This window comes from Delphinus delphis, chromosome 4, assembly GCF_949987515.2.
Source record: "Delphinus delphis chromosome 4, mDelDel1.2, whole genome shotgun sequence".
Lineage (NCBI taxonomy): Eukaryota > Metazoa > Chordata > Mammalia > Artiodactyla > Delphinidae > Delphinus > Delphinus delphis.
Window position 1 is genome coordinate 29,154,435 of NC_082686.1, and position 144,179 is coordinate 29,298,613.

Below are 144,179 nucleotides of genomic sequence, written 5' to 3' on the forward strand. Positions count from 1 at the left end.
AATGAATAGTTTTTTTGTAGAGATTTTGCAAAAGCAGGCCATTTCCTTCATTTTAAATTTCTTTTAAAAAAATTCTTGAATGCGTACTAGAATAACCTTAAAATGTCAGCTAGAAATTCAAATTATTCCTTATTTCTTTTCAATTAAATTGTAATTTTCAATTGTATATTGAGCTAGAAGTACATTCTGGAAATATTTCAGTTTTACATTCAAATACAGAATCTAAATAGTAATAATATACAGTTTATTATTTATATTTTACTCACTTGGAATTCTCCTGATAGGCATGTTATGTTTTTGTAATGAATAGTAGTGGTGGCTAGTTCTGGTGGCTTGTTCTCCTAGGCCAAATCACTTAACCTCCTTGAACCTCAGTTCACTCATTTTTAAATGTAAGTAAAATTTATAATACTATCTCAGTGCATTGTAAAGCTCGAAAGAGATGACATAAATGAGTGATTTGGTCAATTGTAAAGCAATATAAATTAGGTTAGAATAATCCACTGTGTTTTCTTCCACATGCATTTTCTCTGTATTTCTCTCAGAGTAATTTCCAGGTGTAGGGCTTCACACTGTATCTACCTGTGTACAGTTATGTTAGACCTGTATGTATATCAGAATTCCCTGAGTTATGCATTTAAAAGTGTAGGTGTACCTACCAGATCAGAATCTCTGGAGATGGCCCGGAAAACTAACAATACATTTGAATAAACTTTCCCGGTCAGTTTTTACACCCATTTTTAAACCCATGCTTGGGAATTTCTGGTCTAAAGACTTATCAGTCACCTACTTTATTTTGCTTGTGTAGTCAGCTGCATTTTCAACAGCTTTCCAAACATTTGCATAGTTGAAAAAGTTACTGATGAATATCTTGATTTCTTGTGACATGTTAAATAAATGTATGTTTTCAAAATGTGCTTTGATTGCTTCAGAATCAGAAAATTAAACGTACTGGATCACTTTCTGTCACAAGCGTTCAGGGATTTTAAACTTCTACCTACAGTTTTTTGTCTCAACTGGCTCTATGGCCATGCAAACCTCTGTCTTCAATTCAGTTAATTGTCTTATAGTATCAAATCGGTCAGCCGTTTGTTATCTGGAATTCTGCTGGCCCCAGAAGGTCTTCATTCTTCTTATTACACATGAATAAATAATCGAGTTAGTGAACTTCTGATAGAGTCTTATTTATGTTGCTCAACTGTTTGCATAATAACTTGTGCCATAAATAAACTCATGCTTTTCAGATCTCACCCACAAATGTTCTGTTGCTTCTGTGTGACCTTCCACAGGTCATTTAACTTTATCTATTTATTTAATTTATTTATTTTTGGCTGCATTGGGTGTTTGTTACTGCGCGTGGGCTTTCTCTAGTTGTGCTGAGCGGGGGCTACTCTGCATTGTGGTGCGTGGGCTTCTCATTGTGGTGGCTTCTCTTATTGCGGAGCCCGGGCTCTAGGCACGTGGGCTTCAGTAGTTGTGGCTTGTGGGCTCTAGAGCACAGGCTCAGTAGTTGTGGCACACGGGCTTAGTTGCTCCGCGGCATCTGGGATCTTCCCAGAACCAGGGCTTGAACCCGTGTCCCAAGCATTATCAGGCGGATTCTTAACCACTGCGCCACCAGGGAAACCCCATTTAATCTTTTTAAATTTCACTTTCTTCATACATAAAATGAGGGAAAGGATAGCAAATATAAAACAGTACAGTTCCTACATGGAGTGATTCCTAAATAAACATAAGCAATTATTAACATTATTGATGTTATTGTTATTGCTGTTAACAAATACATTTCGTTTTCAGAAATGGAGAAAGAGAAGGAGGGAGGTTTTCATGCAGGCTTTTGGGGATAAATGTGGATTTCAGAGGATTTTCAGAGGAAGGAAGAAGGGTTAAATCTTTCCAGGATGTGTTAGGATTGGTAAATTTTTATGACTGGGTTTTGAGGCCCCTCTGTTATTCATTTGGTCAATGCTGAAAGTTGCAAGACAGACTAACTTGTCTCAGCAGCTAACCGAGTGTACAAATGGGTTTGAAATCAAAGAATATTAGAATAACACAAGTCATAGGGGACCATTTGTTTCAACTCCTTCCATTTAAAGAAACTGAGGCTCAGAAGTAAGAGGAGAAAAAAATTTGCTCAGAGTCACAAGGGAGGTTTGAGAGAAGCTAGAGTCACCTGGGTCTCAGCTGTCCACGTCCAAGGTGCTGTCCACACCTCTGGACTCTGTCCATTTGATCACCTTGTCTTCCTCTTCACAGCCATTGCAACTATAATGGAAATATATTTCAGAGATAGAGCTGAACAACCTAGAATCATTGTTCCTAACTTCATATGTCTTTGATATTTTAAAAAATTTTACTGCTTCTATAATTTGAAACCTAAGAAGATTTTCAGAATTCTTTCTGTGTACTGCTCTGTTGAGATTACTGCTAGAGTCATCATCTTTCTACATATTTGGCAATGAAATCCAATACTGTGCCCCTGCTACTAAATTTCTAATCACAGTAGCATTACTTAATCTAGTCCCCAGAACCTCAATTTGTTCAAGTTTCAAACAAAATCAGTGCTTATTTTTCTGTTCTAAGTACCTTTATCTTTTTGCTGGTAACATTACTTGTTATCAGTTTTTAATTAACTGAAGTCTATTTAAACCATATTTCCTCATAACACTAACAAAGAGTATGTCAGATCTAGAATACTCAGAAAAGATTAAAATACAGGAGAGAGAAAACACACAGAAAAATATAGAAAAACACATAAAAAATTACCATCATCACAAACTACAATTAAGGTATTGGTTTATTTCCTACCAGTTCTATTACAATAAATATGTTTGTACGTGCACAAATGTGCATTTAGAGTGCCCTGTATATACACTATGTATTACAGCTAAAATTAGGACTATATGTGTGTATTTATGGACTATATAGATTTCTTAATTCCTGCATTATCATGGATACATCATAATTTATTTTTATAGACTTGCAATGCCATATATTTAGTTGTTTTCCTAAATAACTACTTTTTTTTTTTGGATGTTGGGGGTAGGAGTTTTTATTAATTAATTAATTTATTTTTGCTGTGTTGGGTCTTCGTTTCCGTGCGAGGGCTTTCTCTAGTTGTGGCAAGTGGGGGCCACTCTTCACCGCGGTGCACGGGCTTCTCACTATCGTGGCCTCTCTTGTTGCAGAGCACAGGCTCCAGACACGCGGGCTCAGTAGTTGTGGTTCACGGGCCTAGCTGCCCCGCGGCATGTGGGATCCTCCCAGACCAGGGCTCGAACCCGTGTCCCCTGCCTTAGCAGGCAGATTCTCAACCACTGCGCCACCAGGGAAGCCCCCTAAATAACTAGTTTTAAAAATTCTGTGATATACATTGGTGTTAATGGTCATGGGTATAATGGTAAAAATGATATGTCATTATTTTAATTAATTTTTATTAGATTTTAAGAAGATTGAACACATTTTGATACATTTATGAGCTGCTTGAATATTTAATTTTGTAAAATGTATGTTTATATTCTTCACTTGGTGTTCAATTGGGGTGTTCTTTTTCTTCATTAATAGCTCTTTATATATATAAATTCCTTTTCTACTTTACACTGAAAATACTTCCCTAAGTTTTTTTTTTTTTGTCATTCGGCTAGTTTATAGTGTTTATGTTACAGAAGTTTTAAATTCATGTGCTGTGAAATCTATTGGTCATACTTTATGGTTGGTTTCTTCCTTGGTTTTTATGCTAAAAAGTCATTCCTCAATCTGAGATCATGTACATATTAACTGTATTCTTCTTCTAGTTCACATAATTTTACTTTTACATGGAATGCTTTTTATATAACTAGAATCAAATAATTATCACAGCCATTATTTATTTTAAAATAGGTATCCTTAGGTATCATGGATAATAGAGTGTATTTCTGGGTGTTCCATTCTTTTTCATTAATCTATCTGTCACTTCTTGATTCAGTTTCATAGGCCTCTTTTTACTTGACTTATAATATAAATATAATTTTAATCATGCCATCTTATTATCTGTAAAGTTCATTCATTTTTCTTGTGCAATTTTCCCCTTCCCCAAGACATCTCATCAATCAAGATACAAAACATTTCTTGCGTCCAAAAATGTAGCTTCTAGCAGTTAATCTGCTCCCTACCTCTGGCTCCGTACAACCCTGATCTGCTTTCTGACACTCTAGATTAGATATTATTCCTTTTCTAGAATTTTGTATACATGGAATTAAACAACACGTCCTTTTTCTGTTGTTATTTTATTATTTATTTATTTAATTTCTTTTTTTTATTGGGGTATAGTTGTTTTACAATGTTGTGTTAGTTTCTACTGTACAGTGAAGTGGAGTTCCCTGTGCTATACAGCAGGTTCTTATTATTTATCTATTTTATACATATTAATGTATATATGTCAATCCCAATCTCCCAATTCATCCCACCCCCCGCCGCCCGCTTTCCCCCCTTGGTGTCCATTTGTTTGTTCTCTACATCTGTGTCTCTATATCTGCCCTGCAAACCGGTTCATTTTTCTAGGTTCCACATATATGCGTTAATATACGATATTTGTTTTTCTCTTTCTCACTTATTTCACTCTGTATGACAGTCTCTAGATTCACTTCACTCTGTATGACAGTCTCTAGATTCATCCATGTCTCTACCAATGACCCAATTTCGTTCTTTTTTATGGCTGAGTAATATTCCATTGTATATACGTACCACATCATCTTTATCCATTCGTCTGTTGATGGGCATTTAGGTTGCTTTCATGTCCTGGCTATTGTAAATAGTGCTGCAATGAACACTGGGGTGCATGTGTCCTTTTGAATTATGGTTTTCTCTGGGTATATGCCCAGTAGTGGGATTGCTGGGTCATGTGGTAATTCTATTTTTAGTTTTTTAAGGAACCTCCATGCTGTTCTCCATAGTGGCTGTATCAATTTACATTCCCACCAACAGTGCAAGAGGGAATATGTCCTTTTTTGTTTCTGGAGTCTTTTGCTCAGGGTGATGTTTTTGAGATTCATCAAAGTTTTTGCATGTGTAATCAGCTTATTCCTTCTTATTGCTGGGTAGTATTACATCATGTAGATAACCCATAATTTGTTTATCCGGATTCCTCTTGATTGACATGTAGCTTTTTTCCAATTTGGGGTTTTTATGAAAAAAAACTGCTATGAACTTGTTATACACACTGTGGAAAATGTTTTCATTTCTTATGTGTAAACACCTAGAAGTGAATGTTTGGGGTCATGTAAGTGTATATTTAACATTAGAAAAAATCTACCAACTCTTTTCCAAAGTATTGTATCATTTTGTCATTTTCCTCAGCACTGTAGGATGCTTCAAGTTGCTCTGTATCCTTCCAAATAGTTGGTTTTGTCAGTCTTTAAATTGTAGCCATTCTAGTGATTGTGTAGCAGTACATTGTTTTGGTTTAATTTACATTTTCTTGATAACTGATCATGTTGAACATTTTTGAGCCTAGTGGCCATTAGACCATCTCTTGTGAAGTATCTTCAATTCTTTTGTCATTTTTTAAAAATCACATTTTCCTATTTTACATATTTGTGTGTGTATACACACACATACAACATAACACACATATATTCTGGATACAGGTACTTTTTCAGGTGTATATTTTGCAAGCCTGCATATTCGCATTCTTAACAGTGTCCTTTTAGGAGCAGACATCCTTCACTATGACAATTTCCAATTTATCACTTTTATGTTGCGTGCTTACTCTATCGTATCTGAAAAATCTTTGCTTACGTCAAGATTGTTAATATTTTCTCTCAGTATTTCACACACAAGGCCTGTTGCCTGCCAGAGAATGAAGCCAAATCAAAGCAAGCAGAGCTGAGAGAATGAGAAGGAGAGAGACTGGGTCTAAGTTCTCTTTTACTCTAGAACTAGTTTAGCTCCGTTGTAACTAAGTCTGACCCTTCTGGGGTCCCCACTGAATGTCCCTGATGTTCATTAAGGTTTTTCTACTCTGGCTGGTCAGAACTTCAGTGTCTTCTAGCCTGATGTGACCTTTGGAATTGTTCAGCTTACAGCTCTTTGTGGAGTTTCACCCTATGCAGGCATAGGTTTGTCTCCAGCAACAGATTCAAGAGGACTCCTCTGCAGGGTTTAGAGCTCTGCCTCTGCATGGCTCCCTCCTTTGTGGTACACTGTGATACAAATCCTAGTTGCTTCAACTTCTTCAAACTCCCGTCTTTCTCCTCAACTTGGCAAAACCGCCATGCTTTGTTGGGTTCAACCTTCCTGCACTGACGTCTGGAAACTGCCTCCAGGTAGAAAGGTATTAGGTATATGGTTTAAATCATTTGTTTACCTTTTTTTAGATATTATAGTCCTGTGGTTCTTGTTGTCCAGTGTCTAAACTTTTTTTTTTCATATATTTTATCGAGTGTTCTAGTTGTTTACAGAAGTAAAGCATGTCTGGAATAGTATCTATAATGACAGGAATTGGATTCTGTAAGATTTTTTGTTTGTTTGTTTTGTTTTAATTGTGGTAAAACATATATTAAAAATGACCATTTTCACCGTTTTTAAGTGTACAGTTCAGTGGCATTAAGTACATTCACACTGTTGTGCAACCATCCCCACCCTCCATCTCCAGAACATCTTCAGCTTCCCAAACTGAAAATCTGTACCCCTTGAACTCCCCATTTTCCACTTTTCCCCAGCCCTTGGCAACCGCTATTCTACATTATGTTTTTATAAATTTGACTTCTTTAGGTACCTCATTTCAGTGGAATCATACAGCATTTGTATTTTTGTGACTGACATTTCGCTTAATATAACATATTCAAAGTTATTCCACGTTGTAACATGTGTAAGAACTTCCTTCCTTTTAAAGGCTGAATAATATTCCATTGGGTGTATATACCAGGTGTTATTTATCCATCCATCCTTTGATGGATATTGGGGTTGCTTCTACCTTTTGGCTATTGTGAATAATGTTGCTATGAACATGCGTGTATAAAAATCTCTTTGAATCTCTGCTTTCAATTCTTTTGGATATATACCCAGAAGTGGAGTTTCTGGATTATGTAGTAATTCTATTTTTAATTGTTTGAGGCACCACCATAACATTTCCACAGCAGCTGCAACCTTTCAGCAATGCACAAGGGTTCTATTTCTCCACATTCTTGCCAAGAGTTGTTTCCTGGTTTTTTGTTTGTTTGTTTTTAATAGTAGCCATCCTAATGTGTTTGAAGTGAGTGTTATCTCTTTTCTTCATTGTTTTTAATTGATTTTTTGTTCTGACACATTTTGATCTCCATCTCATTTTCTTTTGTGTATATTCTATAGATTATTTTGTTTGTGTTTATCATGGGGATTACATATAACATCTAAAGTTATGACAATTTATCTTAAATTGATACTAACTTAACTCCAATTAGGACAATAAAGACTTCAGTAAAAACTTAACTTTCACATAAAATAGTTGTTTTGCCGAAAGCCTGCTTTCGGTTTTAAGGTTCGTTGGATTCACTGGCAAAATAACCACTCGTTTCTCACAAATAAACAGCTTTAATCAACGATTTAATGAAAGGTGATTTAACTTAATTTTTTTTTTTTTTTTTTTTGCGGTATGTGGGCCTCTCACTGTTGTGGCCTCTCCTGTTGCAGAGCACCGGCTCCAGACGCGCAGGCTCAGCAGCCATGGCTTACGGGCCCAGCCGCTCCGCGGCATGTGGGATCTTCCCGGACCAGGGCACGAACCCGTGTCCCCTGCATCGGCAGGCGGACTCTCAACCACTGCGCCACCAGGGAAGCCCTCTCTCTCATATTTGAAGAACAGTTTTGCTGGATATAGAATTCTAGGTTGAAAGTTCTCCTCTTTAACCACTCTAAATATATTATCTTACTGCTTCTGGCTTGCAAACTTTCTGCTGAGAAATCCACTGATAATCTTATTGGGGATTCCTATAAGTGTCTGATGCCTAGAACTTTATTTTTCTTTCTGTTCCTATAATCTACCTGAATTGAGTCAGTTCGATGTTCTTTAAGAGTTTTACAGTACACTAGTTTAACTTTTTTGTATCATTGGAAAAGTTTTGTTTTTATTTTCTTTACCTAATATTAATATTGCTGATGAAATTGATTATATGATGTCACAATAAAGCTAAACAAAACAAAACAAAATAAAAACCCAGATCCTCAGTGGCATTTGAGGTAATGCAGTTATTACTCACATTTATCACATTTATGGAGTCAGGTGGGAATTGGGTCGGCACTGCTTTTCTTTGTTGGGTTTGCTGGCAGGTTTGGCTGTTGACTCGCTGTCAATCAGCTGGGGAGACTAACACAACTTAGTTCTTTTACACCTGTCCTTACTTTTCTAGCAGGCCAGACCTGGGGTATTTTCACGGTGATGGCAGAAGTGTGGGAGGCCCAGCCCTAACGTGCAAGCCCAGTTCAGCGTCTGCTTGCATTACGTCTACCAACGTCCTATTTTCCAGGGCAAGCTCTACTATTTGCACCCACATCAGGAAGCGGGGCAAATCACCCCGCTTATCATGGGAATACCTCAAAGTTACAAGACAAATGGCATGGACTTAGGAAAGAGTGATGAATTGGAGCCATCACTGCAATCTAGTATATCAACCTAGTTTCCTTTTATTTTATTTGTGTAGAATATACCTACCTCTCCATTAAAATTTCCCATGTACTTCTTTAAATAATTTATAGATGTTTCTTTTTTTATGAAAGCTGATTTTATTTTGGTTTTTAATAGGAAGGCTTTATTACAGTTACATAACTTTATATATCATATATATCTTTTTCTCTTGTGTAATTTTATCATTTTGTTTTATGCTTTCTACTTTCATTTTTTATTTTCTTTGTGTCTTGTATATATACACTGTTGCTATACTTATATATTATTTAGTGTGTAGAAATTTATGTGTACTGTTTTATATAGTGTAATGGTTAACAGTTAAGTTTTCAATATGTTTTAAATCCCACACTTATCTATTTATTAAAATTTTTTTAATTGACATATTTTGAATCCCCCAGTTAAGGAATTTTTGTACCACACTTACTTTCTCTATACCCCTTTTAACCTACATTCCCATTTTATTAGCATATTGACTTATACTAAATATTCTTATTAAACATTTGAACAAGAATAACTTCTGATATTGCATATTTTTTTACTCAGTTTTATGCTGTTTACACTTATATTAGTGTCTAACTTGTTTCTGTGCTCACTTTCATTCTTTTTATACTGTGAGTTTTTATCGATCTTGTCTTCAATAAATCTATCATTTATTTAACAGTGATGTCAGGAACTGTACTTAGTCAATTATGGGTGGTATACTTTAGGAAGAATATAAAATTATTAGGCCACAAACTTTTGCACTTATAATCTTCATTTATTATACTTTTATCTGTCTGATGTGTTGTTTTGGAAGACAAATCTGACGTCACCATAACTTCATTCTTCTATTTGTACCTGGATTTTCTGCTTTGATATTTTTAGGATATTTTTTCTTTCATTGAAACCAAAACTGGGTTCTAGGAGGTCTCTTGGTGAGCCTGATGAACTGATTTTCTCTAGGTCATGCTGAGGCTTTTTCAGTTTGCACACCCTGGTATGCAATTATTTCCTTAGTTGTTTTAACCGCTACCCTCTCTCTCCCCAATTCCTCCCCCACCTGCCAGGGGAACATTGATGATTTTTAACTTGATTCATTATTTCCTATCCCATATCTGTGTTTACCTTCATAATTTAAATGTCTTTCTTCCTTCATTTTCTTACTATAAGGTGAGATTTCCAGGTTTTAGCATTTATAAAGTGAATTTTTATTCAGCAGTTGCATTTTTACTTTTCCTGAAGTGGAGTATCTTTTTATTCCATTTTGTCAATTTTTTTTTTGGCTGCACCACACGCGGGATTTTAGTTCCCTGACCAGGGATCAAACCTGTGACCTCTGCAGTGGAACACAGAGTCCTAACCACTGGACTGCCAGGGAATTTCCTCGTTATTCCATTTTAAATTTAACCTATTGTTTTTCGCCTCAGTAAATTTTCTCTTAGTGGCCTCCTGTTTTTGAGATGTGGTTTTTCTTGCATTCTAATGAGGGTGCTAAAGAGTTTTCTGCTATTACTTCTGGATCCTGGTAATAGGCCATAGACTTTTCTGTTGACTGTTTTAAGGGATTTCTTTCCCTTATTTTATCACAGAGATTCCATTGTTTATTCCTCATTACTCATTCCAGGACCAGGTAAAATCTACCTTGGCTTGGAGTGGACCAGCAGTTTGGATGTATCAGTTGCATTTAGACTTCTCAGAGTTCCAGCTGGTAGGAAGGTGGATAAGCACAATTCCCTACACAATTTGTACTGTGTAGTAAGCACTGATATTGCACTGAGGTTTATTTCTCATCTCCACTTCCTCATTCCTTTGTATTTAGAACAAATGAAGTATCAAAGTTTTTCACTTGTCCAAGTAGCTCTCAGCTGTTAATCTGAGAATTGAATGCAGGTCTTGCTTCTTCTTCACTGTCTTCGTCCTTTATTTTCTTCTAAATGATTGTGACAATGTCACATATATAATTTCCAAACTAGATTGATGGCAACTAGTGCATATTATTATGGATTTACCAAATATATCTACATATAAAATATATATGTGTAGTTTTAAATATATGTTTATATATGTTAAAATAAACATTTAAATGTATATATGTAGTGGCTTAAGCACATCATTATTTCTGGGCATTTAAATCACTTCTATTTCTCCAGTATTAAAATAATGTATATTCATTTTTTACATGTGTTCAGACTATTTTCTTGGGATAAATTCTTAGAAGTGTAATTACTGGCATAAACATTACTAATATTTTTGTGCATTTTTGATATATATTGACAAATTGTTTTCCCAAATCTTCTTACCAAGTTAAATTTCCAGAAGCAGTACGAGCATATGTTCTCATTAAAATTTTTTTTGAGATTATATGCTTATTTTGGAAAAAAAAATACAATTCTTAAAAACTATGAAAAGAAAATAAAAAGCAGCCATGTTTCACTGCCTAGTAATGACTATTGCTGTTGGTTTGGCTTAGTTATTTCATTTTCTGCTCTACTTTCTAGGATGGATGGATGGATAGATACGTAGGTATGTAGGTAGATAGACAAATAGGATGCACACATTGATGAAATTCTGTATGACGATAATTAAGGCGTTTTAAATTTTTGTGTGATTATGCATAACCCTCTGATTAATGTCTTTATATTTTTTAGAAGTTTTTTTTTGTATTGGAGGATAGTTGATTTAATGTCTTTATATTTAATACAAATTATTTATTTCATTAATGTAAATCCTAGGAAGAAAATCAGGAAGAGTAAATATTTTTAAGATTATGTCTGTGTAGTATACACTTAGACACATATAAAATTTCAAAAGGATGTGTCAACTTATGCTCTCAGCATCCATGTATATAAATATTTGTTACAAATTTACCCTTGTAAGTATTATGTATTTAAAGGATTTTTTCATTTTGTTTAATTTGATAGGAAGAAAATGATATATTTTTTGGTTTTGATTTGTGTTTATTTGATTACTAGGCAGGTAAAATATATTTTTTCTAATGGTTATTATCCATACCTAAATATTCTTCTGTAAATTTATTTTTTAATTTTGGGCTGCAATGGGTCTTCATTGCTGTGCATGGGCTTTCTCTAGTTGCAGCAAGCAGGGGCTACTCTACGTTGCGGTGCGTGCCTTTCTCATTGCAGTGCCTTCTCTTGCTGTGGAGCACGGGCTCTACACACGTGAGCTTCAGTAGTTGTGGCTCGAGGGCTCTAGAGCGCAGGCTCAGTAATTGTGGTGCATGGGCTTAGCTGTTCCCTGGCATGTGGGATCTTCCGAGACCAGGGCTCGAACCCATGTCCCCTGCATTGGCGGGTGGATTCTTAACCACTGCGCCACCAGGGAAGTCCCTGTAAAATTTATGTTAAAGTTCATAGTCAATTTATGGACTTTTATTGGTGTGTATAACAATTTCCTTATTAATGTTAACGATTTTAATCACACGGTTGCTATTTTGTACAGATAAAAATTAATTCTTAATTTTTAGCCAACCACATTTATTTCTATATTTCGTTGTAAATTTTGAGTACATCTAGTTCAAAAAGTCTATTTAAGTAATCAGCGAATTACTTAAAACATTGTAGTTGCTCAGAAAATTATGTTAAAAGGCTAATAAAGTGAAAACCTCCCCACCCTCCAAGTTCAATTTTTTTCTTTGCAACAGCAACAGGAATCGAATCAAATACTATCCCAATACTCAGCTTGACTGACTTCTTTTTTTTATTTCAGAGAGTAAAGGACCATGCCTTACATTCTCTCACCTAAGTTTAAAGGATTCCTTCAGAGATCTGTTTAATCCCAAAATGGAGATATTTTTGATATTGTATACAAGGAACAACCCGAGCTGTGCTGAGTCACTGTTTGAGCAGGATAACTCACTTAATGTTAATTTCAACACAAGAAAGAAAACAGTCTGGCTTATTCATGGATACAGACCAACGGGCTCCACTCCACCATGGCTTCAGAACTTTGTGAGAATTTTGTTGGACCAAGACGATATAAATATAATTGTAGTAGACTGGAACCGAGGTGCTACAACTTTTCTTTACAGTAGAGCGGTTAAAAATACCAGAAAAGTTGCTGTGAGTCTGAGTAGGTACATTCAGAATCTTTTGGTAAGTCTGGAATTTTATGTGTTATATATGTTATACAATATACAGTATGTTATGTAATACTGCAAAGTGGTAATAAAATACCATTTTCCTGTAGCATTTAGAATTACTGCATTGATGCTAATGTATGCAGCCATCTTTTCTTTGTGTAAGGATAATTCTATACCTAGACGTGACCTTAGTTTTTAAAAATTATCTTAAAGACTCAATTATTGTGTTTTATCTTAAAATCTTTTAAGATTTTTGTTTTTTTAACTCTACCTATACTTCAGGATAATGTAGTGATTCTATGTACACAGAGGGGATAAACTATACAATCATTAGATTTTTTTAGATATATTTTCTAAGGTACGTCTAAAATGTTTCAAATTAATCAAGTGTGCGTTGGTAAAAGTGAGGGGAAAACAGCTTGAAAAGTAGCATACTTTTGCCAACCGTGGAGGCAGGTCTCAGTTCCATTTACGTTTATCCAGCATTTAGGTCCAGGGTTGGGATGAGTCAAATAAATTCAGGCCAGTTCTAGATCATCTATAGTTTGACTGATCTTTGACTGCTAAGTCAATACATATGAAGATCCATGTCTGTTCTGGAGGGAGGTGGTAGTGATGGCACTCGAGAGAAGGAAGGGTGATATATGATTTGGGGACATTCTTGAGCTTGAAATCGCCTTTGAGTTGTGTTGTGCTAACTTCCAAGCCTCTGCTGAAATCGAGCAAGCGTCAAAGATCCAAGAAGCAGTTGCACACAGTGGTTAGGAGTCAGACTGGAGGGGTTCAAAGACCACCAAATCCATATCATCTGTGTGAGTTGGAGCAATTGCTTAACTATTCTGCCTCATTTCCTTGTCTATACATTTGGGATATCAAAACTTTCTAACAATATTTTATTTAGTATTAAATGAAATTAATTCTTAACCAGCACTTGGCATATAATAACCATTGAATAAAATCAGCTATCATTGTTATTTTTACATCCTCAAATTTGGACAAAACCAAACTATGCCTCTGGAGACAGAAGAAGTAATTGATTCACCTGTTCTTACTGATAGTCTATAAATTGCATAATTGATTTTTCCTTTTAGCGGTGGTCTTTGCTCTAATTCATAAATATGTACCTCAAAGTGTGGAACATGTGAATGTTAAGTAGAGAAATTTAGGAAAATTGTAGTATTAGATTTCTAACAGTGCTTTTGCTTGCAAAGTCTCCGTATTAAGGAGAAGGGATGAAAAGTTCAGTAGCACTGAAGTTGAGAGTGATACTCCCTGGAGGTTCCAGGCATTGGTCTGAGAAATTTGTTGAAGAAAATTATCATTCTGTGCCTGGAAAACCTGAATCTAGTTTCTCATTAGAGTAAATTTTCCACATCTTTCTGTAAGCCATTGGATGTGTCACTGTGTAGAATGGACCATGACCTGCTTCCTGAGAGTGTGGTAGAAGAAATTCTTCCTCATTTAAGTTCCTAATGCCCCCCTCCCCCTCCCCTGGGCTGAGACTCTAGAAGGTGTTCAAAACTTGGGCTTGGAAGATCAGACTCCATTACTCTCCAGATTGTGCTGGGGGAAATCACTTAAAATCTCTGAGTCTCATTTTATCATCTCCAAAGTAAGGATAATTTTTCACACGGTTCAGTCTTCCTAAAGTTTTTGACACAATCTACAGATAAAAAAGGGAGGTAGATTAGTTTATATTTTGGAGTTGAACAGACCGGGATTTCAAGTCTTTTTCCCTTATAGTAATAAGTATATGAGACTTTGGGCAACTCATTATCAAACGGTATTTATTCAGCATTTAATAGATGCTGGGGAAAGTTTTAGGCAATAGGATAAAAATATGTAACTCATAGGACTATTGTGAATATTACATATGAGATTTAAAAAACACATACCAAGGTAGCTAGCACAAAGTTAGTTTTGTTATTATTATTACAAAATGCTTTATTAATTAAATGTATTATTTTGCATATGCTATTCTAGATAAAAATGACAACGTTTTCTAAATTTTTAAATAAAAATTTAATGGTATTAAAACTGTACAGAAAAATCAGATATTTTATGGAAAAAGTTGAACAAAGATATAGTTATTTGAAATTATAAAATCCCATTCCCTGTCTCCCAGAAATGGATTAAACCAGAAAAAATAATGAATTTTAGAATATTGATGCAACAGGCATAATTTGTGATTTTCTGAAATGAAAATTGTAACATTGTATTTTGAATTGCAGGGGCATGGAGCATCTCTTGATAATTTTCATTTCATAGGTGTGAGCTTAGGGGCTCATATTAGTGGATTTGTTGGAAAGATATTTCATGGTCAAGTTGGAAGAATAACAGGTAAAATATTTTTGACAAAATTAATATTTAATATACTTTTAGCATCAGAAGTTATTACTTTATTTAACATTTAACAGGGGCAATATTTAAGGAAAGGAAATGATGCACAAACTTTTTTTTTCTATATCATATTCAGATGCTGGTCTTTGTTTGGTTAGACTCTTAAGTCTTACTTATTTCTTCACCGAACTTAAATTACCCATATAGAAATGAGAGGAAAATGATTAATTTCTGCAGTCCCATATGAATTTTAAGGACACATTATTGTATCAATCCTAAGGAAAGTTTGGCCCATTAAATGTAAAACTTTTTTCATGTATTAACTAAGAAGATAACCTATTACCATGTACTTAAATTTTAGAAACTTTAATGTATTTTAATTCTTTTAACAATTTTACTTGAACACTAGAAGGGAGGATCAGGAGTTGATATCCATGCCTGAGGGATTCCGGACCCCAGTTCTCCTTGTATTTCCTTAACAAGGTTACTGCATCCACAAAGCTTAGTAACCAAATAATGCTGACATGGATGTTCAGGCTTCCCTTTAGGAATGGTGGTGATTTAAAAACTATCCTTCCCCAGTTAATTTAGCTTTTTAGAATTATTGAGATCTATTCCCAAAGATGATTTGTAATAATTTCAAATGTTAATACTAGAGTCTTAAGTTAACAAAGAGGGAGGGTAGAGGTGAATAACTTGTTTAGATATTTAGGATCTTTACAAACCTTAAGTATACCTTACTTACTTTGATCAGTTTTAACTTGATTCTCATTATATGGATGTGAAAGTTGAGGTTAACTGAATGAATGCAGGAGCGTCAAAAAGTTAGTAACAGCTAAGCCAGGATTTATACAAAGGCCTCTAGCATCCAAAGTCCATTCTCTTTCAACCACCATACTAGCTCAATCTGCTGGTAATCCTACTTTATTTTAAGGTGTGTTGATTCACATATTAGTCTAGTTTGAATGGTTCCACATGGCAAGCAATCATCAGGGTTTAAAAAGCCAGCAAATGCAGTGATTCTACATCAGAACAATTTATAGGAAGAGAGAAGTTTCTGTCTCATTCAGTCATGTGGGCCAAATAAACTAGGGCTAACAGAAGGTACTGAGATAAAGCAATATTATATTTTACTTCTTAAGATGATTGTTGCCCTATTGCATAGATGTTCTCAAGGCATTGCATTTCATGTCCTCCCCACCTTTTTTGACACACTGCAGTAGGTCATGAGCTTCAAATTTTTATTGAGAATTTCAAGTATACCAGAAATAATATCTATATTTTATGAAACTTTTAATATATTTTTCTTATGTGTATGCGGGAGACTTTTGTGAGAAATGAATGATAAGCTAATAATAAATATGTTTTATTCCAAGCTCAAATTGCACTTAACATTTTAGACCTATAGAGAGATCCAGGATGAGCTGGTGCCGAATGAGGCTCAAGACAGGACCAGGATAGTATTTATTATTTCCCCTCCTCAGCAGTAGTAGTAGTTACTTTCTATTACATAGAGATTTACTATCAGTGTATTCCTAATTACTTCTTAAGTAAAAATGCTAAAAAAAACCCACAATATTTTGTCTAGGCATCTGTAGCGTGGCTTAACACTACATCACTGATGAACTCTGAAGACTGGAAACAAGATTATTCAAATAAAGAAGATACTTGCTATTCGTCTAATTTCATTTATTGTTAGATTTGTTTTTGGACAGGTTTAAGCTAAAACTGTATAGGCTCATTATGTTTATAATGTAATAATAATGCAAGCATATGACCTACTGAACTCTGTATTATGACTTGATTAATAGATTAATAGCTTCTTTCTTGAATTTCAGGTCTTGACCCTGCTGGACCGCAATTCTCTGGAAAACCATCAAATGGCAAATTAGATTACACTGATGCACATATTGTGGATGTCATACACACTGATACCAATGGTAACAACGTAGGATTTATTGCTTCATTATTTGAAAATAGAAAAGGAGATGTAGACACTGGGGAACAGGAAAACTTAATAAGAGAGAGTAGTGGATGAAGTGATAAGACTGTAATTATATAGTGATTATATTTCCCACAAGTAACATTTCTTGGAGTTAGTGAAAACCTGTGGTGTCCAATGGAACTCTTTGCCTTCAGCTTTCCTCCTTCAGGTTTCAAGAAATGTCATGTCATCCTAAAAAAACTGAAATTTGATAAAAAAATATACTTCATCCTTTTCATGTTATTAACATTTTATTGATTTGATTACAACAACATGCTTAATGTTCCTGATGCATTTAGATTACCATTCTCGCTTATCATTTTATCACTTTGTTGTATGTCAACTCAAACTCAGCACAGATCTTCAGGCACAGAAAGAGTACTTTTCCCTAAAGATTTTTAATTATTTTCCTCAAAATGTCTAACCGACTATTGATCGTTTTAACCAGAGTGCGTTGGACAGACACTTTCAGGTAATATTTTAGATGGCCCAGATCCCCTTCCTGAGTTGAAACTGATGGTACTAATATTTATTGAGTACTTCCTATATACGAGGCACTTCAAGTTCTTTATGTGAATTAATTATGGAATTCTCCTAAGTCCCCATGAGTAAGTAAACATTATCATCCCCCTTTTACAAATGGAGAAGAGGCTCAGGTCAAGGTGACAAGGCCAATAGGAGGCAGAGTCAGAATTTGAAATAGAATCTTCTGATTCCAAAATCTGCACTTCACCAGTATGCTGCTCAAATTAACTGGAAATTTACATGTGTTTGGTTGGGGTGCATGGGGAGGATATAGTGCTAAGGCAGAGACAGGAGGAAGTGACCCAAAGACTGCTCCCAACTCCCTGTTTCCTCAGGTTTATTTTCTCTTTGGTCCAGGTAATTTATTTTCCCCCATATTATTCTGAATTTACCCTGTGGTGATCCATACCAATGATTCTGTGAGATATATAAATACCATTAATGCCATAGATGACAATTTTTCAAATTCTGTGTCTATATGCCCATGGGCTGAGCCTATAATCAGAACAATTATGCTCTTTATTTGGAATCTAAGTTCATCTACATCATACAGAGAGTCAGTGCCTAAAGTCTCATAGTTCTGATACCCTCAACCTTTCACGTTTTCTTTCTCTAGCCCTGTATATCAGCTTAACATTCCCACACACAGCATACCTAGTGCCAATTACTCTGCAATTTTGAACTCTTCTTTTTGAAATTCCAACTTCAATTCTGCTTATGGCCTTTTGAATTGGCTCTTCATACTTTTTATTGTTTTTGTTTGCATTTTTGACTTTTCCTAATAAACTGTTTGGATTGTCTTATATTCTGAATATCTTTTGATGACTCAGCTTATCAAATCTAACTTTCCACTAGATGCCACATAGTTGGCACCTTTAACTGATCTTTTTATGACTATCACAAATGAGGAACACAGATTTTTGATACTGCATATTCACCTGTCTCAAGGAATCTCTGAATGAGATACTGCCCTTTCCTTAAATACTAACCTATGAGTGCATTTTCTACTTGCCAGTAATTCTTGTCCTTTTTCAGTTGTGTATGTTAAGGAAGCTATGTTGCCTTTCGTAATTGTTGATTAGATAATTTGAACAAACATTCCTGCTGGGATATCAGGAAAAAATTACCAGTCTAATATCCAGAAGACAGAAAAATTCCAGGGAGGTGAACTGGTAATTTGGAGTCACTTTTCTCTGGTGTAGAGAATATGGGAAGTGTTTTTGAAACCCTCATATGAAGCTTGTAAAACATCTTATACTACTTTTTGGGACCCCAAAGGGTAGCACTATAGGAATAAAGGTAAACTTGAAATAAACCAGCCTTTTTATAATCTCTAGAAAAGCTTTTAATAATCTGAAGTTGCCAGAAAAATCTCATTTATTGTGTTTTGTTTAAGGAGCTCTTGGATTGTTGGACCTGCTAGGTACCTGATAGAAGCCAATAATAGTCCTTTTTTGTAGGAAGAACACATCATCCTTGGTCTCAAATTATTTTTATAAATAAATATATATATATATATATATATTTTTTTTTTTTGCAGTACGCGGGTCTCTCACTGTTGTGGTCCCTCCCATTGCGGAGCACAGCCTCCGGACGCACAGGCTCAGTGGCCATGGCTCATGGGCCCAGCCGCTCTGCGGCATGTAGGATCTTCCTGTACCGGGGCACGAACCCGTGTCCCCTGCATCGGCAGGCAGACTCTCAACCACTGCGCCACCAGGGAAGCCCTATAAATATATTTTTAAATGTCCAGCATCCAAATAAAGATAGCCAGGTACACTTGAAGCAAGAAACGTGCATGAGAACCAACAGAAACAATAATCAGCAGAAACAGACCCATAGGCCTGCAACTATTGGAATTATTATACACTGGCTAAAACGTGCTTAATATTTTCAAAGAGATAAGATAAGACCACAAATATCAGCAGAGAATGACATTTAAATATAAATATGACCTACTATATTTGATAAAAATAATAAAAAGTTTTTAACTTAAAAAATAAAATAATTGACAATTATTGAATGGGTTGAACAGAAATTTTGAATCAGGTAAAAAGAGAAAGCGAGTGACTTGGAAAATAGGTGAGAAGTCTGTTTCTAGAATAAAGTAAAAGGGTACAATACGGAGCAAAAATCAGAGAGCAGACAATACAGAGAGGTAAGAGGTACATAGGATAAATAGTGAGAAGGTCAATCATGTTTCATTCAAATTCAAAATCAAAGGAGAGAAAAATGGGACAGAAATGATATCTAAAGATAATATCTCAGAATTTCTAAAAACTGAGGAATTATAATCAATAAAAAAATTGGAATGCAGTTAATTCCAATGTGAATAAATAGACGTCCTCATTGAGACACATGATAGTAAAGTTACAGAAAAGACCACAACAAAGCATACAGCATAAAATTAAATGAATAAAAAATGACCCAAATTATAACTAGTTTCTCAACAGAAACAGTGGAAGCTAGGAAAGAATAGAGTTATATTTCCAATATGGTGAAAGAAAATAGCTGCCTAGTATCCCAATCTGTTTCAGGAAAAAAAAAAGGAAACTATATAGTTTCAGACAAGTATACACTGAGAGAAACTGTCATCAAAAGAAGGAAAATTATCCTTTGATGGCTATTCAGGAAGGAAGAGTATTGAAAATGGTAAAATACAGTTCAATCTAAATGGATGTTGATGGCATAAAACACATTGTTCTATGGAATTTGGAATATATAGAGAGAATTAAAATATACTACAAAAATAGCATATTTTGGGGGCTGTTAACTGAAGTTCAAGCATTTTTTGTTCCTTTAATTGTATGGAAGAAAGGTTAAAAGTAATTGTCAACAGTTGGTATTTATAAATCAAGGCTTTCTGTTAAATCTCTAGGTATCCAAAAAGAAAAGAGTAAAAGAGTATATAACTTCCAAAGCAACGGAGGACAAAAGGGAATAATTTTTTTAAGTCCAAAAGAAGGCAAGAAAGGAGAGAAAGAATCATAAAGATCAGACGAAGTAAATAGAAGTAAATAATATGATGGTAAAATTAAACCCAGCTATACCATTAAATGTAAATAGCCTAAATGAAATTTAGCCTATTAGATTCAATTAAAATATGGTGTCACACTTAGCTAAAAAGACAAAAATTCAATTATGTGTTATTTATTAAAGACATATATAACAGTAAGGAAGCAGAATATGTAAAAGTAGAACATTGATATGCAAATATTATCCACCAAAAGGTGGTGAATCTACATACATTAACTTAGACTAAAATAATTTTATCTCAAAATTAGTAGAAACATAGAAAGGCTTAAAATTATAAAACTTTCAACTCATCAGGAAGATAGTTTGTGTATACCTAATAACATGGCTTAAAATTACATAAAGCAAACTTTACACTATCCCATTGCAGAAAGAAAAGCAACTGCGCAATCATAGTGGGAGATTTTAATTAGAAAAATTGATCTAATGGACATTTATAAAACATTATACCCAACAACTGGAGAATATACATTCTTCTAAAGCACCATGGATATCTTAGAGAAACATTATACACTGGGCCTTAAAAATATTCTCAAAATTTTCATAGAGGGGGAAGCATAAAAGGTAGTATTCTCTATATTCAAAGCAATTAAACTATAAATAAATAAGAAAAATATAAGTAGAAAATCCATATATTTTTAGAAGAAACATATTTTTAGATAACTAATGAGGGAAGAATAAATAATAATGGAAATATAAAATATTTTGATTCAATAGTATTAAAGTTACTACATATTAAAATTTGTTGGAGTCAGCAAAAGCCATGACTAGAAATAAATGTCCAGTTACAGGTATATTAAAAGGCTGAAAATCAATAATCTAAGCATCTATCTTGGGAAATTAAGAATTAAACATAAAACATACACATAGATATTAAGAAGTTGATGATAAACGTACAAAAATGGAATAAAAATATCAATTAGAAGTGATATAAAAAGCCAAAAATTTGCACTTTAAAAAGACAACATTAATTATTTAAAACTATGTCATTTTTACTTTCTGTCAATAAAATGAAAGGAACATAGAATGCTTGAACTTTATATATCACCCTCCAGAGTAATAAGTCCTTGGAGAGAAGAAAACAGAAAGGACAAGGAGAGAAAACACAACTAATATCAATAATAATAAAGGAGATAGTGTTACAGATACTATAGGTATTAAAATCATCACAAAGCAATGTAATGAACAATATTTTGCAAATAAATATGAAAATATATGACCATATGGTATGATATATGAAATATAAAAATTCTTATGAAAAGCAAAAGCATTTACCAAACTGACAAATGAAAAGGGAAAGTTTGAAGAGTTTTTTTAACTATTGATAAAATAGAAACTGTAATTTAAAGCCTTCCATCAGAGTAAATTCCCAGGCAAGTTTTTGTTCTCTACCAAACAATTAAGTGATAAATAAGACCACTGTTTCACAAATACCTTCAGATAATAACAAATAAATAGGAAATGGTTTGCAACCTTTTTAGAAAGCCATCACAAACTTAATGTCAAAAGATGAGAAAGACATTGCAGAAAAGACAGTTTGCTGGACATTCTCTGTAATAATCATAGATGCAAAAATTCTGCATAAAATATAAAATTAGTAAGCCAGCAGCATATAAAATTGGTACTGAATCACATCCATTTGGATTTATTATCAAAAAGCAAATTTAGTTTAACATTCAAAAATCAGTTTCTTAATTCATCTTAGCAAAAGAATAAGGGAGAAAATTCATTTAATAATCTCAATCAAATGAAGAAAAAGCTTTAGGGAGAATTTATGTATGGCAAAAACTGGAAAATTGGGAAAAGAAGTAAAATTCCACAATCTGTTAAAATATATCTATTCAAAAATCTGTAGAAAATGTCACGTTGATGATGGAATTTGGAAGACTTTCTTTTTGAGACTGGGAACTGGAAAAGGATGCCTAGTCTAGTCATTCTGAAGCAACATTTTACTGGATGTCTTAAGTGCAGTAAGGGGAGAAAAGTATTAAAAGATATAAAAATATAAAATCATTTTCAGATGATATGTTTGCATACATAGATAACCCCAAAGAATCTCCAGATAATTAGAATTCACAGGAAAATTTAGCAAGGTTGTTGAATATAAGCTATATATACAAAATTCAATTCTTTCTAGAAACCAGCAATAAGAGTTAGCAAATAAAACTTTAGAATTATACCATTTTAATAAGATAAAATCTAGAAATAACTCTTAAGAAAATTGTGCAAGTGCTCTACGCAGAAAACCACAAAACATTGCAGACCAAAATAAAAAGGAACTAAACCACACATATGAATGTGAGTGTTGTATACATGTCAATTTTTGCAAGTTGACCTACAGATTCAATGCAATCTTTGTCAAAAGCCAATATTTTTTAAATAACCTCACAAGCTAATTATAAAATTAATATGGAAATGCAAAGGGTCAAGTATTGTTATTCTTTTTTTTTTAATTAATTTATTTGTTCATTTTTGGCTGTGTTGGGTCTTTGTTGCTGCGTGCGGGCTTCCTCTACTTGTGGCGAGTGGGGGCTTCTCTCGTTGCGGAGCACGGGCTTTAGGCACACAGGCTTCAGTCGTTGTGGCTAGCGGGCTCTAGAGCGCAGGCTCAGTAGTTCTGGTGCACGGGCTTAGCTGCTCTGCAGCATGTGGGATCTTCCCGGACCAGGGTTCGAACCCATGTCCCCTTCATTGGCAGGTGGATTCTTAACCACTGTGCCACCAGGGAAGCCCCTGTTAAAGTGTTCTTGAAGAAGAAAAAAGTGCAAAGACATGTGCTTCCGGATATCAAGTCTTATGAAATGGTAATAGTGAAGACAGTGTCATTAGTGTAAGGGTGACAAAAAAGTCAGTAAAAAAAAAACCCCAAAACAGGGATTCCCTGGTGGCGCAGTGGTTGAGAGTCCGCCTGCCGATGCAGGGGACGCGGGTTTGTGCCCCGGTCTGGGAGGATTCCCACATGCCGCGGAGCGGCTGGGCCCGTGAGCCATGGCCGCTGGGCCTGCGTGTCCGGAGCCTGTGCTCCGCAATGGGAGAGGCCACAGCAGTGACAGGCCAGCGTACCACAAAAAAAACCCCAAAAAAACCAGAGTTATGGAACTTATTACATTTATTATGAGTTTGGTACTGCTGGATGGTGTGAAAATGATTTTTTTTCCCTGGGTTTCATTTTTTTAATTGAAGAATAGTTGATTTACAATATTGTGTTAGTTTCAGGTATACAGGGTAGTGTTTCTTTTTTTTTTTTTTTACAGATTATATTCCACTATAAGTTATTACAAGATATTGGGTATAATTCCCTGTGCTATACAGTAAACCCTGTTGCTTATCTGTTTGATGTATTAATCCCATACTCCTAATTTGTCCCTCCTCCTGCTCTCTCCCCTTTGGTAACCATAAATTTGTTTTCTATGTCTGTGTGTCTGTTTCTGTTTTGTATATACATTTATTTGTATTATATTTTAGATTCCACTTATAAGTAATATCGTATTTGTTTTTCTTTGTCTGACTTATTTCACTATGCATAATATTCTTTAGATCCATCCACGTTGCTGCAAATGTCAATATTTCATTTTTTATGGCTAAATAATATTCCATTCACATCTTAATCCAGTTGTTGATGGGCACTTGGGTTGCTTCCATGTCATGGCTGTTGTACATAGTACTGCTTTGAACACTGGAGAGCATGTAACTTTTCAAATTGGTGTTTTCATTTATTCCAGATATACACCCAGGAGTGGAATTGCTGGATCATATGGTAGTTCTATTTTTAGTTTTTTAAGGAACCTCCGTACTGTTTTCCATAGTGTCTGCACAAATTTACATTCCCGCCAACAATGTACGAGGGTTCCCTTTTCTTAACATTTGTTATTTGTAGACTTTCTGATAAGTGGTTCTGTGTCAGTCAACTGAAAACTCAAAATGAAATAAAAAGGTCTCTAACTCCCATAAAACACAAAAATTATTTTTCTATGGTGTGTATAAATGTGAAAGGAAAAGCAATAAACACATTACAAGATATTATTTAAAAAATCTTCATAACATAACATTTTTCTTCAGTGTGCATGAAAAAGCATAAGCCAAATTCAAACATTAAGATGTCTGATTATATTAAAATTGAGAACTTCATTAAAGAAACAGCAAGGCAAAACAGAAAAAGAGATAAGTAAGCACTATACATCAGTAATAAAGAAAAATACAACTTAATTAAAAAAAATCAAGACTTGAACAGACATTTTACAAAAGAGAAGTTCCAACTAGGCAATGGAAAGTTCTTAAAATCTTCAGTGAGCAGAAACATGTAAATTAAAACCCCAGTGAAACAGCACATGCCTACCAGAATGACTAAAATTAGAAAGCCTTACAAGACCATTTATTGGAGAGGATGTAGAATAACAGAAATGCTCACATGTTGTTGGTAGGGCGTAAATTGGTACAACCTCTTTGGCAAATTATTTAGGATTATTTATTAAAATTGAAGATATTCATATTCTATAACACAGCAATTCTACTCCTAGGTATAAAACCAACAGATATTCCTTCACATATGCATTGATGTGTGTGTTCAAGAATGTTCATAGTATTAACACATATTAACCCCAAATTTGAAACAACATATGTCCACCAACAGGAGAATGGATAAATAAGTTGTATTATGTTCATTCAATAAAATACTATATAGCAATGAATGATTACAAATGAATGACTACATTTACACCTGACAATGTGGTTTAATATCACAAATATACTGATAATTGAAAGAAGCCAGATACAAATATGAATACAAATATATTTCCAAAACGAGCTAATCTAAAATATATTGTTTTAGAGGCATCCGTGGAAGGTAAAGAATAGCAATAGCAAAAAAGAAAAAAAAATTAAAAGTAAACATAGTTCTTAGTTTTATAGAAAAGTAAGAAGCTAGTTACTGGGTTAAGGTCACACTGGGAGTTTCTAGGTTCTATTTCCTGACATGAGTGTGGTAGCTAAGTGGCTATTTGCTTTATATTCATTAATTAATCTTTAGTTTTATGTTCTTTTCTGCATGTAGGTTTTATATTTTACAATAAAAAGAAAATTAGAAAGCCATATCTGCTCTCCCCACCCTTCTTGAAATCAAAAGAATGAATGGCCTAAGCAGACCAAGCTGCCCTGCCCCTTCCATCTGATAAAAGGGAAATGACATGCCTAAATCAAGGGCTGCTTGTAATAATAAATATCTTTTGCTTCTTCCTGATTCCTGAGCAGTCTTCTTGGTTTGATTTTACTTCAGAAGCAGATTGGAGAAAATGATGGCTCTAAACCTGAAACACCCTAGTCTTGGAACTCTATGTTGAGTTCAGATAGGAGGAAATTGTAAAGATCTCCAAAATTACTGGACTTTTTTTGGGTTATATTTAGAAGACTGTCCTTCCTTACTAAAATTCCACAAGCTAAGTGGATAATGGAATGTAGAGGAATTGGTTAGCATACACTCACCACTGTCACAATCAAATCATACATATGCTTCCCTGGATTCCAGGGAGTTCTAAGGAAGTCATGTAAGGTGTCCTTTGTCTTTCCTTATATGCTGTATCCCCTCCCCTGTAATGTACCTGCCCAGTGTCCTCATGCCCTGCTAACACCTCACTAGCTGTTATCGTGTTCCGATACATACTAGAACTAAATCAACTAACTGCAACTTAATCCGTACCGTCAGACCCAAGTATTTATCTTCATTGTACTGAATCTATTGCTGATCTCTCTCAAGAATTCATTATGTTGTAGGAAATTTCTTGTACCCCAACCCAAAGCATTGCAATCTTACTTGGCAGCAAGATTTTATATCTAACCGCAGTCCTGAATATTCTGAGCTTGCTAACCTCTTTCCTTCCTATGGCTCCCCTGGGTTATAGACCCCATAGTGGTAATGCACCCAGAACTTGCATCTTCCCTGGTGCCCCAAGGCTCTACAGATACAGTTGGCCGTCCGTATCTGCGGATGTGGAACTCTTGGGCACAGAGGGACGACTGTGATGCGCCATTTTATATATGGGACTTGAGCATCCTCAGATTTTGGTGTCCGTGTGGGAGGGCGGGAGATTGGCGGGGGGGGAGTCTTGGAACCAATATCCCATGGATATCAATGGACAAGTGTATACAGAAACTCTTAAATCATAGCTACATGTTTCATGTCACTCTGGCACAACTTGTTCCAGCAGAAGCAGCGTTCGATTTTTCCAGTTAGTGAGTCTAGCACCAAATCCTACACATTATTATCCAGAATGAGAGCGAATGATCACACTCACCTAAAAGATCCTAAATGACTTGGTTTCATTTCCTCCAATGCTCTTTCTCACACAATACACCAGCTAACCTGGATTCTTTGAATACTCCATGTGCACACAGATACCTTCTTGACTCACTGCGTTGCTCACATCCTTCACATCTCTGCTCAATTCTCACCTCCTCAGTGGGAAATTCCCCAACCAAACTACTTAAAAGTGCAACCTAACACACTCACTAGGCATTCACTGTTCCTTATTCTACTTAATTTTTCTCTACAGCACTTATTATTATCTGACATACTGTATTTTTACTTATTATGTCTTTCTCCCATTAGGATGTAATTTCCACTATGATAAGGATTTTTGCTCTATTTTCCTTTTTCACTTATATATTCATAGCACAAAGAACTGGGATGGACCCATAATAAACTGATCACATGTAAATGTGTTAAATTAATGAAACATAATTTGCATGAGGAATTAATTGAGGAATTAATACCAGAAAAACTCATCTTTTAAAAAATAGCATTTATCTTATTTTCAATTCAAATTTTGAGTCACTTTCAAAGGATTTTATAGGAGATTTTGTTTTACATAAGTGTTGCTGACCTGATTATATTTACTTTGTGATTCTTGGGTGCTTTTCTTCTCAGGTTTAGGCATTAAAGAACCCTTGGGACATATAGATTTCTATCCAAATGGAGGGAAAAAGCAACCTGGCTGTCCTAAATCAATTTTTTCAGGTATAACAATAGTATTTTAGAATAAATTGTGCATGAGTCAAAATAATGAAAGAAAATCAGTTTACTTTTTTCCCTTATTAATCTGGGGGCAAGATTTTTTTTATCACCATTGCTCATGATTCAGGAGTTATTGGTGGAAAATGGTTTAATGTGATCCTTCTCGGTTCATAAATGTTACCAGTAGACATCCCATTTGGTTATGGGTGAAACCTATTACATTATAGTCTCAACAGTTTATCATTTTAAACATTAGGAGAAGTTATAAGTCAATGAAGAAGCATGCATAGCAAAGTTATATAACACAAGTTTGGCTTCAGGATTTAATTTTTACCATTACCATAGATTTATGAACACAGATTTATGAACTTCTGCACTTGGTTATTCTGTACATAAATAGCTGAGCAACATCTCCAGGTGTGGAATTTGGCTCACTTCAGAGCTATGGCAAAAAAATGTTCTGAGGTCTACAGTGGCAACCAGTCACGTACCACATCATTAAAGGCCACTGCAACTAGAGAAGTTTGGTTAAAGGGATAGGGATGTGAGAAGTTAGGAAAGGGAAGAGACATGATAAAGTTTTAATGTCACCTTGTTTCACATTCATCTACGACACTGAATAGAAATGTTAAGCGTGAGAGTTTAGAAGGGGGATATGTGTACGCTAGTTATTAAATATGGTAGCACTGTGTGTAGAGTTTGTTGAATAATTGAAATTAAACATTATTGCTGTGTTATTACTTTAGAAAAATTTCTAATAAATCTCATGTAAAAGGCATATTCCATATAAGTTTTAAATGGTAACATTTGTTTAGGTGCCTGAGATAAAACTGCATTGTAGTCAGCACTTTGATATTCATACAGTGCACAGCATTAGGTAGAACTTAATATTTTTTTTTCAAACTTACTTGAACTTGGCTTAATACATCTAACTGCTTGACTTTGAACACTTAAGGACTTGAATTTATTAAATGCGACCATCAGAGAGCAGTTTACTTATTCATGGCAGCTTTGGAAACAAGCTGCAATTTTATTTCATTTCCTTGTCATTCGTACAAAGATTACAAGACTGGTTCGTGTGTGGATTGTGCCGACTTTAAGGAAAAATCGTGTCCTAAACTAGGTAAGAGAGATTATCATACTTACTATACTTATTTGTGGAAAATGAACATGTAATTTTGTTAGTATTTTCTGCTGGAAGCTTTCATACTTACTTGTGAATATGCTATTAACATTTTATGGAAAAATTTTCTGTGGAACAGAGAAAATAGTTATTTCCTACTAAATATTTTTCAGATTCTTAGTGAGAGGAACTTGGTCAACCTCCTTTCTGTGTTCCATGTTGTGGGCGCATTTGGTCGTCTCATGATGATACTTGTTCTTGATTCACAAAAGGATCTCACTCTTTAGCATCCATCTATATTTCCACTAAAGAAAGAAACTTGTGCATTCTTAGTGGTACTGAGGGTTTTGTTTGTTTGTTAGTTTGTATTTTTAAGGGAATTCTTAACAAGTGAAGAGGTGTGAACCATGGTTAGCTTTTCATTTGCTATTAGCAAGTAGATATGAATCACGCATGGTTCACACCATCTAAATCAATAAACTTAAGAGCAGTTAAGTGTTGCAACTTTTGATAACTAAAGCCTGCCAGTGGGAAATTATAGAGAAAAAAAGAATCCATATAAAAAATAGAATGTTAGAGCTGGAAAGAATCTCAGAGGCTGTTTGTTCAGGGTTTGCCAAAGACAATACCAGACCCCAAGCGTGTCATGGGCATGTAGACATCTGATCAGTATCATGATAGGCTCTACCAGAAATGTTTCCAAAGCCAAGTAACCTCAATGAAATGGGTAGCAATTACAAAGGCTGAATTAAACAGCCTCCTGTGGTTTTCTTTCACAGGAGGTTTATACTAATATACTAGAGAATTGCTAGAAGAGGCAGGCAATATGCAGGCTTTGCATGACTTATTTCCTCATAGACCCCTTCTGTCCACAAAATATCTTGTGGGATTAGTTTTCTTCAGTCCTCATGTTGGGGATTGCTTTTCTGGTCCCGTTGCTTTTCCATATAAATGAGGAAATTGTGACCCCGTGTGAACATATGGATTGCTGAAGGGCACAAGTGAAAACGGGAGTTAAATCTCTGAATTTTCAATTCAGTATTCTTTCTACTGCATTCAAATTTCGAATTCGGAGGTAGCAGTGTGGAAACAGACACATACATGAAGTAGGAAGCATATTAAATATGTGTGTGTGTATATGTTATATATTCTGTATGTACAAATATTGTTTGTATCTGAAATATATATTATACACACAATATGTAGTGTACATAGATGCTATCTATAATATATACATTGTATATATAATGTATACATATGCGTACTGTATCTGTATGAATGTGTATATAGGATAATTGAAGGCTGTGCTCATGGAGCTAAATTCTGTGTTCAGGTTTTATCTAATCAATTTATTCTGCTGAATTAACTGAAAAGAGTTTCAAGTAAAATTCTGCATTTGTAATAGTAAAAACTTATACAAATGGACTTTAACTATATGGCATGTGCAAAGCTCTGATAAGGTTTCCAGGGAGTAGATTTATTTGTGAATCTTGAATTTAAGAGTTGTTACTGTAGTTGAAATAAATAGAATGTGAAATTATTTGAAAAATGATTTTTTAATTATAAAAATTCATAAATTATAATAATTATCATAATACATTGATCCTTTAGTTCTTTTAGTGATTTGATATTTTTGTATGCTATTTGATAAAAGTCCAATTACTAATATTCTATTTCTCAAATCTCAGGTTATCAAACTGAGCTATGGAAAGATGTTTTAAAAGAGAGAATAGAGAAGAGAACTCTCAGGACCACTGTGTTTTTGGATACTGTTGGCACAAATCCATTCTGTAGTAAGTTAACATTTTTAACAAATGAACAATTGATTAGTTTTATATAGTAATTCATATTTTTATTCAAAATTCAAATCTCAAAATGTACTTTCAAGGAACTTTAAATTTTGTTAGAGCCAGTTATACAAATTCAAATAAGGACTTAATTTTTGAATAAAATGAGCATATGCTTTGGGTAATATTCTTCCAAAAAAATCAAGGTCTTTTTTTTTTTACCCCCAATTTCCATGATTCTTCTTCCCACGTTTAGAGTTATGTCAGCTTACAGAGTTTAAGACATCTGTCTACACTATTACCACCCTTTCAGAAACTGAAACTAAATTATATAAATACAAAAATATGCAAGTAAATAATAATCTTCCCAATATATTTAGACAAGAGGAAAAAATTTGAAGAACAGAAGAGAATCTCAGAAATGTAATAACTAATTAGATTTAAGAGGAGCTATTTAAAAAAGTAAAATTATTCTGTTTGGAGAGCAAGATCTTAAAGTGCTTTATAAATAAAAGCAAATCCTATGATATGAAGAATCTTATGAAATAAGTTTCCAGTCACTGCCATTGATCTTGGTTACTGGGGAATAAATATTTAAAACAGACTCTTATTATTTTAAAATATTTTAGGTCAGTTATTGCAGATGTTTTGCAGTCAAAGTTATTATCAATTTTTAAGATACTCTTTAAACATTTGTGATGTGCCCTGTCATTCAGAATTGGGCTCATCCATTTTTTAATTTAAAATTTTTATTGAATTAAAATTTAGATTCACATGCAGATATAAGAAATAATGCAGAGGGATCCTGTGTACAATTTATTCAGTTTTCTTCAGTGGTAAAATTTTGTAGCACTATAGAATAAATGTAATATCATTACCACATGATACTGATATTGCTAGAATCCATCCATTTTATTTATATTTCCTCACTGGTGTGTGTGTGTGTGTGTGTGTGTGTGTGTGTGTGTGTGTGTGTGTGTGTGTGTGTGTGTGTGTGTGTGTGTTTAGCTCTGTACAACTTAATCATCATATAGGGCTCTGTATCTATCACCACAGTGAAGATATTGGACAGTTCCATCACTACCAGACCCTTTGGGTGGCACTTTTATAGCCATATATACCAGCTTCTTGTCCTGCTGTTTCTAATCCCTGACATCCATTAATACACTCCTAAAATTTTGTCATTTTGAAAATGTTATATAAAGGGAATCGTTCACTATGTGACCTTTTAATTGGCCTTTTTAAAGTCAGCATGATTCTCTGGAGGTTCATCCAGCATGTATCAATAATTCATTCCGTTTTATTGCTGAGTAGTATTCCACAGTACGTACGTACTGAAGTTTGTTTAATCACTCATCTCTTGTAGGACATTAGGCATGTGTTTAGATTTGGCTATTATGATTAAAGTTGCTGTGGATATTTGTATAAAAGTTTTTGTGTGAATTTAGGTTATCATTTCTCTGTTAGAAAGGCCCAGGAATACAAATGCTGGGTCAGAAGTTAATTGTACATTTAACCTTATAAGAAATTGAGAAAGTGTTTTTCAGTGTGGCTGACCATTTTACATTACCTGCAGCAAAGTATGAGTGATATAATGAGTGACTTCTTACTAGCATTTGGTGTTGTCATTATTTAAAAAAAATTATCCCTCCTGATAGGTATATAGTGATGCCTTGTTGAGGTATTAATCTTTGTTGCCTTAATGGCTTATGAGATTGTGTATCTTCTCTGTATATCCTCTTTGGTGAAGTGTGTCTTTTGCTCATTTTCCAATTGGAGTTTTTTTAACTATTGAGTTTTGAGGATTCTTTATATATTTTTGATAGTAGTCCTTGTTTCCTTGTTGAAGATTTGGTTTGCAATTATTTTTTCCCAGTCTGAAACTTGACTGTCTTTTCATCTTCTTCACAAGGGTTTTCACAAGGGCAAAAGTGTTTACTTTTGATGAGGTCTAATTTATCATGTTTTCCTTTCATGGACTATGCTTTCGGTATCTAAGAATTCTTTGCTGAGCCCTAGGTCCTGAAGATTTTCACCCCCAATTTTTTTCTAACAGTTTTATAGTTCTGTTTGTTCCTTTAAACACAGACAACCTTGTTTTAAATTTATATTGAAAAGTACATACCCCAGAATATCTAAAATAATCATTGCCAAGAAGAATAAAGAAGAAATAATCAATTTGACCTTTCTTCTGTATCACATCTCTTTTTCTGATTCTCTTCTTCTGTCTTCCTCTTCTACCTTTAAGCGTTTGTGATTACAATCTTTGGGACTGCATTGGGCCCACTTGGATAATTCAAGATAACCTCTTTATTTTAAGGGCAGCTGATTAGCAATCTTAATTCCATTTGAGATCTTAATTATCCTTTGCCATTTCAGGTAACATATTCACAGGTTCCAGAGATTAGGGCACGGACATATTTGGGGAGGTCTACCACAATTATAATATGCATATGTGATTTTTCACAGTTTACTGGTATCAACATTTACCACGTCAAGTGAAACGTGGGAACTTCACTTCCATTTAGGTTATTTTACATTCTCCACTTTTATATATCATTGTCTTGAGTATCGGATCATGTGATAATTTTTACTTCAAGTATCAAATATGATGTATAAATTCACAAGGATAAGGATAATTTATTGTACGTACCCATATTTCTTCTCTTCCCATTATTACCTTTTTGTTTCTGATATTCCAAGATTATTTATTTCATCAATTCCTCTGTGTTCCTTCTTACAATATTTAAGAATGGGTCTGTTAAAGAGAAATCCTTTAAGTTTTTCTTTGTCTGAGAATGTCTTTATTTCTCCTTTATTCTCAAAGGATAGTTTTTCTGGGTATAAGATTTAGAGTTGAGTTCCTTCTTTTAGCACTTGAAAAATGCCGTGTCTCTTCCTTTTGGCTTCTGTGTTTTCACATGAGAAATCCATTGTAACTCAATTTGGTGTTCTCCTGTAGTTAACACATCATTTCTCTTTGGCTGCTTTCAAGAGATTTTTCTTTGTTTCTAGTTTTCTGAAGCTTAATTATAATTCTTTTGTTATACTCCCACAGGTCCCTGAGATTCTGTCCATTTTTTTTCTCAGTCTGTTTTCTCTCTGTTTTCAGGTGGAGTTTCAGGCAGATCGATCTGTTCTCCAGTTCACTGATTTCTATCCTCTTTCATTTCCACTCTGCTATTGAGGCTGTCCAGTGAGTTCTGTATCCATTATGGTATTTGTCATTTATGTAATGTCTACTTTTATTTTCTTTCATAGCTTCTATTTCTTGGCTGAGATTTTGCTATTCCTTCATTTTTTTTCAAGAGACTCTGACTTGGAAGGATTTTTATGACAGTTCCTTTAAAATCCTTGTCAGATAATCCCAGCCTCTGATTCATTTCAGTGCTGGCATTAGTCGATTGTCTTTTCTCACCAGAGTTGTGATTTTCTTTGTTCTTGGTATAATGGGTAATTTTCAGTCACATCTTGGACATTTTCTCTATGTGACAATTTGAGCCCTGTTTAAATCTTCCATTTTAGCAGGAGTTATATTGTTTAGGTTTTGGCTTTATGTATTCTGAGACTGTGAGTTTTAGCTACATAAAGCTTCAGGATTATCATATTCTCCTGGTGATTTGCTTTACTTTGCTCTTTTTTTGTGCTTCATAAATAAAAATGCATTTTTTATTTTTTTTGCCTCACAGACTATTTTATCTGATTTTATCACAACAACAATTTGTCTCATAGAGCCTTTGAACCTTGTGTCTTCTTTTCTATCCTCAGTATTATATTCAGTAGTATTTTATTTCACTTATTTAACAATAAATAATTATTATGAATATTATCATTAATCAAAAGCTCACTTATATTTACCAATTTCAGTTTTCTACATTTTATCTTGTCCTTTTCTCCCTTCCCAACTCCTTCCTTTGGGACTTAATTTCTATCTTGCTAAAATAGATCCTTAATGACTTTTCACTAAGTAATGTTTCTCAGTTTGTTTGTTTGTTTCCTTGAAAATGTCCTTATCTTTTTCTTACTCTGGAATGTAAATTTAGTCCGGAATAGAATTCTACATTGAGAGTTTTTTCATTGAGTACTTTGAAGATATTAATTCTCTCATTTTAAGATAATTTTCTTATCATTTATTAGCAGTCTAATTGTCCCCTGCAGATAATCTATATTTTTCTTCTGGTTAAACTTATGTATGTATATATGTATTTATTTATCCATCTATTAATTTATGCATGATTTGTTGTTATTTTCTAGTCTCAGTGGTCAGTTCAAGTCTCTATTAAAGAAAAAAATATTTGTGTTATTTCAAAATAAAGATTCATGTCACATTTTAACAGAAAACTCTCATCAGTCTGCTCTTCTTGAAAATTCTCCCTTCAGGAACAAGTTGGATTTTGTTTTTTCCAGAATTTAGTTACCATAATACTAGAGGATTTTTCATGTAAATTTTTGGAGGTCCTTAACCAATGGGGACTTGTAAATTTAAATTCTGTGTTACCTGGAGTTTCATTTAGTCTTAAGGAATTTATTTTTCCACTTAAGACCCATACACAACCAGTAGGAAGAATTTTTCAAGTTTCTCTTTCAATGACAAAGCAGAGAGCTAAGGTCCCTGACTGTGCAATGTTTTTCATTGTAGCTCCATCACTTAGTGTTGTCTCCTGCTGTACCATGGAAATTGACACTTCATCCTTTGTCTCCATGCTACACCCAGTTCTCAAGTCCCATGCAGATCCAGGGCTTCAGTTCTTCTTAAGCCTTGCCTTTAATTTCTCTTCATTGCTGTCTCCTGATATTTTCTCTTCCTTCATCTGAGCTTTGTCGTGTTTTCAATTTACACCCAGAATGTCTATACACTTGTAGCAGGAGGCAGGCTTATTATGTAACATCTCAATATATCATACTGCCAGGAATCATCTGAGCAAGTATGAGCACCCACTTTTTTGGGTGAGGGAACCAAAGTATTTATCTAAAGCTGGGCAGTCACTTCAAAGTAAGAAGTGTTCCTTTATGTCTTTTGTGTTAGCAATTGATGAGGGTCAATTATAAATCCATTACCTTATTTGAGGTAGTACTAAGCATCTGGCATAGGCAAGAAGTTACTCTGGGCTGTTGAGTAGCAACATTTAATGGCTAGCATGCACAATTTTAGTACATATGTATTTCACAAGAAAAGTTCATCTATCCCATGTTCTGTTTATATACATTGTCTTCCAAGAGTTTTGCACAATACTGGGAAAATTCACGGAGAGTAAGAAATTTCTGTGTACACCAGACAATATCGGGTATAGGGATGAGTTCAGCATCTTTGCCTCTGAAAGATATATCAATTTTTTTGTACGGGAATTTTGAAAAAGAACTACTGTGAGCTCACTCTGTATAGGACTGTCTAATTTTACAGTCATTCCAAAACAACCAGTGAAATCGGGAATTATATTTGTCAAGCAAATTTAGCTAGGACTATTAATCAGATAATTAAGGAACCTTATCATATTTACCTTAGATGTGCTATTGATAGAGAAAAATTGTTTAATTGACCTAAATTCTGATATTTTTCGATTTGCAGACAAGTTAGTATTTACTAATTAGTTGACCAACTTTTCACCATACCCATGACTGTCTGGCAAGCTTTTATTCCTCATTTTCAAGACCAGTTAAAAATTAACAAGAGGGAATTTCCCTGGTAGTCCAGTGGCTAAGACTACGTGCTCCCAATGCAGGGGGCCTGGTTTGATCCCTGGTCAAGGAACTAAGAGTTCTCAACTAAGAGTTCGCATACCACAACTAAAGATCCTGCAGGCCACATGCCACAACCAAGACCCGGCACAGCCGAATAAATAAATGTTAAAAAAAGATTAACAATAGGTAAAATATATTACATATGTACCAAATGAGTGCCTCTCAATATTATTTGCAGATATTATATATGCCTAGATTACATAAATATATATTTACATGCATATCTCCACCAAACCAAAGTTAAAAAATAACATCAATTGCATTCCATATTTTTGTTTTGTAGCCTATTATTTTGTTCTCAGTATAATTGTTCTGGATAAAACAATGAAGGATGGCTGTATTACATTTAAATTATTAAACCAACTTGGAATGGTTGAAGAGCCAAGGCTCTTTGAGTAAGTAGAATTTAGTATCTTTTTGTTTTGTAAAATATGTTTTCTTGAGCTTTTGGAGGATAATCTAAATAGTATAAATTTTCTATGCAGTGAGTCTTAAACTGTTAAATATTAAATGGATCTCTGGTGTCATATTCTAATTCATTCATTCTATGGAGGGAGATGCCGAATATGAAAGAAACTAAATAACTTGTTCATGTGATACATCTAGCTACTACAAGAGTTAGAAGAAGAGAAGAAACTTTCCACCTAATTTTGAACACTGATAGAATGCATTGTAATAACTAATAATATCACCCCATAATATTTTATTATTTTAAATTGCTTAGAATTGTGTATATATGTATATACCCATGCACACATATACGTATGATTCATCACTTATTCTTATCAGACACATGGTCATCAGACACATAGTGATCCAAACTGAAATAGCAATGTTACCGTGCTCAAGGAGGTCACAGAATCCTGGAGGAGACTAATGCATAATTACAGCTCTGAGTAATAAGTTTTATAGTAGCAGAACACTTATGTGCTATGGGAGTACAGAGGAAGAAGCAAGGAAGCATTTGAAAGGGTGGTATTGCAGTCAGGGAATGGGAGATGGTACTTTCAAAGGCATGGATAGGTAAGTACGTGAGTTCATTAATAGCACAGATTGCAGTCCTAGAGCAGTTGTTTCAAACTTGTTCAGAAGGCAAACTGTGAGTCTTGCTTTCCTTTACAAGAATCATGTTCTATGCAGAACACCATGAAATACTGATGCATTTTTATTCAAACACTTGATTATTGCATTTTTCATGAACAATGTAAAATATAAAACCCATATGCATGGTAAATCTATCCATCTAAGCCTGGCCAATGGCTTCTTGTTTTTCTATTAATAATTCTTTGCTCATAAATTTATACATGCTTTAGGATTTTAACCCTATTAGATGCCAGGGAAGTCAGAGACTTTTTTTTTTTTTTTCTGGTACGCGGGCCTCTCACCACCGCGGCCTCTCCCGTTGCGGAGCACAGACTCAGCAGCTATGGCTCACGGGCCCAGCCACTCCGTGGCATGTGGGATCCTCCCGACTGGGGCACGAACCTGTGTCCCCTGCATAGGCAGGCGGACTCCCAACCACTGTGCCACCAGGGAAGCCCAATCAGAGACTTTTAAATGATCTTTTATTTCCCTTTTAAAAATTAGAAAAGGAATTTTTTTTTGCTGTAGAAAATGTGTTATACAGTAGAAAGTGAGAATAATCTATAATTACATTGTCCAGGGATATTCACATTTACTATTTGGTTTATAAACATTCCTCTTTTTCTTCCTCCCCCTCCTCTTCCATCTCCTTCTCTTCCACTTTCATCTCTTCCTTTTCCTCCTCTTTGTTCTTCTTCTACATGCCCCTGAACATGCATACATTATTTTTTTACTTAGCAAAATTAGGATCATTTTGCAAATGTGTTCTGCATTCTGATTTTTATACTGAATGCTATAGTGTGATCATTTTTTCTGTGTCACTGAAAATCACTTACACATCATAATAGGATGCCAAATATATTAATATGGCAATATAGGATTTTAAACAGAGAGTGTCAATATTGTGTATTCAGGGTAGAATGACTCCCCAGATGGATGAGTAATGGGGAGATTAGTGTGGAACAAGTGCAGAGTGGTTGCTATTGTAATAATTTATAGGAAAGATAATGGAGGCTTGGATAGAGTCAGTAGAAGTGGGTTTTTAGGATTTAGAGTAGATTCGTTTCTGTGATTAATTAAACATGTGAAAGTGAAGGGAAAAAACCCAATCTGGAGTGACTTTGAGTTTTAAGCTTGGTGACTATTTGAATTATGGTGCCATTTACTGAGCTAGGAGATACATGGAGAGGAGCCAATTTAATCATTCAATAAAATTTCTTGAACTGTACTAGAAATTAAGGACAAAATTTAGGGAGAATTATAGATTTCTGTCCTTTCATAATTTTTGTCTAGTAAGCAGTTTGCAAATACATAATACAAATAAAATGATGATGTTCATCATTCCTGTTTTCAAAACAATTTTTTTTTTTTTTTTTTTTTGCGGTACATGGGCCTCCCACTGCTGTGGCCTCTCCCACTGTGGAGCACAGGCTCCGGACGTGCAGGCTCAGTGGCCATGGCTCACGGGCCCAGCTGCTCCGCGGCATGTGTGATCTTCCCGGACTGGGGCACGAACCCATGTCCCCTGCATCGGCAGGCGGACTCTCAACCACTGTGCCACGAGGGAAGCCCTCAAACAATTTTTAATGAATATCTATACTGAGCTAGGCACTGTACTAGGTGCTGAATATACTATGATGAGAAAAACAGACATGATCCTACCCTCATTAAATTTACAGTCTAATGAGGGATATAAAATAAATAATTATAAAAATATGTAAATAAAAATCTGTCTGTGAAAAATGTCTTGAGGCAAATTATAGTATGTACAGGAATACAGAATAGGAAATGTGAAATAGTTAGTGGGGTCACTAAACTTTCTCTAACGCCTTTTTATATCAGTTGAGACCAAAAGGAGGAGCAGGAGTTAGTCGCTCTGCTGCATTCTGGGCAGAGGGGCCAACAAAGGCAAAACTCCTGAAGCAGGAGAAAGTAGAGTCCATTTTGGGAGCTGAAGGAAGTTTATTATGTCTGAGAACAGAGGCAGGGAAAGGAAGAGAATGATGAGAGAGGTAGAAAACACTTATATTTTGTAGGAATTAGAACCTGTAGGACATGTTCAAGGATTTCTATTTTATTCACTTGGCAAATGAAAACCAATGAAGTGTTTGCGCTGGGGCAGTCTGGTTGGAGCCAGGACTGGATTATTATTTTAGAAAAACAATTTAACCACAGTGGATTGGAGAGGGAAAAGACAGGATGCTGTTGCAAGAATAAAGACCAGGAACAATGGTGCCCTGAGATAAAGTGTTTACAGTGGAAATGGAAAAATGAGAATGAGGATGGATTCAAAGCAGATTCAGGATATTTCATAGACAGTCAGCAGGCACATGGGATAGATTAGATGTAGGAGTTAAAGAGAGGATGGGGGGACCTTCAAGATGGCGGAGGAGTAAGATGTGGAGATCACCTTCCTCCCCACAAATACATCTACATGTGGAACAACTCCTACAAAACACCTACTGAACACTGGCAGAAGACCTCAGACTTCCCAAAAGGCAAGAAAAACCCCATGTACCTGGCCATGTGGCTGACAGGGTCCATGTGCCTGGCCATTTGGCTGACAGGGTCTTGGTGCTCCAGGGTGGTGTCAGACCTGAGCCTCTGAGGTGGGAGAGCCGAGTTCAGGACATTGGGCCACCAGAGACCTCCTGGCCCCACGTAATATCAATTGGTGAGACCTCTCCCAGAGATCTCCGACTTAATGCTAAGATCCAGCTCCACCCAACGACGAGCAAGGTGCAGTGCTGGAGGCCCCATGCCAAACAACTAGCAAGGCAAGAACACAACCCCACCCATTAGCAGAGAGCCTGCCTAAAATCATAATAAGTTCACAGACACCCCAAAACACACCAACAGACATGGCCCTGCTCACTAGAAAGACAAGATCCAGCCTCACCCACCAGAACACAAGCAGTTCCCTCTACCAGGAAGCCTACAAAAGCCACTGAACCAACCTCACCCATTGGGGGCAGACACCAAAAACAACGGGAACTACAAACATGCAGCCTGCAAAAAGGAGACCTCAAACACAGTAAGTTAAACAAAATGGGAAGACAGAGAAATATGCAGCAGATGAAGGAGCAAGGTAAAAACCCATGAGACCAAACAAATGAAGAGGAAAGAGGCAGTCTACCTGAAAATGAATTCAGAGTAATGATAGGAAACATGATCCAAAATCTTGGAAACAGAATGGAGAAAATACAAAAAACGTTTAACAAGGCCCTAGAAGAATGAAAGAGCAAACAAACAATGATAAACTGCACAATAAATGAAATTAAAAATTCTCTAGAAGGAATCAATAGCAGAATAACTGAGGCAGAAGAACGGATAAATGACCTAGAAGATAAAATAGTGGAAATAACTACTGCAGAGCAGAATAAAGAAAACAAGAATGAAAAGAATTGAGGACAGTCTCAGAGACCTCTGGGACAACATTAAACTCACCAACATTCTAATTGCAGGGGTCCCAGAAAAGAAGAGAAAAAGAAAGGGTCTGAGAAAATATTTGAAGAGATTATAGTTAAAAATTTCCCTAACATGGGAAAGGAAATAGTCAATCAAGTCCAGGAAGTGCAGAGAGTCCCATACAGGATAAATCCAAGGAGAAACACGCCAAGGCACATATTAATCAAACTATGAAAATTTAAATACAAAGAAAAAATTTAAAAGCAGCAAGGGGAAAGCAACAAATAACATACTAGGGAATCCCTATAAGGTTAACACCTGATCTTTCAGCAGACAGAATGGAGTGGCAGGACATATATAAAGTGATGAAAGGGAAAACCCTATAACCAAGATTACTCTACCCAACAAGGATCTCATTCAGATTCGATGGAGAAATTAAAACCTTTACAGACAAGCAAAAGCTAAGAGAATTCAAACCAGCTTTACAACAAATGCTAAAGGAACTTCTCTAGGCAGGAAACAAAAGAGAAGGAAAAGACCTACAATAACAAACCCAAAACAATTAAGAAAATGGTAACAGGAACATACATATCGATAATTACCTTAAATGGAAATGGATTAAATGCTCCAACCAAAAGACATACACTGGCTGAATGGATACAAAAACAAGACCCGTATATATGCTGTCTACAAGAGACCCACTTCAGACCTAGGGACACATACAGACTGAAAGTGAGGGTATGGAAAAAGATATTCCATGCAAATGGAAATCAGAAGAAAGGTGGAGTAGCAATTCTCATATCAGACAAAACGGACTTAAAAATAAAGACTATTACAAGAGACAAAGAAGGACACTACATAACGATCAAGGGATCAATCCAAGAAGAAGGTATAACAATTGTAAATATTTATGCACCCAACATAGGAGGACCTCAATACATAAGGCAAATGCTAACAGCCATAAAAGGAGAAATGGATGGTAACACAATAACAGTATGGGACTTTAACACCCCACTTTCATCAATGGACAGATCATGCAAGATGAAAATAAATAAGGAAACACAAGCTTTAAATGACACATTAGACAAGATGCACTTAATTGATATTTATAGGATATTCCATCCAAAAACAACAGAATACACATTATTCTCAAGTGCTCATGGAACATTCTCCAGAATAGATCATATCTTGGATCACAAATCAAGCCTTGGTAAATTTAAGAAAACTGAAATCGTATCAAGTATCTTTTCCAACCACAATGCTATGAGACTAGATATCAATTACAGGGAAAAAAATGTAAAAAATAGAAACACATGGAGGTTAAACAATATGCTATACTAAACAACCAAGAGATCACGGAAGAAATCAAAGAGGAAATCAAAAAATACCTAGAAACAAATAACAAAACACGACGACCCAAAACCTATGGGATGCAGCAAAAGCAGTTGTAAGAGGGAAGTTTATAGCAATGCAATCCTAGCTCAAGAAACAAGAAACATCTCAAATAAACAACCTAAACTTACACCTAAAGCAATTAGAGAAACAAGAACCAAAAAACCCCAAAGTTAGCAGAAGGAAAGAAATCATAAAGATCAGATCAGAAATAAATGAAAAAGAAATGAAGGAAAGAATACCAAAGCTAAATAAACCTAAAAGCTGGTTCTTTGAGAAGATAAACAAAATTGATCAACCATTAGCCAGACTCGTCAAGAAAAAAAGGGAAAAGACTCAAATCCACAGAATTAGAAATGAAAAAGGAGAAGTAACAACTGACACTGCAAAAATACAAAGGATCACGAGAGATTACTACAAGCAACTATATGCCAATAAAATGGACAACCTGGAAGAAATGGACAAATTCTTAGAAAAGCACAACCTTCTGAGACTGAACCAGGAAGAAATAGAAAATATAAACAGACCAATCACAAGCACTGAAATAGAAACTGTGATTAAAAACCTTCCAAAAAACAAAAGCCCAGGACCAGCTGGCTTCACAGGCGAATTCTATCAAACATTTAGATACGAGCTAACACCTATCCTTCTCAAACTCTTCTAAAGTAGAGCAGAGGGAGGAACACTCCCAAACTCGTTCTACGAGGCCACCATCACCCTGATACCAAAACCAGACAAAGATGTCATTAAAAAAGAAAAGCACAGGCCAATATCACTGATGAACATAGATGCAAAAATCCTCAACAAAATACTAGCAAACAGAATCCAACAGCACATTAAAAGGATCATACACCATGATAAAGTAGGATTTACCCCAGGAATGCAAGGATTCTTCAATATATGCAAATCAATCATTTTGATATACCATATTAATGAATTGAAGGATAAAAACCATATGATCATCTCAATAGACGCAGAAAAAGCTGACAAAAGTTAACACTCATTTATGATAAAAACTCTCCAGAAAGTAGACACAGAGGGAACCGACTTCAACATAAGAAAGGCCATATATGACAAACTCACAGTCAACATCATTCTCGATGAAAAACTGAAACCATTTCCACTAAGATCAGGAACAAGATAAGTTGCCCATTCTCACCACTGTTATTCAACATAGTTTTGGAAGTTTTAGCTACAGCAATCAGAGAAGAAAAAGAAATAAAAGGTATCCAAATCAGAAAAGAAGAAGTAAAACTGTCACTGTTTGCAAATTACATGATACTATACATAGAGAATCATAAAGATGCTACCAGAAAACTACTAGAGCTAATCAATAAATTTGGTAAAGTAGCATGATACAAAATCAATGCACAGAAATCTCTTGCATTCCTTACACTAATGACAAAAAATCTGAAAGAGAAGTTAAGGAAACACTCCCATTTACCACTGCAACAAAAAGAATAAAATACCTAGAGATAAACCTATCTAAGGTGACAAAAGACCTGTATGCAGAAAACTATAAGACACTGATGAAATAAATTAAAGACGATACAAATAGATGGAGAGATATACCACGTTCTTGGATTAGAAGAATCAACATTGTGAAAATGACTATACTACCCAAAGCAATCTACAGATTCAATGCAATCCCTATCAAACTACCAATGGCATTTTTCACAGAACTAGAAAAAAAAAATCTTAAAATCTGTATGGAGACACAAAAGACCCCGAATAGCCAAAGCAATCTTGAGAAAGAAAAATGGAGCTGGAGCAAGCAGGCTCCCTGACTTCAGGCTAAACTACAAAGCTACAGTAAACAAGTCAGTATGGTACTGGCACAGAAACAGAAATATAGATCAATGGAACAGGATAGAAAGCTCAGAGATAAGCCCACGCACTTATGGTCACCTTATCTTTGATGAAGGAGGAAAGAATATACAATGGAGAAAAGACAGCCTCTTCAATGGGTGGTGCTGGGAAAACTGGACAGCTTAAAAGGGTGAAATTAGAACACTCCCTAACACCATACACAAAAATAAACTCCAAATGGATTAAAGACCTAAATGTAAGTCCAGACACTATAAAACTCTTAGAGGAAATCATAGGCAGAACACTCTATGACATAAATCACAGCAAGATCCTTTTTGACCCAGCTCCTAGAGAAATGGAAAACAAAAATAAACAAATGGGACCTAATGAAACTTCAAAGCTTTTGCACAGCAAAGGAAACCATAAACAGGACGAAAATAGTACCCTCAGAATGGGAGAAAATATTTGCAAATGAAGCAACTGACAAAAAATTCATGTCCAAAATATACAAGCAGCTCATTCAGCTCAGTATCAAAAAACCAAATAACCCAATCCAAAAATGGGCAGGAGACCTAAATGGGCATTTCTCCAAAGAAGATATACAGATTGCCAAAAAACACATGAAAGGATGCTCATAATCATTAGAGAAATGCAAATCAAAACTCCAATGAGGTATCACCTCACACCAGTCAGAATAGCCATTATAAAAAACTCTACAAATAATAAATGCTGGAGAGGGTGTGAGAAAAGGGAACCCTCTTGCATTGTTGGTGGGAATGTAAATTGATACAGCCACTATGGAGAACAGTATGGAGGTTCCTTTAAAAACTATAAATAGAACCACCATATGACCCAGCAATCCCACTACTGGGCATATACCCTGAATAAACCATAAGTCAAAAAGAGTCATGTACCACAATATTCGTTGCAGCACTATTTACAACAGCCAGGACATGGAAGCAACCTAAATGGCCATTGACAGATGAATGGGTAAAGAAGATGTGGCACATATATACAATGGAATATTACTCAGCCATAATAAGAAACGAAATTGAGTTATTTGTAGTGAGGTGGATGGACCTAGAGTCTGTCCTACAGAGTGAGTAAGTCAGAAAGAGAGAAACAAATACCGTATGCTAACACATATATATGGAATCTAAAAAAAGAAGGTTCTGATGAACCTAGGAGCAGGACAGGAATAAATACACAGACATAGAGAATGGACTTGAGGACATGGGGTGGGGGAAGGGTAAGCTGGGATGAAGTGAGACAGTAGCATTGACAATATATACACTACCAAATGTAAAATAGATAGCTAGTGGGAAGCACCCGCATAGCACAGGAAGATCAGCTCGGTGCTTTGTGACCACCTAGAGGGGTGGGATAGGGAGGGTGGGAGGGAGACGCAAGAGGGAGGGGATATGGAGATATATGTATGCATATGGCTGATTCACTTAGTTACACAGCAGAAACTAACACAACATTGTAAAGCAACTATACTACAATAAAGATGCTAAAAAAATTTTTTTAATTAAAAAATAAAAAATAAAGAGAGGATGATCTCAAGGGCAAAGCCTAGTTGTCCGGCTTGGGCAATAGATAGTGGTGCCATTTAAAATTATAAGAAAATTTCTAAGTTTTAGGGCAGCAGTGTCCAACCTTTTGGGCACCAGGGACCGGTTTTGTGGAAAACACATTTTCCAAGGACTGCGGGGGCACGGGGGGAGTTCAGCTGGTAATGCTAGCGATGGTTCAGGTGGTAATGCGAGCGATGGGGAGCGGCAGATGAAGCTTCACTCGCTCGGCTGCCACTCACCTCCTGTGTGGCCCGGTTCCTAACAGGTCATGGACCAGCACTGGTCGGCAGCCCGGCGGTTGGGGACCCCTGTTTTAGGGGTTTTGTTTTTCTTTTTTGGTGAGAGTTGAGTGTTGGGGAAGATGTCATTAAATTTGAACTTAGTGAGCTTTAGGCATCCTTGAGATATCCAAGTAGATATGGTGAGTAACAGCGGGTATATGTGTCTGGGTCTCATCAGACAGGGCTCAGCTGGGGGCAGAGGCTTGGTGGAGCACACAGTTGGTATTTGGAACCGGTGGAGCAGATGTGAGTTTTGGGGGGAAGACAACATGTTTCCATCTGGATATGTTGACTCTGAAGTATCTCTGAGAAATCTAGATAAGCTCTTGGACAGAAATTAGAGATATGACCAATGACATTATATTCTATGAAAGAGGAGGTAGTCACTCTGCCGCAGGGAGGAGGGATGGGTTTTGAGGGGAGTGATAACAACCTTTTCTGGATCTAGAGGCTGTGGGAGAATCAAAAGTAGAAGAGAGCAGGGACAAATATAAGATGGCAGAAGTGCTGGGTGTCCCGCTAGTTGCTTTTCAGCTATTCTATGTGTGATAGTTGCCTTTGCTCAAGTCAGTCATTGTTGCCTCAAAGGAAGAAATTATTTCAACAGATTTTTTTTCAGTTTCTTTTCCTCTTCTTTTTCTTTCCCTTTCCTTCTCTTCTCTCCTTCCTTCATCCCCTTCCTTCCTTCTTTCCTTTGTACCTTCCACCCATCCTCCATCCCTTCCCCCTTCCCTGTCTTTCCTCCTCCTCCTCTTTCTTACCTTTCTCCTCTTCATACTCCTTTTCTGTTTCCTTTGGAGTCAGGCAGACCCACGAAGTGATAAAGTGGCACAGAACAACAAAGCATCACTATCTGAGGGCTCCGTCTATTCAAAGAACGGCAATAGTTGTTCAGGGGCCTATAAAAAGAAGTAAAATGTGACTTCTCTAATCTTAGTAATATGTACAATCTAGATACCAAGTCAGAAAGACAAGATGTCCCAGTTTTTCTCAGAAAAGTTTTCCCAAACTATTTGAGTGTGGGGATATATATATATTATTATTATTTTATTTTGTTTTTAATTACTGTTTAAATTATTTTAATTAATACTTTACCACATATTTTATTGTTTGGCCTTTTCCCTATAATATCGGTATTTCTATCTAATGTTTATAAGATTGTATTGATTTTGAAGTTGTATTACATTTTGAATTACTAATATAATGAGATATGAAATTTTCTGTTTAGGAAGAACAGATTATTTTATAAACTTCAAGAATTCAAGATTCTTGCTCAGTTTTTAAATGATGTTGTAAATATTTCAGCCATTAGTTTGGCATATTTTCAGAGCTCAAATCAGCAATGTTCCACATGCAGATACACTATTCAGCGTCTCAAGTTAAAATCACTTACATATCCAGAAAGGTAAGAAAACTAAATTTTGATTTCAATGTTATCTTTTAAACTTGAAAATATTGCTTTGCTAAGGAGTGGTTTAAAAATTCATGTATTTGAATATCTGTTTATTGTATTTTAGATTGTATTTTATATAAATGTTGGAATATCTAAAAGATACAAAAATTTTTTTTGGCTTAGATGAGATTTATTTTGGAATCACATTACCCAAGCAAAGAAAAAACACAATAATTTCATGAGACACAATAAACATGAAAAAAGTGAGACAAATGTCTGCCTTAGAACTTTATCAGTCATTTCAATGGGTTTCTGGATTGCTAGAAATCTCTCTTCTTTGGTTGACTGCAACACTTTATCTTTATCTCTGTTTATGTTCCTGTATTTATATACTTGATTTCCCAATTACCTTTTTGTGAATGTCGAACACAGTAAATAAGAATTTCTGGAGAATAAAAATAATAAGTGGTAAGCATATGCATTTAGATGAGGTCTACTTCAACAAAGGAGAACTGGGAAAATTCTTTGAAGTATGTTATTTTGTAAACTTTTGGTATGAGAATATTTAGTCATTCAAAAGTCAATGAGTGGGGACTTCCCTGGTGGCACAGTGGTTAAGAGTCTGCCTGCCAATGCAGGGGACACAGGGTTTGAGCCCAGTCCGGGAGGATCCCACATACCACGGAGCAACTAAGCCCATGCACCACAGCTACTGAGCCCGAGCACCGCAACTACTGAAGCCCGAGGGCCTAGAGCCCGTGCTCCGTAACAAGAGAAGCCACCACAATGAGAAGCCTGCACACCACAACAAAGAGTAGACCCAGCTCGCCACAACCTAGAGAAAGCTCGCACACAGCAGCGAAGATCCAGCACAGCCAAAAAATAAAAAATAAATAAATAAATTTATTTTAAAAAAACAGTCAATGAGTGAAATGTCATTGTAACGGAGAGATAACTTGCACTATCATATTCCACTAGTCTCCTCCATTAATACCTGTCTGAGCCTCAGGATGCTGAGTATGAATAAAGAAGTGTAGTTGTTATAGTTTTACATGCTCTGTTTCTGGCACTTAAATGTAAAGGATTTATATTGTTCTGGAATATATTCTTCTCCCTGTATATCATAACTGGAAAGAGAAACAAAAGAGTTTCTTCCTCAGTCTAGAAGAAGCATATGCTGTAAGTCTTGGCCAGGCATTAGCTAGAATCTTTGTATATAAAACAGCACATGAGCTCACTATGAGAAAGAGAAATTTAGTTCCATACATCTGTACAGTAAAAGGAACCAAGGATAATGTATATATGGGCAAGTGCCAGAGCTGGATACTCATCTCTCATTGTTCAAGCAGAGGTGAACAGGAAAAACACAACAACAAAATGGTGCCTAATTCAGCATCAGCAACATGAGAAAGATCCAACAGTCAAGATTTAGAAATAAGGTTGACTTTTTAAAAGATTTATTACAGGAAATTTCACAAAGAATTGCTTGGTGTTCTCAATAATATTTAAGGAAACAGTAATCCGTGAAGGAACAAGTGAAGAGCAAGATGATGAAACAACTGACCGTGATTAAATGGAACTGAGACTTAAGAAACTAAGGTCAACATCAAATTTAGTGTCAACATTAAAAACAAGAAAGAGTAGAATTATAATGTAGAAAACTCATTTTTAATAACCTACAGAATAAGGTAATAGAGAAGACTGAGGAATAATTTTTTGGGGAAATAATTAAAATGAAAAAATGTAGATACCTAGTATTGCTGAAGAGGAGACACAACAGAAGAAGTAACTACAGATCTGATGAAAGGAATCTCTCCTCAACTGAAGAAGATACAGATCTCAAATTGACAGAATGAACTAAGAACCAGGAAACTAAAAGAGAGCAACATTTTGAGCCACTCATATATTTTATTTTTAAGATTGAGTGATAAGTATAGAATTCTGCAAGTATTCAAAACTTCTTCATGGAATGGAAGATTTAATGCTGTAGCAATGGCAATTCTTATTAAACTCACCTGTAAATTTAACAGGACTCCCATCAAAATCTCCAGAAGAGATGGCTTAGCTCTTCCTAATTAACTTGGAATAACAAATTACTGAGATGAGCCAAGAAAATTTGAATAATGAGAGTCGTGTTTATAACTTTAACTATGAAACAGAAAAGCAAATTCCAAAACAGCAATAATTTAAAAAATTTGACACTGGCAGAAGAATATATATGCATTTAAGGGAGTAAAAGGAAAACTCCAAAACGTAATTTTGTAGATCATGTGAATAACCTTTCAAGTAATGACACAACAATAAATGACAACTGAAAAAGAGTTTAATGTCTTAATTATAACATACTCAAAATTAGTTATAGATATAGTAACATATTAAATATAAAACAGTAAGGAGAAAACATAGGCAAATGTTTATGTATGCAGAATAATGACAGCCAAGACAGAGAAACTAAATGGAAAATATTAATCAATTTGCCTCCATACAAATTAAAAAAATAAAATCTGTATGTCACAAACATTAACAAAAACAAAATAAGAAAACTTATAATGTGTGGGATACAGAATGGCTTTAAATTATTTATATATTAATACATTTTATAAAAATACAGAAAGACACATCTCAGTTAAAACATAGAGAAACATCTTTTTAGTTGCCTTAGTCAAAAAACCTGGGTTCAGCATAGACGTCTTTTTCTGTCACACTCCACATCCAATCATAAAATCTTTTGCCCCTACCTTCTAAACATATCCAGTATTCAACCACAGTCTCAATAAAAGCCAAAGCCCTCACGATGGTTTACAAATCCCACCTGACTCGGGGGCTACACATCCACTATCCCATACCTCTTTGACCTCAGCTCTTCCTTCACTGAACTGGCTCTTTAGATCCAGCATTGCAGGCCTCCTTGCTGTTCCTTGAACAGACCAGGCAGGATCTTTCTTAGAACCTTTGCACGGGCTGTTTCCTCTGCCTGAAAATTGCCTTCCCTAGAAGCCTAACTTTCTCTTCAAGATTTTGCTCAGATGTCATTTTTTCAATATAGCAATCCTACCACTCCTGATCTCCCTGACCTTGCTCAAGTTTTGTTTGTTTTGTTTTTCCTCAGAGGACTTATAGGTAGTATACTACATACTTATTTATTATGTTTGTTGTTTATTGGTTGTCTCTTCCCATGTAGAATTTAAGTTCCTTGAGGACATTGATTTTATCCATTTTGTTCACACAAGTACTTCAACTGTGCCTGGTACAAAATAGACACTAAGTGAATAGTTGAATGAAGAACCACAGAAATAAATTGACAAAGAGCAGTTTAAAAAATTAAAGGAATAAATGGCTAACAGTCATATTTTAAAATTTGTAACCCCAATAGTATTCAAATAAATTAAAATTAAAGCAATGAGATATATCTCTTCCCAAGATGGAAAAAGAAAAATATCTGTTGTTGCTGAAGTTATACAGAAATTTCCACTGTGTTTCACTGCCGGTAGGTGTGTAAACTTATAAGCACATTCTGGAAAGAATTTAGCAAAATATGTCAAGAATCCTCAAATGTTAATACTTCTAGCCTGTTATTTCTTCTTCTAGAATTTATACTTCAGAGACCAGGTAGCATAGGGTAATGTTCAGAGTGCCTGAGTTTTCACTTTAGTTCAGTTCCTTGCTAGTTCTGTGACCTTGTCAAATTGATTCATCTTTCTGTGTCTCAGTTTTTTAATCTGTAAAATGAGTGTAGTGATAATCAACTTCACTACTAAGGTTAAATATTGTAACATTTATAAAGGATATTGTCTGACATAGAATAAGGGTTACACAAATGTTTGTGAAATAGATACAATATCAGAAATACACATAAATATTTGTATAGAAGAGAACTCTTTCAACAGTCTGATTTATAGTGCTGAAAATTAGAAATAAATTAACTGCTCAACAATGAGGCACTTGATAAATTTATTATGGAGTATCCACAATATGAAATGTTAGGCAATCATTAAAATGGCAAAATTACCATAACATAATGGTTAATGACTCATTTTAATATAATAAAAATATATGTATGCCATAATTAGAAAAAACTTAATGAAATTATTTCCTCTTATAAAGGGACCTTGATAAATTAAATTTATACTGATACTAAATGAAGGACTTTCTTAAGAAGTTGTAATTTGCTGTATACTTTAACAATTATTGCTCTTCTTGGTTACTATGTAGAAAAATTAGCATATACTAAAAACTGTAGTGTTTACAAAAAGTGAAATTGTTTAATATTTTAATATTTAAATAAGAAATTGTTTTTGGATTTTGAAGTTGATGATGTGATTTTAAAATTATTTCCATATCTACCTCTTGAATTTTTAAAACTTATAGACTCCTTAAAAACAAAGAGGCAAATAATAGTTTGTGGTAATTATTAGAATTGAGATCTTTGGTTCCTCCAAAAAATCACTGAGGATTTTATATTTTATCTTCAATAAGTAGTTATCTGATTTATAGCTCAAAAAAGAATAGATAGTGACTTCCCTGGTGGCATAGTAGTTAAGAATTCGCCTGCCAATGCAGGGGACATAGGTTCAATCCTTGGTCCAGGAAGATCCCACATGCCATGGAGCAACTAAGCCCGTGTACCACAACTACCGAGCCTACGGTCTACAGCCCACAAACCACAACTACTGAGCCCATGTGCCACAACTACTGAAGCCTGCATGCCTAGAGCTCATGCTCTGCAACAAGAGAAGCCAGCACAATGAGAAGCCCGCACACTGCAATGAAAGCATTGCTGCAACTAGAGAAAGCCTGCGTGCAGCAACGAAGATGCAACACAGCCAAAAAAATAAATAAAATAAATAAATTAATAAAAAAGTAGATAGATTAAATATTGCCATTTGGGTTTTCTTCATTGTATGCCAGTTTAGGAATAAAATAGGTATCAGTAATCACTAGAGGAATGTAAGTCAAAACCACTTCACACCTATTAGAATGGCTATCATCAAAGAGACAAGAGATAAGTGTTGGCTAGGAAGTGGAGGAAAGGAAACACTTGTGAACCGTTGGTAGGAATGTAAATTGTTGCAGCCACTATGGAAAACAGTATGGAGGTTCCTCAAAAAGTTAAAAATAGAAATACCATATGATTCAGCAATTCTACCTTCTGGGTATATATCCAAAGGAAATGAGAACAGGATATTGAAGATTGAAGAGCTATCTGTACTCCCATGTTTATTGCAGCATTATTCACAATAGCCAGGATATGGAAACCACCTAAGTATCCATCAAAGGATGAACGGATCAAGAAGATGTGGAGGAGCTTCAAGATGGCGGAAGAGTAAGACGCAGAGATCACCTTCCTCCCCACAAATACATCAGAAATACATCTACACGTGGAACAACTCCTATAGAACACCTACTGAACGCTGGCAGAAGACCTCAGACCTCCCAAAAGGCAAGAAAGGCCCCATGTACCTGGGTAGGGCAAAAGAAAAAAGAAAAAACAGAGACAAAAGAACAGGGACGGGTTCTGCACCAGTGGGAGGGAACTGTGAAGGAGGAAAGGTTTCCACACACTAGGAAGCCCCTTCGCGGGTGGAGACTGCGGGTGGCGGAGGGGAAGCTTCGGGGCCACGGAGAAGAGCGCAGCAACAGGGGTGCAGAGCGCAAAGCAGAGAGACTCCCACATGGAGGATCGGGGCACCCGGCACACACCAGCCCGAGAGGCTTGTCTGCTCACCCGCTGGGGTGGGCGGGGCTGGGAGCTTAGGCTCGGGCTTTGGTCAGAGGCAGGGAGAGGACTGGGGTTGGCAGCGTGAACATAGCCTGAAGGGGCTAGTGCGCCACAGCTAGCCGGGAGGGAACCCTGAAGAAAGTCTGGACCTGCCTAAGAGGCAAGAGACCATTGCTTTGGGGTGCGCCAGGAGAGGTGATTCAGAGCATCACATAAACGAGCTCCAGAGACGGGCGCAAGCTGCAGCTATCACCGCGGACCCCAAAGACAGGCATGAGACACTAAGGCTGCTGCTGCTGCCACCAAGAAGCCTGTGTGCAAGCACAGGTCACTCTCCACACCTCCCCTCCCAGGAGCCTGTGCAGCCCGTCACTGCCAGGTTCCCGTGATCCAGGGACAACTTCTCCGGGAGAACACACAGTGCGCCTCAGGCTGTTGTAATGTCACGTTGGCCTCTGCCGCTGCAGGCTCGCCCCGCACTCCATACCCCTCTCTCCCCCTGGCCTGACTGAGCCAAAGACCCTAATTAGCTGCTCCTTCAATCCCATCCTGTCTGGGTGGGGAACAGACGCCTTCAGGCAACCTACACGCAAAGGTGGGGCCAAATCCAAAGCTGAACCCCAGGATCTGTGCGAACAAAGAAGAGAAAGGGAAATCTCTCCCATCAGCCTCAGAAGCAGCGGATTAAATCTCCACTATCAACAGACATAACCCTGCATCTGTGGAATACCTGAATAGACAACGAATCATCCCAACTTGAGGCGGTGGACTTTGGGAGCAACGAGATATATATATATATATATATATATATATATATATATATATATTTTTTTTTTTTTCATTTCCTCTTTTTGTGCGTATGTATGTGTATGCTTCTGTGTGTGATTTTGTCGTTATAGCTTTGCTTTTACCATTTGTCCTAGGGTTCTGTCCGTTTTTTTTTTTTTTTTAGAAGAGTTTTTAGTGCTTGTTATCATTGGTGGATTTGTTTTTTGGTTTGGTTGCTCTCTTCCTTCTTTCCGTTTTTTATTTTTAATAATTATATTTTATTATAATAACTTTATTCTATTTTTAAATTTTTTTCTTATTTTCTTTTTTCTCCCTTTTATTCTGAGCCAGGGGGATGACAGGGTCTTGGTGCTCTGGCCGGGCGTCAGGCCTGTGCCTCTGAGGTGGGAGAGCTGAGTTCAGGACAATGGCCCACAAGAGAACTCCCAGCTCCACATAATATCAAATGGTGAAAAATCTCCCAGAGATCTCCATCTCAACACCAAGACCCAGCTCCACTCAATGACCAGCAAGCTACAATGCTGGACACCCTATGCCAAACAACTAGCAAGACAGAAACACAACCCCATCCATTAGCAGAGAGGCTGCCTAAAATCATAATAAGGTCACAGACACCCCAAAACACACCACCAGATGTGGACCTGCCCACCAGAAAGACAAGATCCAGCCTCATCCACCCGAACACAGGCACTAGTCCTCTCCACCAGGAAGCCTACACAACCTGCTGAACAAACCTTAGCCACTGGGGGCAGACACCAAAAACAACGGGAACTACTAACTAGAGCTTGCGAAAAGGAGACCCTAAACACAGTAAGTTAAGCAAAATGAGAAGACAGAGAAACACACAGCAGATGAAGGAGCAAGGTAAAAACCCAAAAGACCAAACAAATGAAGAGGAAACACGCAGTCTACCTGAAAAAGAATTCAGAATAATGATAGTAAACGTGATCCAAAATCTTGGAAATAAAATGGAGAAAATACAAGAAACGTTTAACAAGGACGCAGAAGTAATAAAGAGCAAACAAACAGTGATGAACAACACAATAAATGAAATTTAAAATTCTCTAGAAGAAATCAGTAGCAGAATAACTGAGGCAGAAGAATGGATAAGTGACCTGGAAGATAACATAGTGGAAATAACTACTGCAGAGCAGAATAAAGAAAAAAGAATGAAAAGAATTGAGGACAGTCTCAGAGACCTCTGGGACAACATTAAACTCACCAACATTCGAACTATAGGGGTCCCAGAAGAAGAAGAGAAAAAGAAAGGGTCTGAGAAAATATTTGAGAGATTATAGTTGAAAACTTACCTCATATGGGAAAGGAAATAGTTAATCAAGTCCAGGAAGTGCAGAGAGTCCCATACAGGATAAATCTAAAGAGAAACACACCAAGACACATATTAATCAAACTACCAAAAATTAAACACAAAGAACAAACATTAAAAGCAGCAAGGGAAAAGCAACAAATAACATACAAGGAAATCCCCATAAGGTTAACAGCTGATCTTTCAGCAGAAACTTTGAAAGCCAGAAGGGAGTGGCAGGACATATTTAAAGTGATGAAAGGGAGAAACCTACAACCAAGATTACTCTACCCAGCAAGGATCTCATTCAGATTCGATGGAGCAATTAAAACCTTTACAGATAAGCAAAAGTTAAGAGAATTCAGCACAACCAAACCAGCTTTACAACAAATGCTAAAGGAACTTCTCTAGCCAAGAAACACAAGAGAAGGAAAAGACCTACAATAACAAACCCAAAACAATTAAGAAAATGGTAATAGGAACATACATATCGATAATTACCTTAAATGGAAATGGATTAAATGCTCCAACCAAAAGACATACACTGGCTGAATGGATACAAAAACAAGACCCGTATATATGCTGTCTACAAGAGACCCACTTCAGACCTAGGGACACATACAGACTGAAAGTGAGGGTATGGAAAAAGATATTCCATGCAAATGGAAATCAGAAGAAAGGTGGAGTAGCAATTCTCATATCAGACAAAACGGACTTTAAAATAAAGACTATTACAAGAGACAAAGAAGGACACTAGATAACGCTCAAGGGATCAATCCAAGAAGAAGATATAATAATTGTAAATATTTATGCACCCAACATAGGAGGACCTCAATACATAAGGCAAATGCTAACAGCCATAAAAGGAGAAATGGATGGTAACACAATAATAGTATGGGACTTTAACACCCCACTTTCATCAATGGACAGATCATGCAAGATGAAAATAAATAAGGAAACACAAGCTTTAAATGACACATTAGACAAGATGCACTTAATTGATATTTATAGGACATTCCATCCAAAAACAACAGAATACACATTATTCTCAAGTGCTCAAGGAACATTCTCCAGAATAGATCATATCTTGGATCACAAATTAAGCCTTGGCAAATTTAAGAAAACTGAAATCGTATGAAGTATCTTTTCCAACCACAATGCTATGAGACTAGATATCAATTACAGGAACAATCTGTTAAACATACAAACACATGGAGGCTAAATAATACACGACTTAATAACCAAGAGGTCACTGAAGAAATCAAAGAGGAAATCAAAATATACCTAGAAACAAATGCCAATGAAAACACGACGACCCAAAACCTATGGGATGCAGCAAAAGCAGTTGTAAGAGGGAAGTTTATAGCAATACAATCCTACCTTAAGAATCAAGAAACATCTCAAATAAACAACCTAACCTTACACCTAAAGGAATTAGAGAAACAAGAACCAAAAAACCCCAAAGTTAGCAGAAGGAAAGAAATCATAAAGATCAGATCAGAAATAAATGAAAAAGAAATGAAGGAAACAATATCAAAGTTCAATTAAAATAAAAGCTGGTTTTTTTTGAGAAGATAAACAAAATTGATAAAGCATTAGCGAGACTCATCAAGAAAAAAAGGGAAAAGACTCAAATCAACAGAATTAGAAATGAAAAAGGAGAAGTAACAGCTGACACTGCAAAAATACAAAGGATCATGAGAGATTACTACAAGCAACTATATGCCAATAAAATGGACAACCTGAAAGAATTGGACAAATTCTTAGAAAAGCACAACCTTCCGAGACTGAACCAGGAAGAAATAGAAAATATAAACAGACCAATCACAAGCACTGAAATGGAAACTGTGATTAAAAACCTTCCAAAAAACAAAAGCCCAGGACCAGATGGCTTCACAGGCGAATTCTATCAAACATTTAGATACGAGGTAACACCTATCCTTCTCAAACTCTTCTAAAGTATAGTAGAGGGAGGAACACTCCCAAACGCATTGTACGAGGCCACCATCACCCTGATACCAAAACCAGACAAAGATGTCACAAAGAACGAAAACTACAGGCCAATATCACTGATGAACATAGATGCAAAAATCCTCAACAAAATACTAGCAAACAGATTCTAACAGCACATTAAAAGGATCATACACCATGATCAAGTAGGATTTACCCCAGGAATGCAAGGATTCTTCAGTATATGCAAATCAATCACTGTGATATACCATATTAATGAAGGATAAAAACCATATGATATTCTCAATGGACGCAGAAAAAGCTAACAAAATTCAACACCCATTTATGATAAAAACTCTCCAGAAAGTAGGCATAGAGGGAACCAACCTCAACATAAGAAAAGCCATATATGACAAACCCACAGCCAACATCGTCCTCAATGGTGAAAAACTGAAACCATTTCCACTGAGATCAGGAACAAGACAAGGTTGCCCACTCTCACCACTATTATTCAGCTTTGTTTTGGAAGTTTTAGCCACAGCAATCAGAGAAGAAAAAGAAATAAAAGGAATTCAATTGGAAAAGAGGAAGTAAAGCCGTCATTCTTCGCAGATGACACGATACTATATGTAGAGAATCGTAAAAATGCTACCAGAAAACTACTAGAGCTAATCAATGAATTTGGTAAAGTAGCAGGATACAAAATTAATGCACAGAAATCTCTTGCATTCCTATACACTAATGATGAAAAATCTGAAAGTGAAATTAAGGAAACACTCCCATTTACCACTGCAACAAAAAGAATAAAATACCTAGGAATAAACCTACCTAAGGAGACAAAAGACCTGTATGCAGAAAACTATAAGACACTGATGAAAGTAATTAAAGACGATACAAATAGATGGAGAGATATACCATGTTCTTGGATTGGAAGAATCAACATTGTGAAAATGACTACACTACCCAAAGCAATCTACAGATTCAATGCAATCCCTATCAAACTACCACTGGCATTTTTCACAGAACTAGTACAAAAAATTTCTCAATTTGTATGGAAACAGAAAAGACCCCGAATAGCCAAAGCAATCTTGAGAAAGAGAAATGGAGCTAGAGGAATCAGGCTCCCTGACTTCAGACAATACTACTCAGTTATAGTAGTCAAGACTGTATGGTACTGGCACAGAAACAGAAATATAGATCAATGGAATAGGATAGAAAGCCCAGAGATAAACCCACACACAGATGGTCACCTTATTTTTGATAAAGAAGGCAAGATTATACAATGGAGAAAAAACAGCGTCTTCAATAAGGTGTGCTGCGAAAACTGGAGAGCTACATATAAAAGAATGAAATTAGAACACTCCCTAACACCATATACAAAAACAAACTCAAAATAGATTAAAGACCTAAATGTAAGGCCAGACACTATAAAACTCCTAGAGGAAAACATAGGCAGAACACTGTATGACATAAATCACAGCAAGATCCTTTTTGACCCATCTCCTAGAGAAATGAAATCAAAACAGAAATAAACAAATGGGACCTAATGAAACTTAAAAGCTTTTGCACAGCAAAGGAAACCACAAACAAGATGAAAGACAACCCTCAGAATGGGAGAAAATATTTGCAAATGAAGCAACTGACAAAGGATTCATGTCCAAAATTTACAAGCAGCTCACGCAGCTCAATATGAAAAAAACAACCCAATCCCCAAACGCGCAGAAGACCTAAATTTCTCCAAAGACATTTCTCCAAAGAAGGTATACAGATTGCCAGCAAACACATGAAAGAATGCTCAACATCACTAATCATTAGAGAAATGCAAATCAAAACTACAATGAGATATCATCTCACACCAGTCAGAATGGCCATCATCAAAAAATCTACAAGCAATAAATGCTGGAGAGGGTGTGGAGAAAAGGGAACCCTCTTGCATTGTTGGTGGGAATGTAAATTGATACAGCCACTATGGAGAACACTATGGAGGTTCCTTAAAAAACTAAAAATAGAACTACCATACAACCCAGCAATCCCACTACTGGGCATATACCCTGAGAAAACCATAATTCAAAGAGTCATGTACCACATCGTGCATTGCAGCTCCATTTACATTAGCCAGGACATGGAGGCAACCTAAGTGTCCATCGACAGATGAATGGATAAAGAAGATGTGGCACATATATATATAATGTAATACTCAGCCATAAAACGAAACGAAATTGAGTTATTTGTAGTGACGTGGATGGACCTAGAGTCTGTCATACTGAGTGAAGTAAGTTAGAAAGAGAACAAATACCGTAGGCTAACACATATATATGGAATCTAAAAGAAAAAAATAATGGTCATGAAGAACCTAGGGGCATGACGGGAATAAAGACGCAGACCTACTAGAGAATGGTCTTGAGGACACAGGGAGGGGGAAGGGTAAGCTAGGATGAAGTGAGAGCGTGGCATGGACATATATACACTACCAAATGTAAAACCAATAACTAGTGGGAAGCAGCTGCATAGCATAGGGAGATCAGCTCGGTGCTTTGTGACCACCTAGAGTGGTGGGATAGGGAGGGTAGGAGGGAGGGAGATGCAAGAGGGAAGTGATATGGGGATATATGTATATGTATAGCTGATTCACTTTGTTATAAAGCAGAAACTAACAACACCATTGTAAAGCAATTATACTCCAATAAAGATGTTAAAAAAAAAAAAGATGTGGAAGGGGTGTGTGTGTGTGTGTGTGTGTGTGTGTGTGTGTGTGTGTGTGTGATGGAATATTATTCAGCCACAGGGAAGAAGACATCCAGCAGTTTGTGACAACATGGATGAATCTTGGGCACACTATGCTAAGTGATATGTCAGACAGAGAAAGAGAAATACTGTATGATATCACATGTGGAAGCTAAAAAAGCTGAAATTATAGACACAGAAACTAGAATGGTGGTTGGTTAACTAGAGCCTGGGAGGTGGAGGAAAAGAGATGTTGGTCAAAGAGTACAAGCTTCCAGTTATAAGATGAATAAGTTCTGGGGAACTAATGTACAGCCGAGTGATTATAGTTAACAGATATTGTATTATATACTTGAAAGTTGCTAATACAGTAGATCTTAAATGCTCTCACCACAAACTAAATGGTAATTATGTGATGTGATGTGATGTGATGTGATGCATGTGTTAGCTAACACTATGATGGTAATAGGTACTATGATAGGTAACTATCATACCTACCTGATTCCAAGTTCACACCCCTCAGGGGGAAAAAAAAAGTTTTAAGGTCCCCCTGCATCTTACCGATTTTGATTGGGCAAGTACATATCTTTGAACCTCACACTGTGCTTGGGGAATTATATTCTTCTCCTTGGCCAGGGAAATAAGTTCTTTCAGTGTTTTATGCTTAACTCTGAGACAAGATGGGATCAAGTTCATCCAAAGTTTATAGATTGAGAGTGGGGTAAAGAATGATGAGGGTAATATTACCCGAAAGGGATAGATGCTTGGTGGCAAAAATAACAGACCACTACAGAGAGACTGAAAATATTTTGATAAGTCAGCAAAACATTAATTAAACATTGATTGTCTGGCTTGTAATATATCTTACTAAAGTTAAATATTGATTTAACTAAAAAATATAATTCTGACTGGCCGACACAATTAACTTGTGAATGAAAGCAATAAATGAATAGCTAAGCTAGAGCACTCAAATTCAGATCTTTCAGGGTCTGGATACTTCAAACAATTTGGGGGTAAGTTAGGTTTTTTAAACAGCTATGTTTATAGTTCTGCATGACTATAATGTAATATTTTGACTGACAAGACAATGTGAGATTAAACATTGAATTAACTCCTCAAATAATTTACTCTAGTATCATGAGGGTTTATGTATAAATTCAGACGTTTGTCCTTTTTCAAATTAATTAAACATTTAAATCTATAATTTTGTAGCTTTGGCCTCTATGCTTTACTTACTTCATGGTAACTTCTTTTGTTAATTTAGTATTTCATTTCATTAAATAGTTTCAATATTCTTTTGAAAATATTATACATGAAGCTTAGATTTAATGAGGGTAAGTATTTGGTTAAGAACAGCCAAAGAACTGTCTTTAGAGAGTAACCTCAGAAAACCAATTTACAGTTATACTATTTGTGCTGAAGTCATTAACACTTCATTTTTTGTCTTTTAAACTGCCTGGTTAAAAGGCCAAAGGTACTTTGGGAGAATGTGGGGATTGGAACGCTAGAATTGTGAAGGGCGTTTAAAGGTAACAATTTTGGCAAAACTGTTTCACATTTTTACAAAGTTTGTTCACTCATTCTGAAGCCTGTCCCGCATCTTCACTCTCCACAGCCCATTTTCTCGAGGGTCCTCAAATGGTGCTCTAGGTCTGTATAATGTTGAGAGGTGACACAGATAAAGAATTCCAAAAAATGTCAGCAGTGTGAATAGCCACTGTGTGTTTCTATATGTAATGTAAACTATGCCTCATATAAGAATAAGGTTTTAGGATGACTGGAGATGAGCTTCTTTTGTATACCATTAGAGTATTGAACAAAGAGGTTACTATACCTAAATATTTTTAGAAATTCAATATTTTATTTACCATATATAGGGACAAGATACTTTATTCATATTCTACTTCTAAAATTATCTTAGATTAAAATTTTGTTGCAGTTATATATATTTTTAAAAAATATTTGATAATTAAGATAAGTGATTATCTTTTTTTTTTTTTTTTTTTTTTTGCGGTACGCAGACCTCTCACTGTTGTGGCCTCTCCCGTTGTGGAGCACAGGCTCCAGATGCGCAGGCTCAGCGGCCATGGCTCACGGGCCCAGCCGCTCTGCGGCATGTGGGATCTTCCCCGACCGGGGCACGAACCCGTGTCCCCTGCATCGTCAGGCGGACTCTCAACCATTGCGCCACCAGGGAAGCCCAGTGATTATCTTTTTAATTTGCCTAAAGTTATGACATAATTTTAAATGGTAATTGTATAATTGGACATTGTAAGCAAGAAATTTCAGGTTATAATCCTAAAAACTACAGCACATATATTTTCACTAACTATGCTGTAAGATACAATTATAGTTATATAAATACCCAATAATTGATACAAATCTTAATAAAATTTGATTAAAAGTACATTACATAAATATATAAATATAAATGCATTTTACAGTCAACCTGCGTTCACAAAATAGTTGCTTGTCTTTCTGTATTTGCCTTGCAATATGTTCCATATGTTTTCAGTGACATTATATATGTGAAGTATACATTCGGCTCATAGCAGATACTCAGTTAGACTTCTTTTTTTTTTTTTTTTTTTTTTTTTTTTTTGCGGTACGTGGGCCTCTCACTGTTGTGGCCTCTCCCGTTGCGGAGCGCAGGCTCCGGATGCGCAGGCTCAGCGGCCATGGCTCACGGGCCCAGCCGCTCTGCGGCATGTGGGATCTTCCCGGACCGGGGCACGAACCCGTGTCCCCTGCATCGGCAGGTGGACTCTCAACCACTGCACCACCAAGGAAGCCCCCAGATGCTCAGTTAGTAGCAATCCTTTCGTTTCATTTTTATTCCCTTCTTTTGTTTGTCCCCAATTTAACTCTTCTTATACCTCCTTTTATCTATAAATACACAGCTCAAGCAATAGACTGGCCCAGCCCATAATTATATGAAAAATATCGGCCTGTTTTGCTGAGGTAATTCATCAATAAAACGCTTTATTCCCAATAAGTCTGTGAAACTATGTCACATTCTCCAACCATAAAAACACTTCTACCTTTTTGTAAAAGTTCCATTCATTAATACTTTGTAAACTTCTTATCCAAACTCTCTATTCACTTCTACCACACTTCCCACTCTTATAATGTAGTGATCAGAATCCTCACCCATCAGAGTTTTGGGGGTATAGGAAGACTCTCAGCAGAGTTAAGAACTTCAGAAAAAGAAATCTGCATTGATTGCAAATTTATCTCATAAAGTGGAATTTATCTTGTGAGTTATTTGCCCTAAACTCAATTTAACCTTCTCCTTTAGGGAACTAGTATATAAGAAGGAGGATTTTTAGTTTTTTTCCAAGTTGCATGTTTTGGATGATGCATGTGATTTAAGGAAACATTATTGTGTACAAAGGATTGATTACTTCTTTGAAAGGGTATCCCAGAGAAGTTTGTTTTAATATTAGTGAACTTCTTTCAAGATGAATTATAGTGGTTAAATTTATTTAGTATCTACTACATCCCAAATACTATTTTTACAATTTTTGCAACAACTCCATGAGTTAAGTATTTTCTTTGTTTTACTGGTAAGGGAACAGAAACTCAGAGGCTTTATAACATGTCTAAGGTTTCTCAGCTGAGAAGTGCCTTTGCAATGACTCGAAGCCAAACTTTTCTTGGCTTTTTTCATTTGTTGTTTTCTTTGCTTTTAGTTGCTGCTGTTTTTATAGGAATAACAGTTTTTCACTAATTAATATAGTCAATTATTCCCATTGTGGAACATTTGGAAAATTTAATTCATATATAATCCTACAACTAAGAGATAACGCTTAATATTTTGTCATACTTACTTATAGTCACACATGCTACAGTTGAATCGTGAATTTAACTATTTACATTGAATTATAAGCAGGCTTTTTGTGTAGAATCATGCAGCTTATTCACCACAATAATAGCTTCAAGGGTCACTGTCCACACAGATAATAATGTGACCACATTGGACTTGGAGCTGTGCAACATCATGTACCTGGTTATAAGCAATTTTTCTCTTTTTAACTGTAAGTTAATGACTCAATATATTTCATCTTTTGTAGAATATTCAACTTAGATTTTCCTTTATGTTGAATACTTTTTCCCCAATTTTTGTTTTTCATAAACACTATCCATGTATAGACAACTATCTGCACTTTAAACAAGTGCCTTTTTTATATTCATAGAAAGAACATTTTCAAATCTTTTACCTCACCACATGATCACACCTTGACACAGAATGTCGGTGACCCAACAGTCATAGGTTACTCCATTTATTTCTCTTTTTCAAGTCACTTATAAGAGGAAAAGAAAGTGTAAAGGCAGACAGGTATGTCCACTATTATATCTGATTCACTGTCTCCTTAATCGTGTTTTACACAGACGAATGTTATATACAACTCCTTCATTGGTTAAGTAAGAAATGCGGTAAAGTCATTGGGATAGGCCACAGAGAAAAAAAATAAGCATGCATGTCATTTTAATTTTTATGTAAAATCTAAACAGTGGATAGCCTATGAAAATTTACTAAATTTACAAAATTTAGATGCAATTACTTCTACTCAGGGGAAAAAAACCCTAAAATACATTTTGCGGGTGGTTAACAAAACTCTTAACATTCCCTGTTGGCTGTGGGTGCTAACAGATGCTTGGATGAAATATGTGCTTTAAAGTTTAATTACCTAGATAATTGCAGTAACCATTTAGTTGCTTTTCCCATTTAGATCTGTCCATACAGATAATGTGCAATTAATGAGAATTAGCACTGCCAAATCATTGGGAATGTGAGTTATAAAAATATGATGCCTTATGGTCCAGACTAAACTGTATATCTACTCAATCAGTAATTAGCTATCTGTAACAAACTATGATAGAGACTACACAAACAACATAGTTCTTCTGAGCTTTTCCAGTGGACTAGGCTTTCAAACTTAGGGACTGAGAGGAATATTCAAGTGGAGGTACCTGGATGACTTCCTGAGAAAAGGTGAACTAAATCTACTTTTAAAAACTTTACTTAATAAGTAAAATGTACTCTTTTGGGTATACAGTTCTATGAGTTTTAATAAGTGCATAGAGTCATATAACCACCACCACAATTAAGATACAGAACATTTCCATCAATCATAAAAACTGCCTTGTACTGCCCCTTTATTTTCAACTCCCCATGCCCACTCTCTGACAACCTCTGCACCTAGATTTGCCCTTTCCAGAACATTATATAAATGGAATCATATAGTATGTTGCCCTATAAGTGTGGCTTCTTTCACTTTTAGACAATTAAAATTCATCCATGTTGTTGCCTCTATCAGTGGAATGTTATTGCTGAATAGTATTTTATTGTATGGATATACCACAGTTCCTTTATCCATTCACCAGTTGGAGGAAATATAATTTGTTCATAATTTTTGATATCTGTCCATGACCAAAGCCAACATAAATATTTGCCTGCAGGTTTTTATGTGAACATACGTTTTCGTTTCTCTTAGATAAACACCTAGAAGAGAGACTGTGGGGTCATATTGTGAGTGTATGTTTAACTTTATAAGAAACTGACAGACTTTTCCAAGGTGACTGTACATTTTGTATTCCCACTGGCGCTTATCAGAGTTCTACTGCTCTCTTACACCAAAACTGCACCTTCAACAGTTTTTTTGTTGTTTGTTTTTTATTTTTGCTGTTCTAATACTTGTGTAGAGGTAGCTCACTGTGTTTTTAATTTGCATTTCTCAAATGACAAATGATGTTGATGACTTCTGCCATTTAATTGAGGGTATCTGCATCTTTAAATTTAATGTAATTGTAGATATATTTGGTTTAAATCTATCATCTTGCTATTTTGTTTTCTGTTTGTCCCATCTGTTCTTTGTTCCTAATTTCTCATTGTCTGCCTTCTTTTGGTAAATTGAGGAGTCTTATGATTACATTTGATCTTCTTTGTGGGTTTATTATCTATAACTGTTTATTTTAGTGGTTTCTTTGGGGTTTATATTATAATCTTTATTTTATCATAGTGTACCTTCAAGTGAATTTTACTACTTTACATATAACATGAGAGCCTTACAGTAGTATACTTCCATTTCTCTCTTGTGCTGTTATTGGCATACATTTTAATTATACATATGCTAAGATTTCTATAATACAGTGCATCACTTTTCTTGAAAGAGTTATGTCCATTAAAGATACATAAATCATTAGGAAAAGTCTTATATATTTTTTCCATATCGTTACCATTCCTGGTGCACTTCTAACCCTTATGTAGATGCGTATTTCCATCTGGTATAATTTATCTTATAACAAAAGGAGTTCCTTTAAGATTTTTTTGTAGGATCTGATAGTTGTGAATTCTTTCAACTTTTGTGTGTCTGAAAAAGTCTTTATGACGTCTTTATTTTGAAAGATAATTTCTCTGTGTATAGAATTCTAGTTTGATGGTTGTTGTTTTACTTTCAGTACGTTAAGAATGTTGCTGTACAGTCTTAGACCATGCATTGATCTTAATGAGAAATATACTACTATCCTTCCTTTGTTCCTATGAGGAAAATAAGCCTCTTTTCTCTGGCTGGTTTTAAGATTTTCTCCTTATCACTGATTTTAAGCAGTTTGATTCGATGTGGCTTTTTGGAATTTTTTTTCATATCTCTTGTATTTACTGTTTGACCTTATTGGATCCATGGGTTTACGGATTTCATCAGATTTTATGTAAATTTTTAACTCTTTTTGAAATATCTTTTTCTATGCCCCTACTCTCTCCTCTCCCTTTGGGGACTCTAATTTCAAATTTATTAGGCTGCTTGAAGTTGTCCCACAGTTCACTGATACTCTGTGAAGTTCTAAATTTCATTTACTCCCTACATTTCATTTTGAATAGTTTCTGTTGCTGTGTCTTCAAGTTCACTATTCTTTTCTTCTGCAATGTCTAAGTTGATATTTATCCTATCCGGGGTATTTTTCAACTCAGATATTATAGTTTTCACCTATGGAAGTTTGATTTGACTCTCTTAATATCTCTTATGTCTCTACCTAGCTATTTGAACATATGAAATACAGTTATAATAACTCTTTGAATACCTTTGTCTGCTGATTCTCACATCTATGCTAGTTCTCGGGTGGTTTCAATTGGTTGACCCTCATATGGTTCCATTTTCCTGCTTCTTTGCATGCTTGGTAATTCTTGATGAGACATCAGACATTGTGTATTTCATCATGTTAGGTGCTCCATATTTTTGTATTCTTATAAATATTCTTCAGGTTAATTCTCAAGATGCTGTTAAGTTACTTTTAAACAGGTTGATTCTTTCAGGTCCTGCCTTCAAGGTGTTTTAGGCAGGACTGGAGTAGTGCTAAGTTTAGGGTTAATTACCTCCACTACGGAGGCAAGACCATTCTATTCTTTTTACCTGATCATCTGGCAGGTAGGAACAGACACCTTTGTTAATTATGGGAACCTTGTCCTAAGTAAGTTTTAAAAATACTAGATGCATAGGTGTGGTGATATGTTGTACAAAAGCCCTAGGGAGCTTTTTTAAATAAAGAAGCATGTCTATTCCCTGTAATTTGGTAGAATATGTATGGATTAAAATTAAAAGCTAATTGTATTTGAATTTTAGAGAGATTTTTTAACACTTGGATTTCTTCTATTATTTTTTATTAAAGTTTATACTTTATCAATGTACTGTGCTCATTTCTGCTAATTTGTGGTAAACAAAGCATTAGAAATGCAATATTCAGTGCTCTTTTTTTAAATTAAAAAAATCCACTAAATAGTCTTCTTCCTATGATAGTTCATATATATCACATAGTTTTTTCTAAATTATAGAGTTTAAAAATTTTGATTCGGGGAGAAGGAACTATTAATAACATAGGATAAATGATCTCAAAATCAGAGTCCTGGCGGTAGAACCAGATAGGCTTTTCACAATGTAAAAACAAAGAAAATTAATTTTTCTCATATGTTTTGGTAAAATTTCACTTTGGTAGGCGTAATGAACCTGACTAAACTGTTCTGTAATGCTTGCAGAAGCTTTGTAAAATGTGGAATATTTAATAAAAATATACATTTACTATATTGAATATATTTCAATGGTAACAGGGTTATGAGCTTTTGTTTTTTTGTAGAAAATAAGAGCACACTTGCCATAATATTGTATTATGAATATGTAAATAGAACAATTACTTAATGACTGAGGTAATTTATTAATAAGTCTAATAACACCCTTGTCCTATGATGACAACTTAAAAATTAGGTGGATCAGGGATATCCATAACATTGAAGGCTCACTCACTGAATAAAGGCTGTAGCAGGCTAGATTAAAAATTGACATAAGTATATATGTATTTGTTAGGGGAAGTGGTAAAGTCATTCTTCCACTTATTTCTTAATAATGGAGAAAGGATTATATCTGAGTTTTCGATTATGTTCTGAACTCCGACAATTTAACAAAAAGCTACTTTTGCTAATATCTAAGAATCAGAATCTTATCAAATTGAGGTACTGTCATTTCATATTTACTTCTATACTATTAAAATTAAAATTCCTAGATGCATTTATTATTTCAAGTGGAAAATATTATAGTATTCTATATCAGCTTTTAGAATTAAAGATGAATATGTTCATATTTTACTACTTTTCAAATATTAGCAGATACAATTGATTTAAAATGGAAGAATTTAACCTAACAACACTGTTGATATTTTTAAAACATGTTCAACGGTGTCTTAATCAAGCTAGAAGGAGACAGACAGCAATATATCTCTTGAACTAGAGCAGTGCATATGTCAAATAAAGGCGAACTACCAGCACCTGTGCAGTTGAATTGCTCCCTTTTCCTTGACTAAGTTAGTATGGCTGATACAGGAAATTTCCATTTATTACACCACTTTTTCCTTTAGCTCCTTTCCTGAATTTTGACCAATCTTTGCTTATTCTAGTTGATTGCTTTTTTGAAGTTTTCAAGACATTAACAGGAAGATAAATCATGAGACAAGATGCCTGATTCACCACAGTGACGTGACTTCTCAGAAACCTTCAAATACTAAATACACAATTTCTCCAAGATATAGAATACTTTAAATGTTATTATTTCCATTTTAGCAGGTGGCAGAGGATTGATTAAAATATTTGGCAAAATTGTCTATGCAATTCAGCCCAACTCTTCCATGGTGGCTTTCATGGTAGAAGAAGTGGCCCAGCTACTAAGAGTTGAGTTCAGTTTTCAGCTATTTCAGTATCCAAAAATATTTCCCATTCAATGTAAGTTTTCCAGTGAAGCAGCAAAGAGAGAAGATGTTGAAGCACAGAGAATTTTTTCTTTCTCACAAATACTGTGTCTATTCATCGACAAATTAGATGGAGTAGAAATGATCCCAGAGGTTTATCTCAACTCCCTGCATTTAGAGAACTAGTTAGTCACAGGCATAGGGTATTCCAATATTTATGAGAAGAAAATAAATTTGCTGTTTTACTAATAGTTATTTTTTCTCTCTGTTTTTCTCTTTCACAGACCACCACTATGCACTTATAATTTTGTACTTAAAGAAAATGAGGAAATATTTCTCAGTCCAAATACATGCACACCAGATGAAATATAAAATGCCTTCCTCTATCAAATGTAACAACTTGTTTGTGAATTAAAGAACTTGTAAATGGAAACAACACAATTAGTATTTCTTTCAGAATGCATTGTTCAATCTGAAATTCAGATATTTCTACTTCTTGAATGAATTTTTAAGAATCAAAAATATAGAATATTTTTAAATGCATATGCTAAAGCATTCTGAATATATTTTAAAAGCTATTTATTTCTGTTTACCTTAATCAAATGTTTCTCATTGAACGTTTCCCTTAATTACTTAGTATTAATAGATAATATGTCTTTAGAAGAAGAGAGAAGCTTATTGCTTCAACACACTGTCTAAATAGTATCATTCTCCGCTCAGAATGCAGTAATAAATGAATTTTTTAAAAATTTGTAAATTTATCATTTTGAGAAGTCACTTGGATTAATGTAAATCTTGTAAACATAAATACACCTTCTGTTTAGTGAGCTATTTGGCATTTTGTAATGCTTTGTAAATAAAGGCTTTGTTTCTGTGGAGCACGATAATCTATGGGCCTGAAATCCTTAATGTCAGATCTGGGGTCTACCATTTACTAATGGTGTGATCTTGAGTAACAAAATTTACCTCACCATGTTGCAGTTACCTAAGAATCTTTGTGAAGATTGATTCAACACTTTGACTAGTGTCTGCCCATAGTGATAATAATAATAAAAATAATAACAGCTAACGCTTACATACATCACTGTATTCTTGGCATAATTTGATACTTTATATACATCAATTCATTTAATCCCTACAAAAGCCCTATGAGATTGGCCTTGTTATCTCCACTGATGAAGAAACAGAGGCACAGAAATGTTAACTAATTTACCCAGGATTGGGTAGTTGTGTCCTTATACGATTATGGCCCACTCTAACGGACTCATTTTAATTTAATCACCTCTTTAAAGACCCTGTCTCTAAATATATTCACATTCTGAGGTACTGGGAGTTAGGGATTTAACATATGAATTTTGGGGGTAAAAAGTTCATCTCATAATACCTTCTATCACTCATTAGCTCCACAATGATGACCTTTGTGTAATGACATTTGAAGGTGAATTGGGACCATTATTGGTGCCTACCTGGAAAACACTGACGTGTAAGACCCTTGATGTATTATATGTGTGTTCCAGGCAGAAACAAGTAGAAGGCTCTTCACATTTTGCTTAGGGATTTAAGCAGTGCTGCCTGCACCTCTACTGTCTGTCAGTCCTTCTTGAAAATAGCTCCTTCAGGTTCTGCCTCAGCCCTTCACTCTACAGGCCTCTGACTCCAAGCAATAGATACTTCTCTCTCCTCTCTGTCACTTGGGCATTTGCTCACAAACTTCCCACATTCTTAAACAAAACCACGGACGCTTATGTAATTTCACTTTTCTAATCCCCCTCAAATAGTTTGTCAGATATCCCCAGAAATTTTGAATCTCAGTGTGTGACATTTAAAATTAAATAAAATGCATTCGAGATACATTCCTAGGGGCAGAAATCCTGCTCCAGTATTTGTGACTGCTTAGGACCTCTGGGTAGCAGAGAAACAGTACCCGACTTGTCCCACAGCACATTAAATTAGGGCCCTGTAATCATCGTAAGAAAACTTCCTTGTCATAAGTGATGGAATCTTTCACAGATAAGTTGAAGATATAAACTTATGAAATGTTTATAGGTTTTCCTATTGCATTACCTTCACCAGTGTCCTAATACCCTCTACTTTTTTTAAGATGAACAATGAAAGGAAACCTTTGGAGCCTGTCTTCAGGGTGAGGGAAGTAAACTCCTCTGATCCACAAGTCTTCAAGCAATACTTTTAATCATCTTTGTTTTTTTCCAAATTTGTAGAAATCATAGATCAAAAATAGTAGTAAGAGGGAAAAAATTAACTGTTTGAACGACTGTGATGAAGCACAGGTATTTTTATAGCAATTATCTAGGACAACAGAAGGAACAGATAGCCATTACGCACAAAATGCGTTACACCAGGCTGCTTTGAAGACATGCTGCTCTGGGTCAGATACAGAAAGCTACAGAGAGAGGAGTTGTTTAAGTTCTTTATCCTTCAGGATGCCTACTTGGCATGCGTCATAGTCTCGAACTCAACATTGTCGTTCAAAGTCCTCTCAACAACATATAGTGTATTTTTAAGTTAATTTGAGGATTTATCTAATTAAATAACATGTTCCATATTTTACTGATGTGCCCTCTTTGTGTTTCCATTGAATAATAAACAGTTTATTAAAAAAATAAATCCCCAACACAGCAACAAATCATACTTTGCTACACACAATAGTTGACTGAAATTTTAAGTGGACATAATCAAAGGGCAACTAGATTTTGTTTGTTTTAACAAACTACAATTTAAAAAAATTGCACCATTCAGATAAGTTGCAATACCAATCTAATTTACTGGATAATTGTTTAATTGTGTGTGTGTGCCCATTATTGACAAGGCACAATTATGTAAGCTTACAATCAGCCGTAATCATAAAAGTGTTGTCGCGAGTCATAACATTTATGGTCTATGCATTAATCCTGTTTTTTCTAATAATAATAATAGCAAGTACATAATGAGTAATTACTATATGCCAGTCTGTGTTTTAAGTCTTTCATTTGCAATATTTCATTTAGTCCTTACAAATGCCCTATCAGGTATGTTATTTTATCACCTTCAGTGACTAAGGGGAGAAATAGAAAAAAAAAAAATCCTTCAGACTATTACTTTCAATACTTGAAAGATATATTTGTTGTGTTTTGATAGTTATCTATTGGGTATTTATTAGGCATCCTGTAAATGTTTGTGAATGGGTGAACAGGAAGTCAAATGCTCTCAATAAAAAGCACAGGACAAAGGGGGAAGCCCGGCCCTGAGAAACTGTGATGTGGCCAGTGACTGCCTGCCAACAGCCATGAAGCTTGCTGCATGGGAACATCCCAGCAAGTCGTAAGACACATGTGCTGGTTTTCTGGTCTGTGCTTTCAGGATTTTAGGATGAAGATGCTGCTAAAAGTTACCAAATACCTGAATCCTTCCCCAAGATAGTATAACCTGCCTCTCCAAGTGGCATAAACAGAATTGTCAGAGGACATTAGGGGATGCCATTGGAGTTATGAAATGTAGGACTTCAGTGCACAGAGAGCATTTTCATTCATAATTTCTTTTATCCTATGAACATGTGGTACATGAAAAAAGAAGGATATATGGGAGGTTGAACAGCTGGTTATGCAGATGGTGTTGATGAGTTGAATTTGGATTTCTGTACCATGGCTTGAGTTTCTGGAATGTGAGGCTCTTGGCTGGGGGTAGGATTACATATCTCACAGGGACATGGAACAATGTGTTTGCATGTAGGCTAGCAGTCATGATTAAAGTGCTTTAAATGGAACATAATATTGCAGAAAGTGTTTGAAGATTCAAAGCAACAGATCATTCACCCAGATTCACTAGGACCCTTTGAAAACTCTTCCAGATTTCCTATTGATCCCCATCAGCACCTTCCAGCTCTTTAACTCAGGTTTACCCTTGCACCTTCCTTCACGCTTGGGCCCTTTCTTGGCCTTTTCCATGGTTAACTTGTTATCTCTCCCAAACTCACTCCTTCCTTTGCTTTTGCCTCCTCCTCTGTTCCCCAGAGATGCTATTTCATGTCTCTGTTACAGCATAGGGTATTATAACTCTTTGCTTACTTGTTCATATCCATCACTAGAATGTGATCTTCCTGAGAGTAAGGAATTTTGTGTTATATATACATTTTTGTATTTTCAGGGTCTAGGTGAATGCCTGGTTTGTTTCAGGGGCTCCATAAACATCTGTTGGATGATAAATGCAAAATTAAATATATGAAGCAGTAAGTTTCTTTTTGGCTTAGCTGGGTAGGAGTGGGCAGACACCAATGATTGCTGGCTACTTAGAAGAACAAAATGTTTCAAGTGGTTCTGGTTAGAGATCAGAGAGCCCTCACGAAGATAATTTAAGATTATTTTTGTCTTACATTCTTTTCTAAGAATGTAGTAAAACCAGATTTGATTTTAATATTAGACAATGTTAGTCAAGACAATTATAGTATTTAAGAATAATTTGCATTTAGAATTAAAAAGTTCTTTTACATATATTGTTAAGGTATTAAAATATTAACATTCTAAACACAGATGAATTATAAATTTTAGGTTTTTCCTTAATAACTCTCTGGGAAAAGAAACAATTTGAAGGTTAAAAAAAAAAAAGTCTACTGCAGGCATAGATCCTGAAATCATTGGAACTTTGTCAGTGGAACCTGTCCTAAGTTTTCAAAGGAGTTTTTACTCTCTAATATTTATTAGTGTTGTGTTTCTTTTTAACACTTGGTAGGAGAGATGTTTAATTAGGAAAATGTCTATGGAAAAAGCTTTTTCAAGATAAGAGTTGTCAAAATTAATGAAGAGTGAAGAACTAGAAAGTGGGTTTACTCCTAGCAGAATACCCTTTAGATGGGGGATATGGGATGAGAAAGAGAGAGAGTGACAAAGAGAATCAGAATTTATTAAGAGTACATATTATTTTAATGTTTAAAGTAAATGTATTCTCAGAACCATGTGACCTGGGTCACTTCCCACAAGAAACTTTCCATCTAAATGCCAAGATACGGTTTCTGTTAAATAATGAGTTACTGAACATAGGGACTATCTTATTTCAACCTTATTTTCCCACAGCCTGTACCAAAAAACACTTGATCAATATTTATAGATTTGAATATAGGCACAGTCTTTCACATATGGTAAATGAAAATTATTTGAAAGACACCCCAGTGTTAGGGTGCTGGCAACCAACAGTGCTGGATTCACCCTTATCTCCCTTCCCATTGAACGAGTCAAGGAAATACACAGAATCTAGGTTTGAAAATCTCTGCAATCTAGGAAAACTGTTCACAATCTTCCAAACTTCAGGAGGAAACTATGATAATCAAAGTCAAATAGGACACTGAGGCAGACAGTTGAGCTGAGAATAAGGAGGAAGAGGTTGACCCACTGCTCTGTGATTCCATTTCACTTTCCAACTAGAGGTATATGGTCATTTATCTACTGGGAAGTAATTACTTTCTGAGAGCAAGAAAATTTTCACACTCTCTTCCATTATTTCACTTTCCAGTCATCAGGAGTCCCCAAGTCCAGGAAAATTATGCTGTTGGAAACAAATACAGACAGGCAATGATGGTCTGCCACCTGTGGTAAATTTTTTTTTTCAGTAATGACCCGCAATTTGTTCAAATCTCCCTGTAACCATTCCTGTAGATAAGCCCCTCAAACCCTTCCTGTAGGCTTGAACATATGTCTTAATTTGGACACTGGTACAATAACGAAATGTGATGCAAGCTGAGTCCTGAAAAGTACCTGATACCATTGGATCCCAGAGACCTCAGTGGAAATGCCCAAGCTCGTCTCCTGGAAGGATGAGACACCAAATGGAGGAGAACTGAAACACCCCAGCTAACAAACGCCATCGAAAGGACTGACCACAGACACAGAGGCTGGCAGAGCTGGCCCAGACCTGAAGAAACACACAACCAACCCATGAAGTCATGAACTCTAAATAAAGCGGTGGTTGTTTTAGACACTGTTTTGGGACGGTTTGTTATACAGCAAAAGTTAAGCAATACACTTTCTGAAACTTGAAATAGGCAGAGCATGGATGACAGCAAGAAAAACTGTGTATTTTATATATATAATTGTTAGATAACAAACAAAATATAATATGTATCTTATAGAAGAATGTTATATAGGATACTTTAGTATAACATATTACAATAAAATATATTACCACCATCTGCAAACAATGTTGTGAGTTCTCCTTTCCAAAGTTATTAGATGATAATGCTGTCTACAAACAAAACACAATAGAGTAAACTACCCTCATAACGTAAGAATGTAGTAGAGTGGTAGAATATAAAAGAATACACAGAAATTAATAACTTCCCTATATTATTAGCTAGAAAACATTGAAAATACAATTATAAAAGAGATCTACTTCACATTTGCAATGAAATATAGTATACCTAGTTTGTTATTTTTTATAAAACATTAAGTTTTATGTTTATAAACCTATCAATTATAGAAAAATGGAAAAATAAGTAAAATTTACAATCATAAAATCTTATCCCTGTGAGCATTTTTCTTAATTTCTCTCTCCCCACTTCACTGATTCACTCCAAACATGTATCTCTGTATAAAAAGGTACATTGAAAGATTTTTTAGATCATATTTGCCAGGAACTTAGAAATTCCTGAGACGTTTCCTTACTTGCAGGCTAACAAATTTCTCTGCTATAGTTTCATGGATGCTGGCTGAAGATATATGATTTCTGACTCAGAGAAAAAAATAACCTCACAATAGCATAGGCTGAGTATCCAACTCTGACAGCTCCAGCTCTCACAGGGCAACACAAAGTGGGCCAAGTGATGCGTGAACACTGCAGTGCAGGAGAGCAACCCAAGCTTAGGGACGCTGATGCACTTCACTTGCAGAACTTTTCCCCAGAGGGAGGCATTATCTGTATTATACTGTATAGTAAACAAATCTTTTCTTTGCTCCAGAAGGAGACATGGTTTATATTCTACGACTGTTTTCTTTATAGACATTCTCAAAGACAGTCAAGAACTAGGAGGTCAGTGCCTGCAACCTGTGCAGAAACGAAAGAGACCCCAAAATTGTATCTACATTCCTCCCACCACCGCCTACAAAATCCTGTTTTTCAAAAAAAGAAAAACAACAAGTTTTTAAAATACATAACACTATGCCTTTAATGTGCTATCATATTCTGAAATGGTATTCAAAATTAATTTCTGAGTCTAGAAGCTTAATATAAATTTGATTTTATTTAGTACCACTCTAAATAGTAATAATTATAATAACTATGAGATATGAACTTTATAGTATTAAGAAAAAAATAACAATATATTGTGAGGTGACGTACAAATAAAGCCAGTCATTTCTAGTTGTAACAGTGTAGCGATTATTTTCTGCTGTAAAATTGATAGACGAAAAAGAAAAAGAGATTAGAATAAATGAACTCAATGGTAAATTTTCAAATGTAGGTGGGGCAGGAGGAATTGGTTTCTGATTAAAAAAAAGCGAATCTCAACAGAAATGCCCATGAAGCACCATCCCTTCATGGTGAGAACTGCCGGAGTATCAGAACATCTAAATCAGTGAGAACTCTGTGGAGTCCTGTATGTACCAACTGTTAGGGTTTAGGAGCAATCAAAGTTAAACTCAACATGGAACACCCACATTCAAGGCTACCAAGCTAAAGCTAAGGAATCCAGTCCATGGGTGGCTGTGCATCTGATCCTAAAGAGCCTGGGAATGGGGTTATTTTTGAAACATTTTATCAAGATTGTAAATATACTCTGCCCACTTTCTCTGGGTTTTACCAGATTGAGTGCATCTATTTTTAAGTGTGGAATGAACATGCAAACTACCTGTTTAGGCATAAAACGTTGTGATGAATACATGTATAGGGGAAAACAATACAATGTCGCTATCACTGTCACTATATTTTCTCCCTGAAATCTCATCTTGCAAAATAAGCTACAGAAGGAAATTGGTCATCCCACAGGACTTCATGTCTTAAGCATTTCTGAATGCATTTCACAGAATCAGAGTGTCTGGGGTTCTGACTCTGCTGGAGGCTGTGGTGCTGGAGAGTGGTTTCCAATCCAAGCCTGGGTGATAGTCTTCCTGAGTTCAAATCCTGGATCTGCCACTTCCCATCTGGGTGCTTTTCACCTAACTACTTAAGCACCCTGTGTCTCCATTTCCTTAGCTGAGAAGTGGTAGTATTAATTATACTTTCTTCACAGGGTTGGTGTGTGGATTAAATAATTATAATGTCTAGAACATAATGACAGAATTCACAGAGACATAGTAATTATTCTAACTGTTATCTTTATGTATGGTAGAGACCAGAAGCAGGACATTGGTCATTGGTGTCAGCTACTTCAGGAGTTACAGAGCGGCCATGCTGCATGGGCAATATATGTCAGGGTAAGATTGTGCTCTGACATCATTGGAAGCTGCTCATTTGGCTTGCTTGTGAGCCAGAGGGTCTCAATTTGAATACTGCTGGAAAATTTTATTTTACTAAGACTTTTAAAAAGAGCAGTTTAAGCTTCACAGCAAAGTTGAGAGGAAGGTACAGAGATTTCCCATATGCCCCCTGCTCACATACTAACAGAGCCGCCCACATTATCAACATTCCCCACAGGGTGGAAAATGTGCTGAATCTACATTGTAGTTGATGAATCTACATTGACACATCATAATCACCCAAAGCCTGTAGCTTACATTATGGTTCATTCTTAGCGTTGTATATTCTATGGGTTTGGATAAATTCCATAGCTGTACTTTCACAGAATGCCATATAGTTGGAATCATACAGTATGTAGCCTTTTCAGATTGGCTTTTTCACTTAGTAATATGCATTTAAGTTTCCTCCATGTGTTTTCATAGCTTGGGAACTCATTTCTTTTTAGTGCTGAAAAAATATTCCATTGTCTGGATAGATCACAGTTTATTTATCCATTCACCTACTGAAGGACATCTTAGTTGCTTCCAAGTTTTGTCGATTATGAATAAAACTGTTATAAACATCCACCTGTAGGTTTTTGTGTAGACATAAGTTTTCAGTTCCTGTGAGTAAATATCAAGGAGCACAATTGTCAGATCATATGGTAAGAGTGTGTTTAGCTTTATAAGAAACCATCAAACTGTCTTCCAAAGTGCTGTACCAATTTGCATTGCTACCAGCAACGAATGAGAGTTCCTGTTGCTACACATCCTCACCAGCATTTGGTGCTATCAGTGTCCTGGATGTGGGCCATTCTAATAGATGTATAGTAGAATCTAACTTTTGTTTTGATTTACATTTCCCTGATGACATATGAGGTTGAGCATTTTTTAACATGCTTATTCATCATCCTTATATCTTCTTTGGTGAGGTGTCTGTTAAGGTTTGGTTTTTTTTCCCATTTTTTAATAGGGTTATTTCTTCTTGTTGAGTTTTAAGAGTTCTTTGTATATTTTGCATAAGTCCTTTATCAGATGTGTTTCTCCCAGTCTGTGGTTTATTTTCTCATTCTCTTGGCATTGTCTGTTGAAGAGCAGAGTTTTTAATTTTAATGAGGTCCAGCTTATCAATTACTCTTTTCATGGATCATTCCTTGGGAGTTGTCTTATCTAAAAAGCAATGGCCATGATAAAGGTCATCTAGGTTTTCTTCTATGTTATCTTCTAGGAGTTTAATAGCTTTGCATTTTATATTTAGGTCCACGATCCATTTTGAGTTAATTTTTGTGAAGGGTAGGGTCTTTGTCTAAATTCATTCTTTTGTATATTGATGTCCAATTGTTCCAGCACTGTTGTTGAAAAGTGACCTTTGCTCCCTGTACTGCCTTTGCTCCTTTGTCCTATATTTATGTGGGTCTGTTTCTGGGCTGTCTGTTCTGTTCCATCCATCTAGCTGGCTATCCTTTTGCTGCACCATCTTGATTACTGTAGCTTTATAGTAAGTCTTACAGTTGAGTAATGTCAGTCCTCCAACTTTGTTCATCTCCTTCAATTTTGTGCTAGCTATCTCCTGAAACATTTTTTAGAGAGTGTACCTCTGAAGACTTACTTTTGCAGCTTTAAAATATTTGTAAACATTCAAGAGTTCCTCATGCATCTCCTTGAAAGGAGTGAGGTTACTGTGTATTTAACAACGAGCCTTGCTCAAGTATGCTAGGTATTTGGAATATAAAAAGGGAGAAATTTGAATTCCTAGACTCAAGGAAGTTATATTCTATTAGAAAAGCGACCTGGTTAAACACATGTTATCATACCCTGTGATTATTGCAGAAGTAATGATTACTCCGAGGGCTGGTGTGGAGCAGAGGCTGAGTATCAGCTGCAGTGGAGGTTAGGGAAGGCTTGACTGATAATAGAGATGATTAAACTGGTTCCTGGTGGATGTTCAGGGATTAGCTCATGCAAAGAGAGGCCTATAGAGGAGAATGTAGCTTGGTACAGTTGTAGAGTATGAGGCAAGAAGAGAGAACAGATGTTATACAGCTGAGTCAGATTATATAAAGTTTTGTATGTCATAGAAAAGGAGTTATTCTAGTCAGGAGTTATTTAAGATTATCAGGTAACAATAAGGCATGAGCATACTTGTGTTATTAAAAAGACATATCTCTCATATGCCTTATTGGAGAGGACATTACCAACCCCTCTGCTGGAGCCCTGAACATATTGAGGTAGGATAATAAAAGGAGATGTTAGGTAAGCAAGGGAAATAAAAGATGGAAGGATTCAGCACAGTGATACATTGGAGTTTTGTCACAACAGCCTGGAAAGAGCAAAGGAAAAGTTCATGTGTTGTGTAGATGTGGCCCTCTAACATGACATAAGTTTCTTCATCCCTTCTTTAATACATGCTGCGACCCCTTTTGAGTTCCAAAGGGAAAACCCAGTGGGAGTTCTGTTAAATGTCCTCAAATGGGCTTCCCTGGTGGCGCAGTGGTTGAGAGTCTGCCTGCCGATGCAGGGGACACGGGTTCGTGCCCCGATCCGGGAAGATCCCACATGCTGCAGAGCGGCTGGGCCCGTGAGCCATGGCCGCTGAGCCTGCGCGTCTGGAGCCTGTGCTCTGCAACGGGAGAGGCCACAACAGTGAGAGGCCTGCGTATCGCAAAAAAAAAAAAAAAAGTCCTCAAATGGAGTGAGTAAAAACATAAGAGAAACCATTAAGGATTGCTATATACCATCCACCTGAAAACTGTATGCGTTTTATTTTGAAAGACCGTATTATAGTGTTTCTTTCTGGCAATAGCAGGGACTTGAAGAACACGGCAGATTTAGTTGATCTACATAATAGAGATAAAATCTGAATGGGACCTGCTATTTGAAGTACTACTAGTAGTGATGGTTTGAAAATCCATGCCTGCCAAACACAGAGGTCCCAAATGAGTTAGATCAATACTGTCTAGGCCCAAATTGCATCACATCTCGGCAATTCCTTCTCCAAAATAAGGGTATTTTTTCTTTGTTCAGTTTTTTTTTTTTAAGAGATCATGATAAGCGTCTTAAATGTTATTTCTATTTTCTCTTTCTTCCTAGGGAAAAAATCACTGACTAATAACTATATATATCTACTTATGTCCCTGGGTGGGGAAAGGGAGGGTATTACAGATCTCCCAAATTTTCCCATTGAGAAGATCCAGTTTTTCATGTGAGCAAACTCGAATGTATAAATTGAATACAGAAGTTATGCTGTGGATAAAAGTCAAACATCTACTTATAAAATGTATTAATTATACATATTATATAAGATGATATGCTGATACAGAAATTCTCACTTTTCATGAAACAATTTACCCAAACTCTTCACGTGCATTTTTTTTACATAAATATGTTTTTTTTTAATCAATTAAGCCCTCTTTAAAGTTATCTTACAGGGTTTTGTAGGCCATAGTTTTCCTGTCTAAGTTGTCTGAGTTACAGAACTCTTGGAATCTGTATATAGTGTTACAGGGAATTTCCTATTGCTTGTGTAAGGGTTTCTCTCTCAATATGATACAGAATAAAAATGCACTAAAAGGACATAGATCCAGAGTTCCCTGCTCTAGAGACAAAACTATTACCAAATTCTTGTATATCCCAGATATCTCGTACCTGGAGTTAAACTATTCATTTTAAGTCATCATGAAGTACCATGTTTAACTGCAATTTTGATGTTACACTCTTGGGATTGCTTATTAAGTCTTTGATAAAATTATTTTACTCCTCTTTTGACTCTGAGAGGGTCTAAAATTTCTTCTAAATCAGAGTAAGGAAGCCACACCTTTTATGTCCACACGACCAGTCTTTGGATAGGGACTGTCCCTGAAAAGGGGCTGTGAACTTGGATGAGATCATTTTATTCATCTGCATATTCATCTGCATTATTGCATGGAGTCAGCTGTCAACACTCCCAGGAGCTAGAAGAATGATGCCATAGTCCTGAAGATGGCATCGGGGTGGCAGAGCATAGCCTTGGTGAGCAGAGCCAGAGCATGGGGGATGGAGGTGGGATTAGGCATTTAGTGTTTGGCCATCTGTCCACACAGTCTGCTGCTGGCCTCTCCTTCGTCCATTCCTGCATGACACATTGAGGACAGCAAGCTCACTGCTGCTGCTTTATCGTACTTGGAGTGCACAAATCCTCCATGAGTCTCCCCTTGGCCCCTTCCGCCTAGACACCCTTGTTGCTGTTTTTTTTTCTGGGACCTTTACATCTCCTGGGATATTTCTAGAGAACTGCTCCTAGATCTCTACTGTTCATCAAGGGGCCCCTCCTTTCCCCTCATCTCAACCATGGGGAGAGAGTGTAGAGGTATCGACAGTAGATTTTTTCCTAATCTGGGGACAAGCTTTCTCCTTTCACATGTGTACAAGTCTTTCTCACTCAGCAAAATACTGCTCTCCACCAGTTCCATGATAGTTCTAAACTGTCCCTAAGGCTCAGGCTTCTAGAAGTCAAAAGACAGAAAGAATTGCAGGTTTTTATACCTTTCCATGAAATTCTTCCTTCTTCTTTGCTATTTCTCTAAATCAGTGAGACCAGAATAGCTTTGCTCCTAGAACTGGGGAAGAAGACCTCAGAAAATACTGGAAATAAAAAAGAACCCCCCAAATTGATATCACAAAACATTACAGTCTTTCTTTGCAATTGTTTATTTATATCATCTCTCTCCTACATTAGGCCAAGAGCATTTGAAAGCCAGAAGATATGTACTAGTCATCATTCCATTACTGATGTTTACTGATTAACTGATTCTTCAATCTGGAGGTGATATTCATGGTTACAGGAACATAGATGACAACTTAAGCTGTTAAGTTCTATGATATGTGCCACTGACACCTTGATCTATAGTGAAATTTAACTAATTTTTTTAAAAGAAACAGAAAAGTGGTTTATAAATGTTAGAAACATATCCATTAAGTAAATTAAATAATGAGAGAAGTTTAAACCTTCATCTCCCTGGAACATCTATCTAATCAGAACTATCCATTATCCGAAATTTCCATATATGCAAAGTATTATTAAAATATCTCAAAATATGTTCAGGTTTTATTTCTTTTTAATACTATTATGAGTTGGATTCTAAAGGGTATAAGGTCGTTTTACCAGTAAAACACACAACACATTGTCACAAGAGGGCAGCCTTTTAACATGAATTGTTCCTCAATCTATAGTCAATCCTTGAAATTTTAAGGTGACTTTGATCCACATAACTAAATAATGATAAAACAATACAAAGCATTCAAGCAGCTTTCTGCGTTATGCATGTTGTTTTGCATTACTACTATGAAAAATATTTAAATCCACAAGGAAAACAAGAGCTGAATTGTCTCATGTAGAAAGATGGGTTTATATAGGTGTATCTTTTAAATGTCAACAGTAGGTCAGTGGCTGAGTTGAATCCATTAAAATTTCATGTGATCAAATGTGAAATTCTCCTCTGAGCTACCCAAAATTCTAACCAAGCAAGGGCAAGCTGGAAGCATCCAGACTGATATATTACCCAAGGGCAAATGAATGTCATTGGATGTATGTTTCTAATATTTAACCTCTTAAAGCGTCTAAAGACACAATGCCATTTGGATATATTGATAAAGAGTAAATTGTAAGATGTCTTGGTGTATGGCTCACATCATCACTGTCAGCACCTCTCCCTGTCCGTCTGCCCCTGTCCTAAGCTGAATAATTACCTCTCTCAAAGTCAATGTTCTTTCCAGGAGCAGCCCACAGTGTCATCAATGTCCAGCTTACCCCATCTTGCTCCAATTTGGGTTTCTTACAGAACTGGAAACTCTCCCAGCCAACTGTGGTTTCACAAGCCCTCCAGGAGATTATGATTGAGAACTACTGGCAGCTGCTGGCGGGGAACAACAAAGGTCAAATCCCTCCATGTAGTTTAAAGACTGCATCCAGTTTTCAGCCTTAACATTGGGTTGGCCAAAAAGTTCATTTGGTGTGAAGTAAAGATAAAAGACACATTTTTCATTTTCACCAAGAACTTTATTGAACAGCATATTCGTTAACCAAACGAACGTTTTGGTCAACCCAATACCTCTCTCCCATCCACAGTCTCATCCCCTGCTACTAACACACACTTATCTGTAGGCTATATCCCTCTCCCTGTCTCTAGAACCAATCCTGGGGATTAAAAGAGCTCACAGTTAAAGTTTTATTTCTGCAACACCTCTGACAGTTATGGAGTTTTCCAATTAAGATCTCAGGTTACCCCATTTATTTCCAGACTCATGCTCTTTCTCTCTACCACTGTCTACCTCATAATTACCTCAATAATCTGGCAAGTAAGTTTCTGTCCCCTAAGAATCCATATTCCTGAGCTCCAGTTTTGGTAATTGGCTTAGTGGTCCAATCATTCTCACTGCCTGAAAGCCCCGGCAGACAGCCTTCTGCTTTAGCTTCTTCTAAATTTTTCAATTATAAACCTTCCTAGGGCCTAATTTTATTCTAAAACTGGATCTCCGCTTTTCTTGCAAGTTTCACTCAACCTAAAGGCCTAATCTCTTTCTGAATTTCAAGTACTGACTATTCGAAATGTCCTTTTGTGGGTAATATACTCTTTCATCTTAGACACCATTGCCAATCCATTTACCTTGAATGTAACTGAAATAGTTGAATCTGTATTATCTCCCAGTAGCAAGGACCTTCTTTACCAAACCCTGAAGGGGGCTGGGGGTGTCTGTCTAATAGCATGTGACCGACTCCTTGTGTGGAGTTTATGTCAGAGCTAGGCCTTTCCCTTTTTACCTAGCTTGGTTTCCAGTAACTAGATTTGCCTCACAAATTTCCAAGATAACACTCATGAGTCAGCACAGTTCCTGGGGTTAACACAAACTGAAATAAGCCTGGCTTACATATAGAATTAAAGTGTAAAGGGGCAGGAAAGAATTGTTTTTTCTCTCCTGATAGATCTTTAATTGTTCAACTATACTCACTGGTTTGTGAGTTTTGAAAGTTTCTTTAGTTTTTCTAATTAATTTTTATTGGAGTATAGTTGTTTTACAGTGTTGTGTTAGTTTGTACTGTACAGCAAAGTGAATCAGATTTATGCATACATATATGAAAATTTCTTTTTTAATTAGTGAAGAACTATTCTTCCCCTTAATTTGCCTTTTTTTGGGTTGCAAGTGGACACTGTAGATGGTCTTAAGAATTTAATACCAGGGGCTTTCCTGGTGGCACAGTGGTTAGGAATCTGCCTGCCAATGCAGGGGACATGGGTTCGAGCCCTGGTCCGGGAAGATCCCACATGCTGCGGAGCAACTAAGCCCGTGTGCCACAACTACTGAGCCCGTGTGCTTCAACTACTGAAGCCCATGCTCTCTAGGGCCTGTGCGCCACAACTACTGAAGCCTGTGTGCCTAGATACTGTGCTCTACAACAAGAGAAGTCACCGCAATGAGAAGCCTGCGCACCGCAATGAAGAGTAGCCCCCACTCGCCACAACTAGAGAAACCCAGCACGTAGCAATAAAGACCCAACACAAGCCAGAAACAAAATAGATTAAAAAATTAATTAATGAATTAATTAAAAAAATTTTGATACCAACTAAGCACTCTTGAAACAGTCTGGGTATTGCTCTAGGACTCCAGATAAAACACCCATTCAGGGCTTCCCTGGTGACGCAGTGGTTGAGGGTCCGCCTGCCGATGCAGGGGACATGGGTTCGTGCCCCGGTCCAGGAAGATCCCACATGCTACACAGCGGCTGGGCCCGTGAGCCATAGCCACTAAGCCTGCGCGTCCGGCGCCTGTGCTCCGCAACGGGAGAGGCCACAACAGTGAGAGGCCCGCGTACCACAAAAAAAAAAAAAAAAAAAAATCCATTCGTTGAGAGGAAACTAAATTATGTCACTGTTTATACCCTTTTAAAATTTGTTTATGTATTTTAAAAAAATCATAAGAGACAGAATAAACTACAAAGACCAGTTGTCGGGTGATGTGGTATAATTATAATTTATATGTTTTTTATTTGAATATGGATGACACTGCATAGGGCAAAAAACCAAACCAGTCAACTTTTTGTCAGGCTCTTGGGTTTTAAAGCCTAGGTCAGGACCCAAACATTTTGGGATCACAGATGTAGAGAAGTTGTCTTCCCCTTGATCCCCTAGGTTAGGCTGTGGGTAGGGAAGAGAAAAGACAGAGGAGAAGCAGCACAGATAGCAATTTCTAAGAGAGCTTAGAAATTGATGGTGAGAACCTCTCCTCACTTCAGGTTGAAACTGGTATTGGGGAGTGACTGTTGGAAATGGATTTGGAGAATCCAAGAAGAGTGGTTAAAAACAAGATCCTAAAGTTCCCCTGTACCAGCTCCTGCAGGAGCAGGAGAAATGTCTGCAATGTGGTGGAATCAGATCGGCCTGAGAAGCCTCTCTGGGACTCTATCCTGGACATTGCTCTCAAGAAAAAAGTGAGATGCTTAGTCAAATTAGTGCACTTTGTGCAGCAGGTAGAATGACAAGGGAGCTTCATCATGAGCCTGTGGACCTGATATCAGAAATATGTGTTCCACAGACCCGGCAGATCTGAAGAGGTCTTATGGTTGTCCTTGGAACAAAGTGGACACAGCAGTGATCTTCATGGACTAATGACTAAAGACCCAATAAGAGTAAGTCTATCTTGATGGTTAACTTTGGTGCTACTTCCCACCCACCGCAAAATCTCAACAATACAGAAAACCCCGCCGTGGTCCCTGGAATCTAGATGCAATTCTGGGGAGATGAAGGGGAATGTGAACTGACAATTAAATTTTGCCGTCCAGTGGCTGTGCACGTGACGTGTACATGCATCAGCCACTGTCATCCATTTGGTGGCAATTTACAGCAATTCTCAGCCTTGTCACCAGCAGAAAATAACTTTCTAATATAAAGTGACACTTGCCTTCATAAATTTAAAAAATGATGGGAAACATTACACACCTGTCAAGCCAGATGTAAACACAGAGCAACTATGTTCTTTACCCCTAAATATTGATATCATATACACAGCTAATCTTTATGTGAGATAGAGTGGCATTTATTTAAACTAGTAAGATTTTAAAATCTACCTTTTACCTCCTGATGATAAAAATCATAGTAACTCATCAATTTTCAATCTAAAATATAAATATTTCAATGCATTTTGAGCTTCATTAAACTTTATATCAGGGAAGAAACTCATTAATTTCTTTGGAAAAACTAAAAGCGAAACCTTAAACTATAAATTATGTGGGAACTTGGATATTATATCAGCAAAATATCATGTGAAATTGCATTGAACAATTTTCATCTGTACATAATAAAGCATTTAATCTAATCACCACAGTCCACTTTAGTCTCAAACTATTAGAACAAATCTGATTAAAGATGAAGAGAATTATTAATGACAATAATTTAAAATATATATATTATGTATGTTATGAACTTGGCTAGCTTTTAAAAATTTACCTCTATTTTATAATTCAAAGCCTTGTGCCCCATTAATCAGCATTTTATGAATTGAATGTAATTAGATAAACTTATTTATCAATTTATGACTGAAAGATTTTTAGACAAGCAAATTCCAAGAGAAGTACTTATAAATTAAATATTTTAAAAAGGCATTGATAGTACATTTTTAACTGTTGAAGATTATTAACCTAAAAATTAAACCATTTCTATATGACATGGTATATTAATTTCCTGTGTATTAGCAGAATTTCAACCTAAATTATAAAAGCAGTTGGGAATTTCATAGAATAATGTAGTTCTGTTGTTGGAACTTTACATTCTTTTTTTTTCAGTACGCGGGCCTCACTGTTGTGGCCTCTCCCGTTGCGGAGCACAGGCTCCAGACGCGCAGGCTCAGCAGCCATGGCTCATGGGCCCAGCCGCTCCGTGGCATGTGGGATCTTCCCGGACCGGGGCACGAACCCATGTCCCCTGCATCGGCAGGCGGACTCTCAACCATTGTGCCACCAGGGAAGCCCCCACATTCATTTTTGATTCTAGACTGAGTGTACTTCTCTGTCTTCAAACAAACAGCAAAATTACCTGGGTAATTTTCAGCTACATTCCTGAGTCTAGCATGCAACTGAAAATATAGTCAGTTGTTAATAAATATTGGTTAAATAAATGGATATACTGTAGTTGCAAAGAAACTAAGTGGTCATGTTTATAGTCAAAACTGGCTTTCACATACAAAAGAAAATTGAGTTTGGAGAAAATTAATGAAGTACACGTGGTTGAATAAGGCAGAGCCAGATTGCAGAGTGGAATCACTGGGGAGTTGACAACAAAAAAAATTAGAAGCCTGGGTGTTACTCCTTAAGACACTAATTCAGCTCTTAAAGATATTTTTTAAATTTTAAGCAAATTTACTGTGGTCTGAAAATCACTGGATTAAAGTGATGAAAAAGGCATATGATGTGACAATGAACAGTCCAGTCAATTTAGAGAAATTACATTCCATTGCAGAATTTAATTGGTATTTTTTCCTCTGTATTCTTCATATTGGAAAATTCTCTTGACCTGTCTTCAAGTTTACTGATATTTTCTTCTGCCATTCTGGTAAGACTATCAAGTAAAATTTTCATATCAGATATTGTATTTCTCAGTTTTAGAATTTCTATTTCCTCATTTCTCCATTTTTATTTCTCACCTGAAATTCCCCATATATTCATATGTATGACCACCTGTTCCTTTAATCTTGAACATACTTATGTCCTTGTCTTCAAATTCCAACATGTACTCCATCTCAACGTCTCTTTCCATTGCCTGCTTTTTTTAATGTGACATATTTTCCTGTTTCTTTTTATGTCTAGCTATTTTTAATTATATACTAGATTTTGTGGTTGATACATTGTAGAGACTCTGGGTTCTGTTATTTTCCTTTGAAGAGTGACCTTCTTCTAGTATTATGCATCTATCTGTACCCAAACATCAAATTTTCATTCCTTTGTGGTGGGTAGTAATTGAAATCTCTGCTCTAATTCCCCAGCTATTGCTTTCTGCTGGGGTCTAATGGAGTTTCCCCTATGGGTGTGTAATTTAGGGGTCACCCATAATCTGAATGGTGTTTATATGCATAGTTCAGATCTTTACTATCTGTGACATTCTCCTCTGTGGCTTTCAATTGTATGGGATTCTCTCCCACCCCACTCGATTTCCCAGACCTCCTTTTCTTTTAGCCTGGAACTCGGTACTTATTACTTATTCCTCAAGTTAGAAAAACTTTACTGCTTCATATAGTCATCCAGTTCTTCAGAGACTGCAGAGTCTCATCAGATATAAAACTGAATTAATGCGAACTTAACTAATGCTGTCATCTTCTTTCATACTCTGATATCTCTACCTATTTACTTTTTCATTCTATGATATCAAATGTCTTTCAAATGTTTTGATCTGAGTTTATATTTCTTCCTCTGCATTTGAGTTAGGCAGATATGAGCTACTACCACATCGTTGTAATTTAAACTTCTGTACATCATATTTTGAAAAGACCTCTCTGTATTTAAAGAAATTTCCAAGTTGTAAATCCCTCTGTAAACAGAATCAAGGCCTGAAGTTCCAATATCCCATGTAGGCAGATGTGCATATAAAATTTAGGCTCAGCTAATCAGATATACCCATACATTTGAAAGTAAGAACAGTGATAAAAGGTATTATTTGCAGGTATCATTTTAGCTGATGCAGGCAAGGACAATAATAATCAACTTTCACCAAAAAAATCTGCCTTCAGTGATTGTTTTTCTGTGGATAAGTGGTTAACTTCATGGTATAGAAGTGGAACTGGTGTTGTGGTAATGATTGATTCTGATAATATTCTGGTTTTGTCTTTGTTTCTGGCCCTGCTACTTATTATACAATCAATCCCTCATATACGATTTGATTCTAGCCTTCTGTTTTCCAGTTTAAAATGGATTTTTTCGGTACGCGGGCCTCTCACTGCTGTGGCCTCTCCCACTGCGGAGCACAGGCTCCGGACGCACAGGCCCAGCGGCCATGGCCCACGGGCCCAGCCGCTCCGCGCCACGCGGGATCCTCCCAGACCGGGGCACGAACCCGCGTCCCCTGCATCGGCAGGCGGACTCTCAACAACTGCGCCACCAGGGAAGCCCTAAACTGGATTTTTATGGGTAAAATTCTCATCTTTGAATGAAAGGAATAGTTTTGGTCGACATTAGAAATGACAAAGGAAAGTAAGGAAATATCGCATCTTATAACATTATGTTAATGAAACGTTGAAAATTCAACAATTCTTTTTTCTAAAAAATAGGAAGTTTCTACTGTTTCTCAACATCTTCAAATCCATATCATTAAATGAAATTTGTACTTTATGAAGAATTGCCAGAAATGTGTGATACTTAATAGCATCCAGATAATTGCGGGGGGGGGGGAATGGAATGAATAGAAGTTTGAAAGAGGTAGCACTGTGCAGTAATCTAGTTGAGACACAGGTGTGTGCATGGAGCTCTAATACTTTCTATTATGGCATTTATAAAATAAAAGTTAGGTTCTTGTGAACTTGCTAATTAGTAGACATTTCATTAACCTAAACAGTTTAGGTTTCCTATAGATAGACTGCATGTATTCTCATCTTTAACCTTTCCTTAATGTTCCCTAATTATAGATTTCACTGATTCTTAATAGCAAAGGAACAGTAGTGGTGATTTTTGTCTTTCATTCTACCTCTAGAGCTAATTATGCATTTTAGGTTAACGAAAATTCCTGATCACGCTATCACTGATTTAAACTTTACAATGACCTCATTATTTCTGTGTATTCCTAGCCTGTATTATGGTGATATGTGGCTAATGAGTTCTCAAAATGTTGTCCGAAAGGTTAAAGAGTACCTCAAGTAAATGCCAGCATTAGTTTGTGTGAATTTTCAAAGAAAGATTTCTTTTTAAAGCCAAAGGACACTAATGAAGTTAGGATATAAGCACTCTCTGGTTAATATAATTTAAAAAGTTAAAGTAGATTATTTCATTTTTTTCCTCATACTCTGATGGTTATATAACTTTTTAAAACAGTGAAAATGTTTAATTTGTAAAGGCTGTCTAGTGTCTGTTTAATTAAAAGGGTTAACCTACTCAGTTTGGCTGGTTGTTGAAATTTGAGCAATATTTCTTTCTTTTGTTTAATATAATTATTGACCAGTCCAGGTCTCCAGTTACTGGTATATACAAAATCATATAAACAGTCATTAGACACATATATAAGGCAGACAGCTTTCTGTAGCAACCTTTGTTCTTGTATTATAAATCCTATGCACCTGGACATTGATTCCTTCAATTTCTAAATTTTGAAATACAAGTGGAAGCACTGTATAGTTACAACAGCACATAATTCTAAATACGTAAAACTTTTGATTTTGAAGAAAATTCTTCTAAACTGCACATAAATAGCATATGGAACCTATAAATAGTTATCTATAGCTGAGTAGGTAAAGATATCCATGAATAAAACAAAGTTTGGTAAAGTACTTTTTTTTCTATATCTAATAACTTTATGTTGAAGCATTTCCAGAAATAGTTAATGCTACAGGGCACTGATCATGAGGTACAGGCAGGAGACAAAAGATGGGCTGGAGGTGAAAATGAGAAAAAAATAGAAATAGGCCTTTAAGTGGACATATTTTTATAAGAAAAATATCACATGGAAGGTAACTTCCAAACTTGACTTTACCAGGTAGAACTTTCTGAATGTACCACAGAAGATGGATCATCTGTTTATGTATATCATGCCAGTGCAATGAGCAATAAAGACTACTTACTGGACTGTTGAAAGTGGTTGATAGTGGATAAATTATTTATATTTATGTTAAAAGCAATAACCTTGATGTTTAGGGGGTGTGATGACTTCCTGAAAACTCCCCCTCCAAGATTTTCTAGGGGTGTCTAGTTGGCAAAAGCTCAACTCCAAACAGCTACCTCCGTCAAAGTGTATAGGACATTTATAGTTGGATTTTTAGCAAGTTTCAAGTTCTACTATTCTTACATGTTTATAAGAGGAATGCCTGCTAGGTTAAAATATTGAATGGTTAAAATTAATTGGATTTTACAAGTGAAAAGCTAGGCTACCACAGTTCTTCCTTTGTAATGACTGATTTTCATTAAGTCTCTTCATTCATGCCCTTGTAGGTGAAATAACACTCTTAGGACCTTCTTGTGAGACCCATGGCCACCAATATAATTGTGATGTATAACTAATTAGCCCACCCGCAGGGGGCTGGTTAAATTAAATTGAAAGTAATCTCCTAATTGGCATATCCTAATATGCCATAAAAATCTAATAACAGCATTTGTAAGAGTATAAGCTTAAAAATATTTTTATCAAATTTTACAGAACACAAAATATACAATTTGGTCTCTTGTTTTGAAGTTTGATAGTGTGAATGTGCTGACATACAACAGTTGCTTAATAAGAAAATTTATGCAAAAGCTCTGGGACAGGTCCAGCTCTATGTATATTTGATGCTTGTGTTCAGTTTTTCTCCCTTAGAGGTAACCCACATATCAAAAGATACATGGGCTGTGGGTACAGCTTCCCAAAACTGCTGGTGGGAAATATGCCTTGCATAAGTAAACCTCAGTAGCCTGCCTTTCCCGTTGGTTTCACAGGCAACAAATGCAGCATTGCAGGTCATCTATCTCCACACACTTTTGTACACAGCACGACCAAGGAACATGCCTGGTTAAGATGCGTCCAGGTTACAGAATGTATTTATTTGTTATTCTCACTGTTGAATTCAGTAAATCAAGTGTTGATATAATAAGAATCAAGAAATAAGCAGAATCTTAACAACTTTACCTTATCAAGGCAAGTAAAGTTTAGGGTCTAAACCCAAGTTAGATCACTGAAACACACAACTATAGATAAGGGCGCTCAAAGGCACAAAACAAGGTTATCAACATGCAGTAGTATTTTCTATACATTTAGTAATTTTAGCAGTGGAAGGTGTAGCCCAGAAAAATCAATAGATTTGGAACTGTTGAAGAGGCATGAATAGCACCAGCATTTTGAATCTATTCAGATTTGGATTAAGCAGGAGTCTAGGTAGCCTTTTTATCCTGCATTAACCCTTTATTATTGCCTTTTGATCTACGGACTCTTCCATTTCAGTGTTCTCTAGATGGTTGTAGGTATGGCTGCCCTTGGTGTTGGTAGAAAAGGGTGCCATATATAAGCAAGACTGCACAGGCCAGAGTCTACGTCACCTCATTGAGTGAGCCCTATATTTTGTTGCTCAAGATGGCAAGGCAACATTATACGAAACAGTAGTTGGGAAGTTAATGTAAGATGCTTCTGTAACAACTGATAGAATGATGGAATCAAATGTGAACAAGTGAAGATACAGGAAAGCTGATCAGACAATTCATGATCTGTAGAGGTAATAAGTAAATTATCTAGGAGTTGTGATCTTGCAACTGTGCTTTTATGGGGATGCTTATCATAAAAAAGACCTCGTTTCGATTTGTGATGGAGCTATAGTGCCTATTTCCCATGAAGTTTCCATAGTATTATCTAATAATGAAAGAATTAATGATAGCATTGAAGTGCCCTTTGCAACTTCAACAAAGGAAGGATATTTGCTAAATTCTGATTACCTGAAATGAGGGTTGACGTTCTTCCTTCCCTTATGGCTTCCTCTTGAAATGTCAGCTTCCTGAGAAACTGGAATCTCATAAATTCTAGAATTCTCTATTGCTGCAAAATGAAGATCACCTGTTATCAAATGAGATAAAATTTTACATTATAACATGTAATTTCTTGCTAATCTCTCAACACAGGAGGCATTGGTATGCCTTGAATGCTTCTGCAGTTATTATGGACTAAGCTTGGGTCATGATTTTCTGGCTAATTTTCATAAAAGACAATATTTAGTTTGGGAAATATTATTTTAATATGTGATGTGAATAATAAGAACCATTTATGAGTCATTTTAATGATCAAATCTGGTGTAACCATGAGGCATTGTTAGAAGCCTTTACTGACAACACTATAACATAGAGATATCTATCTATGATTGGGCAGGATTTTAGCTTTTCTCCTACATTTCTGGGTTGGGGAGCTGAGGATATGTATTACTTTTGCATGTCCTTCCAAATAACCCTAACATATGCTTTCCATGGGCTGCATTTGGAAACAGTTGATGAAGGAAATCATTAGAATTTCTACACTTGGGAAGATTTCTCCATTTTTTTATATATGCAATGGTAATTTTCCTAGACCAATGCCTTATTTTTGAAATTATAAATTTTGGATATTGACTAAAAAGTGTAATTCCCTAAAGCAATAATGTTTGACTCAGGTGAACTGTGTTTTATGCTAAAGTTGTACAGACTCTGGATCACCATTCACTCCTCTGATGGTCCTTTGTTTTCTAAGTTTCAGGGCAATATTAAAGTCTCTCCCCTATAGACAATCATGAATCAGATAGTTTGTTTAATTATTCTGTTTATTAGAAACACATACTGCAAACTCAGCATCTAAGATGTGACAGCCATTGAAAAAGCATCCATTTAATCTTCACAGTATTTATCACTAAATTTATATTGTTATTGATGCTCATAATATTTAAATAATCTTGTACATACAATGATAAAATACGGTATATATGGTAGAGAACAGGTTAGGCACCCTTGGTAAACCTATACCTCAGCTGGTGTTAGCAAAAATACCTGGGTATAATAGATAACCTGCCAGCCAAAAGTGCTGAGCAGTTTTTCAGACTGAAATGTATGTTAATTCAGGAGCAATATAAGTAGAGATCAGTTAAAAGATCAAGTATTTGATTATACGTTTTACTCAGGTTTCTACCAAGAAGGAAATATAACACTCCAATAATTTTCTCCTTACTTCTCTGGTTATTACTTCTCAATCTTTTGTGAAAGCCACCACCAGCCACTGGGTCATCCACCTCTAGCCATGGGTCATACTCAGCATCTTTTCCTCTACTCCAATGCACACTTGTCCTCCATAGCCAATCTACTCCAACTCTTTAACCTCTATAACCCTCTGCTTCTATCTCCACTGATGGTACCTGATTTCACAATCTCATGTCGTTGGAAGTTTTGTCTCCTCTCTAAGTCTTCCACGCTGCTGTATGAGTGCTCTAAGACACACATCTAAGTATGCCATTCTTTTACATCAAGTTCTTCTAGGTCTTCCTGTAGCCATAAGGAAGAAGTCCAAATAGCTTAGCATTTTATATAGACCCTATTGTGATAAAATTCTCTTTATAGCTTTCTCTCCTGCTTTTCCTTTCATACTGTTTTCTCCAACCATATTGAGCTAATGAACTTTCCTATATGTTCTCATGCCTTCTCTCATCTCCAAGCTTCCTTGGCCTACAGGGATGTCCTTTCTCTACACTCATATCCATATAATCCTCTATTTCTATTTATTTCTAAATTTTTTGTTTGTTCTTCTGGTCACAGCACGTTATCAGCACTTTCAAGAAGTCTTCCTTGATCTTCCCAATCTGAATCGTGCTCATCAGCTTCTGGAGACTTATCATTCTGCATTTTACTTTCTTGTCAGTATTTTAGGCTGGAAACTAGCTTCTTATAGGCAGATGCCAGGATTTATTCTTATTTTTATAGTGCCTAACATAGGTCTACTGTCATAAATACACCATGGGGCCATAATTCCTGAGGAAATATACAGATTGCAGGGACACATAAGGGATTGGAATAAGCAAAAAATGTGATAAATTGGAGGGATCAATGAATTTGGCATCTGTGTAGATGAAAAGCAAGAGTAGAAGAGGTCATAGGGGATACTTGGAGCACTGGGAAAGTATAGTTGGGAAGCAAGAAATTGATCCTAGGTGCTTAGAGGTGAAGTTCAGAGAGAAATACTTGAAGATGTAGCTTGGGGAATGGAGTAGGTTACAGAGCCAAGTAACCCAGTCAGTGCTAAGAATACAGTCAAGAACCTGCATTGGGGGAGAGGGCATGTGACGTAGGATAAACAGAATTCAGGATTAAATGGAAGACTAAGCAAGAGGCTGACGGTCTATGGATGACAGACATAAAAGGCGTAGAGATGCCACAGTTTTCAAAGAAGATGTTTTCAGGAGGAAGAAGGAATGTCTGGAATGTGATAAAAGAGAGTTACATTATAATGTGATCTGAGAACCCACTAGAGGTGAAGGTGTTGATGGTAATCCCCACTTTACTCACTGACAATAGATTTTTAAATCTTAAAAGTTGCATTTAAAGACAATCAATTTCACCCAAGCTGTAAGGGTCTGCTCAGCTGTGGACAGACATTACTGATACCTGATAACGTTATTACTTATTAAATAACGTTATGTTGTTTCCCTGTACTGCATTTGTCTTTCTTGTTATTGAACTGTCATATCTGCTGGCTTCAGAAATGTCTTTTCCCAACACTATTCAATCATCTCTTCTCCTTTATCAAAACTTTTAAGTCTCAGGGTCTCCAAGAGAATGATCTAGACAAGCCTCATCAGTTTCCAGTCACTGATCCCCCATTATGAGCTCATCCTTAGAGGCCTTCCCTTCCCCTTCTCAATTTAACATAGATTTCAAATATGCTTTCCAGTAAAATGGAGTTGTTTATATGGTTTTATATTTCTTCCTGTTGCCTTTATAAGCATTTATCCTTATTGACATTGATTTCTATGAGGCCATGAACTATTCAAGGTAAAGAAAATGGTACAAGATGGCTAATCTTTATCAAGAGCCAGGCACTAAGTGTTCTATAAGCATCAATTAGCATAATACTCACCAGCTCACAAAAGAGGCACAAATTGATGCATAGATAAAACTAATAAGACACAGAGAGGTAAGGGAACTTTCTCCCAAATCACACAGCTGCTAAGGGGGATGAGCTAGAATTTGAATCCAGAGCCCATGCTTTTAACCATCATTTGTACTTCTTTCATAAATTCAACTCTACTAGTTGATGACTTCAGGTCTCAACTATGCCACTGATTATATGGATGTCATTACAACTTACTCTGTACAATTCAATTCCCTTCTCTGTAAAATGATAAAGTCAGTGTATACCTCATAGATTTATTGTAATTATTGCATGAAATAACACATAAAGGCTTTAGTAGGAACTGGAAGATGGTAAGCTTTTATTTTCTCAATAGTATATCAATGCTGTGTGTGGTTGATGTTAAGTATGTTTTGGCTCAAAGAATGAAATGTTAATGCTTAATAATGTTCAACATATTATTAATACAAAGGTAATAAATGTAATTTGTTGTTTGACTAATATTCATTTTGCTTTTTATTTATTTATTTATTTATTGGCCAGTGTATGCACTTCTTAATTTGGTAGACAAATTCTTTTTTTTTCCACATTTTTATAGGAGTATAATTGCTTTACAATGGTGTGTTAGTTTCTGCTCTATAACAGAGTGAATCAGCTATACATATATCCCCATATCCCCTCCCTCTTGGGTCTCCCTCCCACCCTCCCTATCCCACCCCTCTAGGGGGTCACAAAGTACAGAGCTGATCTCCCTGTGCTATGCGGCTGCTTCCCACTAGCTACCTATTTTACATTTGATAGTGTATATATGTCCATGCCACTCTCTCACTTCATTCCAGCTTACCCTTCCCCCTCCCCGCGTCCTCAAGTCCATTCTCTACGTCTGAGTCTTTATTCCTGTCCTGCCCCTAGGTTCTTCAGAACCATTTCTTTTTTTTTTTTTTTTATAGATTCCATATATATGTGTTAGCATACAGTATTTGTTTTTCTCTTTCTGACTTACTTCACTCTGTATGACAGACTCTAGGTCAATCCACCTCACTACAAATAACTCAATTTCGTTTCTTTTTATGGCTAAGTAATATTCCATTGTATATATGTGCCACATCTTCTTTATCCATTCATCTGTCGATGGACACTTAAGTTGCTTTCATGTCCTGGCTATTGTCAATAGAGCTGCAATGAACATTGTGGTACACGACTCTTTTTTGAATTATGATTTTCTCAGGGTATAAGCCCAGTAGTGGGATTGCTGGGTCATATGGTAGTTCTAGTTTTAGTTTTTTAAGGAACCTCCATACTGTTCTCCATAGTAGCTGTATCAATTTACATTCCCACCAACAGTGCAAGAGGGTTCCCTTTTCTCCACACTGTCTCTGGTAGACGAATTCTTAAAGGCATCTTATTTTATACTTTCCTCAGTAAATACTAAATTCCATCATGCAAGAGAAAGTTTTGTTATTGTTGGTACAATCATTTAATATTCACTTTTATTCCCTGTGTGGCGGTTCTGACTTAACTGGTGTTTAAAATAAAGCTTGCTACTCATTATATGCTTTCATAATTGCAAATTTGTGTTTTAATACCATCTATACATATATTGTTCTTTCTTTTATTTCCTGAAATCTTTTACTGCTTCATAATCTTAGCATTTGAAATCTCATAAAATGTTATTTGGAGGCTTGCTGGAAATGTCATCTACATAGTAATGGTTCAAGTTTGTAGCATCCTTTTTTTTTTTTTTTGCGGTACGTGGGCCTCTCACTGCTGTGGCCTCCCCCGCCGCGGAGCACAGGCTCCGGATGCGCAGGCTCAGCGGCCATGGCTCACAGGCCCAGCCGCTCCACGGCATGTGGGATCCTCCCGGACCGGGGCGCGAACCCGCGTCCTCTGCATCGGCAGGCGGACTCTCAACCACTGCGCCACCAGGGAAGCCCTATAGCATCCTTAAAGCATAATAGGAGATGGAATTCATAGCAGAGTAATAGACATCTCTCTTTAAGGTATGTATTTCTGGTTGGTATGACTTTGCTCCCAGAGGGCAGTCAGCAAGACAGCATTATGACTGTGTGCAGAAGGATAAAACAAATAAGAAAAAAAATCCTCTGAACTGCACAGTTATTAATTTTTGTCAGAGTCTGAAGTCTGTGAATGCTACACTTGTGGCCTCTTAGTTTAGCTTTATAAATGGCATAAACAGATAGGATTTTCAGGGCATACTTGGGTGAATAATATGAATCCAGAAGAACACTGTTCAGACACACCTTTAGAAGCTGCTCTAGCTTGGCTGTATCAAGCAAAGAATCCCTGTTGGGTGTGGTGCTCTCCATCCTTTCCTATGGAAGTAGCTCTTGTACTGCTAGAAAGTTTATTACATATGACCGGCAAAAGGAGAGAGTTTAAAAAGAAAGTGCTAAATTTAATCCAGAGGAATGCCAAATCAAAAAACAATTAGTTTTCCATATGTTCTTTTCCCCATGGGTGCTACTCTGGAGATGGCTTAAATGTATTAGAATTCTATGAATAGCAATAAAAGTTTTCATTTGTGACATCCAAGCAAGCTAAAATTCTTGCTCTGTGAGCCCAAACACATGGATACATAGTTTCCTTTGAATAGCATGAAGTTTACATAGTAATAGTTGATTTTCCCCTTCATGTTTACATGCCCATGTTATAATTTAGAAACTAGAACTACTCAAAGCCAACTTGTGTCAAGTTTCTTAGAATCTCAGAGCCTGAATGCTTGAGTTTGCCTATATTTTGGCATGAAAAATCAGGATCTTTGCCTAGTTAGGAGAAAAAAAAAACCCTTCCTAGTCCCATCAGAAAATTGGGCAGGTTTTAGTCTTCAATATATTATGTAATTCTCTTAATAGCAGAATACAAGTAAAGAATGTTGGTTAAATTTATAGAGAAGTTAGAAATTATTTCCAAGACTAAAATTTATAAAAGAAGAGATCTCTGGTATTAAGGATAAGGTCCTCAACGATGATACAAGACGTGTAATTGTGAGTTTAGGTTCGGGAAAGATAATGTTATATTCTCCTTGCTATAAAATAATTTACGTGTCAGAAAAATACACTATTAAGAAGTCTTCTAGGAATCCTAGTGGAAAAAAATGTTGGTGATTTTGAGAAACTCGAGGAGAGTGTTTGGGATATTAGAACCCTGAAGATAGGTAAGTATTCCAGGTTTAATAAAGAAGCAAATGGTGAATTCCAAAAATACTATATCAGTGAGCTTCATATTGATTGTGAGCACGATTTCAGGAAGGTCCATTAAATAGGTGTTTTGAGAGCACTTAGGATAAAAAGCTGGCGGCAGAGATTCACTAAGAGCGAGTCATGCCAAGCTTACCTCAATTACATCGTTACCTGATTGATAGAAAAAAGTAGGCTTTAGACACTGACAGCCTGGATATTTCCAGAGTAAAGTTATTGTGGGGCTACAATTGCCCTTTGCCTTTGCCCACAGCTTCTCCTAGGGCTGATTCCTGAGGAAAGGATGGCTGATTTTTGATCTAGAAAGTTGTTGGTTGGCAAATAAATAAAATAATAAACTATCCTTTAGGGTGCTCTATGCTCAGTTATTAAATCATATGAATGTGCCCTTAACAGGAAGCAAAAAAAAGCTCACACTGCAGACACACAGAGAAGATGTTCTTACATTCTCTTCCATTTAATGTTCTTCAAAAGACCTGTTATTTTGCTTCAGCAATCAGACTGCCAACTACTTGAAAACAGGGACCATATTTTTGTTTCAAAGTACTTATCAAATGTCTTTCACATCATGAGGCTTTAACTTTTAATTATTTGATTATTAGACAGTGCATAGGTTATAAGCCATAGAGGATATACTTTTTACTTTCATAAGAAACATTCTTTATTCCTCTGGTTAATAGAACCCCTATTTTATGTAGGAATTGGACACTATGAGCTTCAGTGGGCCCTCCTTGGCCCTAGAATGAATAGTGATAAATCTATTTATCTATGATAAATCTAGAATGAATAGTGATAAATCTAAGTCAAGGGTTCTCAGCTCTATCTGATCCAATATCTCCACTTCATAACAAGTTCTTAAATGGCCTCTTCACTACTCTAAAATGTTACTGAAGACATAACATATGTATTCAAGTCATTAAAAAATGTGATGTCCCAATTAATATAAAGAAGTAATTTGAAATCAATTTATAATAAAACATTTTATATGATAAATTGTATGTAGTTGTGCCAAAGCCTTTGCATACTTAAGCACAATGAAGGTAATAAAAGTTTCATGTCTGCACCCATATCTGGAATCACCGTAAATGCAAAACAATACAGCGATGCATGTAAGTTTCATTGGAGAACTCAAATACTGAAAATCCCCATTGTTGACATGATTGATCTAGACTGGCACATGTGAAATATTCTGTTTGCTCCTTATTCCAAGTTGTACTCCACACTTTACCCCACTTCTATCCAAGTAGAATGACCTGTATTGAATATAACAGTGGGCTCCCTTACTCTTTGGCTTCTGTCTGTGTTCAAGAGATTAGTGGGGAGGAAGAGAGGGGTCAGGGGTTATTCCACAAGGTCCCTCCCTACTAGGTCTCCTTGGCCAATCTGTGTCTCTTAAGAAGGTCATATTCCTTTCTTGTCTCAAGGTGGCTTCTTCCCCAGGATTCTCTGCCACTACTAAGACAGAGTTTCTGTACTACCTACTGTGGTGCCTCTATTCCTATCACCCCACACCTTTGTAAGTAGCCTCTTTTTAAATCAAGATTTAAGTTATCTTAATTTGAAAATGCTCTTTTTTTTGTACTCATGGGATACAGATATTTCTTTGAGGTAATTATTTTGTTAAGAATCATGTAGTTCAGACTTTCCTGGGGGTCCCGTGGTTAAGACTGCGTTTCCACTGCAGGGGGCGAGGGTTCGATCCCTGATTGGGGATCCCACATACTGCATGGCCAAAAAAATAAAGAATCATGTAGTTTGAACAGAGACATTTTGCCATAACCCACAATGCCATTTACCTCCAAAATTACCATGATAATCGCTTTAACGATCAATTTCCATGGTTAAAAAGCATTTTGAACAATGTTACATTACACATCCAATATTAGACTATATTATTTTAACCATGTATATATTGTTTAAATCTATAATGTTCTTAAGTATTGATTGTGAAGCAAAGCACATTTATCTGTAATAGGCTCCTACTGATTTTTAATTTTACAAAAATTATATATATATTCACCTCCTCTGAATTTTCAGCTTTTGATACTAAGATTATGGAATCTCAAGAGGAAAATGAATCAGTGTCTGATTCTATTCTGGGAATCACGATTTGATCACCCACCCAGCAATGTGTGTGAACTCTTCTCCACATTGCACACATATATAACACCATGCTGACAAATGCTGGAAAAGGGACACCTTCTGTAACATCTTCATGAAACTGTCAATCTCAATACACCTTGGTATTTTCTTTTTAAACCCTTCTTTCTTATCTGCTATCAATATTGTCTTCTAAGAGAGGAACAAACAATAAAAACTAGAACAGAACCTTAATCTAAGTAACTAGCTCCCTTATCTCAAGAACTTTTGTTTCAAATAACTAATTTTCCTTCCTTTTCAAGCTTTATTCTTCTTTATCCTTTCCAACACCAGACTTTCTCGTTTGTTTTGTACACCTTTTGAAAAAAGACACCTAAAGAAAAAAATAAATTGACATTTCTAATGCAGCTGCAAATTTTACATTGCTATGGAAAAGTATTATCTGCTTATAAGGGAAAAAAACCCCAAAACAATAAAAACATGAACCAAGAAAGCACAGAAGGTAGTGATCACATTTAGTTGTTTACTATGGAACCATCTTTCTAATCCATCTGTTTTGATTCCACAGAGCAAAGTGTGAGTAATTAGGAAGTTACTCCTTATTTTATAGATTTGGGCTCAGAAGCCAGTAAGGCCAGGAAAACACAAATTTTATTTACCTTTTTTGGTATTTGAATTTTGACTTGTGTAAACGGCCACCAGGTGGATGATGGGGACTTATGGAATATATACACAGCCTTCCTACAGCTTTGATAATGTAAACATTATAGTATATTTTCCACTCCCTTTTTATTTAAAAAAGGACACTTCATTAAAAAAGATAGCATCATATTAGCAACTCACAAAATTTAAGACACAAGTGTTACCTGAACCAGGTTCCTTCTGCCTGACTCACAGGAACACAAGATGTTGAGCCGCCGAAGTTTGCAGCAAAGATAGTGATTATTCACAAAGCAGCCAAGCGAGGAACCAGGAAAACAAATTTCAAATCTGTCTCTCTGAAGGTAAGAGGTTCTAAGTATTCAGGGTATAACACTAACGAAGCAGGGCACCCTGACCCTTCAGAAGCGCAGAAAACGTGATTGGAAAAAGGTGCCGTAACCGCTCTCTGCGCATGCGTAACCAGGCTACGGGCCTCCGCACTTTCTAAGCATCAAGTTTTCGGCCCTCTGACGTCAAAAGGTCAATGAGCGGACACCCGCGCATGCTCAATAGAAGGGTTGGTGGTCCTATCTGGTTTTAACCAGCTTCGCTGGAACTAGACGCAGCTGACTCCAAGCTCCTGAAAAGTAACTCGGGCGAGCATCTTATTGTTTAAGCTATCTGCGTGCAGCTCGAAGTACTTGCAAGTCGTAAAATGACTTTGATTAGTGAAGGCAGGTGAAATGGTTTTAACCCACGGTTTCACAAGGAGAGCAGCGTGTTAAAAAGAAAGTTCCTGTGTAAAATTAGTTACCATTGTCGTCAAAAAATTTTAGCCTCTTTAAATGTAAGCCTGGTTTTATCCCAGGTGTGTGGACCTGATGATCTTATACATTTGAAACTTAAAAAAAAATGGTCTCCATTGGGCATTGCCTACATATCAGCTTTTCTCGATGCCAAATTCTTATTTTTAGCCCTCCTGATGGCTGCAAATCAGGTAGTCAGGAACTCCAGCTTCTGGTACAGTCTTGATTGGTCATAATTAAAGTTGGCTGTTCATCTGGGCTTTAAACTGACCGGCTGAGGGGTTGCCTGGAGGTGTAACTGGACAAGGTGAGAAGGTTCGGCAGAATTACCAACGCCTTTGAGCTACGGGTTGTTATCAGTCAAGTTTCCGACACCAGGAGGCACCGCCATGCGACGGAGAAAAAAGGACGTGAGTAGAGCATTTACTTTTTTCATTTTGGTAGTTTGGTTAGGGAAGTTTGGGTAAATGATTTCCCAGTCTTTATTCCTCTGTGTAACTTGGGGCCGATTTGGGATTGGGCTCAATGGAAAACAGCATTGAGATCCAGTAGAAATATTTGTTGGCGCTTAGGAGACAGTCATGGTGGCCCAAATGATGCTTCTCTTCCCTTTGACATCTAGAGGGTGATTTCTTCTTGCTCCCCGCACCCCACTCCCCCAGTGAATGTTGGGTAGAAGCGAAGGTGGCTACACTGGAGAATGGAAGGAGGTTCTAGCAGAAGTGCAAATGAACTGAGATCCACAAAACTGCCCCTTCGTGGACCAGGGGAGAGGGCTGTGGAACGCAGAGGAAGAGGGCCAAGAGAACCTCACTGCTTTCTCTACCATGTGAGAGTGAAATGGTCAGCAATATATATCAATAATTAATTAGAGTCTTTTTAGAAAGTAAGACTTCTAATAGATCCTTTAATAGCTGAAGTCTTTCCTCAGAACTACACATGACCTGTGGACAGATTTTAGTCATCATTAATTATTCACTTATTCAACAAATAGATATTAAGTTCACAGTCCTAAACCATGCAGGGAATTAAATTTTTAAACAATGAAGGGCACACTCTCTGCCTCACAGGGTAATAAAATCCTAGCTGCTGAGAGAAATAGGGATCCCATGTCATATACCTGGGTTCTAATTATAACTGGGACTCTGCTGCTCATCTCTCCCCATGTTCTTGTAACCTACTATCATTTGGCTCACTCCCTACCCCTGGCATGGCCAGCCCACTTGTAGATGGACCTCCCTCACCATTACTATCTACCTAAATATTTGTTCATTTTAAAATGTCTGGTTAACTTAAAGTTGCAATGGTATGTAGTTTGGAACGTGAGACTTGAGGATAAGTAATGGCTAAAGTTGTCTTGATTCAAAGACCTTTGGGAGGCGGAAGTTAGTAGCCAAACTCCTTTGAAAATTGTCTCTTTCACACATCTGGAGCTGAAAAATTATTTAATTTCTACATCAGTGATATTTTAATAGGCATTCATGTAAGTCAGTTCTGGTGGGAGTTTATTATCCTCCTCCAATAACAAGTGGTACATTTCTTACTTAAATTCAGTGTAAGGATAAATTCCAGATGGTATATAAAGTTATCTTTTTAAATTACAGCTATAGAATATACCAGGCTGTGTGGGTTTTAGGATATACCAGCTAATTTTCATGCATTTTAACATTTTCAGGAAAATGTTCCTTTTATTTCAGTTTATATGACTTTAAAACTTGTAAGTTACCATCTACCAGTTGGATTACTAACTTAATTCAGCATGCCTAAATTTATTTTCATATTTATCAAATTATCTAGATGCTTTCTCAGAGTCCTCTTAAGGCTTTTTGAAAATAAAAGAGAAGTAATAATTTAAAAATTGTGTTTAAAACCAGAATCATATAGTGAGAGGTTGCATATTTTTTTCAGGTGTTAATAATGGTTACATTACTTTTTCAGTGTAATACTTTGTCATTAAAAAAGTCACTCAGCTCTGACTTTTATTTAACAATGTTTTATAAGGTGAATCTAGGCAGTGAGAGGGCATATGCCATCATCTATAGTTTACTAGAAAGTGCCAGTCATCAACCTTGAATGCATATCCCTAACCACGGAACGTTTCTTCAGCTGCCAGGAGTTATCCCAGATTTTGAGGTTAGAACAAGAGCTAATTTGGTATGTGTGCATCTATAATGATAAACTACTTGGCATTTGAATGTATTAATACAAAACCTAGAATAGTTCAAGGATAGTTGGATAATTTTTCCTCTCTCAAAAATGTGTATCATTTCCAAGAGATTTAAGAGTGAACGACCTTAAAACCCCAAATAGTAAATTGAGTCTCCAGGGTGGACTTAGAACTGCCTGTCTCAATGGAAGCTTTTCCAGAAGAAGGACAAATCTTCCAATCTCTAGATGGTGTCTTCTAAGTTGGCTTTAAGGGCTAAGTGGTAAATCTCTGGTTTAAATACACATGGCATCCCATATCAGTCTCTATCTCTACTACCTGCCTTTGTGAATAAAACATGATGGCAGCAATGATGGCCGTCATGGGGAAAGTGGCTAATTAGACTTTTTAGTATCAAAGATCCTTTTGTTATTAGATGATCAGGGTAGTCTTATAATAGTACCCATAACTTGCTGCACACTTGTCTATTTTGATTCCTTTTTTTTTAACATCTTTATTGGGGTATAATTGCTTTACAATGGTGTGTTAGTTTCTGCTTTATAACAAAGTGAATCAGTTATACATATACATATATTCCCATATCTCTTCCCTCTTGCATCTCCCTCCCTCCCACCCTCCCTATCCCACCCCTCCAGGCGGTCACAAAGCACCGAGCCGATATCCCTGTGCCATGCGGCTGCTTCCCGCTAGCTATCTACCTTACGTTTGTTAGTGTATATATGTCCATGCCTCTCTCTCGCCCTGTCACAGCTCACCCTTCCCCCTCCCCGTATTCTCAAGTCCGTTCTCCAGTAGGTCTGTGTCTTTATTCCTGTCTTACCCCTAGGTTCTTCATGACATTTTTTTTTCTTAAATTCCATATATATGTGTTAGCATACGGTATTTGTCTTTCTCTTTCTGACTTACTTCACTCTGTATGACAGACTCTAGGTCTACCCACCTCATTATAAATAGCTCAGTTTAGTTTCTTTTTATGGCTGAGTAATATTCCATTGTATATATGTGCCATATCTTCTTTATCCATTCATCCAATGATGGGCACTTAGGTTGTATCCATCTCTGGGCTATTGTAAATAGAGCTGCAATGAACATTTTGGTACATGACTCTTTTTGAATTTTGGTTTTCTCAAGGTATATGCCCAGTAGTGGGATTGCTGGGTCATATGGTAGTTCTATTTGTAGTTTTTTAAGGAACCTCCATACTGTTCTCCATAGTGGCTGAACCAATTCACATTCCCACCAGCAGTGCAAGAGGGTTCGCTTTTCTCCACACCCGCTCCAGCATTTATTGTTTCTAGATTTTTTGATGATGGCCATTCTGACTGGTGTGAGATGATATCTCATTGTAGTTTTGATTTGCATTTTTCTAATGATTAATGATGTTGAGCATTCTTTAATGTGTTTGTTGGCAGCCTATATATCTTCTTTAGAGAAATGTCTATTTAGGTGTTCTGCCCATTTTTGGATTGGGTTGTTTGTTTTTTTGATATTGAGCTGCATGAGCTGCTTGTAAATTTTGGAAATTAATCCTTTGTCAGCTGCTTCATTTGCAAATATTTTCTCCCATTCTGAGGGTTGTCTTTTGGTCTTGTGTACGGTTTCCTTTGCTGTGCAAAAGCTTTGAAGTTTCATTAGGTCACATTTGTTTGTTTTTGTTTTTATTTCCATTTCTCTAGGAGGTGGGTCAAAAAGGATCTTGCTGTGATTTATGTCATAGAGTGTTCTGCCTATGTTTTCCTCTAAGAGTTGGATAGTTTCTGGCATTACATTTAAATCTTTAATCCATTTTGAGCTTATTTTTGTGTATGGTGTTAGGGAGTGATCTAATCTCATACTTTTACATGTACCTGTCCAGTTTTCCCAGCACCACTTATTGAAGAGGCTGTCCTTTCTCCACTGTACACTCCTGCCTCCTTTATCAAAGATAAGGTGACCATATGTGCGTGGGTTTATCTCTGGGCTTTCTATCCTGTTCCATTGATCTATCTTTCTGTTTCTGTGCCAGTACCATACTGTCTTGATTACTGTAGCTTTGTAGTATAGTCTGAAGTCAGGGAACCTGATTCCTCCAGCTCCGTTTTTCATTCTCAAGATTGCTTTTGCTATTCAGGGTCTTTTGTGTTTCCATACAAATTGTGAAATTTTTTGTTCTAGTTCTGTGAGAAATGTCAGTGGTAGTTTGATAGGGATTGCATTGAATCTATAGATTGCTTTGGGTAGTAGAGTCATTTTCACAATGTTGATTCTTCCAATCCAAGAACATGGTATATCTCTCCATTTATTTTGTATCATCTTTAATGTCTTTCATCAGTGTCTTATAATTTTCTGCATACAAGTCGTTTGTCTCCTTAGGTAGGTTTATTCCTAGATATTTTATTCTTTTTGTTGCAATGGTAAATGGAAGTGTTTTCTTGATTTCACTTTCATATTTTTCATCATTAGTGTATAGGAATGCAAGAGATTTCTGTGCATTAATTTTGTATCCTGCTACTTTACCAAATTCATTGATTAGCTCTAGTAGTTTTCTGGTAGCATCTTTAGGATTCTCTATGTACAGTATCATGTCATCTGCAAACAGTGACAGCTTTACTTCTTCTTTTCCGATTTGGATTCCTTTTATTTCCTTTTCTTCTCTGATTGCTGTGGCTAAAACTTCCAAAACTATGTTGAATAGGAGTGGTGAGAGTGGGCAACCTTGTCTTGTTCCTGATCTTAGTGGAAATGCTTTCAGTTTTTCACCATTGAGGATGATGTTGGCTGTGGGCTTGTCATATACGGCCTTTATTATGTTGAGAAAAGTTCCCTCTATGCCTACTTTCTGAAGAATTTTTATCATAAATGGGTGTTGAATTTTGTCAGAAGTTTTCTCTGTATCTATTGAGATGATCATATGGTTTTTCTCCTTCAATTTGTTAATATGGTTTATCACATTGATAGATTTGCGTATATTGAAGAATCCTTGCATTCCTGGAATGAACCCCACTTGATCATGGTGTATGATCCTTTTAATGTGCTGTTGGATTCTGTTTGCTAGTATTTTGTTGAGGATTTTTGCATCTGTGTTCATCAGTGATATTGGCCTGTAGTTTTCTTTCTTTGTGACATCCTTGTCTGGTTTTGGTATCAAGGTGATGTTGGCCTCGTAGAAGGAATTTGGGAGTGTTCCTCCCTCTGCTATATTTTGGAAGAGCTTGAGAAGGATAGGTCTTAGCTCTTCTCTAAGTGTTTGATAGAATTCGCCTGTGAAGCCATCTGGTCCTGGGCTTTTGTTTGTTGGAAGATTTTTAATCACAGTTTCCATTTCAGTGCTTGTGATTGGTCTGTTCATATTTTGTATTTCTTCCTGATTCAGTCTTGGCAGGTTGTGCATTTCTAAGAATTTGTCCATTTCTTCCAGGTTGTCCATTTTATTGGCATAGAGTTGCTTGTAGTAATCTCTCATGACCTTTTTTATTTCTGCAGTGTCAGTTGTTACCTCTCCTTTTTCATTTCTAATTCTATTGATTTGAGTCTTCTTCCTTTTTTTCTTGATGAGTCTGGCTAATGGTTTATCTATTTTGTTTATCTTCTCAAAGAACCAGCTTTTATTTCAATTGAGCTTTGATATTGTTTCCTTCATTTTTTTTTCATTTATTTTTGCTCTGATTTTTATGATTTCTTTCCTTCTGCTAACTTTGGGGTTTTTTTGTTCTTCTTTCTCTAATTGCTTTAGGTTCAAGGTTAGGTTGTTTATTCGAGATGTTTCCTGCTTCTTAAGGTGGGCTTGTATTGCTATAAACTTTCCTCTTAGAACTGCTTTTGCTGCATCCCATAGGTTTTGGGTCGTCGTGTCTCCATTGTCATTTGTTTCTAGGTATTTTTTGATTTCCTCTTTGATTTCTTCAGTGATCACTTCGTTATTAAGTAGTGTATTGTTTAGCCTCCATGTGTTTGTATTTTTTACAGATCTTTTCCTGTAATTGATATCTAGTCTCATGGCGTTGTGGTCAGAAAAGATACTTGATACAATTTCAATTTTCTTAAATTTACCAAGGCTTGATTTGTGACCCAAGATATGATCTATCCTGGAGAATGTTCCATGAGCACTTGAGAAAAATGTGTATTCTGTTGTTTTTGAATGGAGTGTCCTATAAACATCAATTAAGTCCATCTTGTTTAATGTATCATTTAAAGCTTGTGTTTCCTTATTTATTTTCATTTTGGATGATCTGTCCATTGGTGAAAGTGTGTTGTTAAAGTCCCCTACTGTGAATGTGCTACTGTCGATTTCCCCTTTTATGGCTGTTAGTATTTGCCTTATGTATTGAGGTGCTCCTATGTTGGGTGCATAAATATTTACAATTGTTATATCTTCTTCTTGGATCGATCCCTTGATCATTACATAGTGTCTTTCTTTGTCTCCTGTAATAGTCTTTATTTTAAAGTCTATTTTGTCTGATATGAGAATTGCTACTCCAGCTTTCTTTTGGTTTCCATTTGCATGGAATATCTTTTTCCATACCCTTACTTTCAGTCTGTATGTGTCTCTAGGTCTGAAGTGGGTCTCTTGTAGACAGCATATATATGGGTCTTGTTTTTGTATCCATTCAGCCAATCTGTGTCTTTTGGTGGGAGCATTAGTCCATTAGTCCATTAGTCCATTTACATTTAAGGTAATTATCGATATGTATGTTCCTATTCCCATTTTCTAAATTGTTTTGAGTTCGTTATTATAGGTCTTTTCCTTCTCTTGTGTTTCTTGCCTAGAGAAGTTCCTTTAGCATTTGTTGTAAAGCTGGTTTGGTGGTGCTGAACTCTCTCAGCTTTTGCTTGTCTGTAAAGGTTTTAATTTCTCCAACAAATCTGAATATGATCCTTGCTGGGTAGAGTAGTCTTGGTTGCAGGTTTTTCTCCTTCATCACTTTCAGTATGTCCTGCCACTCCCTTCTGGCTTGTAGGGTTTCTGCGGAGAGATCAGCTGTTAACCTTATGGGGATTCCCTTGTGTGTTATTTTTTCCTTGCTGCTTTTAATATGCTTTCTTTGTATTTAATTTTTGACAGTTTGATTAATATGTGTCTTGGCATATTTCTCCTTGGATTTATCCTGTATGGGACTCTCTGTGCTTCCTGGACTTGATTGACTATTTCTTTTCCCATATTATGGAAGTTTTCAACTATAATCTCTTCAAATATTCTCTCAGTCCCTCTTTTTCTCTTCTTCTTCTGGAACCCCTATAATTCGAATGTTGGTGTGTTTAATGTTGTCCCAGAGGTCTCTGCGACTGTCCTCAGTTATTTTCATTCTTCTTTCTTTATTCTGCTCTGCAGTAGTTATTTCCACTATTTTATCTTCCAGGTCACTTATCTGTTCTTCTGCCTCAGTTATTCTGCTATTGATCCCATCTAGAGTATTTTTAATTTCATTTGTTGTGTTGTTCATCGTTGTTTGTTTCATCTTTAGTTCTTCTAGGTCCTTGTTAAATGTTTCTTGCATTTTGTCCATTCTATTTCCGAGAATTTGGATCATCTTTACTATCATTATTCTGAATTCTTTTTCTGGTAGACTGCCTAATTCCTCTTCATTTGTTAGGTCTGGTGCAGTTTTGTCTTGCTCCTTCATCTGCTGTGTGTTTTTCTGTCTTCTCATTTTGCTTATCTTACTGTGTTTGGGGTCTCCTTTTTGCAGGCTGCAGGTTTGTAGTTCCTGTTGTTTTTGATGTCTGTCCCCAGTGGCTAAGGTTGGTTCAGTGGGTTGTGTAGGCTTCCTGGTGGAGGGGACTAGTGCCTTTGTTTTGGTGGATGAGGCTGGATCTTGTCTCTCTAGTGGGCAGGTCCACGTCTGGTGGTGTGTTTTGGGGTGTCTGTGGACTTATTATGATTTTAGGCAGCCTTTCTGCTAATGGGTGGGGTTGTGTTCCTGTTTTGCTAGTTGTTTGGCATAGGTTGTCCAGCACTGTAGCTTGCTGGTAGTTGAGTGAAGCTGGACACTGGTGTTGAGATGGAGATCTCTGGGAGATTTTCGCCGTTTGATATGTGGAGCTGGGAGGTCTCTTGTTGACCAGTGTCCTGAACTTGGCTCTACCACCTTAGAGGCACTGCACTGACTCCTGGCTGCAGCACCAAGAGCCTTTCATCCACACGGCTCAGAATAAAAGGGAGAAAAAGTAGAGAGAAAGAATTAGTAGAAGTAGGAAGAGAGAAAGAATTAGTAGAAGTAGGAAGAAAGAAAGAAAGAAAGAAAGAAAGAAGGGAGGGAGGGAGGCAGGAAGGAGGGAAGGAAGAAAGAAAGAAAGAAAGAAGATACAGTAAAATAAAATAAAGTATAATAAAGTTATTAAATTAAAAAATAATTATTTAGAAAAAAAAAGGGACGGATAGAACCTTAGGACAAATGGTGGAAGCAAAGCTATACAAACAAAATCTTACACAGAAGCATACACATACACCCTTACAAAATGAGGTAAAGGGGAAAAAATCATAAATCTTGCTCTCGAAGTCCACCTCCTCAATTTGGGATGATTCGTTGTCTAAAGAAGGGAAGGAAGGAAAGAAAGAAAGAAAGAAAGAAAGGAAGAAAGGAAGAAAAAGTAAAGTATAATAAAGTTATTAAAATTAAAATTAATTATTAAGAAAAAAAACCGGACAGATAGAACCCTAGGACAAATGGTGGAAGCAAAGCTATACAGACAAAATCTCACACAGAAGCATACACATACACACTCACAAAAAGAGGAAAAGGGGAAAAAAAAATCATAAATCTTGCTCTCAAAGTCCACCTCCTCAATTTGGGATGATTCGTTGTCTAAAGGAGGGAAGGAAGGAAGGAAGGAAAGAAAGGAAAGAAAGGAAGGAAGGAAAGTAAGGAAGGAAAGAAAGGAAGGAAGGAAGAAAGGAATAAAGAAAGTATAATAAAGTTATTAAAATTAAATGTTAAGAAAAAAATTAAAAAAAAAACAAACAAAAACGGACGGATAGAACCGTAGGACAAATGGTGGAAGCAAAGCTATACAGACAAAGTCTCACACAGAAGCATACACATACACACTCACAAAAAGAGGAAAAGGGGAAAAGAATCATAAATCTTGCCCTCGAAGTGCACCTCCTCAATTTGGGATGACTCGTTGTCTATTCAGGTATTCCACAGATGCAGGGTACATCAGGTTGATTGTGGAGCTTTAATCCCCTGCTTCTGAGGCTGCTGGGAGAGATTTCCCTTTCTCTTCTTTGTTCTCACAGCTCCCAGGGGCTCAGCTTTGGATTTGGCCCCGCCTCTGCGTGTAGGTCGCCGGAGGGCGTTTGTGTTTTGCTCAGACAGGACGGGGTTAAAGGAGCCGCTGATTCGGGGATTCTGGCTCACTCAGGCGGGGCGGGGCGGGGCACGGCATGCGGGGCGGGCTTGCAGCGGCAGAGGCCGGCGTGACGTTGCCAGCCTGAGGCGCGCCGTGCGTGCGTTGTCCCGGGGAAGTTGTCCCTGGATCCCGGGACGCTGGCAGTAGCGGGGTGCACAGGCTCCCCGGAAGAGGGGTGTGGATAGTGACCTGCGCTCGCACGCAGGCTTCCTGGTGGCGGCAGCAGCAGCCTTAGCGTCTCATGCCCGTCTCTGTGGTCTGCGCTTTTAGCCGCGGCTCGCGCCCGTCTCTGGAGTTGCTTTAAGCAGCGGTCTTGAACCCCTCTCCTCGCGCACCAGGAAACAAAGAGGGAAGAAAAAGTCTCTTGCCTCTTCGGCAGGTGCAGACTTGTCCCTGGACTCCCTCCCGGCTAGCCGTGGTGCACTAACCCCCTGCAGGCTGTGTTCACGCCGCCAACCCCAGTCCTCTCCCTGATTCCTTTCTTTTTTAAAGTGAATTTTAAATGTGCAGGTTTCACGCTCTTGATTCACACATATGCGTCATTTATTAAAATAGTCATGCTTTTGAATATCTTTTCCTTTGATAACGTAACTGGCTATCAAGCTATTCATGTTTTTTTAATTTTCAGAAAATGGTACTCAAATATATCACTAGATCAAGAAATTCTTGATATAAATTTTATTCTTGTGACCCTTGAAAGTTTTTTCAATCTACATTGTTTATTTTTGAATAATTGTACATAGTTGTAACAGCTGTTCCTACTAGTCAGACACGTGTGTGGTTAACATTTAAAAGTGCATTGTAAATGAAAATACGCTTGAGTAGAAATAGTATTCTGGAAGTATTGCTCTAATTATTCAGGACTGCTGATTTTCCACAGGTTGAAGATCCTAGATCTGTCTTTATCTTGCAACTTTGGATCATAGGAACATCTCATTATAATGAGCCAAGGGCCTATATGATAATTAATGATAACGTTAATGCTTCTGAATAACCGCTTAGGACACAGCTAATTTGGAATGGGATTTTGAAAAGAAAATTACATATTTCTCTTTAATTAGATGGACACTATTCATTTACACCCCATATACACAACCAACTTCAATTTGTCCCTGGAAGAAAGCTTTAATTTTGCACGTCCAATTCACAAAACAAGGTGTTAATAAGCTACATCTTTATTCTCACTTTTAAGTGACTTCTTTTTAATCATAGTACAACACAGCTACAGTTTGTTTGGAAATAAAAACATATTTCACACGTTCCTTAAGGGGATCGTTTACTTCAGTCGTATTTAGGATATATATATGCTTTTACAGTAGCAACAGGAATTCATAACTATCTGTTACATTATGCAGTCCTTGAAGACGTCTCTAAATTACATTTCCCTTGTTATATAGCTAGTTTTCATGCATTCACGAATGAGGTACATTATAATTATTAATGTAAAAACATAGCATAACGTTTAGAATATAAATAGCTTCACTTCGACAGAGAACATAATGAATTATCAGAGCAATTTTATTGGTTCTCAGATTTACCATAGAAGAAATAAAACACCCTTATGAAAATTTCCCAGCACTTAAGTGCATTTAAGGTCTATTTCATATGCCCTTAAGTTCTTCGGTTGTTATTGCCAGTAAAAGGAGAGCACCTGATAATAAAACCATTCTTCTCTCATAATCTTCTCCTTATGAGTACATGGAAGAATACTGTCTCCATTCTGGTGGGAGCACTGCCTCTCTGTCTCCTTAGAGTTTATGTGACTGTGAGGAAAAAATGTTTGTTAATTGTGCTTCCTATAAAGTAAGGTCTCAACGGTTGAAGGTCAGTCAACAAACTTTTATCTTCATACTGTCTTGCAGTTGCCAGCTGGCTTCTATTTAGATGTTGTGATATTGTGATTTATAAATATATTTTGGTTTTTGTCCATGGTTCCTGGCTTACAGCTCCCCAAACCCTAGGAATTTCCTGACCAATAAGAGCATCTTTTATATTTGGTCTCTTGTCCTCAGTTCCTGAAATTGCTTCAGAGCAATAAAGGTGAAATGGGTGTCATGTTATTCATAACAAGAACCTTTCAAGCACACCTGAGTTTAGGTTAATGAAGTGACTTCTGGGAATCCCCTTAAAGATGACTGTGGTTGCCGGGGGAACTTACCAGGAACAGAGGGTTGGAACTTTTAGTCCCATATCCCGATTTCTGGGAGGTTGATTCAGTCACTAATGGCCATTAGAATGAGTATGTAATGAAGCCTCATAAAAAAATCAATAAAGGATGGGGTTCAGAGAGCTTCTGGGTTGGTGAACACATGGAGATTTGGGGAGAGTAGTGCACTTGGAGAGCGTGAAAGCTTTTTTCCATACCTTACTCTCTGCATCTCTTCATCTGGCTGTTGATTCCTATCCTTTGATATTCTTTGTAATAAACCCATAGCCTAGTGAGTAAATTGGTTTCCTGAGTTATGTGAGTTATGTGAGCTTTTCTGCCAGATTAGTCGAAACCAAGGGAGGGGGTCATGAGAACTTTGATTTATAGCCAGTTGGTCAGAAACATGGGTGACAATGTGGACTTGCAATTGGCATCTGAAGTTAGGGGGCAGTTTTGTGAGACTGAGCCCTTAGCCGGTGGGATCTGATGCTATCTCTGGTAAGTAGTATCAGATTTGAGTTGAATTGTAGGATGCCTAGCTGGTGTCAGAATTGCTTGGTGTGGGCAAAAACTCACACTTTGGGATTGGGTGCAGAATCCTTAGATGTTGAAACATAAATGTTAGTTTTCTTCCTTTATAAGGACTGACATATGTTCCAAAAATTGTATTGATACTATTTCTTTTAATTATCGTACTCATTTTTCCAATTAGTGTTACTGTTTCCATGCTTTGAAAGATTCACTAATCTGGCTGTAGATTTCACAGACCACAGTGGAAGTCAGGTTTGCGGAACTCAGGTTTGTCAGGCTCAACAAGTCACATGCTTTCATATCTTTGTACTGAACAGAGAACCAAAATTTTGTGCAAGCAGAGAACCAAAATTTTCAATCAGAAAAATTAATTATCTTTAAACTTTGAAGATAAAATAGCAAAGTCTCAACTCATGACTAAATTTAAAAGTAGTGACATGAGTATCTAGGACATATGTCTAGTGACACAGCAGTGTAAGATTGCTCTGAATACCTGGCCAGAAACCTCCCTCATGGTTCCCAAATCGTATGTACAGCTGCATTTAGTGAGAGTTACATGAATCATTAATTATCAGTCTCTGAAACTGAATTATCAAAGGAAGGTTAAGATTGTCAACAACAAAGATCTTGTCTAAATAATAAGAAAAATATATTAAACAGAGAACTCTATTCTCCAGGGAGTCTGGTTAACAATTCATCTTGCTCAATGTTATCAAATATGACAACTGAAAAAATTACAAAATGTCTTTAACTGTGCACAATGTAATTGGCCATACTTCCTCTTGGGAATTAAAATGGCAGATTTTCTGTCAAAGCTTTTTGCTATTCTCTTGCAGTTTCCACTTCTGGAGAGATCTAGAATGAGGATGATTTAGATAAAATAGCAGTTTTTCAATTTAAAATTTAAAGTCAAAATGGAAGTAATTTTTAAGAAACTAAAAAAAATCCAAATCCTAAAATCACTAAATCCTAATTGATAAATCCAATCATCTGTCCCTCATATATTAACAATTTTTAATCCTGGCTCAATGTAACTGTCCCACACACTCCTGTCTTAATTCTAGTTTATGTCAATATGGTATTGTCATGGATGACCCTTTGCATGTACTGAATCTCTGTCTTAGTTCCTTGAATTCCTCTACTCCAATGACAATGTTTCTACTACTCACAACACTTCTGATACCAGCTGTATGGGATTTTTTCCTCACAACAGCCAATTCTCCACTCTCCAGAGATCAACTGGGTGTCCTACAATTCAATTCAACTTTGAAACTACTTACTTGCAGTTAGTGTCAGCCCCACAAGACTGCCCTCCATTTCAGACACCAATGGTGAGTTTAGAGCTTCTGTACTTCTGACACACCAGCTATAAATCAGGGGTTCCTACAACTCCCTCCACAGGTTTGATAATGCCTAGTCTTGGTGTATTACCCTACCAGCACCTTGAGGTGTTCAGTAACCCAGAAGCTCTCCAAACCCCATTGTTTAGGGGGTTTTATAGTTTTCATTACATAGGTGTGATTGATTAAATCATTGTTCAAGGTAATGATGACCTCTCCAGAGTTCAGGGGGCAGGGATGAAAATTCCAACACTCTCTGATTGTGCCTTGGTCTTTCTGGTGACCAGCACTCATCCTGAAGCTGTCTAGAGGCCTCCCAGCTATACTAGTCATCTCATTAGATGTAAACTTAGAATAACCTCACCTATGGTTGAAATAGTCTTCTTACCCCTATCACTCAGAAAACTACAAGGTTTTAGGATCTCTATGCTAGGATCTAGGGACAGAAACCAACTGTATATTTCTTACTGTATCAAAATATCACACCACCCTATCTTGTTCACTCTCTCGTACGGGACCTACCCTAGATCTGTGGTTCTAATTACTGTGTGTGTGTGTGTCCCTGAAACTGTGTTAAAATAGAGACTCCTGGACCCTGTCCTTGGAGTTTCTGGGTCAGTAGGTCTCGGTGGGAGCCTGAGAATATGTAGTTCTAACAAGTCCCCAGGTGATGCTAATGCTGCGTGTCCAGAGGCCACACTTTTCAGAATGACTCTCTAAGACATTGCCTCAACAGTAACTCCCCATGCTCACAATTATGTGTAGCCCAGTCTCAGAGCTCTTCCTTTAATCATTTCTTTTAGTACTTACTTTACAATCTTTCAATCTCTCTGAGACCTCCAAATTACTCTCTTAACACGTCAACATGACCCTTACTCCTTTGATGTCCTCTCTTCTTTTCCTGCCTGAATTCCATGGTCAGTCATTCCCTTGCATATACCTTCAACTTCCATGTTTCTCTTTCACTTTTTTGAACCAGCCTGGAAAATAATCAGTCCTAGTTAGATCCAAATTTCCATATAACCTTCCTTTATTCCTGAGAAAATGGATGTATGGAGTAAAGCATGCTGTAATCTTGCATGTAAATTTATAACTGAGAACCTCAGAGCTGCCTATCAGTCAATCATCTAGATATGCCCCAATCCATTCACTGTCTAATTCACCTAGGTAATAGTTTTGCATCTTTTCCTGTCTCTTACATTTTCAGCACCTCCCCAGAAACCATTCTTTTTGGTTCCTGCTTCCCTGAGAACATTGAATCAAGCAGAAGAGAACTTTCATAGACTCCTAAAACCACTTATACCAACTTTACTATATCTGTACCCATATAGATTGCCTTCTCTCCATTGTTACACATGAACTACCTGGCCCCTACCTGTACATTGTCTCATGATCCTTATTTTACAGATGGAGGTAATGAGAATGGAGTTAAAGTTATTTTCTCATAACATAGCTTAGATTCAAACCCATGGAGTCTGTTTCTGGGGCTGAAAATCAGTGCATTTGGAAGGGGAGGACCTATGAGAAAACCAGTGCTGGAAAAATGCTGGATGAATCTGCTGACTGAGAAAACACTTATTTCTATGAGCCCCTTGAAATAGACCTTTGGCATTCTCATCTGGACCAAATTCAGTCACTCCGGAGAGCTGACAAGGGTTTGAGATTTCTAAGCTCAATGAACAAATACCCTCACTCAGAAAGTAGAGATAAAAGGCTTAACAGGCCCATTATTTTAAGGACATTTAAATCCCTTTGACTACAGTTTATATGGAGTTATATCTGTACATTCTGATAATCTAAAATCCTTAAAATGTATTCTAATAGCCTTGAGTGACCAACTTTTTTTAAAAGCACAGATGTTATTGGCTATGTTATGGGAACATAACACATATTTTTATATAAAAAGAGACTGAGTTAACATTAAAGAAAAAAAATAAAACATACTTCATTGGTCAAATGCAGTTTTAATAACTGTCTGCTACCTGATCATTTCCAATCCATAACAGTGGGAAGGGTGGGGAAGGACCCCAGAACTTTCCCCGATGCCTGAAGTTAGGGAAAAGTTTATATCCATGGAAGAAAAGGGCTCAGAAAGGGAATCTTGAGGACATAGAAAATAAACCTGAAAAGTGTTATCTTTTTGAGAAAATGTTGATTCCATGCAAGAACAACTGATGGTGTGAAGATAACTGTCATTCATATCTGTCAGTGTGTTCAGCAATAATTTAATGTATATGCTCTTTTCAAACAGGAGCTTAAAGTTTTGTTTCTGAGAAATTTATCAATCAAAATCTTTAAAACACATCCTTAAAATGCAAAAACTGTCAAATATTGTCAGATAACTCTACATATAAATAACTTTATGCAAATGTACATATGCTCCATGACAACAATGCCACTGGTGGCTGGCGGTTTTGGTTTTATTTCATTTTGTCATATAATGACAAATCTAGTTAAAATGCAACTTCTGAACTGAATTTCAGAATAAGTATCTCAGGTATCAAGGTATACGTAGTCTAATCTTTAAAAATAAATCTTCTCTAGTTTCTTAAAATATTACATAGGCTCTGACTTTGGTTATAGCCCGAAAAACTATCTAGATTTATGTACAGTGATGCAAATCGGACACTCTGAATGTCTGCTCTGTTTTGGTGGCTCTTTAATTACTATAAAATACTTACAGAAATAAATTGGTTGACAAATGGAAAATTTTAACATTATGCACTAATTTTTTACTTTGTGTTTTCAACCCTTAAAATAGATGCATATACTTGAACTGACATTCATTTTACAATATCATAATATATTTCAGGCTTTTCATCTTCAGCTGCAGAATTCCCCCATTCTTTTAATTATGTTAACAGCCTTGAGTCACCCAGCATTGCCCATCCACCTCCACTAATTCACAACTCTTACATTTCTCCAGAGGATGCATTTCCATAGTTCTGCCTTGTTATAAGGTTTATTTTTTTCCTTCCATTTTTTTTGACTGTCATCCAGTTTTTTTTGGCTTTATCAGGGATTTTCACTTTATTGTTTGTCACTTCCTTTTTTCCCCTAGCTTTTCATAATTTACTGTGGTTGTATCTGCCTAGGCTTTTAGTTCCCTTACAGATTTGTTTTTAAGACTTCAAACTTTTTCATTTTATTTTTAGCTCATGAAACTTGCAAAAGTCTGTACCCTTTTGATTTTCACTTGCTTCATTGACACGTTCTTGTGTTTTGTTTTCATTTTAAAATACCAGAATGTAAAATGTCTCAGCAGCTTGGTGAGTGGAATAGTTTATTTATAATTTCAAAAAACCTTTACTTTTTGTGAGATATTTGCTTATAGGTTAAAACCTTGTGTACAAATTCCTAAAAAAAAAAAAAATCTCTGGGGAGTTGTCTGACATTCTTTTATTGTTCAGTGCAGCCATTGGTGCAATATTTTTATTCTCCCACTCGGGAAATAACTAACAAAGATGTGTTGTTATTAGTTGCATCTAACTGTGAATGTATTGAGTTAGATATTATTAAAATGCCATTAAACTTAAGTGGATGTGGAAAGGCATGAAACAAAAAAGTATATATTTTAACTTTGTTCATATTAGACTTCTTTTTTCTTCTGAAAATGAAGAGCAATCAGTGGTGTGCTGGCAAACTGGCTAGGAGAGGAAGGAAGCCCTCATTCACAGAGCTAGCCCATTTCTATGCTGTGGATACTATCACCACGCCCAATTTCAAGCTACTGGTAGTTTAACAACCAGCTCACAAAATTGCTGAAAATTTAATTATCAGCTGACACAAGTGGGTACAGGCCAGCACAAGCCAGCTCCAGCACAAAGCAGAAAACAGTTATTAACTTTTACTAGGGCACGGATATCTTTGAACATGTATTGAGTCTGGTACCCTCAAACAATAAAAAATGCTTGTAAACAGATTTTGACAGGCCTTTGCCGTTCTACTGATGAATCCCTGTATAAGAGTCCCCTTTCTGTGTGTCCTTGTAATTTAAAGGTTTTAAGCATTATGACTTACAAATGATAATTTACTACTTAATCTCAGCAGTTTGGCTTTCATATTTGGGGGGCCAGATATTTAGCTGCAGCATTAACAACTGTACTTTCTCAGAGGAACTAAGGAACTGTCAAAAGAAAGGGGCCTTCATCTCCAAATAGTATATTCCTCATCTTCCTGAAGCTCACCATGTAAAATACTAGTTTTCTTTCACAGATTATGTATGATTTTTGTACTTCCAGTTTTGGGACTCTTTTTGACCATTATTTCTATCAGATAATGTGAATAAAAGAGCAACTTTTGCTTGCTGGTGTATTGAAAAAGCAAATTTTTCTTTTCATATTTTGATAATTTTGTCAAAGTACAAAATTATAAGTTAAATTAATTGAAGATTTGAAATTTTCTGCTCTACTGTTATAAAAATAAATTCTAGATGTCTTCTATGTAAAGAATAGCCAAAAAAGAATAAGGTAATTCTCAAATGCTGCTTCAGTGATTCTTTGCTTATAGTGTATCTAATTAAAAGGCAAGACTCTCCATTTCAAGTTTTATATGCATCAGTTAATTGATTAGAAAGTGAATTCTTATTAACCATATAATCTGGAGTCAAGAAACTATAAAAAAATCACTTTAATTTTTCATTGCTGGTAAGTTTGAGAATTTAGATCTCAACTTACTGTGATGAATTTATTTACTTTTTGCTGACTGGACAGTATCTTGAAATTATTTCCAAGTCATTTCTAAATCCGTAGTGTATCAAAGTCTCCTCATTATGCTTTGGATGTTATGGTAGATAAATGGTATCTTCACAAAGATACATTCATTCTCATATTGAAAATACCTACTTAAAATTCTGCATGGATAGTTTTATTGAAAAAATATGTAGGCAAGCCTTTAATTATACACAAAGACTTGGAACAAATTCTTATAAGAAGCATAGCATGCCTTCCATTAAACATATACATTTTATACAAAGTTACTGAAAGTCTTCCTGAGGTTAAACAGTAAATCTTAGAAATTTAACCGCTCTCTTCCCCCAAAGGTAATTTTTTTTTCTCTATGACACACACAGAGCATACACTCAGATCTTAGCCTACTTTAAATAACTAGACAGCATTTTCAGTGCATTTTTGCTTCTTAAAAATCTAGTAGCTGAGAGTAATTTGCTCAATTATTGTCCTCAATTTCTTTTTGTTTTATTTTGTAATTATTCTATTTTGGTTCTCCTTTAGAATTACAAAATATCTCGAGTCAGAAAATGCAGAGAATATATAAATGAGTGAGAATGCATCCTGCCATAAAACTGAATCTGGAAAACGTATTTTGTTACAGACTATACCTTGAATTTTAAGCAGCATTTTATTCAAGGCACATGAAGCATTTTCCAGCTCATTTATTTCACAATCGTATAGAATTTATTGCTCTGTTTTTGGAAAAGAGATTCAGCAGATAAATTATCACTTTATTTCTTACATTTATAACTTTGAGTTATAAACTCTAAACTATTCTAAACTCATCAATTTATATGGATTAATATTCTAAATATTAATCCATATTTTGATTTTGATATTCTAAACTCATCAATTTATATGGATTAATGAGTCTTTACATGTATAATTCACAATTCTTTTTTTTTCCAGTTTAAAAATACAAATAGTAACTATACATGGACAAAAAAGTTTAAAAAACTAAAAAAACATGGTCAGTTGGTCAAAAAGAAACCCATAAACATGCCTTAAAATTCTTAATATCTTGAGGACCAGAATGGATTGAAACAAACATTGCAGGGGCGGGGGGCTGCTAAAACGCTGAAATATGTGACAAATACATTTATCATTGTTACCATATAGAAGACTTAGCATGGCATTTTAATGAATGCTAAATTTCTCTGAAAGCATACTGGATGGTAGGATTTCAATTTCAAGAGAGCTCCTTCTACAAGAGTCATTCCTATGACTGGTATGAAAGAATTGTCCTCCTCATTCACTATAGTGCGCTCAAGAAATCAGAGTTAAATCCTTACCGAGAAGTCTTAGAGCAGTTTCTTCTGTATAAAAATATGAGCCATATTGCTTATTCAAATTCTAACTAGACAATTCTCTTTATTCCCTCCGCCACATGAAACATGCACAGGCACTTCACTTTCTAGGCAAGTCAGTCTTCTTATTTACTGTAACTTCAGATTCCTAAGATCAGGAATACATGATTTCCTAGCTGAAGTTTCCAAAAATGTTTCTCAGGACGGAAGAATGAGAAATAACTGCTCACAGGGCTAACACTTTGGATCTATTCCTTTGGCCATTTCACTCTGCCACTGAAAAACAGAAGTTATAGAGATGTATTAATCACTCACCATACGTCAGGTGTTCTGGTGTATATTGAGGGGACAGGGGACAGGCCAAAACAGAGTAATTCAAAAATCATTGACCTTAGTTTGCTTGAAGTTGATCTTACGTGCCCTGTAGCTGAATTCCTGGTAAATCAGAAGACAGTTTCAACTGATATGAACATTGTCCCTCCCAGGATGCCTAATGCCAGCCTTGAAATGTTAGCCAAACCTGATTCCTGGCTTCATTTGTTTACAAACTCAAATTTCTGTTTTGTAAGTAAATAAATGGATGTTGGCCGCTCATTTAAATTCACTTTTAAGCTTCTGTGATGCCACTTTGGCTTGGCTTCTGTATGCCTCTAAAGCCACACATCATTCTTCTTTCTAGTCTTTTCTTCCCTCATCTGCTCTTAAATTGTGATGCCCTGAACCTCCCTCCCCCCGCCCTCCTCCCCATGCACCACCCAGAGTTGGCCCTCCATTCTCTACTTTTATCATATGTACTCCCTTTGAGATTTTATTTACAATCATGATTCAGAGACACCTGCAGTTTTAAGACTCTAGAATCCGTACCTGTGTTTTCAACATCTCAGGTAGATACCCAAGTGTGACTCGCTTCTGGATCTCTCCAGTGGGAATTCCCAGGCTGCTCTCAAACTCAACATGCCAATACTGAACTCCTCTGTCCCACCGCCACACCTCTGTTTCAGCCCACTTCCCTTCCTCCTTTCCACCTGCTGGTTATTGGGGCCACACACCTGGTCATCAACACTAGACACTCCAGCTTCAAGATCACCTCCTTTCGTTCATCTCAAGCCCTGCCTCATTTGCATTCAGTGAGCCACCAAATGCTCTTGGTTTTACCTCTGAGATCTTTCACCCCGTCTGTCCTCTTTTCCCCTGCTATTGGCATATCCCTCATTGCCTCTCACCTGGATCGTATCATATACCCTTTTAACTGATCTGATTCTTTTTTCCATTTTTACTCCTCTACAATCTACCTTTTTCTACAACGTCTCTCAAATCTTGGTAATAAAACCAAGGCTCTTATTCTGAAATGCAGGCTTTTTAGGCTTTGGAGCTGTCAGCTAGCAGCCTGGGCTTTGCATCCAAGACACCTGAGAAAGTTTTTAGTCACACAGGCTCCCAGGACACTCTTCCGGAGATTCTGGTTTAATTGGTTTGGGGTAGGGTCTATGCACCAGTATTTCTAAAACACCCGAGAGATCCAAATAGGCAGAAAGAGTGGAGCACCTCTGATTCGGTCCTTTTTCACCTTTCTCACTGCCCTGCCCCCCGCTGTTACATGGGGGCCTGAATGCTCCTCCTCCACTTACTCAGGCCCCTGTGACTTCACTCTTGACTCTTGGCCAACACACCCTTTCTTCTCGGTTATCCTCCCACTTCTTGTCCCTCTTCTTCAGTAATCTGCTTTTCAGTTGTATTTAAAACAGCTGAAAAGTCAGTGTCATTAACACACCTCCACATGAGGCAATAGAATGCCCTTGACTTCTCTTTTTAAATATCGAAGCATGGGCTTCCCTGGTGGCACAGTGGTTGAGAATCCACCTGCCAATGCGGGGGACACGGGTTCGTGTCCCGGTCCGGGAAGATCCCACATGCCGCGGAGCAGCTGGGCCCGTGAGCCATGGCCGCTGAGCCTTTGCATCCGGAGCCTGTGCTCTGTAACGGGAGAGTCCACAACAATGAGAGGCCCACATACCGCAAAAAAAAAAAAAAAATATATATATATATATATATATATATATATAGAAGCATGTACACTTTATTGTATTTGTTACATTTTATCTCTCTTCTGCTGGGCTGTGAGCTCCTTTTTAAGAAAAGAACAGTGTTTCTGTTTTATTCTGCTCTGAGGTCCTCATTTTATCCTGTTGCCTGGAACAGAGTAGATACTCATTAAAAGATTTTAAAGCCGATTTTAAGGTATTATACAAAATAGAATTCTGTATCTGATCTTACTTAGGGTTAGATGATGTCAAAGTAAAGTCCAGCCCACCTCTTAATCACCTCCCCTGCTCGCTGTAGCCTGCCATGGACTCCTAACTGGTCTGTCTGCTTTCAGAACCTTGTCCTTCTGCAGTTCTCTCTTGACACCATGGCAAAGTTATCTTTTAAAATGAAACATTCCAGTGATTTCCCATCAAGATGGTAAGGCTCTACTTTGGCTCCTGCCCAAGAGGACGCCCCTTGCTCCCTGAGCTGCAGCCACAGTAGCCTCTGATGCTTCTTCACACTCCTGTGCTGAATGTGCCCCCCCGCTTCTCTCCCCAGTACATTACATTTTTCTCCCTTCCCTGCTCTCTAGGCTGCCCTTTGTGATTTAGTCACCTGGGCTCCTTTGCCTTCTGGCTTTCTCTTAAGTTCAGCAAATAGGAGGCCAGAGCAGGAGAACAGAGGACTGGACAGGAGGGAGCCTGGGATATTTATCCCCCTACTCTTCCTCCCTAACCTCACTCTGGCATAGCTGTGTTTCTTTATAGCTGTAGCTCTTGGAACTTTTCTCCCAAGCCACTGACTCTTGCCGCTTCCACTGACACTGTTTCTCCTTTTTGACCCAGTAGATTTAGGAGTGTTAAGTGTTTCCCATGGTTGTTAGTCCCTGGGTGTCCCTCACCAAGGCTCATTAGTTTGACATAGCTCTTTCATTAAATTCCTCTAAGTTAACCCTTTCATGTGTGCCACCTGCTTCCTGTCAGCACATTGATCATATACGTACGGAACATGCTTCCATCTCAAGGCCTTTGCACTTGCTGTTCACAGTATCTGATAGGTGCTATTCCTAAATGTCCTGATGGCTCATTCATTCACATCATTTACACCTTTGTTCCAATGAACTCTTCTCAGAGAGGCCTGCCCTGGTCACCTTATTGAAAATAGCCCCTTCTACCTGATCTGTCTCCCTGCTCTATTTTCCCCATGGAATATCATACAATATTGTCCTATTTATATTTACTTACTTGCTTATTCATTCATTCACTCACTTCTACTCTGGAATGTAAGGTCCTTGAGAATGATGCTGACCCCAAAATAGGTGCTCAAAAATTAAAAATAAGTGAATAAAAGTTACTTTTATTACTGAAATCTCAGGAGTACAGTTCTGACTCATACTTCTAATCATACTCATTGGTTAGATTAACAAATCTTTGCTCATTTTTATTTGCACTGTGTTCATCAGAAATTATTTTACTCATTGGCAAGATTTAAACATTAATACTTTGAAGTAAACAACATTCATGTAAATATCAATTGCCTATAGCTCTATTTTTTTTTTTTTTTTCAAAATCTAGTTCAGTGTGTTTCATTATACTTCACAAAGATTTAAATGCCTTTAACTTCCAGAGCATGTTCTTGGGAGGAGGTCAGCATTGCTTCTTTGATAGATTAGAAGAAAAATTAGTCAGGCAGAAATAAAATGATTTATGTCATATGCTTGGTATGCCTAACCATTCCCTTCTTTCAGGAATCCTTAACGGCTGTGTCCTCAGTACTGCATTTTTCTTGTTCTACCACTGGTCTCATTCATGCTCTTTTTTTTTGACTAAATCCTGAGCCATCATGTTTTGTTACCACTGAGGATGCTATTGCACTTACTGTTGTCATTTTACAAAATTCTGGTCTCAGCTTCCTTATAAATTTAGTGTCACTCACTCCTTGGCATTTTCGACAGTACCTAGTGAGAGACTGATTTTTTCAAGTTCACCTTTAGACTATCCCTCTTGCCAGTTTTCAGAATCTATTTACTTAAACCTATGAGTTTAACACTGAATATCAAACAAGGAAGTTATGTCCCTCTTAACCATTTGTTAGCGGAACTACTGATTTTTTTTTCTTTTCTGCTTGTTTACTTGGATTTTGTGTGCTTGTTTTATTGTTTCTAACTTTTTTCTCTCCTAAGCCTCAACTTTTAATCAATCACTTTTCTTGTTTTTCTTTACAAATAGTGTCTATTCAAATCTTTTTTCTTTGTTTTTTCCATTATTGCTATTCGCATATTGATATAAGGCTTGGTCACCTATTTCCTTAAACACTACAGTAATGGTAAGGAGAGCTAATACTCTATTAAGTACTTACTGTGTGTCATGCAGTATCCTAAGCATTTCGCATGCCATTTCGGACTCAAAGACGTAAAACTTTCCTGACTCTCTTAACCCAGTGAGGTTTATCAGTTCTTATTTGGCCTTTAGTTGATACTGACTAAGATTAATCAATTATAATGTGAAGTTATAGAAAGATGATACCTGGTGATTGAAATCATTACAATTACTTTTGTAATATCATTTGGGATTTAATCTCATATTGTATCTGAGCTAGTTTGCACCTCCTTCCCCACATGGGTACTACACCTCGATGTATACTATACTACAGTGTTATTCCAGTGCTGTGTTCAAAATGTTCAGTCAAGGAATAGTGGCTACTGCTTAATTTTCTGCTTTCATTCTTCCTTATGGTTAGTCCTGCCAATCTTCAGTTAGTAGAATAGTTTTACCATTTACCATACTACCATTTAAAAAATATTTTGTTCCCCTATTTATTGTCCACATCTCTGTGTCAGGTCCCATATCTCTGACCTCACATCATTATCTGTAGGTTCATGACACTCCTTATCCATAACTTTCCCGTATATTAAAAACTCCTCTTAAAAGCTGTTTTAACCATATGTTCTCTTACTTACTGTACTCACACCAACAATCCATTGCCTTCATCTCACAACATTTAAGTACCAGTATTAACCATAGGCTGCAGAATGAACTCATTAGGAGTCTATATACTTTTTCAGATCGTGAAATCACACAACTTTGAATATGGAGTTGGGAGGCATTTAGAGGTCATTTAGTAGAAAACAGATCTCATCTGTGACGTTAGTGAAAGGTGGTCTGCTTAAATCCTATTAAAAACTGCACAACCTTGAAATAGCGATATAATTGCTACTAATATTCTTTATGAAGTGACTTTCATATTTTGAGATTAATTGGCTTTTTGAGATTTATTTCATTTTTTTCTTCTTAAATTTCAACTTTCAATCAATCATTTTTAAATTAAGAGATCCACAAAATTCTAAACCTCTCTGGGTTAAATATGCCAGGACAAATTGCCTTTACATATGCATGGACCAATTTCTTATTCTTTTCTTTGAATTAAACATGGAATGCCCTAAAGTTGTGTACATCTTTTATGAATTTCAAGGATTCATCGTATTTTGAAGCATTTTCACTCTCTGCATTGTGTTAGCATATCCCTTGAGAGAGGGCCAAAAAACGATCATAATATTTGGCTTGTGCTCTGACAGTGTATTAACTTTTTAATCACTCTTTTGTGATGAAATACTTTTATTAAGCTTACTGCAGTTTTATCCTTTAATACTAAGTTTAGCAGTATTAGCAGAAATTTAGCTTACAGTGAGCTAATTCATTCTGACCTTTGCAAAATAAAATACTTTTAAGTTTTCCATCCTGTATTCATCTATTAACGCATTAACCCATCCAACATTTATGGTTGAACAATTATTCTAGGTAATAATTACTATTAGAGCTGCTAAGGATACTGAAAAAAATATGAAAATCTTATACTTACTATATAGAGGGAAAACAAGACAAATGAACCAAAACTTATACAAACACGGTGACACATGTTTCAAGTTTGGGTATCTTAAATACTTACATTTCTTAAACCTAAATACAGAACTTGATACTTATTGCAACTAAATTTGGTTTTATTATACTTAGGCATATTATTTTTGAATCTTGAATTAAATAATCTAACATGTTTGCAGTTCATATCTTTATTCCATTGATAAAAGTAATGAATAGGAAAAGTCTAAAGGACGGTGACATCCGATGTTATTAGAATCCTCTCTCCAAGATGAAAAAGGAATAAGAACAAGGATTTAAGATGCATATCCCCAATAAGGCAGGTGTATTAAGTCCAGGTTCTCCAGAGAAACAGAACCAAAAAAGAAAAATAGAATATATTGAATTTATTATGAGGAATTGGCTCACATGATTATGAAGGCTAAAAAGTTCCACCATCTGTTCTCTGCAAGCTGAAGACCCAGGGGGAAAAAAAATGTGGTATAGTTACAGCCTGAGTCAGAAGACTGTAGAACCAGGGAAGCTAATGGTGTAAATCCCCATCCAAGGGCAGAAGAATGAGAAAAATGATGTTCTAGCTCAGTCAGACAGACAGGAAGGGAATGAATCCTTCCTTCCTCTGCCTTTCATTTCATTAAGGACTTCAGTGGATTAGATGATGCTCACCCACAACGGGGAGGGCAGTGTACTTAGTCCACAGATTCAAATGTTGCTCTCATGCAAAAACACCCTCACAGACACACACAGAATAATGTTTAATCTGGGTACCCCATGGACCTATCAAGTTCACACACAAAATTAATGATCACAGCAGGTAAAATCAATACGTGCTTGAAATCCTTTCTCTCTTTACAGTCTACTTATATCGTTCTGCCTTACAAACAAAATTAAAATATTCCTTTTGAAACAATATTTACCAAATTTTCTTTTATTATGCCTATTGTGATAACATTATGCTATCTCTCTCATATCCTGACCGATACTCAAGACAATTTGGTATAGTGATCAAGAGTGTAGGTCATATTTCTGGGCTACACCAACCTGACGGTTGCCAAGCATAAAATGAGACAAACAGGAAGGCAATGGATGTCCTCGAGAGAGAAAGCCTTCACAGTCAATAGGTACCTGAGAGCAAATTCACAAGTCACAATCCAAAAATCTAATTCTTAAAAATGTTAGCGTAAGCGACACCATTTTTGGCCTATTGTCCTTTATTTTTTAAACAGTTGTTATTTCCTTAACCTCTTCAGTGAAAACAAAGAATAGAAGTTGAACCAAGAAAAGGCTAGAATGGTGGTGAAGTTGGGTCCTGTGAGGTAAAGAGAAGAGTCATGGTAATTCCTCTGGCAAATGAAATCCTAAAGTAGAATCTGGGTCCTCAAAATCTGCTTTCAGAGCAGAGAGAGGATGAAAGCTGGAAGTGGCATAAAACTATCCAGGAACTTAAGTGAATTTTCTTCTAAGTCTATAACTTAAAAATGAGCAAAGGAATTAACTTCTCTTTGTACAGGCGTCTATCTTTGTTAAGCCATTCTGCATGCAAATTCCTTTGAGTTTTGAGGTGATAGTGATGCTATTTACTTGGTGTTTCCTCCAGGTTGACACAAGGTCATTCAATTCCTCAGATTAAAATCAGTGTATGAAAATACAAAGAAATTTTTTTTGTGGTTGATCAAAAACAAATTTTCAGCATTATGTAATTGCATATATAGACCTCAATATGTTTGCGCTTTGAATAACGTATCTCAGAGTTTGCTTTTGTCTTTTTTTTTTTTTTTACTTTTCAATCTAGACTAAAATTGAGACTACTCTCACTGGGTCATACATAATCAATCAAATAGACCAAAAAGCTGTTTGAAGTAGTTTTCTGTCACTAAGCTACCTTTTGGGAACTGTATAATTGGCCTGCCTCACTAGGTAGTCAAATGCATGCAAATGTGTTTGGTGCTTCTGACTTTCTTCCAGGTAGTCCTTTGGGTTCATACTATCAATTCGTTTTTGCTTTTGTAGGTAGATGACTTTATATATTTTTAGGCTTTCATTGTATAATAATAGTGAAAAGAAAAATATTCACCAAAGAGTCGGTGATAATTGCCAGGTCCCTATTTTAAGTGATAGCTAACCACAGGACTCTGGGTATGAGTTTACAAAACATTTTGAATTTTTTTTCTTCAAACACTTTGAGGGGTTGAGTGTATTTTTTCTTAAGTATCAGTTGAAATATATTTCGCATTCTCTCTGATCTTGGGGTTTTGATGTTGTGTGCAATGAACTGAAACATCGCATTACAAAAAGAAATCTATATGCAGTTGACAGCTTGTAGGTCTCTGAGGGATCTATTCAATTAGTGTCATGTCCTGGGTCCCCAGAGTATCAAAATTCACACAGAATTTCAGATGTCTTAGAAATTTAATTTAATAAACAGGGGAAAACATCACAAAATTCTTTCCTTAAGAGAAAAAAGAAGAAAATGAGCTCCTGCATAATATACATAAAAGCAGTAGCTAGAACTTGGCATTTAGTTGAGTCTCAGTGAAGGTGTGTTTCTGAAGCATCTCACCTAAGACTATACAGCTATAATTTTAATAAATATATCAAAGCCTACGTAGACAGGCTGAGGCCAAAGTCAGATTTTTCCTCAAAGGCAGTTGGGAAAATCTCATTTCTGGGGGAAGAGATGCCATCAATTAAATATAGATTGGAGTTCAGGTTCATGGGGCATGTAGGATGGGACAGATTCCCAGGTGGCTAGGACCTTCTGTGTGAGTGTCAACCTCTATGGAAGACTAGAGAAGTTGAGTCTATTGTAAAGGTCGAATGATTAGCAACGTACTATGAATAAGATTAAATCTTACCAGAAAAGGAGGTATACAGTTAAACACAGGCATAAGATAGGAAACAGGAGCAAAGGAGGAGCAATCAAGGAAAATTCTGTTTTGGGGTTTCCCCAAACTCAGTTTTATTCGTTGCTGATTGTATGGTATATGGTTGAAAAGGCTTGGAATAAAAGCATAGTTTCTATGTATACTGTTTCCTTCTCAGGCTGGAGTGATTGCGTATCTGCTCACACCAGCTTGATATGGGCTCCTGCTCTAGCAGCATGAAGAGCAGAAGGTTGTTGCTTCTAGTGCCATTGATGCCCAGGTGGCTTGAGCCCTACCTTGATATACCCTCTGACTTCTTTAGATCCTTGGTCTTTCCTTCCCATGCCAATGTCCTTCTAGTTTTCCTGGTTTTTTTGCCTAATTAGATATACTTCTTCGTCTCATTTTCCATTTCTGGTATAACCTCCATTCCTGGTTGCATACTTGCCTCTTCTCCAGCCATGTCTTGATCTCGGCTCTGGGTGTTGGTCCTGACTCTGCACCATTTTGGTGATCACAATTTATCTACAGCCTCGTGGGCTGAATGTCTCCATATGTGGCTCACTCTTGGCTCTTCATTCATTTAAAGGGCCTACTATGTGCAAACTTTTGTTTTTATTGTACTTCCCAACTAGGAAATAAATAGTTAAACAGCAGGCATGAATTACATTCTTTTCCTTTATTGGAGTTTGTTCATTGGGGAAGAAAGCAACCCAATCAAACCTACTTGTAAACATGCTAATGACAGACTTGCTGGCAAACAAACTGATAGCATTTTCTGACGGGAGAGTTTTTATCTTAGGAATTCTTTTAGCAAGAATTGCTTAATTGTTTAGAATTGATTGAATTACCAATAGCAAAATAACATGGAATCTATGAATTTATGGGGCATGATTATCTTAATACAAAATGGTGAAGTTTCATATTGAAAATGGCTGTTCCTGTGTACTTGGCGTGGCTGCGTATGTGTTCTGGAGACCACATATTTTGATTTGGTGCGTCCTGATGTGATAAGGTCTGGAGGGTTATTTTGGTGGTCTAGGAATCCTTTGTTTTGTCTTTATCTCATGATCATAGTTTCCTTGAAACTTAAAAATGAATAAGCTCAGATTCATATGAGACTGAATATATGCAAAAGCTTTATTGCACTCACCCAATATTCTTTTGCTATTATTCATCAGTGCCCACAGTTCTAGAGCTGGAAATGGTTTAGAAAGCTCAAGGAGTAAGATATTTTCATTATGAAGTTTGCGTCTTGAGAAAACAAAGAAAGCACTATGGATATATGAAATAACTAATTTGAAACACTGCAAGTCAGATCATGGATCTTATTTAAAGTTATTTAAGATATAAATTCCACTATTTCTCTCATAAATATTCACCCAGAAAAAATACTTATGTTAATATACTTCCTAAAAGCTACCTTTCCTTACTCTACAAATAGAGGAAAGTTGCGAAACAAAATTATTAAATGCTTTTTATGTAAGTGTAATTGTACAATGGAACATATGGTAAACATTTACATATTTTTTAATCTAAAAGAAAATAAACTGGTTGTGACTAATAGTTATTGGATAGCTACTAAATACCAGGATGGTGTTGAAATTTTACATGTGTTAGTTAAATCTTATAAGCCTCACGATTTTTCTAACTAGCAATTGTTACTTGATGAGGAAACAAATTTAGAGATATTCAGTATTCCTCAGATTATATTCAATAGATAACAGAGGTCACATTCAAAATCAGGGTTGTCTAATTTAATAGATATGCTTTTTTTTTCTTTGCTACAGCATGCTACCTAATATAACCTGATAATACACATTATCATGGAGTTAACTTGGAAAGGTCTTGCTTTGGATTCTATACCGTTATTAGAACACTTAAAAATAATTTTATACTAACTGATATTATGATTTCTAGTTGAAAATTGAAAACAATTGTGTTTCACTTTTAATATTTTAAATATATATAGCTATATCTGCTTATTGCTGAATCAAACATTGTCAAATTAGTTTCAACACATTATTCATCATATTAAACTTATGCTGTTAATTTTAATTTATTGATTATGTGGTTATAGGTGTACTGAATTTGTTTTATAATTCTGTAAGAGCGATAAGTGTAAACTGTTTGATAGTTTTATGTTTGGACAGCTAAAAGAGGAATTTAAATCAACACTAGGATCCCATGAAAATTTTTTTTTCCTTTTAGAAGGGTTAATACATAAAATTTTTAGAAATGGAGATAGAAATTCCTGTGTTTTGACATTATGTTGGCCAAAGCCAAGTGGTTATGATTTGGAAGGGAATTGAGTGCTCGGGCATTATGGTTCTTACATTTCTCAATGGAAATCAATAATTTTGCCATTAAGATATTTTTCCCAGATCTGCATACATATTTTTTGGTGTGAGTTTCTTAGGGCCTGATTAACTCTGGGCTCTCACTTGAGAAGTGAAAGAACAGGTAATGGCAAATAATCACCTGATGTTGCTACTAATAGCTCATCTTCAACTCCATCTTAAAATTTGTACAAAAAGTAAAAAAAAAAGAAAATTCTATATTCTTAGATGAAAAATTGAGGCATAAAACTTTTACCAAGATCAGGACATATGTCGTGTTGTAAAGACCGACTACGTGTGTGGGGAAAGAGAGGGAGGTGAGAAGGACAAAGGGAGAGAAGAATGTGTCTTAAAATTTGACTTGGAGGTGGAAATGATATTTAAGAAATGGAATTCTTCATTCAGTGCCTTTGACTAGTTAGAGTTTGAGTTAATCAATCATCTGTTGATTGTATTCAACCTGTATATTTCTTTGTATATTTCTTCCAACTCTGGTCCCCTTTCACCTGAACGTACTTTCTATTAGGATGAGTTAGTCTGAGGGAAGCTACCACCATTCAGAGTTGAGTTATCATTTTAATACGAATTCCATTAATAGGCAACTCAGTAGTAGTATTTTAAAATTATGGCATTTTTAATTCTAAATAATATCACAATGTTTCAGAGAGGTGGGTGCTGGGATTATGCCATTTTGCCGATGGAGAAGTAGAAGAATAGAAAGACTATGTGATTTAAATAGGCAGTAGGGCCAAATTCAAACTCTGACTCTTGTGAACAAGTTCTTAGCCAGTATATGTATTATCAATATATAGCCTCTTGATGACCTGGCAGATGAACTTTATCAGCCCAAAGTTTGGCTTTAAAAAAAAAAACCTCATTAGCAACCATGTTTATGGATGGTTTAGATTAAGACATGAAATCTGTAATGGTTGCTATTAAGGAGAATTGATGGTCTGATGCCTGCATCATACCAACTCTTATTTAGCACCTAAAGCTGGTCTGTGATGCCAAGGATTGAGCAGACAGTGCAAGGCCACTAGTACCTTATTTATAACTGTTCTTAGGGCTGGGCATAAATAGTTTATGCTCTATTATATTTTTATGCTTAGTATGTGATGAGATATTTCATCTCTAATATACTCTAAATGAAATTTGACTTATTTATACTGAAAACATTTCAAATAAATTGGATTATGCTTTCAGAGTTTGTACTTTTAGATGAAAAATGTTACAATAATGTTGATTTTATAAATAAAAGTGAAGACCGTTTACTTTGAAGTTGAGTAAAATAATTGGGAATATGTACATAGAGAGGCAGCTTTACCCTCCACATTATCATACATCAATTGATAGGATGACATGACCACTTTAGATATTCACTAAATCTGCATCTTTATTTATGGTTAATAGTGGGGTTTGTGTAAAATTAAGTTTATATATAAAAATCTGATCATATTGTATTTTTCTTATATGCATATTTTATTTTGATTTGATTTATATTTATAATTGATTTTATCAAGTCATGCTATCAATACCTAAAAATAATTATCATATACTTAACTATTATGAAAGCAGACCAGTCATAAGTTAATTGTATTTTCTGATGGTAGCTATTTCAAAGCATTTTGTCATTACTTTTGACAGATACTCAGATTTACTCATATATTCCTTGCCTATTAATTTTCATGGTGGAGTCATTAAGTTAAGCTTATTTCTCTTGTGTTTCTTATTTGTGGTAGTTTGCCGGATGTATCTTTCTCAATTGATTGAATAGCAGGAGACAGATTCACCCACACTTCTTCTGTTAGTAAGATGATATAGCAAGAAGGGAGCTTATAAAAAGCAGCATGTGTAGTATCATGATCAGATTCCTGAAAAATTATAATGCCAGTGAAAAACTCAATGAAACTTAAAAATGTCCTCACGTTTAATATATTTCCAAACGCAAGTACATTTCATTCCTCCATAAAAGTGTCATATCACGGCTATGTTTTCACCACACCAATAGTTGGCGAACATTTACTTCTGAGTAAACTCAGTAGTTCCATCTGTAGCAGTTATTTCTATATCAGCTGCTTGGTTGTTAAAATTACTCAGCTGATGTTGAAACAGATTACGCTCTTTATTCTGTTGAATAAGTTAATATATGTAAAACATTTCAACCAGTGCCTGGTGTACAGTAAGCAATGTAGAATGCTACATGTTACTTTTTTTTCATGAATTTAAGCTTGGTCCTTTGACAAATTTTAAGATGAGACCATGTAGCTAACTTCCTAGACTTAAATATTATACATATATTAACACACCGTTTAAACGTTTCTGTCAAAGTAATAACCATGAATTTATTCCAGCTTTAAGCAAAGTTGTTTATATACATTTTTAAAACACTGCTTCCTAGGAAAATCTCATTACACATTTTACTCCTTATACTAGAAATAAATAAACTTGTGTGGCATCACTTTATGTACATTTCATAGACCATAATTGTAAACTTTAAGTACAGCTACTTATGTTACACAGACAGTACATTTTGTGTGGTGGTTTGCTTTGGGAACCTGTGAAGTAACTTTGAAAACTTTAGGTAGTTAACACTTTCCAAAAGTTTACCTTAAATAGAATATCTTAGGGCTTCCCTGGTGGCGCAGTGGTTGAGAGTCCGCCTGCAGATGGAGGGGACGCGGGTTCGTGTCCCGGTCCGGGAAGATCCCACATGCCGCGGAGCGGTTGGGCCCGTGAGCCATGGCCGCAGAGCCTGTGCGTCCGGAGCCTGTGCTCTGCAACGGGAGAGGCCACCACAGTGAGAGGCCCGTGTACCACAAAAAAACAAAACAAAACAAAAAACCAAAAAAAACGAATACCTTAAATATCTTTATGTAATATTTCCATTTTTCTGATAATCTTTTTTTTTTTTTTTTCCCGGTACATGGGCCTCTCACTGTGGTGGCCTCTCCCGTTGCGGAGCACAGGCTCCTTATGCGCATACTCAGCGGCCATGGCTCACAGGCCCAGCTGCTCTGCGGCATGTGGGATCTTCCCGGACCGGGGCACGAACCCGCGTCCGCTGCATCGGCAGGCGGACTCTCAACCACTGCACCACCAGGGAAGCCGCTGATAATCCTTTTTCCCCAACACAGATATGACTTGAGGTGTGTGTTGGAACTCTGCACATTGGAATATGTATGGATTTGAAAAGACCCGTGTGGAAGCTTTGAATATTGATGAATTGAAGGAATCCTGCTAGTTCACAGGAATTATGGCCCAATAACATAAGAGAGGGACCATATTTAAAATTTAACAAACCCACACGTTGTATGTATAATGGAAAATTACTATTAAATTTGATATCAGGAGAAACCACTTCTAACTAAAAATGTGTTTTATGAAAATAGTCTAGGTTTTTCAGCTTAAAATTGTAACTCTCAAAATAGTTTCAAAAGTCCAGTCCTAATACACTTTGGTTAGTACCTGCTAAAGTCAGTTAAACAATTAACAAAATGTGAAATTTAATATGGCATTTTATTTTTCCTTCTATTTTTTTAAAAAAGATTATTTTTCAGTTATAAGACTTAAATGAAATAAGGTTAGGATGCCCTTGTTTATTGCTAATCTGGGCTATGCTTTTAAAGTAAATGTCTCATTTGCCATTTGAGACCATGTTAAGACTAGCTGGGTTCCAATAATAAGTGCTAATAAACAGAAAGTCATCATAGTTAAATTTACCTTTACCTTTTTTCCTAACTACATATCAGGTTGTATAGATTTACAAGATTAACAATGTACAGTATAGACTTTGTTGTTAATGGGTAGACTTCTATAGGCCCGGAAGTAGATGAATTCTAAAAATCAATATGGAAGGAAAAGGACATGAGGATATGAGCATACCAAACTCAGTGAGCTCTTTTTCTTAAGTCTGTAAGGATCCACCACTTGGGATGGTGTTTACCTTAAGAAAACATCTCATAAGTGGAAACTGAATCCTATAAACTATTGTTTAATATGTTGCCAATAAAGTAAGGAACATCCCCAAAGGTCCCCAGGTAACAGGTAACCTAAAAGCAATCAACATATAAGCTAAATAGTAAACTCTGAAAATTGACAATTGCTCTGTAAGTGGGTTAAAATGAAGCAGGGCAGTGATGGTACTGAGGAGAAAGAATAGTGCTGACATTAATTCAATCATCAGGAGTTTGACCTGCAATTCAGAGGAGTCTAGACTGTGCAACGTTCTGCCTGTGACATTAGCCAAGTTTCTAATCCTCCCTGAGCCTCAGTTTCCTCAGTTGTAAAACTGAGCCAATAGAACTCACCTTACTGAATTGGTATAAGAAGTAAATGGGAGGTACTTAGACAAGACTTGGGCACACAATTTTTGTTAAATATATCAAGTCATAGTTGTTGTTGTTACAACAAAGTAGAGTTTGACATTGAACTTTTTCTTTTTCTTCACTGTGACTCTTAATAGTGTCCGATTACCTCTGACAATGGTTAAGGCTGCAGTAATTTAAGTGATGAATTTAACTCTTTTTGTCTGCAGAGATTAACTGCTCTTATCTGTTTTGCCTTAAACTTACTCTTGGGCTCTCATTAGCACTCTTGTCATGGTCTCTTAGCTCTCCCTGTATCCTCTCTGGCTTCCTTTTAATCTGTTCACCCTCTGAAATGGATGAATGTTTAATAATGCTTCAGTGGCTTCCTCTTATTATAAGCATAAAGGCAACTCTTGATCGCAGGGACAAGGCACCCCAGTCCCATCTGCCCCGAGACACGTGTTATCTTATTTCCTCCGTCTGCAACCCTTTTCTCCTCTCTGTTTCTCTTCACTCCTCAGGACCGCCCATCTAGCTGTGTGTTTTGTGCAACCTCAGCATTTTCAGATCTCTCTCCAAACTGTATATTTGAAAATAATAGTTAAAATATTTTTCCATGGTACAAAATGTCTTTTTTTGAGAGGACATAAGTGGTGAGATATAAAACAAGGAATTTCAAGTCTTCAGAGTCCAACTTCCATGTCTTTCCATTGCATTCTACTCCACTTCATTTTTGGCAAATTCTAAGTCCTTTTACGCCCAACATTTTAAAGTTACCTTCTATAACTGGTCCCCAGATCCTATCAATGGCGTTAATGGTTTTTATTTCAACTTCCATACGCCTGGTTGCAATATATTATTATTACATTCCAGGATTAATACAGAAAACTCTTTTTTTTTTTTTTTGCGGTACGCGGGCCTCCCACTGCTGTGGCCTCTCCCGTTGCGGAGCACAGGCTCAGCTGCTCCGCGGCATGTGGGATCTTCCCGGACCGCGGCACGAACCTGTGTCCCCTGCATCGGCAGGTGGACTCTCAACCACTGCGCCACCAGGGAAGCCCCAGAAAAGTCTTAATCAACTCCCTCCTTACATCCCAAACTCCCATCAGTGCATACCATGCAATGCTTCTAGAATAATCTTCCTAAATTTCAAATCTGATAGTCTCTCCCTGCTCTTGGAAAAAAAAAAGTTTACCTAAGATATACAAAGTAAGCCTCTCCCTTCAGTTTTAGACTTATCTACAACTGGATAGCCCTTCCGTATTCCTCCTCGCCTCTCACTCCGCTGAAAGGCAGGGACTGACTCTTGTTGGCTTTTGTACCAACCCCCCACCCACAAGCACACAGTCAACCATCCAGCCCCTAGCAAAGTGGCACTTACTAAATACTGCTGCTGCTTAACTTCATGATCACATAGAGCTGTGACATAGCCCTCGTAGCTACAGTCAGATTCGAAGGAGAAATTGGAATGCTTATTAAAAAAAATCCTCTTTGCAGTTTTTTAGCCTTTAGAAAAATATATCTATATTCTCAACTGTCACATAAGCTGCAAACCAAGCTTTTCAAATAAGCAAACTCAGAATTGTTAATAGCAAAGAGAAGAAACAGAATCTGAACGGAAGCAATTCCCGCATCCTCTGTCTGAGAAAACGTAGGGAACAAAGCACCAGATCAGATGCCATTTTCAAGCAGCAGTTTGAGTCAGAATAAATGAATAAATTAAGGAAACTTATTTCGTGGCTTTAATATCTTTAGTAGTGCATTAAGGTCTAGTCACCCTTCAACACTCCTCCCTGCCTCCCCCGCCCCACTCACCTTCAACAACAGAGTTCTACATCAAAGTGATTAGCTGCTGGACATTTCAACGTATTAAAATGACATTCTAATTAATCCAGGTAAGTAGCATTGCTCTTAGAAGCTAATGATGAGAGGAAAGCCGTGATTAGTTATGTCAGGTTAGAAAATTTCATCAGTCTCATGCTGCTTACATAAGTAAATTGTCAGAAAACCACAGTCCTTGAGAAAGAAGAAAGCTGTTTATCCCCAACTTCAGATAGAATTGAAACAAATCTAAATGGCACAAAACAGATATTTAAAAAAATGAGCAAGGGTCAAATCATGAGAAGAAAGGAATTATTTAGCTACTACTTTGTATCGTGTGGTAACAGCTTTATGTTCCAAATCTAAAATGGTCCTGGGCATCCAAGAGCACTCTTCACCAGTCGGCCACACTTCCACCATATGCTCAGCATTGGAGCCTTTTCCTATCACTGGAGGGTAAGATGGAGCTAGCTAATCACACCAAATGTGATTTCAGAAGAAAGACCGTCAGTTCATCATAATAGAAAAGTGAAAATACTAAGAAGGTAATGAGACTAGTATCAGCAATTTCAAATTATGTTTATAAAAAAAGATAAAGTGAGGATTTATGCAACTATACTTTCAGTAACTATTTTAAAAGACAAAAGCCTCATATTTTCACTAAGAAATAAAAAATATTGACATGTGTTACATGGAATGCATAATTTTATTCTGCTAACTGAATTGTTAAAATTTGGAAATTTATTCCATGTTTTAGCATAATATTTGGCATTCTAACATGATAGACATTAAAGAAATCAGAAGTGAAATTCAGTGTAGTCCTTAATTTATTACAAGTTCTTATTATAAAAGTATGCATGGTGGATGTTAAGAAAGACCCTATATAATGTGACTGAGACATAATTTTTACTGCCCAAAGTTACAAAGAAAAAAAGTCTTAAGTAAAATATTTTCATTTAAGAATAAGAGTAAAAACAAGTCCCTTTTTTAAGCAGCTTGAATTCACTTCCAACTGACTCAAAATCAGAAATCACATTTTCTAGGACTAACTTGGTCTAACTTCTTCCAATAGGTGTGGCTGAGATGTCCTCACCTGGTTGCAGAATACTTCTGAGCAGTGATACTAGCAAGCACTGACAATAATAAGCTTGTTCTATCTACAGTGGAGAAAGGGAACTGGCAGTTTCATAAATTGGCTACTGCAAATTCTTTGAAGCTTTTCCCATTGATAAGTAGTATTTATGTTTCCTATTTATGGAAATCTTGGCAGACTTGTGACAGCTAGGAAGGAAGAGACACTATATGTCTTCTTAGGCTAGGTCATAAAAGGCCGTGCAGCTTCCACCTGGTTCTCCTGGAATGCTTGCTTTTAGAATGCTTTGTCTTGGGTGTACCCTTCTGGGACCCAGCTGTCATGCTGTGGGAAGCTTAAGCCCCATAAACAGGACGTATGTACGTGCACCAGGTGATAGTTCCAGTCTTCCAGTGACTCCAACTCAAGTGCCAGACAAATGAATGAAAAGTCTCTAGATGATGCCAGCTACTTGGGTCCAGCCCAGCTGAGGCTCCAGACCTTATGGGCCGAGACAAGCCATCTTCTCTGTGCCCTGGTCACACTTCTGCCCTACAGAAGCATGAATGTCATAACATGCTTGCTCTTTTATGCCACTAAGATTAGGGTATTATGCAACAATCAATAACCAGAAAAAAACTAATAATTTTTGACATAACTCTATATATTCAATTAGTGTATTTAGACTTTTACATATAGTTCATTTAATATTTACCACGAAGTAAGACAGGTATTTTTAGTCTGCTTATACATGAAAACCTGGAGTTCAGAGAATTTAAGTAACTTATCTGAGATGGCTCTATTTTTAAGTGGTGGGATGGAAATTGAAAACCAGGATTGCCCATGTCTGAAGGCCATTTTGTTATTATTGATATTTTTCCCATCATGTTTATAAAAGCTAGAAAAAGGAGCCATCCTCTTTAATGGCTATTTTAATGTTTCTCAAGCTTAACATCCTAGACACTGTCAAACATGATCAAATGAACATTCCATCATTTCAGTCAAAAAATACTTTTTCATAACATACTCTGGAGGGAGGGCAAGTTGCTGAGTTAATATTTTAATTGGTCTGTTATCTGACTCTTAGTAGTTGCTTACAGTGTGCTTGTTGAAATGATAAATTAGTGAATGAATAAATTAACAAGCTTGTATTAACTTAGGAGCAGAATTCCTTGAGGATGTTTCTCAGAGGTTGATCGATGCCTTCATAGAGCAATGCAGTAATCTTTTATTTTCATATTTGCTTATTTTCTGCTCTTTATTGTAAGATAAGAGGGGAAGGTATTTATTCCTTTCATTACATCAGTGAAGTATCTTATTTGAGTGGACACTTAATACTCTTTGATAATGCCTTAAACTGGAAAGCATAGAATGGAGATGCAGAATGAATCAGGATTCTCAGGTCATTTCCACAAAATGAACTTGAAATAACTGCACAGCAAGAATAGGTGTCTTAAAATCTCATAGAACTACTATAAAATTAAAAAAAGGCAAGACACTGGAAACATTTCTGATATTTTGGAAGCTAACATGTGGTATAAGGTAATGTCTCTCATTAATATTATCATTAAAATATTGCCATCCTTAAGGAAACGGTAATATGTTGACTGAAGCCTTTTTTGTATTGGTGTTTCTATGATACTAAAAATCAAATAAAAGTATAATCCAATACAACCAGTTCTATACAATTTATATTATCATTGCTAAATTATTAGGTTAATGATGCTTTTAAGTGAAAAGTAGCTGCAGGAAGTCATAGGGGCTAGTAAGGTTAAGCACTTAACTGATGGGAATCTGACCCATTCATCTCAGATTCACCATGGCCCAATCTCATATTGATTTTATTTCGTAATGGATTAACTCGACATTGTGAGATCTCATAGGGGAAACTTTTCTCTAAAGATATGGGCAAAACAATTATTCTTTAAAAAAATTTGGTCTAGAGGAAAGGTCTTGAAAGATGAAATTCTTTTACTGGAATATGTAGTTAACAGATGTTTTCTGAAGACCTTTTACTAATTACAAGTACTACTTGCAAATATAGTCCATCAAACAAAAAAGAATAACACATTAATTAGGTAACTACGGCAATTAAAAGTGTTTCAGGTTTCATTTTTTTCTCTGAAAAGTGTCTACAAAACCATGGTTTTCTGTGATATGACTATGTGGCAGTGTATCTTCAAATATTTTCCAAATATTTATCAAGAGGCTACTATATGGTAAGCACCATACATATAATGATATGCAAAGCAGAAACTGTCCCTGCCATCATGTTGATTACAGTCAAAATTGAGGACCCAGTTGTTAATCGTTCAAACTGAGCTGTGAACAAAATTTAGTAGGGAGGTTGTGAGAATGTTATTATAAAAGGAGGACTTTACACGTTACCTGAGGTCAGAGGATGCTTGACGAGAAAACCTCTGTACTTAAACTACTGCTCCATTCGGCGGGGTGCAGGTAGGTTAACTCCAGAACCAGAGGGCTTGAACTGCTTGAATCCAAATGAGATTGAAAACCTGTTTTTCTGCCAGTCTGTCCTTCCTCCCCTATTCTCATCTCCTATCTGGGGATCTGTGTTTTTCTCAAGATGACTTAAAGAAGAAAGTAGAAATGGCCTTTTACAGAAATCTTACTTTACTGTATCACTATCGTATCCTACTCACTGTGGTAGCATATTCCAACCGACAGAAGGACAAACACATGAAGTCACACCCATCTAATGAACATATTTAGGATATCAGCAGTCCAGGCCTGGTTGAGCTTTGCCACGATGGGTTCTGTTTCCTTACGGTCTCTATCTGAGAATGAAGATCAGTGCTATGTGTCTTTTCTGCAGCCTCCTTTCTCTTGGTTTCTTACCTCCAGTGGGTGACTCCACACATACCTGAGAGCAAGGAGCAAACATCCGTACTCATAGTTTACCATGTCTGATCCTATATGGAAAACAGAAACATTTCACCCAGTGAAGCTGCGATATCCTCAGAACCACAGCTCTGTTAAAACAATTGCACAGCAGTTTGAATTACCGTTAATAGCTAGATTTTCAGACTCAAGTATTTGCAATCAGAATACTCTAGTTTCTTCCAAAATAATGGATCACAATTTGTTTCACTTATATGTAAAGAAATGATTGATTTATGGACTTTTTATATAACAGAGAAACACTATTCTTTACATAGAATTTGGATCCACCTCTTCCTAAATTGAAATTATATATATGGCTTTTAAATAGTTGTTTCTTCTCCAGGTTTCACTCTGGATTCAAAAATTTCAGTGCTAAGCTTTAGGCAGGGTACCCTCTGTCATCGACAAAATTATAAATTCTGTTTACTATCTTGATGAGGAGATACTGTTTGTCAGGTTAAAAATTGATCCATGTAGTACTACATTAAGTTACAAAATAAAATTCTGAACTGCAGACCTTTAAGTTATTGCGAGTATATACAATTTCTGCATATTTG

At 36.4% G+C, this 144,179-nt stretch overlaps 1 protein-coding gene across 1 annotated transcript; it reads left to right on the plus strand.

The window, feature by feature from the left end:
- Positions 1 to 12,402: 12,402 nt before the first annotated feature.
- LIPI (lipase I) lies at positions 12,403 to 69,329 on the plus strand. Its single transcript, XM_060010118.2, has 9 exons — positions 12,403 to 12,729; positions 14,948 to 15,056; positions 16,895 to 16,996; positions 27,518 to 27,607; positions 28,560 to 28,727; positions 30,416 to 30,520; positions 36,537 to 36,648; positions 47,032 to 47,208; positions 69,197 to 69,329. The coding sequence occupies exons 1-9, from the start codon at positions 12,418 to 12,420 to the stop codon at positions 69,282 to 69,284; spliced, it is 1,263 nt and encodes a 420-aa protein (XP_059866101.2). The 5' UTR covers positions 12,403 to 12,417; the 3' UTR covers positions 69,285 to 69,329.
- The last annotated feature ends 74,850 nt before the right edge of the window (positions 69,330 to 144,179 follow it).

Bases quoted from the DNA above. Each gene is read 5' to 3' on its own strand.
- LIPI (XM_060010118.2), top strand. From the start codon at position 12,418: ATGGAGATATTTTTGATATTGTATACAAGGAACAACCCGAGCTGTGCT. The intron at 12,730-14,947 runs GTAAGTCTGGAA...TTTGAATTGCAG, and splicing joins GGTACATTCAGAATCTTTTG to GGGCATGGAGCATCTCTTGA. The intron at 30,521-36,536 runs GTAAGTTAACAT...TTTGTTTTGTAG, and splicing joins TGGCACAAATCCATTCTGTA to CCTATTATTTTGTTCTCAGT.